This window comes from Lampris incognitus, chromosome 9 (genome assembly GCF_029633865.1).
Source record: "Lampris incognitus isolate fLamInc1 chromosome 9, fLamInc1.hap2, whole genome shotgun sequence".
NCBI classification, from domain to species: Eukaryota; Metazoa; Chordata; class Actinopteri; order Lampriformes; family Lampridae; genus Lampris; species Lampris incognitus.
In genome coordinates this window covers 10,671,462-10,815,640 of record NC_079219.1, presented here as the reverse complement: position 1 = coordinate 10,815,640, position 144,179 = coordinate 10,671,462, and the positions used below count along the sequence as shown (strand labels likewise).

General features: G+C 44.1%; 1 protein-coding gene and 1 long non-coding RNA gene across 5 annotated transcripts; both read left to right on the top strand.

Annotated features, from left to right (window-relative positions):
• The first annotated feature begins 37,862 nt into the window (after positions 1-37,862).
• trim33l (tripartite motif containing 33, like) lies at positions 37,863-105,378 on the top strand. 4 transcript variants are annotated; one of them, XM_056286807.1, is made up of 15 exons: positions 37,863-38,019; positions 42,323-42,450; positions 50,310-50,369; positions 61,977-62,154; positions 63,984-64,110; positions 65,170-65,286; positions 75,718-75,832; positions 81,259-81,405; positions 88,396-88,507; positions 93,270-95,365; positions 96,494-96,672; positions 98,872-98,974; positions 101,829-101,897; positions 102,939-103,070; positions 103,690-105,378. In XM_056286807.1, exons 3-15 carry the CDS (start codon positions 50,328-50,330, stop codon positions 104,215-104,217), a joined length of 3,945 nt encoding a protein of 1,314 aa, XP_056142782.1. In that variant the 5' UTR covers positions 37,863-38,019; positions 42,323-42,450; positions 50,310-50,327; the 3' UTR covers positions 104,218-105,378. The 4 variants fall into 4 exon arrangements, with proteins under 4 accessions (XP_056142782.1, XP_056142781.1, XP_056142783.1 ...); XM_056286806.1 differs by lacking the exon at positions 37,863-38,019 and adding an exon at positions 41,778-41,895; XM_056286808.1 differs by lacking the exons at positions 37,863-38,019; positions 42,323-42,450; positions 50,310-50,369; positions 61,977-62,154 and adding an exon at positions 50,774-50,994.
• Positions 105,379-133,121: 27,743 nt separating this feature from the next.
• LOC130117593 (uncharacterized) lies at positions 133,122-134,814 on the top strand. The gene is made up of 3 exons (XR_008810699.1): positions 133,122-133,159; positions 134,239-134,429; positions 134,785-134,814. It is a non-coding gene; the product is annotated as an uncharacterized LOC130117593 (long non-coding RNA).
• Positions 134,815-144,179: the final 9,365 nt, after the last annotated feature.

The window sequence follows — 144,179 nt, the reverse complement described above, 5'->3', positions numbered from 1 at the left end:
TCTTGTGTAAATGCTGTAGTGCTGTGCCTAATTTTTTTATTAATTGCCCCCCCTTCTTTTATGGACCAGTCCTATAAGATGTTTTGTTTGTTTCTTTTATTAAAAAAAAAGAAAAGTGAAATTCAAATTTAGCTGGACAACCGAATTCTTTGTGGAAAAGGTAATGTGAAGATGGGATAAGACCTGGAAACATGACGTTAAACATTTCCAGTAAGTGAGTACGTGCTTTGACCGTAAAATTATGCCATAACAGATAGGACAGAGGTGGCAAGGTGGCGCAGTGGTTAGTGCAATCGCCTCATAGCAAGAAGGTCCTGGGTTCGAGCCCCGGCGTAGTCCATCCTTGGGGGTCGTCCCAGGCTGTCCTCTGTGTGGAGTTTGCATGTTCTCCCTGTGTCTGCGTGGGTTTCCTCCCAAAGACATGTAGGTCAGGTGAACTGGCCGTACTAAATTGCCCCTAGGTACAAATGTGTGTGTGTGTGTGTGTGTGTGTGTGTGTGTGTGTGTGTGTGTGTGTGTGTGTGTGTGTGTGTGTGAGAGAGATGCTGGTGGCCTGTCCAGGGTGTCTCCCTGCCTGCCGCCCAGTGACTGCTGGGATAGGCTCCAGCGACCCTGAGAGCAGGATAAGCGGTTTGGATAATGGATGGAAGGATGGAGATAGGACAGAAGCATCAGTACACTTTCTCCTTTTGAAAGAGGTGCAGCAGGATACAGGGGTTGTCACCAGTATCTGCTCTATCTTCACTGCCCTAGAGAGAGGAGAGAGAGAGAGAGAGAGAGAGAGAGAGAGAGAGAGAGAGAGAGAGGAGAGAGAGCGAGTGATAAAAGACGTAAAAATGTGAGCAGCAGCAGAACAAAACAGGAATATCAGTCCAGCATGTTTTCTTTTGTTTTAGCAAATGTAATTTTCCAGAAATGCTTGCCCTAGGTTATCACAAAAGTGATAATAGTTTCATCATATCCTGCAAAGCTGCAAACCCAAATGAAGGAGTATATACATATGTGTACCTATGTGTTCAACTTTGGTAGAGTCTTGGGTTATATAATTACCCAGACTTGCTTTGAGCCCTAATGGTGGCAAAATATCCTTATCAGTTTATTTGTGCCCTCCTGGGCTGGTAATACACAATGCTGTATTTGTATTTGTCCATTCCCTTCCATATCGTGGTCTCACAATAACACTTTTAGCATACAAACAAACACAAAGCAGAGTATGTAAACATAAATACTAATGAGTTGCAGTTCCCTTTTTTTGTGCAATCATAATTATTTTGCTATTACTTCGCAAGGCGGCGATTTGGCATAATCCATTTTGCTATGTCTGTTATTGTCCAGCGGCACGGTGGCACAGTGGTTAGCGTGGTCGCCTCACAGCAAGATGGTCCTGGGTTCGAGCCCCAGGGTAGTCCAGCCTTGGGGGTCATCCTGGATCGTCCTCTGTGTGGAGTTTGCATGTTCTCCCCGTGTCTGTGTGGGTTTCCTGCGGGGGCTCCGGTTTCTTCCCACAGTCCAAAGACATGTAGGTCAGGTGGATCGGCTGTACTAAATTGTCCCTAGGTGTGAATGTGTGTGTGTGTGTGTGTGTGGGCACTGTGATGACCTGGACGACAATGGGGTGCAGGGTGGCATCACAGCCCATCATTAACATTTAACAGGAACATAAATCATTATGTTTGATTAGCATGATGTCTTTTTGCGGCACAAATGAATGATAATATTCCAAGACCTCCGTGAAGTTGGCACCCCATGCAATCAGAACATGAACAAAAACACTATCATTCATTTGGCAAAGTGTCCTACAGGTTAACGAGGGAGAAATGACTTAAAAGAATATCAGTGAATTAAAAGGCTGGGCATTTATTTAATCCAAGGTAAAAACTGTGTGGTGTGTAATTGTGTATTTACGTCTTGAATGTCAGCAATGTGTCAGCCTCCAGTAAGCGTCCCTCATACTGACCACGTTCAGCAAACTGTCATCACCATCTTCATCTAACCACTCATCCGGTGCCATATTAAAATCTCCACCTATTAAAGTAAACCCTATACTATAAAGATTGCTTATATTCTGCAATAATTTCTGTAGGAAATCCAAATGATATTTTGTGTTGACCAATATTATTATATCCATAGATATTAATCAAAATTGCAGACGACCCCTCTAAATTTACAACAATCCAATGACCATCCTTATCATTTTTGAATGTAACCCTAGAGCAGGATAAGTGGTTTGGATAATGCATGGATGGATGGATATATATATATATATATATATACACACACATATATATATACACACACATATATATATAGATAAAATATGTATATGTAAAATTATATATATATATATAATACATAATATAATATAAATGTACAACCACAACAATCCAATAACCATTATTTTTGAATGTTACCACCTCCCCAGGGAATCTATAAAAACATATGGCCACACCCCCAGATCAATTACTGCCGTGAGAAGAAAGAATATTGTCTCCCCACTGATTCTTCCAAAATGCAGTGTCCTTGTCACATGAACGAGTCTCTTGCAAAAATATGCAGTGTAAAACCTCTACAAAGCAAAAAAAAGTAGCCTTGCGTGTCACGTTATCCTTAAGACTTATTACATTTAACGATAGAAAAGAAATCCCTGACTTTAGAAAAAAAACATATAGAATAATAATTATACAAGTTTAACCTCGCAACACTGTTGGGAACAAAGAAAAGAACCAACCTCTTTAAACGGATCCTCAACTCAGAAGTTCCTCTGGGGAAAAAAAACAAAAACGAACACTCATCCTCTTCTGTAATGATATGTGCCCACCAGGCCAGTAGGTGGCAGTATATCTTGGCATATCTTGTGCAGAGGACAGGAAGGGATGGAAACGGATGATCTCCTGTGGCGACCCCTAACGGGAGAAGCCGAAAGTAGTCGTAGTAGATTGTGGAGGGTTAAGGTTTGTCGTGGCAGTTATCTTGGTGGCTACGGTGGAGTTAGCAATAGCTTTACATATCTGTGATGGATGGATGCCCCGGTGGCCAGTCTGCATCTGGCATGTGGATTTCCGTCTTTTTTGCACCAGACCGCAGACTGTTTCAAGCTCTCAGCTGTAAGTCGGTCTGTAACTCGCACTTTACACTGTTCTGTTCCACGTGTAGTGACACGCTAGTAATTATTGCTTATCCGTGACCAATACACTTCGCCTGCTTCGACCAAACTTAAACTTCAACCAGAACTTCAACTAAACTTCAACCAGGGTGAACTGTAGGGTCAATGGTTCGTAAACAGCTATCTCTCTCACACGTATCTCTCCTACACATAAAAAGACATTAATCTCCTGTCATCTTTATGTCTGGCAATCTGGCTATGGTGGGTGTGAAAGGTGTTGAAGGAAAATGTAATGAGGGTCGTTGTTACCACATTGCTAACTTGCAGAGAATCAAAACCCATGTCATAGGACTGACAATCACAATAGTTATTATTGCAAAACAACAAATCATTCCCCTAAGACTAAATCCATTTCTCTCAAATTAGTGCCAGGGCCTGGTTTCAGGTACTGGGCTCATCATTACAAAGTACCTTGATGGTGCCCTATTGTTGTCAAGCTCCATCAGCAAAAAGACTGCTTTTCTCTATAGTGTAGCGATCGTTGGCTCTCGGTAGATTTTTAACCCTCGGTGAGAGCTGGCCAAGTCTACTTCTCTTCCTCGTTTGTGAACGAAGCAAGTCTCTCACCCTAGGCCTCCATGTCCAGTGGTGGCACCTTCTTGCAATGGCTGGCATGTGTCCAGCTGACTCTCCCCTCCACCTTCACCGCTGGAGTAGGTGTAGTCAGGAGCACTTGGTGGAGCCCCACCCACAGGGGCTTCCTCTTTGTTTCCTCTTTAGGTCCCTTATCAGCACCCAATCTCCTGGCTTCAGGTCGTGCAGCTGACCCTCTGTTGGCTGTGGAAGTGCTGCTCTCACCAGCATGTGAGTAGAACTCAGCATTTAGTTTAGTTGCACTCAATAGTTAAGCATTACACCCTCCATGAGGTCTGAGCTGAGGACCCGCCTTTGCAGGGGAAGGGCTATTCCAGTGTTCATGGGTCTGTCTGTGAGGATTTCAAAGAGTGACAGACCTGTTGCAGCCCCCCCCCCCTCGCTCTCATAGCCATCAGCACTAACGGTAGTGCTTTTATCCACGTGAGTCCTGTCTCGTCACAACATTTGAGCAGTTTATTTTTAATCCTCCCATTTTCTCTCTCCACTGCTCCACCACACTGTGGGTGATAGGCACAATGTTGCCTCAGGTTAATACTCAAACATGTGAAAGTTGTTTAACAGCACTATATTTACAAAGTGAGTTCCGTTATCACTGCTGATCTTCCGTGGTATTCCCATCTGGGAATGATCTCTCTTACTAGCACCTTTGCTACTGTGGCGGCATCTGCCTTTCCTGTAAGGAAAACTTCAACCCACTTAGAAAACATATCAATGATCGTAAGACAATATTCCTTTCCCTAACATGGTGTTAGTTCAATGAAATCCATCTTTAGGTGATCAAGTGGTTGGTCAGGGGGAGGGTGGCTTGAGGCTTGTGTGGTCTGCCCTCTTGTGGCATTGTTTTTCAAGCAATTTAAACATCTTGAACAAAAAGTTTGAGAGTACAGTTTGCGGAGCCTCTCGTAAACCAGTGTTTGTTTACTGCGTCCACCATCCCCCCTTTTGACACATGGTCCTTCCCATGTGCCAGTTTTGCATAATATGGGAACAAACACTTAGGCAGGCAAGGACGTCCGTCCTCAGACTGCCGTATGACATTTACATATATACATTCAGCCTTTTTCCAGGCTGATCTCTTTATCCTGTCAGCCCGGGTGTGTGCTGTTACTAGATCTGTTAAAGTGGCAACTGCTGTCTCAGTTTTTTGTGGCATTTGCAATACATTCTCTTGTAGTGCCGCTGATTTAGCAGCTGCATCCGCTCGAGTATTACCTTGTGATACTAGGCTATTGTCAGTAGTGTGAGCCACGCATTTATTCAATTCAATTCAATTTATTGTCATTGAAAATAACGTGCAGGCACATGTTAAAAATGAAATGTTTGATTTACAGACAGAAATGGCTATGGGGAGTGTAATGGCCGTCAATAATTCACTAATTAAGGGCCCATGTGATATGGGCTTGCCTGTAGATGTTAAAAAACCCCGCCGTCTCTATAATGTGCTGAAATCATGCACAACTCTGAATGCATATCTACTTTCAGTGTACACAGTCAATGATTTTCCTCCCGCTAGTTTGCAAGCCCGGGTTAATGCAATCAGTTCAGCCGCCTGTGCAGACAAATCACCTGAGAGGCGTGCACTGTCAATGATGTCATGATCATCCACTATTGTATGTCCAGCTTCATTTTGCCCTGTGATTGGATTTTTCCTAGCAGATCCATCAACATACCATACAAAGTCAGAGTTAATGAGAGGTGTTTCCTTCAGATCCACTCTTGGGCTGCATACTTGCGCTATTGTAGCCAAACAGTCATGAGGTTCCCCATCTTCAGCAGTAGGGGGCAGGGTGGCAGGATCTTCTATTAACTTCTATCGGGCTCCATTGTTGTGGAATAACCTGCCTGCTGCCATCAGACAATCAGAGTCTGTTGAGTCCTTTAAATCCAAACTTAAAACTCATCTTTTTGCCTTAGCTTACAATTAGTTGCCTTTAAGTTGAGTGCTTCACAACCTGTACTGGATGGTGGGTTGGTTTTCTGTCTCAATGAATTTACCAACCACTGTTCTGCCGACGAGATTATCGAGTATAGATTACAGAATATAGATTATGACTAATTGATGACTTAATTGATTATGGCTAATGACTATTGCAAACTGTTCTCTAACATGTCTTTTCTCTCTCTCTGAACGATGTCTTCTCCTTTCTCTTTTTCTGTGTTTGAATGGTGTCATGTGAGTCTCCCTTGTGTGCATGTGCAGTCGGTTCTCCTCCCAGGTCTCCGTGGTGATGGTGGTCATCATTTGGATGCTGCCTGCCCTTCCTCTCCTCACATAAGTTTTTCTTTTATTACATGATGCTGGTCGCGTGGCTTGGGTCCTGGAATGTTCCATTGGCATGTGGACACTGCTTGGCATCCTGTGCATCATGTTCTTCATAAATTGTATGTCCATTATAATTCTGTTATCCTCTTTCAATGTTGTATTATGTAAATTGCGTGAACACAACATCCATTGCACGCTGTCCGTCTTGGGAGAGAGATCCCTCCTCTGTTGCTCTCCCTGAGGTTTCTTCCTATTTTTTCTCCCTGTTAAAGGGTTTTTTAGGGAGTTGTTCCTTGTCCGATGAGAGGGTCTAAGGACAGGATGTTGTGTTGCTGTTAAGCCCACTGAGGCAAATTTGTAATTTGTGATATTGGGCTATACAAATAAAATTGATTTGATTTGATTTGCTGTGGTGACATGTGAGTATGCGCTATTTTAAGCAAATCAGAGGTTATTGATCTCGGCCCCGGCGGCAGCAGATCACATCGGTATTTGTACAATGGCTTGTCACACCCTAATTGTATATACTGACCTGGGATGTCTGTGTGGTCAGTGATACAGCGAAATTGCACAAAAAAAAGTCAATGAGATGAGGATCCTTCAAAATAAGACTGTTATTGATGTATTAACAAAGTCTGAGTCAGGTCTGCAAGGTGACTGAAAGTCAGAAAAAAAGCCTCCCTATCTTTATACCATTTACAAATCTAGTGAACAATCTACTTGCGTCAGTCAATGTCCTGCTTTTTAATCAGGGTTCTTGTTGATCAGGACATGTTGGTGGAGCAGGAGCCTCTCTATCAGCGCAAGGATGACGTTAGGATGTCTTTAGTCATCCCCCTTTGACAGTCTAATGGTTGTCTTGATATGCTACTGCTACTGCTGTTTCCTGCATAATAATGGTTACACTTACATGATGGAATGTCACTTGTCCTACTTTTGGGAATAAACAAGTTTATCTTCTATTGTTCTGTCCTAGTTATATGGCCTTGTGCTACTTGCCACAATTGCTTGTCACTCTAATCACATGAAATGACAGATACCCACATTTGCCCTTACGTAATATCATATATTTCCCCCCTTTGAGGCCTAAAGGGCCTCAACCTTGCTTTAAAACCTCTTTGTCCTTCCTTCACTTACATTTTCCTTCTCTTCCAACTTGACTCTTAACACTCTCACCTTTCTTCTTCTTATTCCTTACTATTTTTTTCCAAAGCACTTTAAGCACTCTTAGAATACGATCAGCCATGATAATCTTTCTTTCATACAGTGTATCATACGCTAACTAGTTTTTTTTTCCTCCCATAAACACTCATCCTCATTATGACAGGGCAGAATCCAGTCTACTGGGGGCGCCATTCTCACTTACAGTACAGTAACGTCACTGTCACCCTAATTTTGGTCTTGTTTCTTGAGCTTAGGGAAATGAGAGCGCCTAGTGCGGTTCCTCACCCTTCCCTGTGCACCAGTTACAAAACGGGAGAGAGATCAGTTCCCTTTCTGTGTGTCGGGCGTTGTTGTGCTGTTGTCTCTACTGTTTCTGTTGCCAATAGGATCTGGAATGGCCCGGTCCACCTCCGTTGCTTCCAATCCTTCCTTCTTAGGTCCTTCACCACTATCCAGTCCCCTGGCCTCAAGTCATGTAGGGGTCTGGATGCTGGCTGGCTGGGGAAAGACTGCTTTAACCTGCTTGTGGATATCAGAAAGCACAGGGGAGAGGTCTGCACAATAACACAACATTTCATCTTCCCAATAGCTAGTTTGTGGGAGTTGCCGTTTAACAGGTCCAATCCCAGAGTTGAGTGGTATATTTTCCATAATGCTGGTCAGCCGGGTCTTTCACCCTGTCACTTGACATGTGTTTTGAGAAACTGAGTCCTATTCTACAGTTGTCTTATTGTACAGTTGTCCACTCAATATCGTCCTTCTCGTCTCGGGGTGTTCCTCCTGAGGATCCTCACATAGACGTAGTCGCCTGGCTGGATCTGGTTTGGGACCTGGTCTGTAAACCACTCCTTCGCCTTACTCTTTTCCTGTTGATAGATAACTCGATGGACATTAGACAGTTGCTTCACATACAGTTTTATTTAATTTTCCAATACCCCCAAGTTAGGTCCCTTTTGCATGCATCTATACAGCGGTGTAGGCATGGGCCGGCCCGTTAGCATTTCATGTGGGGTTAGTTGCATTTTGCAGTTAGTCTGGGACCTATATGCCATTATTGGTTGCTCGCATCGGTTGCTCACTCCTGCAGATTTCTCCTCTATAACATCAGGAGGATGCGCCCATTCCTCACCGAAGAGACGGCACAGGTGCTCATCCAGGCTCTGGTCATCTCCCGGCTGGACTACGGCAAGTCCCTCCTTGCCGGCGCCCCGGCGTCGGCCATCAGACCTCTGGCGCTTGTTCAGAAAGCTGCAGCTCGTCTGGTGTTCAACCGCCCTAAGTTCTCCCACACAACTCCCCTTCTCATGTCCCTACACTGGCTCCCAGTAGCTGCTCGCATCCAGTTTAAGACTCTGGTGCCAGCCTACAGGGCAGTGAAAGGAACAGCTCCTTCCTATCTCCAGGCCATGGTCAAGCCCTACACCCCCGCTCGACCACTTCGCTCTGCTGCCTCGGGACGCCTGGTTGCTCAGAGGCCCCTGCTGCCGATCGACCCTGTCATGGCTCTTTTCTGTCCTGGCCCCACAGTGGTGTAATGAACTCCCCACTGATGTCAGGACAGCGAAGTCGCTGCCCATCTTTCGGCGCAGGTTGAAAACTCACCTCTTTAAGAAATACTACCCTGTTACTTGTTCTTAGCACTTATTGTATTCACTCATTTAAAAAAAAATCTCTTTCTTGCACTTTTACTTTAGCACTGGTTTTGCTCTTAGATGCTTGTTTAGATGCACTTATGACCTCTGATGACTAGTAGTGCTCCTGATTTCCTACGTTAAGTGCACTTATTGTAAGTCACTTTGGATAAAAGCATTGGCTAAATGACTGTAATGTAATGTAATGTAATTAAAGCAAGCGGTAATGCATCTACCCAGTTCAGTTTAGTATCAGCACATATCTTATTTAGCTTGGCTTTTATTGTTCCATTCACCTTTTCTACCATCCCTTGTGATTGAGGGGGGGTAAATACATCCTAGCCTTTGCTTTATCCCTAACTTCTGATATATTCCTTTAATAGTTTTCTTTACAAAGGCCTTACCGTTGTCTGAGCTTATCAAGGATGGTATCCCAAATCTAGGGATTACTTCTCTACATAAAAATGTTATGACCGTGTCAGCATTCTGATGTTTGGCTAGAGTGGCTTCTACCAATCTACTGAATCGATCTTCCACTACCAGCATCTATCTTTTTCCCTGAATCGGCTTTATCATGTCTATGAAATCCATTGTGATGTGTTTGAATGGTCCCTCCGGAATAGGGATGTGTCCAATTGGGGTAGTTATGCCTTTTCTAACATTGTTTTTTATGCAGATTTCACATCTCCCTAGTAATGCATCTACATGTGTTTGTAATTTTGGTGACCAGAATCCCATTTGTGCTATTTTTCTTAGTACCTCCCCCCTTGCACAATGGTCAATACCATGCCCATCCAAAATCACTAGGGAGAGTAGGCCAACTGTTTCAACCAGGAGACCTTCATGATTTCTCCATATGCCCTGTGAGTCTTAGGAAGCCCCCCTTTGTTGCCATAGCAACCGCTCCGCATCTGATGCCACCGCTTGGATATCAGCAATATCCTTTTCTGTGATTTCTGTTGTAATTTCTGCTGTTAATGCCAATTGTGCTGTGATTGATGAGGTTGCAGCCCTTTTGGCGGCCTCGTCTGCAGCATTGTTTCCAGTTGTTTCTTTAGATTTGTCTTTTTTGTGCGTTTTGCATTTTATAATTGCTATTTGTTTTGGCGGCATCATCGCCTCTATCAGTGCTATGACTTGCTCATGATGCTGTATGGGTGAACCATCAGTCTTCTTACTTGCCGACATGGAGATCATTACCTTGATGAAGTTTTTATCTAAGCTATGCCAGGTATTGGGATTTTCTGTTTTTTCCCCCCATTTCTTGGACTGTGCCTCCAACACCATTGGTCCCAATGTTTTGACTCATAGTCAGGATTTATCAATAATGAAATATGAGGAGTAGCATGGGGCACTTTGAACTGGGTTTTGAGATACGGATTTGTTTCAATTTGTATAACTGCACCTTGTTTCCCAATTATTATGGCTGCAGTGTTAATCTGCACATTAGGTGGTTGCTCTTTTATCCATGTGTCATTAAGCCTTTCGTTGCTTTGTTCATAGTATTGCAGGGTACAATGGTAGCCCAGAGAGGGGGCGACTGCCTGTGGTATCTGTGCCCGAATAAAGGGTAGCCATATGTTTATAACTTCCTGCACTTCCTGCTGCATCTGTCCTAACCAAAATACAGTTGCTGTGCTGCCTGTTCCTAGCACTGGCACCTGCAAGGCTTTGTTGCTTATGTAAAGTCCGTCTGATGTGCATGAGATTCTACATCCTAACTTGCACAATGCATCCCTCCCTAATAGATTGACTGGAGTGCTATCTGATATTAATATAGGGATGTATATTTCTTGATTATTCACCGCTAGGGATACAGGCTCTGTGGTGGGAATCAGCTGCACCTTACCCGAGAATCCAACCGTCTTGACAAATTGTCCAGACCGGGGGAGATGAGAGGCATAGGACTGTGAGACACAGGTGTAGGCGGCCCCTGTATCTGTCATCATTGGTGTATTTTTGCCTTCAATTTGAACCTGCAGCATTGGTTCGCTATCAGCTCCCCTTGAGATCATGGGCAGCTGATTTTCCCCCATTAGATCCTCTGGGCACCCCTAGTACCCCTGGTTGGGGCCCTGCCAAACATTGACAGGTCCCAAGGGGGGTCTCATATTCTGCTGTGGTGCTTGTGGCCGTAGTTGTGTGGGGCATTCATTTCTCAGATGTCCCATCTGTCCGCATCCCCAGCAGGCCCTCGGCCCATTGTTGGGTTTTCTTCCCGGCCTCCTTCCTCGGGATGTTCCTGGGTGTCCTCTACCCCACCACCCTTGGTATCCTTCTCTTGGATAGGGAGGTTGTTGATATATGACCATTGGAGGATGTTGCAGCAAGGCTTGTATCCATTTTCCTGCTCCCTCATGCAGGTCAGGGAGTTTGTTGATAAGACCATCCATGTCCATTGATGTCCATGGAGTGTGCTGCATGACTCTCCCTTTTGCCAATATAGGAGCCATAGCACCACTTTCTCCCCCCTCCTCGGGAGAATGAAGACTCCAGGCAGACGGGCCCAGTCCCAACAGCCCAGCCTTCGCTCCACCCGCACTCCCCCTCCCCTCCTCTGGGGTGAATGTAAATGAGCCGGCCAGGGTTCCAGTGGTGCAGCTGCTTCTCATCCTATAGGGAGTCCCTTTCTCTCCTCTTAACCTTATCTGCTTCAGCTGTTCTGCTGCCTCCTCTGCTTCCCTCTTAACGTACTCCTGTTGCATTCGTAACTCCTCCTCCAGCTTTTTTATTTCCTGTCGGTAACACTCCTCCATTTCCGGACAGCTTTCAGCTGCCTCACTGCTCTCTTCTCTCTCCCCCCCATTTTCTCTCTGCTCTTCTCAAGTCCTCTCTTACTTCAGCATATGCCTCCTTTTGCTGTCTTTTGCTTTTTACTGTATCTCTCTGCCTACTTACTGTATCTCTCTGCCTACTTATGGTATCTCTCTGCCTACTTACGGTATCTTTCTGCCTACTTACGGTATCTTTCTGCCTACTTACGGTATCTTTCTGCCTACTTACGGTATCTTTCTGCCTACTTATGGTATCTTTCTGCCTACTTACGGTATCTCTCTGCCTACTTACGGTATCTTTCTGCCTACTTACGGTATCTTTCTGCCTACTTATGGTATCTTTCTACCTACTTACGGTATCTTTCTGACTACTTTCTCCTGACCAAAGGAATGGCTCCTCATTATTCTCTTCCTCAATGGCCCCTCCTTTAAATGTGAATTTCTTAGTTTGTGCCCCAATTAACATCATCTGGTAACTGTAATCTGGTGGAGACACCTGATCTTCTTTTTTACCTTCTTTTTTTTTCTCAGTAATCCCCTGTATTTGTTACATAATTTTCCCCCTTGTTCCCTCTACATTTTTATTATTTCTAATTCTTCTTGTCTTTTCTGTTTTCTCTTCTGAGATTTTTCTTTTGGTTTATGTTTTTTTTTTTTATCAGCATCTCCATTTCCTCACACATGCTTAGACCAAAAGTGCCTTTCTCTGGCCACTGAGTGGCAGGGCCGCTTGTTCCTCGATGCCATCTCTTGTTTACATCTTTAATCTTATCCTGCAACAGCGGGTGTTGCGTCATCAGTGTGCTTTCTGCTGCTTGAGGGGTTGCCATTGTCCCTTGTTTGGGGCTCTCACGTCTCACTGTATTGTCTCCTCTGTTTTCTATCTTGAATAAAGCTCTTATTTGTTTCACTGTTACAGCAGGCACTCTTTCTTAATATGCAAATTCTGCCTTCAGATCTTAGTCAATTAACTGTTCGTGTTTCTACTGTAATTGTCACAACTAGATTTACCAGTAATGCTCCAGTCACCCCTATTTGTGCTTCATAGCCAATTTCTGGTTGTTTTAGGAAGGAGACTTCTCCAGTTAAATCTCCCATCAACAATCCACACCCTGTTGTTATTATTTTCTCTAATACGGGTCCTGTCCTTATGGGGCTTCCACAAATAATTTAATAATGCACTCCACAGGAATTTTGGCCACTCTTGTTGAAATTGAGCTATCCCTTTTAATATAGTAAGTTCTATAACAGTGATCGCTTATTTCATCACTTAGGATTCCACATCAGAATAAAACTGCTCTTTCCAGAAATGGTCTCTAAATCCTTTTGTTTTTATCAACAGTTTTTTTTCTATTATTTCCTTCAATTAATCCCTCAGCTATCTATTCTCCTGTAATGCCTTTTGTCTGTTTTACTCTTCCATCTTAACTTGCACTCTTCTCCATATTACTACACAGAACAAAATCACAAAGACTCCAAAGAGTTTCTACTCCTAATCTTGTCTGTTCATTTATTTTTGTTTCCTCCTCTCCAGTTATCATTTATACTAGTGTGTTATCTATAAGGGTCCTGACTCATAGGTCCTACAGTCTTGTGGAGAGAATTTTTTTTTTGTGTTTTTTTTTTTTAGAGGTCAGGTGCCAGTTTTTCTGTGGGTCACACAGGCTTATCGGGCCGCTCGCATAACCTTGTCGCCATTCCTCCATTTCCCTCCAGCCTTCAGAAGGGGTGTCCACAGGCCCTCTCCCCTACTGGGTGTCGTGGGTCGCACGTCCCTCAGTGAGAGTCAACCTGGAGTGCGGCTCGGCCCTTCCATTGGTTTTACAAGACTGCGGACCGGTTTAGGGCTCAACCAGGCCCAGGCTTTTATCTACAGGCTTATTATCCTTCAGGCTGGAGGATTTAGATACTGTAACCAGATGTACTATTACGCCCTGATACTATACCGTGCCTGTCCCTGTTTCCCTAAACAGGCACTTAACTCACCTGAGCTAAGTCTTGGTTGACACTGTATCAAACGTTTCTTACTGTTTCTTGATACAGTCCCGTGCCCTGAGACACTGTATATTGCAAACGATACCATATATCCCTATACGTATCCTGTTAAACAAAATACTGTACTGTGCCTCATCCCTATCTTTTCTAAGATAGACGCCCGTGTTAGCCCCCCATGCAAAAGGACCCTTGTCTCTTTAATTTGTTCGTTAAATTTGGTAAGCTTTTAGAAGCAGCTCTTACCGGCGCAGCTAATGGGCATCTCAGCACCAATCTCCACACAGAAATATTTATAAGAAAGCAAAATATTGCTTACCTCTTAGTGGCCAGTTTTCTGTGAGGAGTCCAGAGCCGGGCCCACCCTGCGTCGAGGCAGCTTGCTTTATCCAATCCTGTTCGTGACGCCAATTTTTCTCTGTGGTGGTCAGTGATACAGCGAAATTGCAAAAAAAGTCAATGAGACGAGGATCCTTCAAAATAAGACTTTTATTGATGTATCAACAAAGTCTGAGTCAGGTCTGCAGAGTGACGGAAAATCAGCCAACAGCCTCCCTGTCTTTACACCATTTACAAATCTAGTGAGCAGTCTACTTGCGTCAGTCAATGCCCTGCTTTTAATCAGGGACCTTGTTGATCAGGACATGTTGGTGGAGCAGGAGCCTCTCTATCAGCGCAAGGATGACGTTAGGATGTCTTCGGTCGTCCCCCTTTGACAGTCTAATGGTTGTCTTGATATGCTACTACTACTGCTACTGCTGTTTTCTGCATAATAATGGTTACACTTACATGATGGAATGTCATTTGTCCTACTTTTGGGCATAAACAAGTTTATCTTCTACTATCGTTCTGTCCTAGTTATATGGCCTGGTGCTACTTGCCACAATTGCTTGTCACTGTAATCACATGAAATGACAGATACCCACATTTGCCCTTACATAATACCATATCTGATACGCTGATGACCTTAATTCTTTCCTCTGTAAAATGCAATACCAAGCCCAATGCACACATCACATCTCTAGCTAACAGATTTACAGGACAACTTTTGGAAAAGGGAATTGTTTTTTTTGTTTTTGTTTTTGTCACTGTCTTCTGTGACGACTGACAATGGCGTGGTATATAATTCTCTTACCACAACACCTGATGCCCTACAGTGTCAATATATCTACCAGTCAATTTCGGGGGCACTTGAATTTCACTTTGTTTTATTACTGAAACCTTAGCTCCAAAGGCAACCAAAAATGTAATATGTTTCCCTGCCACCTCCAAAATCATTTCAGGTAAGTTCTCAAATGTGGTCACCTTCGTCATAATGAATACACTTCGGCTGTCATTTGTTAATGTATGTGTGTATGTGTGTGTGTGTGTGTGTGTGTGTGTGTGTGTGTGTGTGTGTGTGTGTGTGTGTGTGTGTGTGTGTGTGTGTGTGTGTGTGTGTGTGTGTGTGTGTGTGTAGTGTTGGGGATGCATTCACCAGACTCCGGAATCTCCCCCGTCCCCGCCACCAGTCACGCTTCATCTTCGGTGTACACACCTCGTGTGTCCAGTGGGTTCCAGTCTCTTCCTTGGTTCGGTACAGTCTTTTGTCCAATGATCAGGGGCCTCACAGTTCCGTCTCGAGAGCCTGCATTGCGGGGTCCTCTACTTGGAGCTCGGCCTCTGCTCTGAGGGGGACCGCCGCGCTCCGTTTCTCCCTTTGTCTCTGTCGGGGCTCTGCTGAGTCTGGAACTGTGCCAGCTGCACCATTTGGAGCTCGTTAGTCAACGAACTTTGGTTCATTGTGCTTTTGTCTCGGGGAGTTTCATATTGTTTTCAACATGAATGGCATGCTCTTAAACAGCAGCCAAACGTCCCCTATCCCAGCCCACACAGTGTTTGCACGCCTGATGGCTGATTTCTTCCTCCATGCCGTCCAGGAAACAGGTCTTGAACTGCCGTTCATACGGGGAGTCTTTTGGCAGCACTGGCGGCGCTAGACCACAGTTTTCTCTGAAAACTTTAGTCAATCTGACTAAAAAGTCAGACACAGTCTCTCCAGGCTGCTGTCTACAGACCTTTATTGTCCCCCATCTCATGGTGGCTGGGAAACTGTCTCTCATTCTGCCACGTAGTCACTCTACATGGCGCTGATAATTGGCATTGTCTGCCAGTTATAACCAGGCGGGGTGGTGGCTGCTGCAGTCAGCTGTTGTCGGGCCTCTGGATATCGACGGGCAGGCTGCCGTCGGTCTGCAGCTGGTTGCTGCTGACCTACGGGTCTCTGTTGAGCGGCTGAGATGGAGATGAGATCCAGGTCCTTCTGTGAAAGCTGAGGACAGTGATTAATTGCCCCCCCCACCCTTATATCTCTTCTCACTATTCCTTTGCATGTTTCTTTTGTCAGCCTCCTTTTTCAACATCTTTGACGTGCTTCAATCCCATTTTCGCTCTTTTTTTATTTTACTTTCATATTTTACCATCTTATCCTTATCCTGCAGTTTATTATTTTTGCAGCTGTTTTTCACTTGTTTACTCTTTTTTTCTTTTCAGCACTTCTGCGGTAAAACTACCAGTTTCAGGAAACCCAAATTTCTTTTTCCACATTGAAAGCTGTTTACAGGAGTCATCACCATGTCTTTCACACATAATTTTTACACATCCTGTCAAACAAGACTTGTCAGTCAAAGGTTTGCTTTGCTTCTTCCCCATTTTCTAATCTGCAGTCACTCTTACCCTGAAATTTCCTATTGTAACGGGGGCAGTCCTATGCTGTTCTATGCTGGTCAGCCTGCTGCATGCCCGTCACTCTCATCAGTAGCTCTGCGTTGTGTTCTAGTTGTGTGGGGCCCCAGGTGTTGTGGGGGGCCCTCAGTCTCTCATCATCATCATCATTATCAAGGAAGGAGCGGGGACACACAGGACTCTATTTGGCCCACCTTGCCATTTATTTTGGATTCAAACCCTTCGACAACCGTCCAGTCCTCCAGCGGGAGCGGTGTTTCTTACGGACGTGGGGGTCGAAGTTCAACCACTGCCCGGACTCCACTCGTGTGCGTTGGAAGGAGAAACCGTCCACGGGACTCCGATGTAAGAAAGGATAAACAAGTATTTTATCCCACAGCTTGCAGTATCTTCTTACAGGGATACTCAAGGTTACGTTCTCCTCAACCAGCAAAACTGTCCCACGGTAAGAAACACGTGTGGCTCGGCTCGATTGCTGCTTGAGACTCCTCCCACAAAACAAAAATGGCCCCTCCCGCGTTCCGTCTTCCGTGTACCCATAAGACCTCTCTCTTAAAGCGACAGTACACGTATATGACGGTCATTGTAAAACACATAAAAGTAAATAATGACATAAAATAAAATGTAGTAAACACAAATAACAGCACACAGACAGGATTTGGTGATATTTCATACTCAAACAAAATAAAATAAAAACATTAATTTTAACCTGGTTACACTATCATGACCATTCAATTGATATTATTAATTATTTCCTTTGCCAATGGGTCGTCACCCCTAAGAGAATGTCATTACCTTCAGGTGTCTTCACGTGGTCTTCAATACTGTATCCTCATTTAGATAAAAAGCCATATCACACAATTCCTTTCCCCACAAGCCCACAACCGTCTCCTCTCAACCCTGGGAGTCAACCAGACTGGCCGGCCAGATTTAATCCATGCAGAGAGTGAGGCAAAGAAGAATATGAGTTAGGCATCCCGGACGAGCCCCCAAATTGTTGTGGCAATTATCTAATTTCACTCTGACATTAAATGAGGAGCGAGACAAAAATCTCTTACAGTATTGTCACACGATTTTAATATACACTCACCGGCCACTTTATTAGGCACACCTGTCCAACTGCTCGTTAACGCAAATTTCTAATCAGCCAATCACATGGCAGCAACTCAATGCATTTAGGCATGTAGACATGGTCAAGACGATCTGCTGCAGTTCAAACCGAGCATCAGAATGGGGAAGAAAGGTGATTTAAGTGACTTTGAACGTGGCATGGTTGTTGGTGCCAGACGGGCTGGTCTGAGTATTTCAGAAACTGCTGATCTACTGGGATTTTCACGCACAATCATCTCTAGGGTTTACAGAGAATGGTCCGAAAAAGAGAAAATATCCAGTGAGCGGCAGTTCTGTGGGCGAAAATGCCTTGTTGATGCCAGAGGTCAGAGGAGAATGGCCAGACTGGTTCGAGCTGATAGAAAGGCAACAGTAACTCAAATAACCACTCATTACAACCGAGGTATGCAGAAGAGCATCTCTGAACGCACAACACGTCGAACCTTGAGGCAGATGGGCTACAGCAGCAGAAGACCACACCGGGTGCCACTCCTGTCAGCTAAGAACAGGAAACTGAGGCTACAATTCGCACAGGCTCACCAAAATTGGACAATAGAAGATTGGAAAAACGTTGCCTGGTCTGATGAGTCTCGATTTCTGCTGCGACATTCGGATGGTAGGGTCAGAATTTGGCGTCAACAACATGAAAGCATGGATCCATCCTGCCTTGTATCAACGGTTCAGGCTGGTGGTGGTGGTATAATGGTGTGGGGGGATATTTTCTTGGCACACTTTGGGCCCCTTAGTACCAATTGAGCATCGTGTCAATGCCACAGCCTACCTGAGTATTGTTGCTGACCATATCCATCCCTTTATGACCACAGTGTTCCCATCTTCTGATGGCTACTTCCAGCAGGATAACGCGCCATGTCATAAAGCTCAAATAATCTCAGACTGGTTTCTTGAACATGACAATGAGTTCACTGTACTCAAATGGCCTCCACAGTCACCAGATCTCAATCCAATAGAGCACCTATGGGATGTGGTGGACCGGGAGATTCGCATCATGGATGTGCAGCCGACAAATCTGCAGCAACTGCGTGATGCTATCATGTCAATATGGACCAAACTCTCTGAGGAATGTTTCCAGTACCTTGTTGAATCTATGCCACGAAGGATTAAGGCAGTTCTGAAGGCAAAAGGGGGTCCAACCTGGTACTAGCAAGGTGTACCTAATAAAGTGGCCAGTGAGTGTATGTTCAATGAATAGACGCACAAGCTCAGATGCTTGTTGCGTGCCCTGATCTCAGAGCACACCATCTTTATACCATGCAGTAGAACAACGCCCATTTTTTTATCACAATGATTTTTACCCAGAGTCTCTTTTGACATGGATAGGCAGTAGTTTCTTATTACAATGGTGCATACTCAAGAGTCTTTTCAATATCTTGTCTTGGAGGAGACAACTTGCCCTGGTGAACTCCTGCTGGTAACAGAGCTTGTTTATTGTCCCCAAGAAGTTATCTCCCTTGGTCCCATGACTCTCAGCATCTTTAAACCCCCTCCTTGGCCCTCTGCATTATGAGCCCCCAGGCATCTGTTCAACAACGTAAGCATAGTATAGATGATCTGTGGTCAAAGATTAAAAGTAAGCAACATACATATAAGAACTGCTCTCACAAGGTTCAGTCAAACAATCTATCAGTCAATCAAGGTGCATTTTTATAGTGCTTTTCTAGCTGTAACAGCCACTCAAAGCCCTTTACAATTAATGATCACACACACACACGCGCGATTATTATATTTCTTATACCTGAAAGCAGAAAACAATTCAAGTGCTGGTATTGATGTACGACTCTTAAACCCACATGTGGCTGATGAAGGATTATTTTATATCACAAATGGGACTTTTTGCTTTGACATTCATATTTATGTTTCCAAAATGTTACACTTCCCACTCATTTCAGAAGATACATTGCAATACATCCCAATGTGTGGCATCGAGCAACACTTTTAAATAACATATACATTTTCATATACATTATATACAAATTGTCTTAATAGTCAGGATCACATGAAAAAATAGTTGGCATGAAACTATGGTAGTGTGGAAAAGGCACGTTGATTAAATGGAAAATATGCATTAATAATTCAGTTTTGTGTCATTCATTTGTGTCAAGGTTCTGAGGACAGGTTTGGTATGAATTTGCCGATGAAATTGAACATTCCCAACACTTTCAACACACCTTTTTTATCCTCGGGCCTGGACTTCTCCAGTATTGCTGTCACCTTGCTCTTCTGGCTCCACACCTGTTTCTGACAGCTTGTCTCCCAGAAAGGTGATTTCGTTCACACCAAAATGACATTTTGCTCTGTTCAGCTTTAGTCCATACTTCTGGATGCTTTGGCGCACTTTGATGAGCCTCTCATTGTGCTGCTCCAGTGTGGATCCCCATAGCACGATGTTATCCACATACACACGTACCCCATCAATAACTTTCTATAATGTGCTCCATGGTCCTGTGGAACACTTTGGGAGTAGAGGAGATTTCAAAAGGCAGCCTTTGGTTGGAAAGAGTAGCGGCCAAACGCTGTATTGAATGTACAGTACTTTGTGCTATCCTCATGTAGTTTTATCTGCCAAAAGCCCTGGGATGCATCGAGCTTGCTGAAGAACTTTGCACCAGCCATCTCACTTGTTATTTCCTCTCTGGTTGGAATTTGGTAATGTTCCCTCTTTATGTTGGCATTGAGGTCTTTCAGATCCATGCACACACGTAGGTCGCCTTTCTGTTTCTTGACACACACCATTGAATTCACCCACTCTGTGGGCTCCTCCACCTTTTTTATGACTCCCAGTGATGTCATTCGGTCGAGTTCTTGTTTCAGCTTCTCTTGTAGAGGAGCTGGAACCCGCCTGGAAGCATGGACGACTGGCTGTGAATCATCTTTTAGCTGTATCTTGTAGGTGAATGGTAAGACACCAAACCCTTTGAAACTGTCTGGATACTGAGCCACTATTGACTCTACGCTGTTCTGTGCACTGACATTGATGCGATACACCCTCTTGACTAAGCCTAGATTTTCACATGCTCGGTCACCTAGCAGTGAGTCGTGTTCCTCTGGAACTACTACAAACATGAGGTTGTGTTCTTTTCCTTTAACTCTCAGCTTGAGTCTGCATGTGCCTTTGGTGTTGATGAGCTGTCCATTGTAGGCTTTGAGTGGAATAGACTTTGGACGAATGTGTGGCTTTACCTTCATGGCTTTGATGTTGAGCTCATTCATCAAGTTAGCCCTTGCTTCTGTGTCTAGCTCGAGAGGAATGACAGCTCCATTTATATGCAATGGAATAGTCCACTTGTCCTGCTCAACTCTGTTCACACTTGACTGTTCAGTCCCAATCTTCCTGCGCTACCATTCCTACGAAGAATGAATCACAGAGATCAGTTTCTTCCACTGCATGCCTACGTTCACCTCGGCTTTGTTTCCCCTTGGAAAAGCATTGTTTCGCGTAGTGATTCTGTCCTTTACATTTATTACAGACTGCCATAAGCTGGGCATTGTTTTGGTGCATGTCGAATGCCACATCTTTTACAATGAGGTCTCTAAGCCCTTTTGCTGTTTCGACTGCCATGATGTTCTCTGTTTCTGTGCCCATGCAGGCACAGTGGCTATCGCTGCGATGTCTTCTTCACTTTCCTTCGCGCCACCACCAAAGGTTCTAGCATGTTGCAGGGCTACTTCACTAGCATGGCATATCCTCACAGCTCCAGCTAAGGTAAGGTCCATTTCTCGTAGTAATCACTCTCTCACTTTCTTGTCATTAATGCCAAACACTAATTGATCCGGGATCACTGAATCATGCAGCACTCCAAAATTGCACGTCTTAGCTTTCAATTTCAAGTCCGCCAAAAAAATGTCAATGCTCTCACCATTTGCCTGCGTGCGCATGTGAAACACGCACCGTTCGAATTTCTCGTTTTTCTTAGGCGAACAATGTCCATCAAACTTCTTCACAGCTTCAACGAACGTGTCCTTATCAGCTTCGTCGGTGTAAACAAATGTGTTGTATTCCTCCAATGCTTGAGGTCCCGCGACGGTAAGTAGCAGCGCAATCTTCCGCGCGTCTGGTTTGTCATCCAGTCCGAGGGTTTTCAGGTGCAGCATGAATCGCTGTTTGAACATCCGCCACTCGCAGTCCACATTTCCAGTCCAATTCACAACGTCAGGCGGCTTCAAACTTTCCATGACGGCTGTCTCTGGACCACTCCTGATACCATGTAATGTTTCTTATTATAAATGAAGAAGCTTGGGTTCAACAATTACAACTATTTATTAAGGTACTGTGACAACTCAGCTAACATGTGCATCAAGTACGTGTGGTGTCTTCTTCTGCCGGAATCCTACAGACTAGGTATGTGCGTTTGTGGCTGCTGCCCTCAGGTGGTAAGTATTGGTAAGTATATTAGTATTAACTCCTATCACCACACTGTGCACACTCTCAGTTGGGTGCACACTTTTTTTTAGAGTCACAGGAAACCATGTTCACTAAAAATAAATCATTGTCTTCATCAGTTTCATCCAGTACATGCATGTTGCATTCTTTCCTTTCTCTTGAAAAACACATTTTTGCATAGTGGTTTTGTTGCTTACACCTGGAGCACGTTTTACCAAATGCTGGTCATTGCCTGAGTCTGTGATTATTTCCACAACGTTTGCAGCTAAATATGTAACTTTGCTTGCTTCGAGCGCCTCAGTATTTTCCGCGAGCATTTTCTTGAATGAAATGGCGCCTACATCCGCACTTGGCAGAGCTAAAGATAGATAGATAGATAGATAGATAGATAGATAGATAGATAGATAGATAGATAGATAGATAGATAGATAGATAGATTATTTTATTTGCCACACAACCAACGCCGGTGGAATTTGTTTTTGGTACACTTTACACTCTGCAGCACAATACATACATAGACAACAACAGACACTCCACATATTATCACATACAATACAGATACACAATAACGGAAATATCATATCAGGCATAACAGGTGGTGTTGTCGTGTGAGGAGGGAACTACAGGGAGGAATTCAGAGTCCTGATGGCTAGGGGAAAAAAACTGTTTGCGAAGTGTTTAGTTTTAGTTGACAGTGACCTGTAGCACCTCCCTGAGGGAAAGAGCTGGAAGAGGTGATGAGCAGGATGTGAGGGGTCAGAGGTGATCGTCCCTGCTCGCTTTACAGTCCGGTTAGTATGTAGAGATTTGTCGTGGATTTTCCTTTAACCTTTTAATAGGCTCTTGCCCCAGCAACCTCTGGGAAGAATAATCATCGGACAAATATTGGTGCAAACAGAGAATCTTTAATACATCTGCAGATGGAGAGACATAAGACTACACAGATGTTAGTCTGTGAGGATATGCTCTGCCCTTGTACTTGAGATAGGAGTTTTTATAGCACAGTCCGTCATGTCATACCCTATATTTCTTGCATTAACCAAAGTGTAGTCTTACAAAGGAATGCAGGAAAACATCAATCATGTTCTGTGGCTCGTGAGTGTCTGTAGGTTTATTCTTTTACTGCCCCAGGCCGGAGAGCCCCTCATGTTTTAGTGGCCATTTGTTCTTATCTTTACTGCCCCAGGCCATTTGTTCCCACAGTGTGTGGGAAGTTTCATACACACAGAGAAGTAGAAAACTACAGAGTTCATACGGAGTGCTTATGGAGTACATTTTGTACTCCACATTCAACTGAGGGGAGTGGGTTGCCTATGATTTTGGATGCCTTGTTGACAATCCGCTGCAGTTTTTTCTGCGTTTGACTGTCCATGCCGCCATATCATACTGTAATAGAAGATGTTATTATGAACTCGATCATGGCTGAATAAAACAGAATGAGAAGTTGATGTTTGATCCGGTATTTTTTTAAGCTGCCTAAGAAAGTAAAGTCGTTGTCGAGCTTTTGCAATGATGTGTTCACTGTTAGTTTTCCACTTCAGGTTATTGCTGATGTATGTTCCGAGGAATTTAAAAGAAGTCGGTGTGGTGATGGGTTCTTCGTTCATTTGTTTGGATGTTTTAGGATTCGGCATGCATCGGAAGTCAATAATGAGTTCTTGGGTTTTGGCTGTATTAAGCAGAAGACTGACACTCCGGAATGGAGTGTCTATGTCTAGTCTGTGATAACTCTATTCGTGTTGTTTGATGTCATTTAGAACTTTTCGTCTTCCTGTGATGTCACAAACAGGTGTATTTTCTCATCGTGTTGCACTCTCATTTTAAAGGGATTATGCTGGAATCCCCGTAAGACACCCAAATCCACGAAGAGCTTCGCGACTACTATATTGAATCCTTGTTGGACATGAATGGTCTCTGCCGAGAGATCTTGAGTGAATTAAATCTTGACTCCGTCATGCTTTATGTCTCTTCCTCTCGATTATTGGTAAACGAACTCCTACTGAAACCTTAAAATGCCGAGGATGCTCTATTCTGATGGGCCTTTGCCAGTGCTAATGTATGGTGTATCCGTTCGCAGGTGAAGGTGGCGGTTGAATCTACTCCAAGTCAACGTGGTAGCCTGTTGTTCACAAAGTCGAGGAGAGTTTGATTGCCTTCAGCCCCTTCCCGCACACTGATCAGGCATAGATTTTTTTTCTCTGGCCCCTGTTCTCCAAGTCATCTGTTTTCACCTCAAGGTAAGCAATGTGTTTGATAGCAGAGGAGAGCAGAGTTTCAAAGCTGTCGAGTTGTTGCTCCGTGGTGGCAAGATGGGTCTCCGTTTCCTCGATAAGTTTTGTGTTGAAGTGAATGTGAGAGAATTTCTTCTCTGCACACTAATCATGTCCAATACTTTCAAGTCTGATGTAAATAGGTTTATTGCATAACCACAGATCAAATACAACAAACCAAGCTGGTCCCAGGAGCCATTGAAGCATCTTCTGAGGCACACTTCTTTTATGCTTTACCTCTAACTCCTCCTTATGTGGAGCTTAAAATCAGACCACTCCTTCCCTTCACACCATGTCTCTCTATACACCATTATTTTCTCAGTACATTATTTCATATACTGCTATCTAGTGACTCTAGTAGGTTAGGTTTCTCATGTGTTGGTTTCCTGAAACTTTAATGGTGTCTTACTTCTAAGGTACAGCTCAATTACTCTCTATTGACACCGTTATTTTTACAGTTGCCATACTTCCAAAAAAATAAGAATAATTGATTACTTACTTGACATAAGTGGCTATATGCTTATAACGATTAAATGACTACATATGGATTACACAACATGTCAATATGAGAGCAATTTTTCCTTCAATAATAGTTACCCAAGTGCGCACTGTCTCCGGAAAGCTCCACTCCCCTACGTCTTGCGTTTAAGATAGCCAAATCATGCTTCATGTAAGCAAATCTAGAGTGCATCTGTGGAGGTTGTGCTAGCAGACTACTCAGTTCCTGTTTTACATATGTGTGAGTGCAAAATTTATCTTTGTATCTGTTCTTTTTACCATTAGATGTGTGCTCTTGCAAGATAAAAGACCATAGTGTGATATCTTGTTATTAAAGTTCAAAGAGAATTCATGATCGAATGCCCTGTTTAAAGCAGGATGCTCTTCATAGAACCAGATACTCTACATAGATTGTGCAGACAGATGTGGACTAACTGCATCTTTTGCAAATAGTTTCGAACCATAATGTCCCCTGGCTGTCTGCTGAAACTGCATAAATACTGTGTGACATTTTAGATCGGGGCTCTCTTCCTCCTAAAGGTTTTAGAGTCCATATGCATATGCTACCAATAAAATCCTGTTGAAGACATAATTGTTGTTGTAGAACTGGGTTCTTTGTCTCACTCTGGTTTGAAGGTTGATCAGAAAATTGATCCAACAATCTGTTTCTGCAACTGTTTCTGTTTTATCAGTTTCTGCAACTGTTCCTTAGAAGTGGCCCCTTCCTGTACTGGTCTACTGATCTTGCACTGAGCTTGAATTTCTGCTATTGTCTGCTCAAATCCCCTACTGTTGAGGTGTTGCTATCTGATAAAGTACAGAGAGTCCTTTCTGTTGTACTGTTTACACACACAGAGTACATACTCTTCTCAAAAATCATACAAAAGGTCAAATTGTTTTCCCCCTATTAACATCTTGTGTCACTTCTGTCATTTTCCCCTCCAGCAATGTTTTGGAGTTTGCCATTTCCGTTAAACTGCTATCGATGTGGTCCAATTTTGACCCAAACTCTGAACACGTTGTTTTTAGCTTGCTTAATACGTACAGTATGTATGATAGCTGCGGTGCTAGTCTCTGAACTGGTCAATGGGAATGGGAGTGTTGTCGAAGTTGATTTTGTACCTCTTTTTGCGACCTCTTGTGGGAATTTCACCCTGTTTTGTGGTTGACTGATTTGTCATATTCGGTGCCACACTATGTTCTGAACTGTTAAATAGTTTTATGAGGGTTTTTAAGATAGAATCATGCATGGTTCCAAGGAGCTAGTCGGCTAAGCTGCCATCTTGGTCCAAGGCCATATGACCCCCCCCCCCCACACACACACACACCAGCCACTGTTAATATGAAAACAAATACAAATAAACCCCTTATCGCGTTGTAGCTGTGTTGTAAACAAGATGCGCACACAGAACGTGTGGCAAAACATGGCCAAGAAAGAATGTGTGTACCTATGAAACTCACACATGAAAGTGCATAAACCTTAAAAGTAAACGGAGAAAAGTTAGAAGTTTGAGGAAATGGAAATCTCAGAATATGTTGAAGGTGTAAGCAAGGAAGACAGAAAGCATTACGAGTCGAAACTTACGCTAAGCACTGGAGAAAAACTTCCCGAACTGCTTGCTGAAGCTCAGTGGACAAGTGATATCACGAAGTTGCCAAACATCAGCCGGAGGGATATGACTGAAAACCTGATAGACACACCGAGTATATTTACGAAAGAATCAATGAAGGCATACAAGTCTTTAGAAGCATATGATTACTTTGTTGGTGGACATGTCCAAGACTGCTTTTACCATCCGTTATCTAAGGAAAACAAGTTTTACTTCATCAAATCAAAGGTAAATCGTTGTAGTTTAACCGGTCCTTTTAGGCCACATGTATAAGTTTACAAAACATAAGTAACTACCAAAACAACATAGACCACTGATATGCCAAATAAAGACAAGAGCAAACTCAGAAAAGTGCAAAGACCTGCAGCATGGAATATTAAATGAAAGAGGAACCTTGTAGAGAAAGCTTTAGGATGAAGGTGAGCGACGCCAACTCGGACTGTGGGGAATCTGGGTGTGATCCTGGACGACCAACTGTTGTTTACTGCAAACGTTGCATCGGTTGCTCGCTTCTGTAAATTCCTCCTCTATAACATCAGGAGGATTCGCCCATTCCTCACCGACGAGACGGCACAGGTGCTCATCCAGGCTCTGGTCATCTCCCGGCTGGACTACGGCAACTCCCTCCTTGCTGGCGCCCCGGCGTCGGCCATCAGACCTCTGGAGCTTGTTCAGAAAGCTGCAGCTCGTCTGGTGTTCAACCGCCCTAAGTTCTCCCACACAACTCCCCTTCTCGTGTCCCTACACTGGCTCCCAGTAGCTGCTCGCATCCAGTTTAAGATTGTGGTGCTAGCCTACAGGGCAGTGAAAGGAACAGTTCCTTCCTATCTCCAGGCTATGGTCAAGCCCTACACCCCCACCCAACCACTTCGCTCTGCTGCCTCGGGACGCCTGGTTGCCCCGTTGCTCAGAGGCCCCTGCTGCCAATCGACCCAGTCACGGCTCTTTTCTGTCCTGGCGCCACAGTGGTGGAATGAACTCCCCACTGATGTCAGGACAGCGAAGTTGCTGCCAATCTTTCGGCGCATGTTGAAAACTCACCTCTTTAAGAACTACTACCCCGTTACTTGTTCTTAGCACTTATTGTATTCACTCATTAAAAAAAAAATCCCTTCTTGCACTTTTACTTTAGCACTGGTGTTGCTCTTAGATGCTTGTTTAGATGCACTTATGACCTCTGATGACTAGTAGTTCTCCTGATTTCCTACGTTAAATGCACTTATTGTAAGTCACTTTGGATAAAAGCATTGGCTAAATGACTGTAATGTAATGTAATGTAGTGCAGCACTGCATAAAGAGGAAAAAGTTGGCCAAAGTGAAGCTGGACAAAAAAAAGAATGAGCAAAACAAGAATGAATACAAGAAACTAAAAAGAAACTAAGAGAGCGGTAGTGATAGCAAGGGCAAGAGCATACGGGGACCTGTACAAAAGACTAGATACAAAGGAAGGAGAGAAGGATATATATATATATATGTGTGTGTGTGTGTGTGTGTGTGTGTGTGTGTGTGTGTGTGTGTGTGTGTGTGTGTGTGTGTGTGTGTGTGTTTGTGTGTGTGTGTGTGTGTGTTTGTATAGAATAGCCAAACAGAAAGACAGAGCAAGCAAGGATGTTGAACAAGTAAAACTGATCAGGGATGCAGATCGAAGAGTACTGTCAAAAGATTAGGGTATTTTACGGAGGGATTATTTCACCAAATGAATGAAGAGAATAACAGAGAAAGGACAGATGAACCACCAAGGAATGAAGAAGAGATGGGAGAGATTACAAGGGATGAGGTGATGAAAGTATTGCAATGGAAGAAAAATTGGAAAAGCTGTGGGACTGGACAATATACCAGCAGAAGTTTGGAAATATACTTAGGCGATACTGGCATAGAGTCCAGACTCTTCAACAACATAATACAGAATGGAAAAATGCCAGATGAATGGAGAAAGAGCATAGTGGTACCAATTTCCAAGAAACAAGGCAATGCTCAACGTTGCACTAACTACAGAGGGATAAAATCAATTGGACATACAGTGAAGTTATGGGAGAGCGTGATTGCAGTGAAACTTAGAAAGGAAGTGACTATAGGGAAAGAACAATTCGGATTTGTGCCTGGAAGAAGTACCACAGATGTGATATTTGTACTCCGGAACTTAGCTGAAAAATACATTGAAGGACAGAAAGAACTGCACTGCATATTTATTGATTTGGAGAAGGCATATGACAGAATAGCAAGAGAGGAGTTGTGATATTACCTGAGAGTGAAGGGAGTGGCCGAAAATTACATCAGCATAACTTAGGACATGTACAGGGCTCTAAGACTGTAGTTCAATGTGCAGTGGGAACAACAAGCGAGTTTGAGGTAAAGGTAGGACTGTATCAAGGATCGGCATTGAGCCTGTTCTTGTTTGTTATACTGATGGACAGCCTCACAAGAGCCACCATGGAGCATGATATTTGCTGATGACATCGTGCTAGCAAATGAGGACAAGGAAAGGTTGGAGAGTGATCTTAAAGACTGGAGAGAAGCGCTAGAGATTAGAGGACTAAAGATCAGCAGAACAAAGACTGAGTACCTGTGTATACGTATATTGATAAGCAAGTAGAAAGTCCAGGATTAACCTTAGGAGGAGAACATGTCCCTGAAGTTAATGAATTCAAGTACTTAGGATCAACAATAGAGACAGAAGGCGGTAGTAAGAAGGAAGTCAAGAAAAGGACACAATCTGGGTGGAATTCATGGAGAAAGGTAGATGGAGTACTTTGTGTCGATAGAATGCTGTTGAGGGTAAAGTATACAAATTATTGGTTAGGCTTGCCATGCTCTATGGTATGGAAGCAGTGCCAACAACAGAGAGGCTAGAATCTACATTACAGGTAGCAGAGATGAACATGCTGCATTAGTCCTTGGGAGTGACTAGAAAAGACTAGAAGAGAAATGAAGAAGTGAAAGCTACGTACAAGATCAGAGAAATGGATGAGAAGTTGAGAGAGACAAGATTGAGATGGTTTCAACATGTACAGAGAGGAGGCATAGACTTTATAGGAAAGAAGGTATTGAACCTGGAACCCAGCCACTGAGGATGCACAAGCCAGTGCATTCTTAGTGCTGGTCCCAAGCCCGAATAAATGGGGAGGGTTGCATCAGGAAGGGCATCCAGCGTAAAAACTTTGCCAAATCAAATATGCAGATCATAAATCAGATTTCCATACCGGATCGGTTGAGGCCTGGGTTATCAATGACCACCACCGGTACTATTGGCCAACAGGGTGCCAGTGGAAACTATACTACTGTTGGGAGAAGGAGAAGGGGAAGGCATGTCCAGAGGCAGCGGGAGAGGAGGAAGGGTAGGAGTGTGTAGGTGAGAATTGGAACTTTGAATGTTGGCACTATGACTGGTAAAGGGAGAGAGCTGGCTGATATGATGGAGAAAAGAAAGGTAGGTATACTGTGTGTGCAAGAGACCAGGTGGAAGGGGAATAAGGCCAGGAGCATCGGAGGTGGGTTCAAACTCTTCTACCATGGTGCAGATGGGAGGAGAAATGGGGTAGGGGTAATTCTGAAGGAAGATTATGTTAAGAGTGTGCTGGAGGTGAAGAGAGTGTCAGACAGAGTGATGAGTATGAAGCTGGAAATCGAAGGTGTGTTGGTGAATGTTATCAGCACATGCCCCGCAAGTTGGGTGTGAGATGGAAGAGAAAGAAGAATTCTGAAGTGAGTTGGATGAAGTGGGGGATAGTGTAACCAAGGGGGAGAGAGTGGTGACTGGAGCAGACGTCAATGAGCATGTTAGTGAAGGGAACAGAGGTGATGAGGAGGTGATGGGTAGGTATGGTGTCAAGGAGAGAAATGTGGAAGGACAGATGGTGCTGGATTTTGCGAAAAGGATGGAAATGGCTGTGGCGAATGTATATTTCAAGAAGGAGGAACACGGGGTGACGTATAAATGGAGAAAAGTGCACACAGGTGGACTATATCTTATGTAGAAGGCGTAATCTGAAAGGGATTGGAGACTGCAAGGTGGTGTCAGGGGAGAACATGGCTAGGCAGCGTCAGATGGTGGTCTGTAGGATGACTTTGGTGACCAAGAAGAGGAAGAAAGTGAAGGCATAGCCAAGGATCAAATGTGAAAGTTGAAGAAGGAAGACTGTTGTGTGGAGTTCGGGGAGGAGTTAAAACAGGCACTGGGTGGTAGTGAAGAGTTTCTGGATGGCTGGGAACCACTGCAGAAATAGTGAAGGAGACAGCCAGGGAGGTACTTGGTGTGTCATCAGGGCAGAGGAAGGAAGACAAGCAGACTTGGTGGTGAAATTAGGAAGTACAGCAAACTATACAGAGGAAGAGGTTGGCAAAGAAGAAGTGGGATAGTCAGAGGGATGAAGAAAGTAGACAGGAGTACAAAGAGATGCAGCGTAAAGTGAAGAGAGAGGTGGCAAAGGACACGGCATATGGTGAGTGGTATGAGAGGTTAGACACTAAGGAAGGAGAAAAGGACTTGTACTGATTGGCTAGAGAAAGGGATCCAGCTGAGAAGGATGTGCAGCAGGTTAGGGCGATCAATGATAGAGATGGAAATGTGCTGAGAAGTGAGGACAGTGTGTTGAGAAGGTGGAAGGAGTACTTTGGGAGGCTGATGAATGAAGAAAATGAGAGAGAGAGAAGGTTGGATGATGTGGGGATAGTGAATCAGGAAGTGCAGCGGATTAGCAAGGAGAAAGTTAGGGCAGCTATGAAGAGGCTGAAGCGTGTAAAGGCAAGTTGGTCCTGATGACATACCTGTGGAGGCATGAAGATGTTTAGGAGAGATGGCAGTGGAGTTTTTAACTAGATTGTTTAACATTATCTTGGAAAGTGAGAGGATGCTTGAGGAGTGGAGAAGACTCATACTGGTACAGATTTTCAAGAATAAGGGCAATTTGCAGAACTGTAGCAACTACAGAGGTATAACGTTGATTAGCCACAGCATGACGATATGGGAAAGAGTAACGGAAGCTAGGTTAAGAGGAGATGTGATGATTAGCGAGCAGCAGTATGGTTTCATGCTACAAAAGAGCACTACAGATGCGATGTTTGCTTTGAGAATGTTGATTGAGAAGTATAGAGAAGGTCAGAAGGAGTTATATTGTGTCCTTTTGGATTTAGAGAAAGCATACGACAGGGTGTGGAGAAAGGAGGTGTGGTATTGTATGAGGAAGTTGGGAGTTACAAAGAAGCATGTTGGAGGGGTGAAGGATATGTATGAGGGAAGTGTGACAGTGGTGAGGTGTGCAGTTGGAATGACAGATGGGTTCAAGGTGGAGGTGGGATTACATCAAGGATCGGCTCTGAGCCCTTTCTTGTTTGCAGTGGTGATGGAGAGATTTACGGACGAGATCAGGCAGGAGTGTCCGTGGACTATGGTGTTTGCGGATGACATTGTGATCTGTAGTGAGAATAGGGAACAGGTTGAGGAGAGCCTGGAGAGGTGGAGGTATGCACTGGAGAGAAGAGGAATGAAAGTCAGTTGGAGCAAGACGGAATACATATACATGAATAAGAGGGAGGACAGTGGAATGATGAGGATGCAAGGAGTAAGAGGTGACAAAGTTGTATGAGTTTAAATACTTTGGGTCAACTGTTCAAAGTAATGGGGAGTGCAGAAGAGAGGTGAAGAAGAGAGTGTGGAGTGGGTGGAGAAGAGTGTCAGGAGTGATTTGCAACAGAAGGGTACCAGCAAGAGAAAGGTTCACCAGATTGTTGTGAGACCAGCTTTGTTATATAGTTTGGAGACAGTGGCACTGATGAAAAGACAGGAGGCGGAGCTGGAGGTGGCAGAGCTGAAGATGCTAAGATTTTCATTGGGAGTGACGAAGAAGGAAAACAAGTTTAGTTTAGTTTATTTATCAGGATCCCCATTAGCTGTGCCCTAAAGCACCGCTAGTCTTACTGGGGTCCACATAAAAACAATACATTTAAGACATACATTTAAAACAAGACAGAGAAAAACAAAAACAAAACAAATAAAAACAGAAAAAACCTACATTAAACTTAACAGTACACATAAGTCATCATCAAACAGCAAAGACACATACATAAATCATTCCAGTGTACAAACTGTTGAAACCATCCAGGCTATGCAATTCATTTCAAATCACACCTTACCCTGTCCTGTATGTGTGTGTGTATGTGTGTGTGTGTAATATGTGTACATATGACCATATATTTTGCATCCTACAAATATAACATTCCAAGGTGTTTCTTTATTTGCTGTTTAAATATTGATTTCTGTGTCAGTTTAGTCGTTGGCAGTGGTAAGGAATTCCATGCTTTCATTGATCTGTATTCTACCGTACGCTTCAGAAGATTAGTGTTTGGCTTAGGAAGTGAAAACCGGCCTTGTGTTGCCTGTCTAGTGGCATATGTAAATGATTCTGAATTGTGTTTTAACTGATTGTACTGATATAATGGAGTTTTGTATTGTAAAACCTTCCATATTGAAGATAGAAGTGCAGCATTCATTCTGTCCTCAACTTTTAACCACTGTAGACAGAAGTGCATGCTGTTGATGTTCGTATTGTATGGACATTGGAGAGCAAGGCGTGCCACCTTGTTCTGAAGCAACTGGAGTTTGCTTTAATCTTTTTTCATGGCATTCGCCCATATTATTTGGCAATAGTCAAGCTGTGAGAGAACGATAGTGTTTATTACCATTTTAGTCAATTCTGGTGTAAGGTATTTTCTGCATCGCCTTACCACTGCCAGTGCCTTACCCATTCTGTTTACAACGATGTCAATGTGTTTTGACCAGGACAGCTTATTATCAAGAATGATGCCCAGGAGCTTAGTTTCCTTTACTTGTTGGATTGGTGTTTTATTTATAAAGAGTTTTAGCTCTGGCTCTTTCCTAAGAGAATGATTTGAACCAAATATAATGCTTTTCTTTTTAGTTGCATTAAGTATCACTTTGTTTTCAAAGACCCATTTCCAGATTATATCTAGCTCCCTATTCAAGATGACATTTAACTCAGCAGGTGTTGTTGCTGATGCATACACTGTAGTGTCATCTGCATACATCATTAATTTAGCATCTTTTAGTACGAGGGGTAAATCATTTGTAAAAATTGAGTTCATAAGTGGACCTAGGCAGCTTCCTTGAGGAATTCCAAACTCTATAGATACACTAACTGAGTAATCTCCATTAAAGAAGACTCCTGTTATCTATGCGTCAAATAACTTTCCATCCAGGCCATTGCAGATGGTCTAAAACCATAAGACTCCAGCTTTTCAAGAAGGAGCTTGTGGTCAATTACATCAAATGCCGCTGTAAAATCTAATAGGACTGCACCACAGATCATTTTGCTGGCCAAATCTTTGTACCAGTCATCTGTCATTTGGGCTAGAGCTGTACATGTAGAATGTCCCTTTCTAGAGGCATGCTGGAAATCTGTTATCGGATTATTTGCTGAGAAGTATTCTTGTATTTGATCAAAACTTGCCTTCTCAAAGATCTTACTTATAGCTGATAGCAAGCTTATGGGGTGGCTGTTATGGCCACTAAATTGTGTTTTCTTATCTTTGGGTATGACTTTTGCTTCCTTCCAAGCTTGTGGAAAGATAGATTGTTTCAGGCTGATATTTATTATGTGACAGATAGGGTGTGCAATGTAATTAACAGCTATTCGAATCAGTTTATCATCTATATTATCAATTCCTGGTTGTTTGTCATTACATGTTAACTTAATTAATTTTTCAGCCGTTTCTGTATTTAGTTCATTAAACTCAAAATGACATGGTTTATCGCTCATATATTTTTTGTTATAAATGGATAAATTATTATCTGTCCAATGTGATAATTATTTCCTTAATTCATATACCTTGCTTTTAAAATAGTCATTCAAATAATTTGCAATTTCTTTGGGTTTAGTCATAAAGGTACCTCCGCAATCAATATAGGTGGGTTGTAAAGATGAGTTTCGTCCCATTATACTGTTCAGTGTACTCCAAAGCCTTTTCCCATCATTCCTTGTTCTGCTTAACTGTAGAGCATAATATTGTTTCTTTTTCTTTTGGTTGAGCTTTGTAACATAATTCCTTAATTTACAGTATTTCTGTCTGTCAATTGTACTACCACTTTTCTGTTCCATTTCCTTTGCCTTATCCCTCAGAGGCATGTGGTGCTTTAACTCCTTGTCAACCCATGGTGCTCTATGAGTAGAAGTAAAAAGTAGAAAAGAAACGAAGATGTGTACATCAATAAGTAAGTTTAAACAACTCTTTAAAATAACATATTGAACAGATAAAGGACGGATGAACAAAGAGGTGGACTGGAATAACATGACATGATACATGACTTTTAAGGTGCCTTGTTTGACTTGTGCTGTTTTGTTTATTTTGATTTCTATGCACTGGTCTTTCTTTTCTTTTTTCACTTATGTTTTGTTTTGAAAGTTTTTTTTGTTTTGATTTGATTGATTATGTATAAGAAAGGGGTAGGACCAGAAAAGTTCTTTACTTCATCCTACGCCCTTTTCGAACATGGACTAGTTATTACTTCTGTTGTTACAGAGAGTTTGCAAAATATGTTCACTGTTATTTCCATTTGTTCTTATATTCCTGCCTATGTATTTTATTTTGTTATTTTAACATGTTCGAAATAAAATCAAAATAATATCAAGGACAGGATTAGGAACAAGTATGTTAGAGGGACAGCTCAGGTTGGACGGTTTGAAGACAAAGCAAGAGAGGCAAGATTGAGATGGTTTGGACATGTGTGGAGGAGAGATGCTGGGTATACTGGGAGAAGGACGCTGAAAATGGAGCTGCCAGGGAAGAGGAGAAGAGGAAGGCCAAAGAGGAGGTTTATGGATGTGGTGAAAGAGGACATGCAGGTGGCTGGTATGACAGAGGAAGATGCAGAGGACAGGAAGAGATGGAGATGGATGATCTGCTGTGGCGACCCCTAACAGGAGCAGCCGAAAGTAGGAGTAGTAGTATTGGACCTGGAAATACCTGACAAAAGAAAAAGAGGAAGACCAAGGAAAAGATGGAGAGACCAGATAGAGGAGGACATGAGGAGAGTTGGACTGCAGGAGAGGGAGGGATGCATCAGACAGAAAGCTATGGAGGGCAAAAATCCACTGTGGCGACCCATGAGAAACGGGGAACAAGCCGAAAGAAGAAGAAGAAGTTGCTAGTGGTGATTTGTTGACACTGACCGGTCAGGTTGGTGTCACAGTGTTGCGACATGATGAACTCTGGCGACCTTTTGATTGAAAAACAAAAACAAAAACAAAAACAAACCGCCATGGTGGAATTTCGGAGACACGAGAGCGCTGCTCGAAAGTGAAAGGCCCAAAAAGTAAAGGGAGACCCAGAAGTTACTTAAAAATAAATAAATAAATAAAAATAACGGGATTTTTCAAAAAGGCTCGAAGTGACGAAGTGGCAGGTGCGAGTTGTTTGACTCAGCTACCCGACGAATCTCAGAGATTGTGCTGCCAAGAAAACAAGGCGAAGACACTTCTGAGGGCAAGTCGGTGTTTGATTTTAAGGCTCGTTAATATGGCATTAACGTGCTGTGGGGTGGCCGGTGATCAGAGAGACGAGTCGAAATGAAGTGGTCGTTGAGACAACAACAAAAAAAAGCTTCTGGTTTAAAGACTTATATTGTTTACACAACAAAGCCCGAGTTCACCTGCAGAACAACCGGCCAACTGAGGCTGATCTTCCCAATTTAAACACCTGTCTCATGTACACGCCTTTCCTTGTGCAGCTAGGTTCCACCTACTTATGTTTACGCCAGTATTATGTTCTCACCTTTAACCTTCCACTTTGTAGTCATGCCCCCCCCCCCCAAGGATATGTTGGTGGGCAGAAACACTCCCCCGTCTGCTACAGGATGCTTGTGTTCTATTTCCATATTTGTTCTGTTATCAGGTCTTCGGCTTTTTAATGGTTGCTTTGACATTTTTATATCCTTGTGAAGTTTGCTCTCAGGGGACTTTTTGGGTCATTTTGACTTTGTTAGTACAACACACAAGCGTGTTTTCCTGTTGCATAAGGATGTGTGCGATCTTCGTTTTCATGATACGACATCGGATACAAACCAGGTTTTTTTTTCCAGTACGCAACGCAGTTTACTTGTTGATCCATATCCCGCCCTTAATCAGATGCCCGGTTGAGCAAACATAGGTGGAGCAGGAGCTTCCCTATCTAAGCAAGAATCTCATCAATCATTCCCTTTTGACACTCTCATGGTCGTGTCGACATTCTAACGGTTATACTGACATTTTGCAGTCTCCCTTTTCTTCCTGCTGTTTTTGGCAAGTTCATCTACACATAACCTTGTGCTTTTTGCTATAATTGTTTTTGTTATTCAAATCTAACTGTTGTACATATATGCAAATATATTGAAGAATATACCATAGCTGCAGCTTGCGGTGCATCTGGTGTGGTCTGTTTTATTGGTCAGAAGAAGAAGACAGAAGAAACTTTCATTTGTCATTGTACATACATACAACGAAACTCTTGTTCTGCATTTAACCCATCCTATGCTAGGAGCAGTAGGCAGCTGCCGTGCAGTGCAGTGCCCGGGGACCAACTCCGGCTCTTCTTGCCATGCCTCGGTCAGGGGCACATGCAGGAGTGAGTAAGTTTTGCAGTGGTGCAGAAATGTATTGCTGGTAGTGTTTGTAGTTGCACTGAAATGTTGAAGTGTGACATGTCATACGGTTGGAGAGAGATGTTTGTATTTTGTTGGGAAGATGATGAAGTGAATTCACGTACAGTACGTGTGTTGTGGTGAGGCATGGCTTAGCAGCATCAATAAGTGCAGCGGTAAATCGGTTCGTTGTGGTGTTGGATATCTAGCTGTGGGGAGCAGAAGGGTCCCATGGGCTCAGCCAAGTCCAGGGGCCTATATTGCAGGATTAAATCGCCCTTGTGATGGCCATAGCGGTTTTGGTGAAGCACAAATGTAAATTGGTACAATAATCTCAAAAACTACAGGTTATAGATGGAGACTGCATCAACTACAGCGGTGGAGTTATTCATATAGCTATTATTTGACTTTTCTGTGATCGGCTATATAACAGTAAATGGGACAAACAGCTGGAAGACATGAGTACCGTAATATTTCGTGTATAAGCACACCCGGAGTCGTGTGGCCTAAAGACCTGGATTGGGATTCCCAAATCATCTGTGAATAGTGCACATGGCCACTGAAACTGTAGTTAATGGCCACGCCTTGCTTGCGTATGAAACCGATCGTTTTCGGGTCGTATTACAACTGCATCGTTTGTAAGGGCGGGGATACCTGCAGTCAGTTGAGACTGAAGAGGTCACTTAGACGCAGGGCTGCCAAGTCTCACCCTTCGGGAGTGAGAGTCACGCAATTACGCCTCTTCACACGCTCACACGCCACACTTGCTATTTCACACGCCCATCAACGTTTTCCCTTCACTTCTATATAGTATTTCCACAACTTGCGATGCTGCTTGCGGCCTGCCGTAGTTCGGGTCCGTCACTGGTTTTCCGGGGTGAGCCCGCCCTATTCTGCCTCTGATTGGCTGACTGAGATATTCTTACCCTAACCTTAACCAATCATCAGTCCTCATGCCTAAATCTAACCAACCCAATCAATGAACGGCAACCACGAGTATCAACCAATCAGAGGCAGAGTAGGGCGGGTCATAGCGTCAACGCCACGAAGTAAAATAAAATAAAATAAAAGAGCTTCACAAGAAGAAGACCCCACTGAAGAAGAAGAAGAAAGAAAGAAAGAAAGAAAGAAAGAAAGAAAGAAAGAAAGAAAGAAAGAAAGAAAGAAAGAAAGAAAGAAAAAGAAAGAAAGAAAACGGTAGGTAGCCGTTTCATTTTGATGATACGAAATAGTAAATACGTTAGTTTTATAGAATAAAAGGCGTTATAGTCACTCAGTCCGAGCAGGAGTAACGATACACAGGCTGCTGTGATGTCTCGCAGTTAAAAAGGAAAATATTCCAACAGCCACTTGTCAGAAATCTGTAGAAGAAGAATAGCTTTCCTTTTTGGCGAATGTCCTGTTTTGGTTTCTGTTATACTTGGTTCACGGATAAATCTCTGAATGTGTTATTGAATGAAATTGATCTAATAGTTCTTGACATGGGGTGATGATTTTCTTTAATAAAAACCAGGATGTGATTTATTTTGCCACATAGTCTAAATCTAAAATTCTGATCTTTTAACTTTCCAGAGCAGAAGTTTAGCTCAGTGTCTGTGCCTGTTAGAACGGTGTGCAGACAAATGCTCACAAGACAAATGCTCACAATACTAATAGAAAAAGAGACAAATGCTCACAATACTAATAGAAAAAGAGACAAATGCTCACAAATTGTTTTACAATCTTTATTTTTCAAAAAGTCAACTGAACATTCTGTTGCATGTCACATAAGACGTATCACATAGGCCTAAGCATGTGAGAGGGATCACATCTCCCTGACAAATGAAATGGTGATCTTAAAGATAATCATGATAATGAGACTATCAATTACTGTTTGGTAATACGTATGTCCACTCCTCAGTGATGTTGAGTTCTTGGAGTGATGCTGGGTCCTTAGGAAGACATCCGCGTCGTTGACGTTGCAGGTTTCGCTTGCAAGTGTTGATGTTACCGATGTTCGCACGGACATCCTCTGTTGTGTGAAGCAGGGCTTGAGTCAGGATCTGGTTTGGTCGGCTCCTTGACTGCTTTGCCTGTGCCTTCATTGTTGTCCGTAGTTTGGTGACTTCCACACGTGTCCTGTCTGCTGGAGGGTTGTGAATGGCATGGGACCTGGGGTTTTCATAGGTGTCATCAGTCGTGAGGCCTCCCTTGCATCCAGTTGATCTCTGGTGACAGCAGCACTGCCATCTTATCCAGTCTTTGGAGCTCCTTTTCTTCACATACATGTAGCCATCGAGACAGAGCTTGTCTCCACCTTTGTGTGTCTTGATTATCTCCATGCTGAGTGTGACTGACTACCTGTCAGTCCTGTCATCCTTATATATGGACACAAGTCCGAGCTCATCATATACCAGAACTGCTCAAAAGTACTCAACACGCTGAGTATCCAGAACTGCTCCAACGACTCAGAAGGTGTTTTTATTCTGAGCAGCTCATCTATAAACGGACCAAAGCTTTGTGATTATGTCATGGCAATACTCAAAACAATAGGTGCGATATGTGATGAATAAAGTGTGAAATGGGGTGTGATAGGTTAGACAAACCAAAGGAGTATTCAAGCAGCATCTATAAAGGGGTCAAAGCCCTTTTGACTTGTCTCACCAGTGTGTGAAATAGAACTACAAAGGAAATCGATTTCATGTACATATTTTACTAGTGCATTGGGTTTTGAAAGTATTTGTACATATTTTCATAATTAAATCGATATGTAAACATATTTCATATTTGTATATCTGTATACTATCATTTTTCACTGTAAATATAGATTATAAAACAATTTGTGAGCATTTGTCTCTTTTTCTTTTAGTGTTGTGAGCATTTGTCTTGTGAGCATTTGTCATGGAATCGTTAGAACATTTGAGATCGGGTATGTCAATGTTTGTTGAAATGACTATTATGTCATTTGGCGGGTTTAACGAGGGTTGCCACCCACCCCCCAAAAAATTCCAGGTTGCAATTAGTATATGGAAAATATGTCATATTTCATGTTTTTCTCATTAAATAATTATGGTTTCATGTTCCCAAAAAGGCATTAAAGGGTTAAAATTACTTAAGAAATACTTGTAAATTTAATAGTTATGATCAGTATTGAAGTTGGTCAAAAGATTTAATGCACTGAAAGTGAAAAAAAATATTCATGTGTAACATTTTATAGCACTTTTAAGGAACTGAAATTTTTTTGCACCGAGGGTAAAACGACATGATTTTCTGGAGGGGTGCCCAAGGGTTAAAGGAACTGCTTGAATTCATAGTTTGAGCCTTGTGCTCTGAACGAAGAAATGCACTTTATTTTATTTTTTTATACTATTGTTCTGGTTCTGTATTCATTGACATTTTATAAATACATTTATTTTATTTGTCTAAATTCTTCTTGTTACAATTGTTTTCATTTCTACTTGTGCTGGTCAATTATGAACACTATATAAAACAGCAGGAAACTGGTTTTTAAGTTGCACAAATGATTGGGTTGAGAGGAGCTCCCTGAATACAAATGGCAGAATGAGACTGAATAATAATGACGTCTGACAGTCTAATTCTAATGTAGGCTCGGACTCTGTGTTGTCACGGTCTCTCGCCCTTGACATCAAAGCGATCGCCCTTGACAGCTGCTGACCCCCCCCCCCCCTTCACCCCGCTACACCAGCTGGTCACGCCCTTTCTCCCTTGACATCAAAGCAATCAGCCGCTCTCCCTTGACACCAAAGCGATCGCCATCACCCTTAAAACGCCTCCACTGTGGACCAGTCTTCGCTGGAACGTCGCCATTCATGGACTTCTGCCTGCCTGCCTGTCTACCTGCCACTGAGCCAACTCCTGCTCTACCCCTGAGATCGGTCACTTCAATAAAGACTTGATTCTTCCCTTACCTGGTTGTCCCGTCTGCTTTTGGGTTCTTTCCTGATACGTGACGTGTGTATTCTATTCTATTCTAGCAACTGACAATATTTCTTATGTGTTCACTATTCCGAGTAAAGAGAGAGAGCACGAGAAGGAGGCCAACATCACATTACAACATCACAACAGTCTAATCCTAATGTTAATTTAAATTCAGATATTCCTCTAAATCCACCTTAAAAAAGGCCCAAGTTTTTTTTGTGCCAAAAGTCCCCTCGCCAGAGTCTCACTCTTAACTTATGTTGAAACTTGGCAGCCCTGCTTAGATGAGTGATGAAACGTTTCTCTCTCAAATCGTTGTGTCCAGATGAACTGATCAGTTTTTCTGCGATTTTCTTACCTTCATTATTGCGCATGCGTAAAGACATATAAAGCGCGTCATTTGTAGTAAACGGGTGAAAACACGCGGCAGGACGGTGTCAGGCGACTGAAACGTGAGGAGATCAGGCGTGACAGCGCAGCCGGGGCGACGACCTGCGCAGGACAGCGAGAAGTGGGCGCAGGAGCGCCACGGGGGAGACCGTCTTAACAAGGCTGAGGGCAGGACGTGCCGGACGTAACGAAACACATCCCTCTATAAACACGCATCCCTCGGAGCTATGTGGGCCTTGTCAAGCAGAGGAAGCGTGTCGGTGGAGCATGTGATTTTTTCCACTGCGGAAAATACTCCCGTGAACGAAGAAACGTTAAAGGGGGGGGGGTTAGAAAGCTTGGAGTGGAAGAAATGAGTATTAGAAATAAATGTATTTGCCATCAGGTTAGGGAGCCCATTCGGTTATTTGAAAGAAACTGAAACTCAAAAGACTTAAGTGTTCGGTGAAATACAATCGTTGTCCCCCCCCCCCCCATTTTTATTTTCTTGCGCGTGTTCGTGGGGGGAGCTGTAACGCTGGTTCACACTCCAGCATAGTGGGTGGCGGTAATGCATCTTAACGCCGGTTGCTACCCGCCATAAAATGAAAGGAAGAAGAAGAAGAAGCAGAAGAAGCAGAAGAAGAAGAACTGGGCGGTGTCGCAGAGTTTACGAAGATAGTATCTTTTGTCTTCGTTCGCCCAGAGGGGTTGAAAACAGCGTAATTAGTAAAAAGACCACAAATAGCGGAATCTGCCTGTTATCTGTGAAGATCGTGTCGTGAGGTCTGTGCCTATTTCCTGTTTACTACTTCGAGACACGTATGCTTTGGTTGAGATAAGTAAACTTTTCTCGCCCGGGAGAGGGTAACAACTGCTGAAAATACCAGGAACTCTCCGTCGGCGTGGTTCATTTTGTTTGACGAGTTTTCCATTAGCTTCCGTAATCTCTAATTAAAGGTTTCTCGAGTGGCTTCACTCGGAAGGGTTGGACAGTAAAGTAACACAGTGCACAGGTGGTACTTGGTAATGTCGCAGTTTTTTTTCTTTTAAGAGAAAGGATATGTTAGTACTATGACAACTTACACCCAAAACGCCGGCTGTGAGGGGTTGATTGGACCTTGCTAGTCTGCCTTAATAAGAATAAGACGTAGCGTTGGTTTATAACGTGAGATGAACCTGAATGCTGTCCACGGTTATTTTTGTATTTCAGCGTTTGGTGCTTTTTCATGAAGACGCCAATAAATCAAACCGCTACCACGAGACCCCGGGGGTTAACGGCGTGACCTTCGACCTCCGTGCTGGATTCGAGTGGGTCTGTCGGTTGTTGAGTCTAAAATAGTAAGTAATCCCTTTTCTGGCCTGTGTCTATTAACATGTTTAAAAATGAAAAAGAGGCGTAGATGTAGAAAACCGAGATGGTGGTGTCCAAAGGATTAAAAGGGGTGTAGAGGTGGAGGACAGTGATGGCGGTGGCCAGGTATAACAGGATATAATGGGTGTAGATGTACAGGACAGTGGTGGTAATATTGTGAAAGTAAACTAATATGAAGCGTTAATAGTTATCATTATATTCATTGTGTATTTCTTTATTTATGCCAGTGTTACTATGTTGGCCAAATGTGCCTTAAAGTAGGTTGTGTTATGTGGTACCAGGCGCTGTCATGATTAAATCACGTGGGGGGATTTTTGAGGGGCCCCGAGTCAGGGGTTTCTCTCTGCCTGTATAAGGGGCCAATCATATAAGACTTAGTTCTTCGTCTTGCTGAAAACTATAAAGATACTGAGCTCCTCTCTCCTCAGTGAGACAACTGCCTTTGACTTCTGAGTCAGGGTATTTCTCTCCACTATATTTGTTGACATTATATTTCAATCCTCAGCTCGTCTGTTTTGTGTGTTATTTCGTGATTATTTTGTGTTTGCAGGTAGTTTCCACAACAGAGTCCATGGATAAAAGGATAAAAAGGGGTGTAGATGTAGAGGACAGTGATGGTGATGTCCATGTGTAAAAGGATAGAAAGGGGTGTAGATGAAGAAGACAGTGATGGTGGTTTCCATCTTAAGAGGATATAAAGGGGTGTAGATGTAGAGCACAGTGACAGTGGTGTCTGGAAGAATTTTCCTACAGTAAAATAAATTCTCGAAGTCGGCACTCATAGAGTGAAAAGTTCAGTTCGCTTCCATCTTGCAATTGCAGGCAAGGGAGACCAGCAGCGTGACTACAGTGGTTGTGATTGACTGGCTCCCAGAATGTATAGAAGCAATTCTTTTTATAAAGTGAATAGCAATACACTTGGCATGTAGTTTAAATCACAGGGTTGTATCACTTCCATTCACAATATGATAAACTTCCCGGCTCCAGCAACAAGGGTAAAAAACAATGTAAATGAATTGCACATAGACCAGTATTCTTTGCATAAACAAGAGTAGGTAGCATAAGGGCGGTGTAGACTGGTGTTCTTTAATATAGAAGGGCCGATCATCCCACAGGGTGAGAGAGGAAGAATCCTCCCAAGAGTAATTATCAAGTGAGATATAGCTCGATAAGACTCGAATTAAATAAGCAGCTATGTAAAGTGGACACTAAGAAACTCTGTGCCTGTCACAGCCTCTCGCCCTTGACATCAAAGTGATCGCCCCTGACACCTGCTGACACCCCCCCGTCACAGCCTCTCTCCCTTGACTTCAAAGCAATCAGCCTCTCGCCCTTGACATCAAAGCGATCGCCCTTGACCCCCCCCCCCGTCACAGCCTCTCTCCCTTGACTTCAAAGCAGTCAGCCGCTCTCCCTTGACATCAAAGCGATCATCACCCTTAAAAAGCCTCCACTGTGGTCCAGTCTTTGCTGGAACGTCGCCATTCATGGACTTCTGCCTGCCTGCCACAGAGCCACCTCCTGCTCTACCCCCGAGATCGGTCGCTTCAATAAAGACTTGATTCTTCCCTTACCTGGTTGTCCCGTCTGCTTTTGGGTTCTTTCCCGATATGTGACAGTACGTTCCAGCCACTATGGACCCAGCAGACCATTCCACCACAGACCTGGCCACAGTCTGCCAGGCTGTAGCCAACCAGGAATCGGTCCTCGGCCAGCACAGCCAGGTGCTACAGGGGATGGCTGACGCCCTCCGTGGGCTCAGCTCAAAGATCTGCGGAATCCAGACCCAACTTAGCGCCTCCGCTAGCCCGGGATCCGCCCCTCCAGCTCCGCCACCCCCAGCGCCATCAACTTCGGCTAAGGAACCATGGGTTGCCCCGCCCGATAAGTATGATGGAGATTTTGGACTTTGTCGCCCTTTTTTGATGCAGTGTGAGATTGTGTTTAACCAGCAGCCCAAGTCATATTCCACGGATGGAGCCAAAGTCGCTTACATCATGGGTCTTCTCCGGGGAAGCACCCTGGATTGGGCTACAGCGGTGTGGGAGATGCGGGCCTCCACGTCCTCATCCTACGCTGAGTTCACCACTGCTTTTCGCCAGGTTTTTGATCATCCCGTGCGGGGAAAGGATGCGTCAAAAAGACTGATCTCTCTCCGCCAGGGTTCCCGCAGCATCGCTGACTACTCAGTTGAGTTCCGTACGCTATCAGCAGAGAGCGGATGGAACAACGAGTCCCTCCAGGCTGGCTTTTCCAACGGGCTAAGCGAATCCATAAAGGATGAATTGGTTTCCTACCCCAAGCCTGGAGGGTTGGAGGAATTGGTTACCCTGGCCATTCGTGTGGACAACCGTCTCCAGGAGCGGAGGCGAGAGAGGACGCGCCGCTTTCCTGGTCACAACAACTTACCACGGGCCACACCTCCAAACTCTGGGGGCCGAGCTCGCTCGACTGAGGTTGCCGTCCTCCAAGAAAGCCCGAGGCGTGACTCTTCCCCAGCTTCGGAGCCGATGCAACTCGGCCGCTTCCGGCTCAACCCGGAGGAGCGTCAACGCCGCATCACCGAGAACAGCTGCTTGTATTGTGGTCAGCCTGGTCACTTTCTCGCCTCCTGCCCTCACCGTTCCGTCAAACTAGCAGGCTCTCGAGGGAGGGGGAGGATCCTCGTGAGCCCAACTGTCTGCCCTTTGTCTCCTCGTCCACGTACCCAGTTGCAAGCTACCATCAGTTTTAAAGGTCAGTCCACTAAACTTTTGGCTGTAATTGACTCTGGAGCTGATGAAAGCTTTTTGGATGCAAGTGTTGTGAAGCAGCTAGGTCTTGCCACTGTGAGTCTGGACCAGCCTCTTGAAGCTAATGCCCTGGATGGACGTCTCCTGGCCCGGATAACCTCTAAGACCGAGCCTGTGCGCCTCCTGTTGTCGGGAAACCATCAAGAGGAGTTAAGTTTTTTCGTTATCAATTCTCCCTTTGTTCCCATTATACTTGGTCATCCCTGGCTGGTTAAGCATAGTCCCCATATTGATTGGTCATCAGCCAGAATTTCAAGTTGGAGTCCCGTCTGTCATGCCATATGCCTTCAGTCTGCTCTGCCTCAGTCTGTCCCCTGTCAGGTGTCAAGCTCTGAGACCTCTGACCTGTCACTGGTGCCTCCAGAGTACCATGACCTCTGAGCCGTGTTCAACAAGCAGCAAGCTCTCTCCCTGCCTCCTCATCACCCCTATGATTGCGCTATTGACCTGCTGCTGGGCGCTCCCCTCCCCAGCAGTCGTCTATATAGCCTCTCCAAGCCTGAGCGGGAGTCCATGGAGAGGTACATCAAGGACTCCTTGGCGGCAGGTCTTATTCGCCCATCATCATCACCCCTTGGTGCGGGGTTCTTTTTTGCGGCCAAGAAGGACAAAACCCTTCGGCCGTGTATTGACTATAGAGGCCTCAATAACATCACAGTCAAGAATAAGTACCCTCTGCCCCTCATGACTTCTGCTTTTGATTCTCTCCAGGGAGCCACAGTGTTCACTAAGCTAGACCTCCGCAGTGCTTACCACCTGGTCCGGGTTCGAGACGGAGATGAATGGAAGACTGCCTTCAACACCCCCCTGGGGCATTTTGAATATCTGGTGATGCCGTTTGGTCTCACTAATGCCCCAGCTGTCTTCCAGAGTCTGGTCAATGACGTCCTACGTGACATGTTGGATCGTTTCGTTTTTTTTTACCTGGATGATATCCTGATTTTTTCCAGAGACCTGTCAGAGCATGTCATGCACGTCCGCCAAGTCCTTCAACGGCTTCTGGAGAACCGCCTTTTCGTAAAAGCAGAGAAGTGTGAATTCCATGCCCCTTCAGTCACCTTCCTGGGCTACATCGTGGCCGATGGGCAGGTGAGAATGGACCCCGCCAAGGTCAGAGCGGTTCTTGAGTGGCCAAGCCCAACCAGCCGTAAGCAGCTTCAGAGGTTTCTCGGGTTTGCCAATTTCTACAGACGGTTCATCCGCAATTATAGCCGCGTTGCGGCCCCACTAACCATCCTTACCTCCACCTCCAGACAGTTCCTGTGGACCCCTGTAGCAGAGGCAGCTTTCCAAGCCCTCAAGCACCACTTCACCACAGCTCCTATCCTCATCCAGCCAGACCCAACCAAGCAGTTCGTTATAGAAGTGGACGCCTCTGAGATTGGGGTGGGGGCGGTCCTTTCTCAGCGCTCCAGTGAGGATGGCAAGACACACCCCTGTGCCTTCCTGTCTCGCCGTCTCTCCCTAGCTGAAAGGAACTATGATGTGGGGAATCGTGAGCTCCTGGCGGTGAAATTGGCACTGGAGGAGTGGCGACATTTTCTGGAGGGGTCTGAGCTTCCTTTTATAGTGTGGACTGACCATAAGAACCTGGAATACATCCAGTCAGCAAAGCGACTCACCGCGCGCCAAGCCAGGTGGGCGCTCTTTTTTGGTCACTTTAATTTTTCCTTGACGTACAGACCTGGCTCCAGGAATGCCAAGCCCGATGCTCTGTCTCGTGTGCATGGGGAGGAGTCTGAGCCCAAGCTCCAACCTGACACCATCATTCCCTCTACCTGTGTGGTTGCGGCTGCGGCTGTCACCTGGAACATTGAAAGGGAGGTCATGGCAGCACAACAGACTCAGCCTGACCCAGGTAACGGTCCCCCCGGGCGCTTGTTTGTTCCAGACGCTTTTAGATCTAGCGTGTTGCAGTGGGCTCGCTCTTCCAAACTTACCTGCCATCCTGGAGTAACCCGTACCCTAGCCTTCCTCCGCAGGCAGTTCTGGTGGCCTTCCATGACGGAGGATACTGGGTCTTTTGTTTCTGCCTGTCCTGTTTGTGCCCAGAATAAGCCCTCCACTCGGGCCAGTGCCGGTCTGCTGTGCCCCCTGCCTGTTCCACACCGTCCCTGGTCGCATCTGTCCTTGGATTTCGTCTCTGGTCTGCCCACCTCCGACGGTAACACCGTTGTACTGACTGTTGTTGATCGCTTCAGTAAATTTGTTCACTTTTTGCCCTTGCCTAGACTGCCTTCAGCCCGAGAGACTGCGGATCTGCTGGTCAGGGAGGTTTTCCGGGTCCACGGTCTTCCCCGTGATATAGTGTCTGACCGTGGCCCCCAGTTCACTTCTGCTGTCTTGAAGGCTTTCTGCTCTGCCATCGGTGCCACCGTCAGCCTGTCATCGGGGTTCCATCCTCAGACCAACGGCCAGGCCGAGAGGGCGAACCAGGCATTGGAGACTGTCCTCCGCTGTCTGGTGTCTGCCAACCCACCCTCTTGGTCCTCACAACTTCCCTGGGTAGAATATGCCCATAACACCCTGCCATCGTCTGCTACTGGGTTGTCCCCTTTTCAGTGCCTTTACGGCTATCAGCCTCCCCTTTTTTCTTCTCAAGAGGTAGACATTCTGGTTCCGTCTGTCCAGGCCCATGTCCGTCGGTGCCGTCGGACCTGGCGGCGAGCCCATGCTGCACTGCTCAGGACCTCCGGCCGTTACCAGCGCTTGGCGGATCGTCATCACACCCCTGCTCCGGACTACTCCACCAGTGACCAGGTATGACTCTCTACCAAGGATCTACCCTTGAAATCGGACGCTAAAAAACTGTCCCCCAGGTATATTGGTCGTTGTCAAAGTCATTAACCCTGCTGTGGTCCGTCTGAAGCTGCCCCGCACTCTCCGGGTTCACCCTTCCTTCCATGTGTCCTGCCTCAAACCTGCCTCTACCAGCCCTCTAGTTCCTCCGGTCCCCCCGCCCCCACCTCCTTGTATGATCAACGATCATCTGGCTTACACCGTTCGTCGTCTCCTGGACTCTCGTCGCCGCGGTCGCGGCCTGCAGTCTCTCGTGGACTGGGAGGGATATGGCCTGGAGGAGAGGTGTTGGGTCCCTCGTCGCCTTGTCCTGGACCCGAACCTCATCCGGGACTTCCACAGGACGCACCCTGACGGGCCTGGTAGGTCGCCCGGTGGCGCCCCTCGGAGGTGGGGTACTGTCACAGCCTCTCGCCCTTGACATCAAAGCGATCGCCCCTTACACCTGCTGACACCCCCCCGTCACAGCCTCTCTCCCTTGACTTCAAAGCAATCAGCCTCTCGCCCTTGACATCAAAGCGATCGCCTTGGACCCCCCCCCCCCCCCCATCACAGCCTCTCTCCCTTGACTTCAAAGCAGTCAGCCGCTCTCCCTTGACATCAAAGCGATCATCACCCTTAAAAAGCCTCCACTGTGGTCCAGTCTTCGCTGGAACGTCGCCATTCATGGACTTCTGCCTGCCTGCCACAGAGCCACCTCCTGCTCTACCCCCGAGATCGGTCGCTTCAATAAAGACTTGATTCTTCCCTTACCTGGTTGTCCCGTCTGCTTTTGGGTTCTTTCCCGATACGTAACAGTGCCTCCTTGTCTGGAAGAAAGCCCTTGATTATAACAAAAGGGAAAAATATGCTTCCACATGTCAGTGTATAAAAGGATATAAAGGGGTGTAAATGTAGATAACAGTGATAGAGGTGTACATGTATAAAGGGATAAAAAGGGGTGTGGATGTAGAGGACAGTGGTGGTAATGTAGGAGAGCTGAATTTGGCAGTTCTGTAGCAGAACACATAACTCTGTTATAGCTCCTTGTGTGACCTTAAATCTGTGACCTCAGACCCCACCAGTGGGACTGCAGAAACCTTGGGTATCATGAGCATACCTTCAAAGATGCTATAACTGATTGAAAACAGGTAAAAAAAAAAAAAAAATTTTTTTTACTTTTAAATTTATTCCCAACAGCTGTCTATGGTAAGCCTATGTGAGTAACAGAAGGTTATGAATAGCTGAGGTCACACATAGAGCTAGCCCAGGTAAGGCTGGATAATATATTGAGCATCAACACTGCGCTGTACACGTGCAGTTGTCACAGCCCCTCTCCCTTGACACCTGCTGACCCCCCCCCCTTCACCCCGACACACCAGCTGGCCATCAAAGCAATCGCCCTCTCTCCCTTGACATCAAAGCAATCGCCCTCTCTCCCTTGACATCATAGCAATCGCCCTCTCTCCCTTGACATCAAAGCAATCGCCCTTGACACCTGCTGATCCCCCCCTTCACCCCGGCACACCATCTGGCCATCAAAGCAATCGCCCTCACCCTTAAAAGGCCCCCACTGTGGACTAGTCTTCGCTGGAACGTAGCCATTCATGGACTTCTGCCTGCCAGTCTACCTGCCACTGAGCCAATTCCTGCTCTACCCCTGAGATCGTTCACTTCAATAAAGACTTGATTTCTTCCCTTACCTGGTTGTCCCGTCTGCTTTTGGGTTCTTTCCAGATACGTGACAGCAGTAGTCACATTGCTGTAATGCAATGTAAGAAAAGTTGGGCCCATCTGTCATGTGAGGCTAAAACACTTATTGCTTGACAGAAAACAGATCTAGCAAGATCTGCTTTTTTATAACTGCTCGAAAGGAAAAATATTATAGTGCATCTGATGAATAATATAATTTAGTCTGATTTAATGACTTCTTTGACAACTGCCTTATTTCCCCTCGGAAATCACCATCATTACTAGAGTGGTAAATCCATTGCAAATTGAGCTTTGAAAGTTAAACGCTGTATAAGTATGTAACTCCTTTTTATTCTTAGATAGTGCTCTACATGTCACATAAAAACAAAAAAGATTTAATTCCTCTGTAAGAGTCTGTTAGCTGTTAAGTTGATCTTAACACTAAACATTTATCTTGGTGTGCATAGCGCAGGACTCCGTTCTCAGAGATCACTACTTTAACATTAGACACATTGCCGTGATGAGTTACAGCGATTCTTCTTCCTGTGTCTTTGACCCAGCAGACAGTCCAAGCCTCCAGCATGGAGTTAACACCGAGCATAGAGAGCAGCAATGGCCAAAAGGTAAGAAATAAACTTTTAACCAGGAGGAGGATTTCAGTGCCAATCCTGGAAAAATGCAGTTACAGCGAAATGGTGCTGGACTAGACTTCAGTCTGTCTGTGTAGAGTTTACATGTTCAGTCCAAAGACATGTATTTCATGTCAGCTGGAGTCTTTAAATGTTCCGTCGTTGTGAATGATGCATAAATGATGTGTGTGCCCTGTAATGAACTGGTGACCTGTCCAGGGTGCCTGCCTGATGTGTGCCAGGTTAGACTCCTTCCCCTACAACCCTGAATAAGATTAAGCGGTGTTGGACTTCAGCTCACTCTACCAACTCATCTTCATCTATGTGAGAGCGTAGTCCTGCGTGTTTGTTGATAAAGCAATAGGAGAAGATGTTCGGTCTCAAAACCATCCGTTTTATTTAGCAGTAAATGGATAAAGCATACAGAGCTCTGGGTCTAGATCTTCCTATCCCTGACAAACAACAGATTGTGTCAGTTCACGAAGTCTGACTGTCTCTCCTTTCCCTGACCCAGTCTTTATACTATACAAAGTGTTGACTGAATATGGATGTGTGGTCTTCTTTCTGATTGGTCCGTTCATCTGACTCCGTTTCCACCTCACTGATATCCGGACTCCAGGTAATCTTCTTCTACATCTGCTGTGACCTCCTTGTTGCAGCTGCCGTCGTAAAATCCTGTTCCTATCTCTGAAACCACAAATCACAGCACATCTTGTCTCTACTCCCCCTTGACCACAACACCCTTATTGTTCCCTTTCCTATTCAGAGTCGCTAACCTTATCTAAGGTCAGCGACCCTCACACCTTCCATGGAGATAGACATCTTGTCTCTACTCCCCATTGACCACAATACCCTTATTGTTCCCTTTCCTATTCAGAGTTGCTAACCTTATCTAAGGTCAGCGACCCTCACACCTCCCTGTAATTTACTCTGCATTCCTCTGTTTGCTAACATACTCAGTACTTTTTCACTGCCACTATAGACCCTCATGTCCTTGTAACAAGCCCTGTTCCTCATGCATATGTTTTCCCAATGATTAATATATCCTTATATCCCTTATTCCAATTAATACATTGTAATCATCATTATTAAACATCACACTATTACATTTATCTACAGTGGGTATAAATGATTGATCGATGGACAGAGTAATTAGATACGACCTGTCTGTAAGCTCTGCTTTCAGTAGAAGACTATTAACTTCACAGACTGAAGTTTTTTTATTGTGCAAAAGCAATAACTTAAAAATGTAGTCGCCACCTGGATGGCTGACTGACTGTCAACATGCTGCAGCAAATTGCATGAAATTTTCAGGAAAGGTGCTGCGATGACCCAGTTGAAGAGGTAACTGGATGAAGGCTTTGGAAAAGGGCAAAATCAATTTTTGGCTATAACATTGTCAAAAAAAAAAACCATCTGTCGAATTTTATTTACGTCATATACTGTCACAGCCCCTCTCCCTTGACACCTGCTGACCCCCCCTTCACCCCGGCACGCCAGCTGGCCATCAAAGCAATCGCCCTCTCTCCCTTGACACCTGCTGACCCCTCCTTCACCCCGGCGCACCAGCTGGCCATCAAAGCAATCGCCCTTGACACCTGCTGACCCCCCCTTCACCCCGGCACACCAGCTGGCCACCAAAGCAATCGCCCTTGACACCTGCTGACCCCCCCTTCACCCCGGCACACCAGCTGGCCATCAAAGCAATCGCCCTCACCCTTAAAAAGCTTCCACTGTGGACCAGTCTTCGCTGGAACGTAGCCATTCATGGACTTCTGCCTGCCAGTCTACCTGCCACTGAGCCAACTCCTGCTCTACCCCTGGGATCGGCCACTTCAATAAAGACTTGATTTCTTCCCTTACCTGGTCGTCCCGTCTGCTTTTGGGTTCTTTCCAGATACGTGACATACTATACATCAGATGATATAATGAGCCAATCACTTTTAGTGTCATGTATCTGGAAAAACCCAAAAGCAGACGGGACAACCAGGTAAGGGAAGAAATCAAGTCTTTATTGAAGTGGCCGATCCCAGGGGTAGAGCAGGAGTTGGCTCAGTGGCAGGTAGACTGGCAGGCTGAAGTCCATGAATGGCAACGTTCCAGCGAAGACTGGTCCACAGTGGAGGCTTCTTAAGGGTGAGGGTGATTGCTTGATGGCCAGCAGGTGTGCCGGGTTGAAGGAGGGGTGAGCAGGTGTCAAGGGAGAGGGGGTGATTGCTTGATGGCCAGCAGGTGTGCCAGGGTGAAGGAGAGGTGAGCAGGTGTCAAGGGCGAGGGGCTGTGACATTTAGATTTTATATTGAAAATTGATTTAAGGCGTTGACCCAGTTGAAAGGCTAAAAAAAATAACCAAGAAGAAATCTCTGGTGTGGGTGTTTGATGTCCAACATATCAGGTGTCAAAGGGTCAATTTGTTGTACACCATGAAAGGATTTCCTCTAAGGCTGGGCAAGTAACCGAAAATGTATCGAAACTGACATTAAGAACCTCTCACCGACTTCATCTTGCTCATGTCGGTTAATAATTTCCCTTATGCGTGTGTTCATGAACTGTCCCTTTAAAGAAATACATTGTATTCAGTCACGTGCCTCTGCCCCGTCCAACTAACGTTAGGCCGAGTTCACTCAAAGTAAGCTGGCGGTGTGGGTGACATGAGCGCTAACACTGAGCAAACACATAGGCCTCAACCTGAGCAGCTTGTACCGAAAAGCATGCCGTGTCCGTCGTTTGGACACATTTTGGCTTCAGTGAAGACGACACGAAACAAAAAGAAGTCAAATGTAAACACTGTGGGAAAGCAATTTCCGCAACCAAAGGTAACACCACCAATTTGTTTAATCACTTAGAACACAATCACATTACCGAATATGAAGAGTGCATAGCACAAAAAAAGACCGACAAACTCCAAAGTGCTTCCACAAAGCAGCTGCCGCTAATACAAGCGTTTACAAATGCCACACAATATGCAAAGGGTTCAAGAAGATGGAAAGGAATAGCGGATGCCATTGCATATTACATCGCGGAGGATGTGGCTCCCATAGCTACTGTGGAACACAATGGGTTTAAACGTGATGTTAAGACCCTTGACAAAAGCGAAAACATTTTTTCCCAAACAGCGGTGCCCAGCATATACAATACATGTGGTGAGAAGGTAGCTGCTGAACTAAAATCTGTTGGGTACTTTGCAGCCACATCTGATCTCAGGTCAGGTAGAACGATGGAGCCATACTTGAGCCTTACGTTGCACCACATTGATGATGACTGGAACCCGTGATTTCAACTGATTTTGATTTCAACTGTTCGAAATGTTCAATAGATAGCCATAAATAGTTAATCTGTGTATTTCCTTAAATTATTTAAAAATCACAAACATGAGATATGCTTCATTAGAAAAAACTATCCCAGCAGTGCAGCACATTTACAGTACAGTCCTTGTCAGAGAACTATGAGGGCATTGTAAAAAAAAATAAAAAAATGCATGTGCCATGGAGAGCCATGTGTATGCAGGTCTTTGGTTGAAGGGTTACTAATCAGTGAAATCAGCTGGTGTGGAGTCCAGCCGCAACAAAAACCTGCATACACATGGCTCTCCATGGCACATGGTTAGCCACCCCTGGTATAAAGTAAATAATCGTTCATTAATCGTAATCGAGGTAAAAGTTTGAAATAATCGTGACATCGATTTGAAGTCGTATCGCCCAGCCCTGATTTCATCCGACGTGCTCAGCTGTGGTCATCCAGATGTTTCACCACCTTGTTCGTCCACCACCTGGTTTACCACCTTGGTTTATTTGGATCACAGCGGTGAGTGAGTCCGGTCCTCAGGCGTCGGGCCCCCCCCCCCCCCGGTCTCTACCCTCTTTGACGGGGGAGGTCGAGGCTGAAGTCCCAGACTTCAGGGTGTGCACACTCTGTTACCTGCCGTGCCGAGTCCCAGAAGCCCCCTCACACGAGCGACCCTGCCGGCGATGCCAAGTCTGCGGCGGCAAACTTTGTAAAAAATCCCGAGTCAGTCTTGTCTTTCTGAGTAAGTTTAATTCAGCGTTTGCAAACGGGCTCACCCCACACGGGTGGGAAGAAGGGCGACAGAGCCCTGAACAGGAGGATTACAAAGTTTTTATAGAGATACAAGGGAATGTGTTGTCTCAGCTGCCCTAACCGGTATCAGCCAGCTGCGACCCTCCCTATCTGCAGAGATGTAAGGACCCGCTGACATCTGTGGGAGGATCAGTTGTAGGCAAAACATAAGTTGTAGGCAAAACATGTGAGCAGTACATGATGTTTAACTAGGAACAAGTTTTTCTGCCACAAAACAAGAAGTAGATTAAAAACTCAAAATAGCAATGAGATAAAAAGTATGAGTGCAAGATAAAATGATAAAATACTAAGAGGAGAGGTCTAGAAGTGAGTAAAACCAGAAATAAAAGGGAGGGTATTAAAAGGAAAACAGTCTAGAATTTAAAAGGATAGCCTCAAGAGATAGAATCAGACTAAAATAAATGAATAAACAAATTAATTAATTAATTAATAAAATGTCATTAAAAGCCAAACTAAAAAGGTAGGTCTTGAGTTTGCTTTTAAAAATATCAACGTTCTCTGCTGCCCTCAGGTCCTCAGGAAGGCTCTTCCAGAGACGTGGACCATTGTAATAAAAGGATGCCTCACCGTGTGTTCTTGTTCTGACTTTGGTAATACCCAGAAAGTTGAATCCGTTAATCCGGACGTATTGTATCGCCAAATTCTTGTCAATACACAGCCATAATACCAGAGCAATCTACACATTTCTCTTTCTATGTTCTGTAATTTTTCACTGCGGTTTGGTCCCACTATGCAACATTGATACATATTGGTGAGAGCACACACACATCTATATATATATATATATATATATATACATACACACACACACACTATGTAGGGTGGCACAGTAGTGCAGTGGTTAGTGCAGTCCCCTCACAGCAAGAAGATCCTGGGTTCGAACCCCAGGGGTCATCCTCTGTGTGGAGTTTGCAAGTTCTCCCCTTGTCTGCGTAGGTTTCTGGCAGCCAGTCCAGGGTGTCTCCCCACCTGCCGCCAAGTGACTGCTGGGATAGGCTCCAGCATCCCGCGATCCCACTTGAGATAAGCAGCTTGGATAAGGGATGAATATATATATATATATGTATATATATGTATATGTGTGTATGTGTTATAATGGCAAATTTTAGACTTGCACTTTTGTTGAACTTCTGCTATTAGAGACCATGTGTCTGTCCTGTTGAACTTCTGCTGTTAGAAACCACTTTGGGCCACGACCTATATCCAAACGCAAACGAAGAACTGGTCTGGACTGGCTTTCTACGTAAGGTGTAACCACGAAACATTCCATTTCCCTTTCTCCCCTTCATGCTGCGGGACTGACTATCTCTCTTGGAGCTTCTCTGACAGACTGCATAGCACTCTGTCACTATGTTGATCCTTCTTGCAAGAATTAAATTTGGAAAGACAACTCTGCCTCATTTCTCTGTTATTTCAATTCTCACCAGAGACCTTACAAAGACAAAATATGCTTTTTTCACAACAGTGTGTGTGTGTGTGTATGTGTATATATACACTGCTCAAAAAAATAAAGGGAACACCTAAAAACACAATATAGACCTCGATGAATGAAATATTTCAGCTGAAAATCTTTATTTATTAGACAGAGGAATGTGTTTAGAGCAAAATAACCTAAGAATGGTCAATGGAAATCAAAATCATTAGCCCATTAAGGTCTGGATTCAGAATCATACTCAAAATCAAAGTGGAAAATGAGAACATAGGCTGATCCAACTTCTGTGGAAATTCTTCAAGACGATTCAAAATGAGGCTCAGTAGTGTGTGTGGCCTCCACGTGCCTGTATGCACTCCCTACAACGTCTGGGCATGCTCCTGATGAGACGACGGATGGTCTCCTGAGGGATCTCCTCCCAGACCTGGATCAGGGCATCGGTCAACTCCTGGACAGTCTGTGGTGCGACATCGCATTGGCGGATGGTACAAGACATGATGTCCCAGAGGTGCTCGATTGGATTTAGGTCTGGGGAATGTGCAGGCCAGTCCATAGCATCAATGCCCTCGACATACAGGAACTGCTGACACACTCTGGCCACATGAGGACGAGCATTGTCACGCATGAGCAGGAACCCAGGGCCCACTGCACCAGCATATGGTCTGACAATGGGTCTGAGGATCTCATCCCGGTACCTAATGGCAGTCATGGTACCTCTGGCTAGCACGTAGAGGTCTGTGCGGCCCTCCAAGGATATGCCTCCCCAGACCATCACTGACCCACCGCCAAACCGGTCATGCTGGAGGATGTTGCAGGCAGCAGAACGTTCTCCACAGCGTCTCCAGACTCTCTCACGTCTGTCACATGTGTTCAGTGTGAACCTGCTCTCATCTGTGAAGAGCACAGGGCGCCAGTGGCGAATCTGCCAACCAAGATGTTCTCTGGCAAAGGTCAATCGGGCTGCACGGTGTTGGGCTGTGAGCACAGGCCCCAATTGTGGACGTCGGGCCCTCATACCATCCTCATGCATTCTGTTTCTCACTGTCTGAGCAGAAACCTGCACATTAGTGGCCTGTTGAAGGTCGTTTTGTAGGGCTCCGGCAGTGCTCCTCCTGTTCCTCCTTGCACAAAGGACCAGATAGCGGTCCTGCTGCGGGGTTGTTGTCCTCCTGCGGCCCCCTCCACGTCTCCTGGTGTACTGGCCTGTCTCCTGGTACCTCCTCCATGCTCTGGACACTGTGCTGGGAGACACATCAAATCTTCTTGCCACAGCACGCATTGATGTGCCATCCTGGATGAGCTGTACTACCTGAGCAACTTCTGTAGGTTGCAGATACCGCCTCATGCCACCTCTAGTGGTGAGGGCACTAGCAAAATGAAAAACTAACCAAAGATCGGCCAGAAAAGATGAGGACAGGCAAATGGTCTGTGGCCACCACCTGCAAATCCATTCCTTTTATAGGGGTTGTCTTGCAAATTGTCTAATTTCCACCAGGTGGAAATTAGACAATTTACCAACAGGTGAAATTGATTCACAAATCAGTGTTGCTTCCTAACTGGACAGGTTGATATCTCAAAAGTGTGATTGACTTGGAGCTACATTGCATTGCTTATGTGTTCCCTTTATTTTTTTGAGCAGTGTATATATATATATATATATATATATATATATATATATATATTCCACTCCTCATTAGTTGAGCACTTGTAACACCATTGATGGTTTTGGAAAAAAACGTATGTATTATGTAATATATTTAAATAACTTTGTTAAAAGAAACACTCAACGGCAGGGAAAGTGCTCAACAAATGACCAAAATAATCCAGTGAGTCAAGTAAATTCTTTGTGAGACAGCACAAGCCTGTTTCATGCCATAAGCAATCAGCTGTCAATAAAGCTACTCAGGAAAGGACATAACATGTACTGCCTCGTCATGCACATCAAGTGCAGTCCATGGGGGGGGGGTGCTATTTCTCTATTGGCATGATTTATTTATAATTGCAAAATAGGTGCTTATATCTATTTCGGCAACTGCTGGCTAATTCATTCCTGTTGTTCAATGTGGACATTTCTAGTTTGCAAATGATAAAATATTTTTCAGTTAGTCACAGGTTGCAAATTTTACTGCTGGTTGAATATGCTTTGTTTTTTGAGAGGATTTTCCAGGTGGTTGAATAATTCATGTTTCTGTCTGCCAATGACCAAATATAACGGCTTAAAGACGTTACATTCTTTAAACGGTAGTTTGTAAAGGTATACATATAAGCATTAAACCTCTTTTTGACTGTTCCCTCTGTTAGACTGACGTAGGTCTCTATTTTGCCATTGTCATTTCTCGTCACCGTAGCTTGGTAGATGACTTCTTTCGTCTGGCATTTTCCTTCGAGGGGGCATGAGTCGTTTACATGGCAGTTGCAGTTGGGGGAGTCCGGTTGTGATGAAGGTGTCATTGATTTGTTCGTGATTCTTGTGTTGTGGGACGATATTATTTGTTGAATGTTAGGTATGCAGCTGTAGCTAATTTCGATGGTGTTCCTATTGAATATCTTCCTCAGTTGGTGGTCTGGGGTAAAGCACTTATCTAAAAGTTCAAAAAACTGCTTACCGGTATTTGTGGCCACGGTATCACTGTAGGGTGGGTAGTACCAGGTGATGTTTCGTCTTTTGCTACGTTTGTTGATTTGCTGGTGGGTTGTACTTGACCTTAAAATTGTAGCCGCTGTTTTGTAATGCATCTTGGGATGGGGGTGTAGCTTCATTGAAGATGGACTCATTAGATGATGATTTTGAGAGTCTGTCCAAAGGAATTGAATCGAGTGCAACTGGACTTGGTATATATCCGTGAAGACGTTTCGCCTCTCATCCAGGAGGCTTCATAAGTTCGTGGCTTTCTGACTAGACCAAGCTAGTCTGACTGGCTGGTGATGAAACTCAGATATTTATCCTCTTTGGAGTTGTTATCAGAGCTAACGATGTCCATGGCTCTTTGTGTTCCGATGTGTAGCAACACCCGTCGTTATCTGATGTTAAGCAGCGACGGTCGTTGGGGGTGTTAGTTTCAACTTCGTTAGTGCTCCATTCAGTGGTCATGAGTTGTTGGAGCCGTTAGTGACCGACTGTTGTTGTTGGAGGCTAAGCTTCTTGAGTCTCCTGGGTAGAGATTAAAGGATGGCATTGTAAGTGGGGGACAGGTGGTGTCGCAGACCTCCTCCTCTGTTGAGGGATGGTTTTTTCAGTTTCACATAGATGTCTTCCTTCGCCCCTCTTTCAAACCATCTATCTTCCCTGTCCAAAATGTGTACGTTGCTGTCCTCAAAGGAGTGTGTGTTCTCCTTTAGGTGTAAATAGACTGCTGAGTCTTGTCCTGAGGAGTTTGGCCTTCTGTGTTGGGCCATCCGTTTGTGTAGTGGTTGTTCGGTTTCTCCTATGTATAGGTCAGTGCAATCCTCATTGCGTTGTACAGCATACACCAGATTGCTTTTTTTGGGTGTGTGGTACACGGTCTTTGGGATGAACCGGTCTTTGTCGGAGTGTGTTACTGGGTTTGAAGTATACTGGGATGCGGTGTTTGTTAAAAATTCTCCTGAGTTTCTCAGAGATCCCAGAAACATACGGGATGACTATGTTATTCCTTCTGTTCCTTTTCTCCTCATCGCTCACCCGGTTGGTCTTTTTGGAACGTGTTGCAGTTTTCACAAAGGTCCAACTGGGGTAGCCGCAGGTTTTTAAAGCTCCCCTCAGGTGTTTGTGTTCTTCCCGTTGGGCCTGAGTGCTGCTGGGCACAAGAGCACACGCATATCAATAGCTCTGATAACGACGGGCGTTGCTAAACATCGGAACACAAAACAGCCACGCATATCAATACCTCTGATAATGACGGGCGTTGCTACACGTTGGAACACAAAGAGCCATGGACATCGATAGCTCTGGTAACGACTCCAAAGAGGATAAATATCTGAGTTTCATCACCAGCCAGTCAGACTAGCTTGGTGTAGTCAGAAAGGCATGAACTGATGAAGCCTCTTGGATGAGAGGCGAAACGTCTTCACGGATATATACCAAGTCAAGTTGCACTCGATTCAATTCCTTTGGATAACCATGACCTGGATGAATGAGAACATTCACAGACATGTTTGAGAGTCTGCTATTAATGCTTTCTGGGATGTTCTTCAAGATGGAGGATGGGTGGTTGCTTCTCTATGGACATACTGCAGCACGTTGTTGGGTTTAATGTATGACTTGTATGTGCCGTTCCTAAGGTACATACATTTTTACTTGACTCACTGGAGCATACATATACATATATACACTCACCGGCCACTTTATTAGGCACACCTGTCCAACTGCTCGTTAACGCAAATTTCTAATCAGCCAATCACATGGCAGCAACTCAATGCATTTAGGCATGTAGACATGGTCAAGATGATCTGCTGCAGTTCAAACCGAGCATCAGAATGGGGAAGAAAGGTGATTTAAGTGACTTTGAACGTGGCATGGTTGTTGGTGCCAGACGGGCTGGTCTGAGTATTTCAGAAACTGCTGATCTACTGGGATTTTCACGCACAACCATCTCTAGGGTTTACAGAGAATGGTCCGAAAAAGAGAAAATATCCAGTGAGCAGCAGTTCTGTGGGCGAAAATGCCTTGTTGATGCCAGAGGTCAGAGGAGAATGGCCAGACTGGTTCGAGCTGATAGAAAGGCAACAGTAACTCAAATAACCACTCATTACAACCGAGGTATGCAGAAGAGCATCTCTGAATGCACAACACATCGAACCTTGAGGCAGATGCGCTACAGCAGCAGAAGACCACACCGGGTGCCACTCCTGTCAGCTAAGAACAGGAAACTGAGGCTACAATTCGCACAGGCTCACCAAAATTGGACAATAGAAGATTGGAAAAACGTTGCCTGGTCTGATAAGTCTCGATTTCTGCTGCGACATTCGGATGGTAGGGTCAGAATTTGGCGTCAACAACATGAAAGCATGGATCCATCCTGCCTTGTATCAACGGTTCAGGCTGGTGGTGGTGGTGTAATGGTGTGGGGGATATTTTCTTGGCACACTTTGGGCCCCTTAGTACCAATTGAGCATTGTGTCAACACCACAGCCTACCTGAGTATTGTTGCTGACCATGTCCATCCCTTTATGACCACAGTGTTCCCATCTTCTGATGGCTACTTCCAGCAGGATAACGCGCCATGTCATAAAGCTCAAATCATCTCAGACTGGTTTCTTGAACATGACAATGAGTTCACTGTACTCAAATGGCCTCCACAGTCACCAGATCTCAATCCAATAGAGCACCTTTGGGATGTGGTGGACCGGGAGATTCGCATCATGGATGTGCAGCCGACAAATCTGCAGCAACTGCGTGATGCTATCATGTCAATATGGACCAAACTCTCTGAGGAATGTTTCCAGTACCTTGTTGAATCTATGCCACGAAGGATTAAGGCAGTTCTGAAGGCAAAAGGGGGTCCAACCCGGTACTAGCAAGGTGTACCTAATAAAGTGGCCAGTGAGTGTATATGACCTTGAGAACACAATGAGTCTTTATAACCTGGGCCCAGGGATATTTATATTCTAGTATATAAATGCTTATTATCCTTACATGTGCTTAAAATAAACCAAAAAATATGAGACTGAGAGATTATGTTCCTTGACCAGATAAAGAACCTAGAAGATTTTATTAGAGAAATAAACAAATCTTTATTACAGCCTTCCAATTGGTCCAGGTCGCCCACTGCAGTCTACAGCGAAGAATACATTTCCGCGAGAAATGGGAGGACTGTCTCAGTTTGTGAAGCACAGAAAGCAGTAAAAATCAGATCTGACTCTGTAACACTGGTGTTGACAAAGGAATAAAACTTTTAGGAATATAGAAGCAACAAAAGCAAATTATTCGAAACATCTAATTTTTCTGATGAAATAGTGACAATGGCAGCTGAGTTTGGGATTTTGGGGAGAATTAACCACTGTCGTTGTAAATGTTGGCGTCCTGTTCTGTGTGCTGTGGAGCAGATTTAAGTCTTGTGACCTGCCTGGTTTCATTTTCTTCTGTCCATTAGTGCACCTGTGGGGTGTGGGAGGTCCAGGGCTGGTGTGTGGAGTGTGTGGAGGCTCTGTGTGAGGCCTGTGTGTCCGCCCACAGGAGGGTCAAGTTGACTCGATCTCACACAATCCAGACCCAACCCTTATCCGGTCAGATGACCTGCTCAGACAAAACCCAGATTCAACCCTCTTCAGGTCAGTCTGCAGGAGTCACCTGGATTTACAAAACATTTTCCTTTTCAACATCCATCTTTTTAGACACACAGAAGGTTGAATCAGTCCGCCTGGACACATTTATTGAGAGAGAAATGTTTCATCACTTATCTAATACCCCTTTTCCACTACATGGTACTGACTCGACTCGACTCGCAGAGTGTTGTTTTCCATTACCGTAACAGTACCCCCCCTCAGTGTAGCTGGTCTGCATTGATTTTGGTACCCGCCCCGGTTTTTTGGGAACCTCGACAAAGGTGGTACCAGAAAGGTGGTAACCGTTACCAAAATGCCAGTAATTTCCAGTATTGGAAAACGAAAAAGTCGAGTTGAGCCAGTACCATGTAGCAGAAAAGGGGCATAAGTGACCTCTTCAGTCTAAACTGACTGCAGGTATCCCCACTGTGAAGACAATTCATATTTGATGTTTGCTTACTTTCAATCTTTAACCATATATGACATATACCATGTTTAACTTTATTTTACATTGCTTAGGGAGATGCTTAAAGTCCATGTTTAATAGGACAGAGGTCTTATGAGGCGTCTTCTCCAGGTGCACAAACTGTTTGCCTCGAGCCCCTGAGAGTCCCGCGACCCTGAGACCCTGAGGGCAGGATGTGCGGTTAAACTGTTAGTTGGTTGATGGCAGAGGAACATCTGGGAAGTTCATTCAAGGGTCACAAGGCCCGAAGGGACGGCCCCGGAAAATTACGACCTGGAAGATAAGGGCGAGGGGAGACCTGACCTATGAACTCTTTGAGCAAGCTCTGATATCGATTAGGACGACAGTCAAGCAATAAAAATGAGCTACTTCTTCCGACCAGGATGAGAGAGAAACTCTTGAGTACGCGCCATTGTTACCGTGACAATGAGCATGTCTGGGCTGCAAGGTATAAAGGGAGTAGGCTCTGAGATCAGGACACGCACAAGCGCAGACACTTGTGCGTCTGTCTCGCTCCTCATTTAATGTCAGAGTGGAAATAAATAATTGCAACGACACCCACCCTTATAAACAATACAGCATAACGACCGAAAACAACGATCAGTTTCATATGCAGATTGCCATGACCATTAAGTAGAGTGTCAATGGTGATTCACTAGAGTTTCAATGGCCATGTGTGTTATTCATAGAGGATTTGGGATTACCCAATCCTCCGTGAATAGTACACTTGGCCATTGAAACTCTAGTTAGTGGTCACAGCAATCTGCATATGAAACCGATCGTTGTTTTCGGTCATTATGCCGTATTGTTTATAAGGGTGGGGATACCAGCAGTCAGCAGACTGAAGAGGTCACTTAGTTGAGTGATGAAACGTTTCTCTCTCAGTAAGCGTTGTGTCCAGATGAACTGATTCAACTTTTTGTGATTTTCTTACCTGAATTGTTGAGCATGTATAAAGACATGATTTTAGACTAGACTAGAAGATTTTCGTCTGATCTCACCCTGACACTGAACATTATTCTGCAACTAATATCACAGTATGACTGCCAACTAGACCACATCACTCTCAATATCCTTGTATTCTATTGTTTAACCAGTTTTGCTTACCCTTTAGTTTCTTTATTCTTTTGATATTATTCTTGTTTTATCATTTTGTCTTGTTCTGTATCTCTTATTTAATGGCTTTTTGTGTCTACATATAAATCCCATTGAATTGCCTTCGTGTGTGTGAAATGTAATGAATAAATAAACTTGCCTTGCCTATAACTGAACGTTATTCTACAACTGATATCACAATGTGACTACCAATTCGACCACGCTGCCTTATAACCGCATAGTGATGCCATCATATATGTTTTTGTCCTTTCAGGAGACGTTCCAGTTCTGAGCTCTGAGTTCTGCCATACTCATGCCGGAGAACTCCTCCAGCTCTTCTGTTTTACATGTGGACAGCTGACATGCCGTGACTGCCAGCTGATGGCTCATAGAAACCACAGGTGTGTGTGTGTGTGTGTGTGTGTGTGTGTGTGTGTGTGTGTGTGTAAATGCATGCACACAAGGAGGGCTTTGTGTAGTCTAGTTTTTATTCAGATAAGATAACTTGACTACCAAGGCCAAATTCCACATTGACCAAGCAGTTTTTTTCCCCAGAATGTCTTGATACCTCGACAGAGGATCACAGATAGCAGGTCTAAAAAGTTACCGAGTTAAGGCGTATCATGACGAAGTCCATTACGCATGTTGAGTCCATACATGTTTTAACGGCGGATCGGGTTGATGGGTTGTTTTCCCCAGAGGAGCAACTGACCATAACCAGATACAATCTGTTTCATCCTCCCGTCCACATTCAATCTGGACCCATCTCATCATCATCTTTCTTGTTGACATATCGGCACGCAATAGCAATAATACGTGTCCCTGCCTGTTACTGGAGGTACAGAGAAAGTCTTAAGAAAACGTTATTAAATAATATGTTTATAATCAAGTAAACTAATTCTGATGTTTAATCAAGTTATTTGGATAAAAGAAAAACATTTGTTGTATTTAAGGCCAACAGTGGAACATAAGATTCACCCACCTCCAATTCTGGTCCATGTTCTTAAGTTGTTTCTGTTTTATTACATTCTTTAATACAGAAAGGCCCCGATCAAATAAATAACTGTGTAGGCAGGATGCTTTGTGTTAAGGTGCTGCAGTATGGATGCTGTGCTCAGCTCTATACTGCTTGCAGATCACTGCGTGTCCTTTGTCTTTTAGTTGAAAGTGGTCTCAAACTTAAGACATTTTGTACCGTTATTTAGCTCCTGACTCTGCTTTCTGTTCATCTTCGCTTTCCTCTAAGACAGAGGTCAAGACAGAGGTTGGGAAACTGTCAGGATGTTTGACGAGAGAAGAGGAAAATGTTTTCGCTAAAATACATTTTGAAAGATTCGTTTTTGTCAGCCCACTAAGTTTACACAAAATAGGATTTGTGAAATAAGAGGTCTGTTATGTGCTCCTGGTTCCTGCCAGACTAAAGCAGCCTGGCTCCACCTTGTGGTTTTTCCCCCCCAAAGGTTTCAGTTTGTGCGAGAAGCATTGCAGGAACTGAAGCAAGAACTAGACTCCACATTCCAGCGTATTGGAGATCAGAAAGAAGCTGTGAAACAGAGCCTTCTGGACATTGACACCAGGTACAGTCTGAAGACACTTTCATCCAAAGCTCCTTACAATACAATTAGCCCCCTGACCATGCCAGTGCCTTGCTTTCTTAATTGAGCTCCACGAGGAATAGAACCGCTAACCCTAGGAGTGAAGCAAAGATCATATGTCTTTGCTTTTTGTTTTTCTCCAAAACAATAAACCACAAAAGCAGTCACTGGTCAAAATTATAAACACCCCCCAAAAATAATAATATTCTATAAAATGAAATAGAAATAAATAATGTTACAGAAATTATTGGTTAAATGAATCAAATTTTCAGGGTTGTCAAAATAATGGGGTACATTTTAATGAAAGCTGCAGTAGGTAACATTGAAAATTCCAATGCAAATCCTTCCGCTTCTCTCTCTGCTGCCTCCCATCACTCCACTAAGTCCCTTATGGTGTCACATAAGGGCCCATGTGGGTATCTGTCTTTTCATGTAATTACAGTGACAAGCAATTGTGGCGAGAAGCACAAAGGCCATATAACCAGGACAGAGTTATTAGAAGATGAACTTCTTTATGCTCAAAGGCATGATAAGTGAGATTCCAAAACGTCAGCGTAACCATTGAAATGTTAAAACGACCATTAGGGTGTCGGACATCCTTGAATAGATAGAATGAGTGAAGACATCCTTGCATAGCTAGACTGAAGACATCTTGCATAGATATGCAAAGATGCTCCAAGGTATGCTTCTTAAATGTTAAATATGTGTTCTGATCATCACTGCCAGAAGGAGTGGCAAGGGGCGGAGGGAGACCCATGAAAAGATCTAAACATAATGGTATAAAAAGGGGAAGGCTTTTATTGTACTTCAGTTGCTCTGCAGATCCACTCGGACCTTTGTGGGTACGTCACTAAAAGTCTTATTTTGAAGGATCCTCGTCTCATTGACTGTTCTGCAATTTCTCTGCATCATTGGCCACCACACCCTCCAAATGACCTCCACATTGCACTTCAGCCCCCTACACTTGTGCACAACACGGAAATGTAAAAGCAAGACTCATGAAATTTGTATTGTAGTTGATAATCCGTCATTGTATTGTAGTTGATAATATATATTTTCATTGGGGCGGCACAGTGACGCAGTGGTTAGCGCGGTCGCCTCACAGCAAGAAGGTCCTGGGTTCGAGCCCAGGGTAGTCCAGCCTTGAGGGGTCGTCCCGGGTTTTCCTCTGTGTGGAGTTTGCATGTTCTTCCTCCGTCTGCGTGGGTTTCCTCCGGGTGCTCCGGTTTCCTCCCACAGTCCAAAGACATGTAGGTCAGGTGAATCAGCCATACTAAATTGTTCCTAGGTATGAATGTGTGTTTGTGTGTGTGTCAGCCCTGTGATGGCCTGGCGGCCTGTCCAGAGTGTCTCCCCACCTGCCACCCAGTGACTGCTGGGATAGGCTTCAGCATCCCCGCGACCCTGAGAGGAGGATAAGCGGTTCGGCTAATGGATGGACATTTTCATTGGGAGTGACGAAGAAGGACAGGATTAGAAACGAGTATATTAGAGGGACCGCTCAGGTTGGATGGTTTGGAGACAAAGCAAGAGAGACAAGATTGAGGTGGTTTGAACATGTGTGGAGGACAGATGCTGGGTATATTGGGAGAAGGATGCTGAATATGGAGCTGCCAGGGAAGAGGAAAAGAGGAAGGCCAAAGAGGAGGTTTATGGATGTGGTGAGAGAGGACATGCAGGTGCCTGGCGTGACAGAGGAAGATGGAGACGGATGATCTGCTGTGGTGACCCCTAATGGGAACAGCCAAAACTAATATTGTTCATGTGAAGCAGCCACTTCGAGTTGGTCTTGTTGATTTTTAGGGTTGGGGTTACAACCACAAGCGACCGGCAGGGCAGGGCGGAGGAGAATTGATCACGTTGCTGCATTTATAGAAAAGCCAATAGGAATGCCCTCTCTCTGAAATGACCCATGATTGGCTAAGATATTCTATTCTGGGCTGAATTTTTTATAGCCTCAATACAGAGCCAAGAGGCGGTGCAGAGACCACTTAAATTATGATATGCTGAGTGACACCATAAGAAAAAACTGCCTACACCAGCTTCAATTAATTATGGGAAAAAAAACACATCGGAAATTAATTGCAAATTAACGTATGTAATATTCCGTGGTTTGTTTTTTGTTTGGTTTATTTGGGGTTTTTTTAGGGTTTTTTTTTATTCCCCCCCTTTTTTCCTACCAATTGTACTTGGCCAACTACCCCACTCTTCCGAGCCATCTCGGTCACTGCTCCTGCCCCTCTGCTCAGCCAGGGAGAGCCGCAGACTACCACATGCCTCCTCTGATACATGTGGAGTCACCAGCTGCTTCTTTTCACCTGACAGTGAGGAGTTTCGCCAGGGGGACATAGTGTGTGGGAGGATCACACTATTCCCCCCAGTTCCCCCTCCCCCCCAAACAGGCGCCCCGAATGACCAGAGGAGGCGCTAGTGCAGCGACCAGGACACATACCCACATCCGTCTTCCCACCCACAGACACGGCCAACCATGTCTATAGGGATGCCCGACCAAGCCAGAGATAACACGGGGATTATAATATACCTCACATTCGTCTCACAAAGGTAATTAAATACTTGAAACCACTACCTTTTTTGAAGATGAACTACAACTCTAGCGGGTATGTGCTAGACTGTCTGTGTGCTGCACTCCTTGCAGTTGTGCATTTTTCCTCACTTACTGTCATTGGAAAAGGAGCGGCTGTAAAATGGTGGATACATTTTTTTTAGAGCATCGCAACCCCATAAAATGACTAATTTCATTATCAGAATTTGATCCGTTTGGTTCGATAATATTTGGAAAGTCTAAAAGAGCCGCATGATTAAATTTCATCTCATTCAAGTTAGTGGAGGAGGCCAGAAGTCGGCCAGCGCCGGCGGAAGTCCCTGGTGCACATACGCCACAGGCGCTGGGGCTGGTGGGGGATTCCCCAGGCTTTGGATGACTGACTTGAAAACCCGACGTTCTTTAGTGAGTGACTCATGCAAACTCAAGTCAGTAAAAAAAGAGTCAAATCTCCTGTCACTACACCGGAGTGAATTTATGAACGCACCCTCCAGATACCATGTGTCACACAATTCCAACCGGTCAGTGTGTTAGTTGCGCATGTAAATCTAAAATGGAAGGAGACTGTATGTATGTCTGTCCTGCGACTTTCTCGACAGCTGTTCATCCGCACAACTTCACACTTGGTGAGTGTGTTGCTGAGAACCCACGGAAGTGCGGTGTTGAGTGTGAACATGCAGTTCTCGCGAAAGTTGCAAGCAGTAAAGTTCTCAGCAAAGTTGGTCATAAATAAGTCACCAGGCGGACGACCTGACCTCAACCATAAACCATTAACCGTCATTAAAAAGGCCCAACAGCGGCTCCATCCATTCTGGGCAAGCCTCCCCATTTCAGCCCTCACCACCTTCTACAGGGGCACCATTGAAAGCATTCTTACCTATGGTCTCACATCCTGGTTCGGTAACTGCGAAGCTACCGAAAAACACCAGCTGAACAGGATAGTGAAAACAGCTAGCAAGATCATTTGTGCCCCTCTCCCCTTCCTGTTGGAGATTTACCATCAACGCTGTTCACAGAGCCCTCCAGCATCATTAAGGATCTCCACCATCCTTCTCACAATCTGTTTTCTCTCCTGCCATCTGGGAAGAGGTACAGGAGCATCTGTACTAAATACAGCAGAATGCTAAATAGCTTCTACCCACAAGCAGTCGGGATTATTAACGAACTGTGCCCCCCCCCCCGCGGTCATGCCCGTCCACTTAGCTTCTACCCCCCCCCCCCATCAGTTCTGGTCGCTTGTTGACAGACACCGGCTGTCAACATTTAAACTGAAATGGCACTTTAATGGACTGTGTTGCACTTGAATGGACTGTGTTGTCAATTGTGCTTTTTTGTTTTGTTCTCTCCGTTTTTATGTTTTTAGTGGTATTGTTTTTAGGGCATTTTTGGATGTGTATTTTTGTCTTCTCTGTTGCATTGCTGTGGGCTGGGAGAAACGGCATTTCGTTTTTATTTATTTTATTTGCGCAGGTACATAGTGAAAATGACAGTAAACTAAATCTTGAATCTTGAAATTTTGAATTGCTGCTTCTGCTTCTTCACTTCCAGTGGAGTCAACAGGCGTAAAACATAAACAGTGCCACTCTGCCATTGCCATCCGCATCGTGGACGGGGTATGTGTGGGTGTGAAGTTGTTTGGATGAGCACTTTTTAAGAAAGCTGCATGCAGCAATACCGGAGGCTAAGCAGTCAGCCCGTTCCAAACGGGCACTGCACTAGTTTGGAAAAAGCCTGGAAAATAAAGCAATTTATGGATTTCTAATACCCCCTTTTGATATTTCTATTCGATGCTTTACTCACGTGCCACAATAATGTAATGTTTTTGAGTTGAAGTATCTTAAATATTGATATATGTGATTGATTGCGATTAATCCAATTAATTAATCAGCATGTCATGTAATTCGATTAAAAAATTTAATTGATTGACAGTCCTACATTTTGATAAAGTATCAATGGAATGACAGAGTCTTTCTGTTGGCGCAACACAAACTTGAGTGTTTTCCAAGATGGTTCAGAGAATTTTCCAGATTTGCAGTATATTTACATGCATTGTTGTAATGCGATTATTCTCCACTTTCGACTTTAACCTGATTTTAGAACAGATCATAAATGGGATTTCTGGTTTTGCTTTATCAGGTTAAAGGATGAAGCGAAACCTGGTTAACAGCTAGATTTCTGCCTAAGAAACCCGCTTACTTGGCCATGTATACCCATAGTCAGGATTCTTCAAGGTTTTTTAAGTGCACATATGAATGGCAAAGACTGCAGATTGGGAAAGTAATGTCTCTGGATACAGAGAAAATCATAACATTCAACATGGAAAGCAGCAGGGTGGTCAAAAGCTAGCACTTCTCATGTGGTCCAGAAATAATGCTTATGTTGAACCAAATGAAGAAACACACTATTTTTAAATATTTGGATAAACAGAAACACCACAACAGCGATTTATTTACGACAGCATGCCTGATAATGACGTCAGATCCTTTTGCCGTGTTCCTTTATTCTTGTATTGAGTACTTTTCACATTCCATTTTAAAAACTACTTTTATTCTCTACTCAAGTATTTTACTTTGCTACATTTGCCATATCCACCTTCGTTGTCATGATTTTATAAGTGTGGTGGAAGGAGAGGGATGACCAATGGGAAGAAAAGGGCTAGCCATTAGAAGCACTCGGCACCTGTGGTCAGTGGATGACAACCATCAAACTGAAAAAAGCACCTGCATGGAAAACAATGGTGGGACAAAACCCACGAGACAATATTTGCAGCAACAATTCAAGGCCAAACCTTACAACATCATTTATACCAAAATATACAAAAGGCAACAATCATGAAGTGCTTACTGAGTCAGCCCTTGGTCAGAGAGACTCAAGTTTCTAGCGGCACTGTACAGGGACAGGAGCTCAGACATGTTATATGGTTGCAAGACAATGTAATACTTTGTATACCAATAGGATTTTAAAGTCAATCCTAAAACTTAGAGTAAGTCAGTGGGGGGACGCAAGAATAGAGGTAATATGATCTCTCATTTTAGAATTTGTTATCAACCTTGCTGCGGCATTCTGGACCAGGTGGATACTCCTGGCTGAGCTCGTCTGTCAACCTGTCTATCACCATTGCAAACAAGAAAGGGCTCAGAGCCGATCCTTGATGTAAACCCGCGTCCACCTTGAACCCATTTGTCATTCCTACCGCACACCTCACCAATGTCACACTGCCCTCATACATATCCTGTACCACTGCTGCATACTTCTCTGCTACTCCCGACTTCCACATACAATACCACACCTCCTCTCTCGGCACTTTGTCATATGCTTTCTCTAAATCCACAATGTAACTCCTTCTGACCTTCTTTATACTTCTCCATCAACATTCTCAAAGCAAACGTCACATCTGTAGTGCTCTTTCATGGCATGAAATCATACTGCTGCTCGCTAATCATCACTTCTCCTCCTAACCTAGCTTCCACTACTCTTTCCCATATCCTCATGCTGTGGCTGATCAACTTTATACCTCTGCAGTTGCTACAGCTCTGAACATCACCCTTATTCTTGAAAATCGGTACCAGTATACTTCTTCTCCACTCCTCAGGCATTCTCTCACTTTCCAAGATTGTGTGAAACAATCTTGTTACGAAACTCCACTGCCATCTCTCTTAAACATCTTTATCCCTCCACAGGCATGTCATCTGGACCAACCGCCTTTCTACTCTTCATTCTCTTCATAGCTGCCCTCACTTGCTCCTTGCTAATCCGCTGCAATTTCTGATTCACTATCCCCACATCATCAACCTTCTCAGTCATTTTCTTCATTCATCAGCCCTTCAGCGTACTCCTCCCAGCTTCTCAACACACTCTCCTTGCTTGTCAGTACATTTCCATCTCTATCCTTCATCACCTTAACCTGCTGCACATGCTTGCCAGCTCGGTCCCTCTGTCTAGCCAATCGGTGCAAGTCCTTTTCTCCTTCCTTAGTGTCTAACCTCTCATACAACTCACCATAAGCCATTGCCTTTGCCACCTCTCTCTTCACTTTACACTGCATCTCCTTGTACTCATGTCTACTTTCTTCATCTCTCTGACTATCTCACTTCTTCTTTGTCAACCTCCTCCTCTGTATACTTTGTACTTCCTCATTCCACCACCAAGTCAAGTCAAGTCAATTTTATTTGTATAGCTCAATATCACAAATGACAAATTTGCCTTAGGGGGCAATACAGCAACACAACATCCTGTCCTTAGACCCTCGCATCAGACAAGGAACAACTCCCTAAAAACCCCTTTAACAGGGAGAAAAAATAGGAAGAAACCTCAGGGAGAGCAACAGAGGAGGGATCTCTCTCCCAAAACGGACAACATGTAATCGATGTTGTGTTTACACAATTTACAAAATACAACATGTGAGACAAACAATTTATCAGTGTTAATGGAGTGGAGAATGCTGATCTGTCGAACACTTTTAATTCTTTTTTCTCTCGCTTTGAAATGTCGGATTTTACTCATAATGTTTCTCGGTTGAAAGAGTCCCTTGTACCTCAAAATAATATTGTGATGTCACAGCCTTATTTAAGAAAATGAACATAAGGAAGGCTGCTGGCCCCGATACTATCACCATCTTTGGGCGCAATCTGCGTTACTGTGCTGACCAGCTCAGTGAGGTCTTCACTAAACTCATTCAGATATGAGCCGACTGTTGCCAGTTACTGCAATCTGGAAAACTTCCACTATGATCCCTATTCCAACATCAAAAAATTCCAGAGAACTAAATAAGTTCAGACCTGTTGCACTTACATCACTTGCATTGAAAAACTTTGAGAAAATTTTAAAAGATGAGGTTGTCTCCCTAGTTGATGGCAAACTAGACCCCTTGCAGTTTGCTTATCAAGCTGGCAAGGGTGTGGAAGATGCAAAACTCTTTATCCTTGACAAAGTATATAAGCACCTAGAGAAACCCAATTTGCTGGCTTCTCTTCGGCTTTTAACAAAAAGAGACCTCACATTTTGATCGAGCAGCTTGCTTCTTATTTTAATTTACCTGATCAGCTTTTAATGTTGCTTTTAAACTTTTTAACAGACAGAACCCAGCAGGTTTTAGTTAATGGAGTTATGTCCAATGTCCTGGTCTCAAACAGGGGCTCACCGCAGGGTTGCGTTCTTTTCCCCCTGCTTTTTATTTTGTATACAGACAGCTGCGGGTCTTCGAAAGAGGGTAGCTACTTGGTGAAATTCTCTGACGATACCGCACTTTTGTCTCTTCTTCAGGACTCGGAGTCAGCTCACGGTTGTGCCCTACCTGCCTTTGTTGATTCGTGCGATGATAGCTTCCTTGACCTTAATTTGTCAAAAATTAAGGAACTTATCATTGATCATAGGAAGAACAGCGATAAACCCAAAGCTAGCACTATACATGGCGAGGATGTTCTAATAGTTGACACTTATAAGTACTTGGGAACCGTGTTCGACTCCCAATTCAAGTTCGATGTGAACAGATTTAATTGTCAAGTGTGGATGACAAAGAATTCAGTCACTGCGGAAGCTTTACTCCTTTAATGTCTGTAACACCATCTCATTTATTTTCTACCATTAATTTATTGAAAGTCTTTTAACTTTTTCCTTTATTTGTTGGTTTAACGGGTTGTCTGTGAAGGACAGGAATAACCTAAACAGTATCGTTGAGGTCTGCTCCAAAATAATCGGGAGTCCAGCAGAGAGACTTGTGCTCCCTCTTGGAGAAACGTGTGGCCCAGAAAGCAAAATAAATTATTAGCCAATCTGACCACATCCTGTCCAGTGAAGTCACTGTAATGCCCTCAGGCCGGCACTATAAAGCACCCCCTAGGAAAACAAATCGCTATTCTAAGTCCTTCATTCCTTCTGTTATCAGGCTGTTAAATGCTGAGAGTAGTCATTTTAAATGAATGTTTTATATTGTTTTAAACCACAATAGTTGTTTATACCTTGTTTGTTTTTCACATGGCTTGTGGGCCTGAACATTCACTGAACGTTGCATTGGAATGTAATATGCAGTGCATCTTAGGATGCTTTATTTATTTATTTATTTATTCTATTTGTTTAACTTATGTGAATTTTTATCCTTGCCCTGGTCCTTGTGTGAGTCTGCATTCAAGGCCAGGCAAGGGTGACAGTGTGCATCTCTTGCCCATGTACTGATCTGTCTATTGTCTCTGACATACTGATGATTGCCACTTGTCTGTGAGTCTGTATATAGTCTGGGTAGATTGTCAAACTGAATTGCCCTTCTGGGATGAATAAAGTTATCTGAATCTGAATCTGAAACACTAATTCCCTTGTATTAATGGTCAACCAGGGCAAAACAGGGTGTTTTGGGGTTTTTGTTTTGTTTTTGTTTTTTTATGGGAATAACAGAGTCAAGGGTGGCCAAACAAATGATAGTGAAAGTAAAGGCAAGGTCATCTGTGCTCTGATAAGGAGGTGAGGCTTCAGTAAGACTACTGTCAGGTGCTGTTCTATAGTCTTCTGAAAATCTGCTTGCAGTAGAAAGGTTTAAGATATGACGGAATAGGCGAAGTACAGGCAGGAGATTGATGGGTTGCTGTAATGTATTTATTAAAAACATTGGATTCAAAGGGTAAAAAAGGACAGTAGAAACAGGTAAACACTTGTAGATGATTTTTGCTAATTATCTTTTACCACATCCATACAGTCTGGGCTTGCGGAGGTGATTAGGAGAAGTTTTGATAAGAGACATTGGATCAGTAGGCGTAAGCCTTGACTCGGTAATAAAAAAGTAATAAAGATCATTGGATGAGATAAAGTCCTGACAGATAAGACTTATTTAATAGTAACCTCATGTTCAGCACACCACACTTGACATTGGAAATGGGATCTGATAATAATTAGATTTTTTATAATTGAATGAGTGGTTTTAGACCTGTTGGAAGTGCCAAGATCTGGGGTTACTAAAGCTCGGAATACCACTTAACAGGTGAAGCAGGTGGATGTGGGTCATACAGTCCATGTTCCGTAGGTGGCGATGGTTTGAAAACAATGTGAATCAATTAATGTGAACTCAACTAATGGCTAAAACGGATGGCTATGTTTAAGCATACATAAAACATTATTCTTGAAGGGGAAAGGACGTGTGGAGGTTAGCTTATGGTGATATGGACTGTCTTGGTCAGCAGAAGAGGCAAGCTGAAAGTTGAGTAAGGCATAATTTATATTAGCAGAAAATATGTTTGCCCCATAAAAGTTAGGATGGAGACTGTCACAGGAAAACGGCTGGCCTGTTCCAAAACAGGTGGAAGTTGTCAATAAAGTCCAATTGTGCCTTGAAGCATTTTCTCTTCATCCAGTTGTGCAGGGAGAGTAGATGGGAAAATCATCCATAACCCTGATCCACATAAGGAATTGGGCCATGAATCAGAATTCATTTTCCAGTGTCCTTCACAGCAAATAATAGCTCCTGGAAATTCACAATTAGAATTACAAGTCAAGTCAAGTTAATTTTATTTGTATAGCCCAATATCACAAATTACCGACTGCCGTAGGGTAACATTATTCAAGCCGACATGGATAATCAGCTTGGAGCAGTCCAGATAGTGTTCCAGGATGCTGGGCAGTTTTTCCAAAATGTCCGAACATGCGCATCGAGGAAACAGTAAGTGTAGCCCCCCCTGGCTTGACGTTCCTCATTATGGAGCTGCCCAGGATCAAGTTGGATGGAATAAAGGGATAAAGAAGTGCTTCACTGGGGTGTTTGTTGACTTTATGTTATTGTTTTCTGAAGGTTCTTTAAAAGCACTAAGTTTATCCATGCTAATCTTAATCTGAATAAATGATAAACTGTTGCTTGTTTGTGTGTTCAGGTTGCAGCACATCGAAGAGCATAAATCCAACTTTAAGAAAACCCTGAGACAAGTGCTAATCTTCATCGTCCAGAAGTTGAAATGCAGGCTAGCAGAAATCTACACCAGAGTACAGGTAATAATAGTACAGCTGGACTTAGTATTCTCTTGTTTCATCTTTGAAACCCCGATGAAATGGGTTCCTTTATACTAACCATACAGACCACACAGACCATAGTTATCAAGGGTTTATATAGTTTCATTTTTATAAGTTACCTTTTATAGAGCATAGTGATGCTTCTAGCAGGAGTTGCAGAATCTGAGATTGCTTTGTCTTTCTGTCTCACTAAGAAAGTTGACTAGAACAACTGGACAGCAGTGTATGTTTACTGCATGCCGTCAGTATATCAAAGATAACTCCTGGGCTGGTATATCTAAAGCTGCTGAGAGTAAGACTCCAGTCCAAAATGTATCAGCTCATATTTAGGTGTGACAAAGAGGGCGGTCTGGTAGCCTGTCCAGGGTGTCTCCCCGCCTGCCATCCAGTGACTGCTGGGATAGGCTCCAGCATCCTGCAACCCTAATTAGGATAAGCGCTTTGGATAATGGCTGGTTGGATGGAATAAGGGCAGTTTATAAAAATGTTTGGGTGTTGAGAGTTGGTCTCAGCTCTTAATGTACACTACCGTTCAAAAGTTTGGGATCACGTTGAAATGTCCATATTTTTGAAGGAAAAGCACTGTACTGTTCAATGAAGATAACTTTAAACTAGTCTTAACTTTAAAGAAATACACTCTATACATTACTAATGTGGTAAATGACTATTCTAGCTGCAAATGTCTGGTTTTTGGTGCAATATCTACATAGGTGTATAGAGGCCCATTTCAAGCAACTATCACTCCAGTGTTCTAATGGTACAATGTGTTTGCTCATTGGCTCAGAAGGCTAATTGATGATTAGAAAACCCTTGTGCAATCATGTTCACACATCTGAAAGCAGTTTAGCTCGTTACAGAAGCTACAAAACTGACCTTCCTTTGAGCAGATTGAGTTTCTGGAGCATCACATTTGTGGGGTCAATTAAACGCTCAAAATGGCCAGAAAAAGAGAACTTTCATCTGAAACTCGACAGTCTATTCTTGTTCTTAGAAATGAAGGCTATTCCATGCGAGAAATTGCTAAGAAATTGAAGATTTCCTACACCGGTGTGTACTACTCCCTTCAGAGGACAGCACAAACAGGCTCTAACCAGAGTAGAAAAAGAAGTGGGAGGCCGCGTTGCACAACTGAGCAAGAAGATAAGTACATTAGAGTCTCTAGTTTGAGAAACAGACGCCTCACAGGTCCCCAACTGGCATCTTCATTAAATAGTACCCGCAAAACACCAGTGTCAACATCTACAGTGAAGAGGCGGCTGCGGGATTCTGGGCTTCAGGGCAGAGTGGCAAAGAAAAAGCCATATCTGAGACTGACCAATAAAAGAAAAAGATTAAGATGGGCAAAAGAACACAGACATTGGACAGAGGAAGACTGGAAAAAAGTGTTGTGGACGGATGAATCCAAGTTTGAGGTGTTTGGATCACAAAGAAGAACGTTTGTGAGACGCAGAACAAATGAAAAGATGCTGGAAGAATGCCTGACGCCATCTGTTAAGCATGGTGGAGGTAATGTGATGGTCTGGGGTTGCTTTGGTGCTGGTAAGGTGGGAGATTTGTACAGGGTAAAAGGGATTCTGAATAAGGAAGGCTATCACTCCATTTTGCAACGCCATGCCATACCCAGTGGACAGCGCTTGATTGGAGCCAATTTCATCCTACAACAGGACAATGACCCTAAACACACCTCCAAATTGTGCAAGAACTATTTAGAGCAGAAGCAGGCAGCTGGTATTCTATCGGTAATGGAGTGGCCAGCGCAGTCACCAGATCTGAACCCCATTGAGCTGTTGTGGGAGCAGCTTGACCGTATGGTACGCAAGAAGTGCCCATCCAACCAATCCAACTTGTGGGAGCTGCTTCTGGAAGCGTGGGGTGCAATTTCTCCAGATTACCTCAACAAATTAACAGCTAGAATGCCAAAGGTCTGCAATGCTGTAATTGCTGCAAATGGAGGATTCTTTGACGAAAGCAAAGTTTGATGTAAAAAAAATCTTATTTCAAATACAAATCATTATTTCTAACCTTGTCAATGTCTTGACTCTATTTTCTATTCATTTCACAACATATGGTGGTGAATAAGTGTGACTTTTCATGGAAAACACAAAATTGTTTGGGTGATCCCAAACTTTTGAACGGTAGTGTATTTCAGATAGCTGCTTTTTGGGGTTTTTTTTAGCCCCCCCCCTTTTCTCCCTAATTGTACTTGGCCAATTACCCAACTCTTCCGAGCCATCCTGCTTGCTGCTCCAGCCCCTCTGCCGAGCCAGAGATTGCTGCAGACTACCACATACCTCCTCCAATACATGTGGAGTTGCCAGCCACCTGTTTTCACCTGACAGTGAGGAGTTTTACCAGGGGACATAACGCATGGGAGGATCATGCTTTTTCTCCCAGTCCCCCCTCCCCCCCCGAACAGGTGCCCTGACCGACCAGAAGAGGCGCTAGTGCAGTGACCACGACACATACCCACATCCAGTGTCCCACCTGCAGACACAGCCAATTGTGTCTGTAGGGACGCCCGACCAAGCCTGAGGTAACACGGGGATTCGAACCGGCAATCACCATGTTGGTAGGCAACGGAATAGACTGCCACGCTACCCAGACGCCCCAGATAGCTCAGTTTTAATTTGGTTAAGAGTTGCAGTAGATGGCTGTTTTCCCCACAGCCATTTCCATCCTTTTCGCAAAATCCACCACCATCTGTCCTCCCACATTTCTCTCCTTGACACCATACCTACCCATCTCCTCCTCATCACCTCTGTTCCCTTCACCAACATGCCCATTGAAGTCCGCTCCAATCACCACTCTCTCCTCCTTGGGTACATGCTCCACCACTTCGTCCAACTCACTTCAGAATTCTTCTTTCTCTTGCATCTCACACCCAACTTGCAAGGCATATGTGCTGATAAAATTCAACATCACACCTTCGATTTCCAGCTTCATACTCATTATGCTGTCCAACACTTTCTTCACCTCCAACACACTCTTGACATACTCTTCCTTCAGAATTACCCCTACCCCATTTCTCCTCCCATTTGCATTATGGTAGAAGAGTTTGAACCCTCCTCTGATGCTCTTGGCCTTATTCCCCTTCCACCTGGTCTCTTGCACACACAGTATATCTACCTTTCTTCTCTCCATCATATCAGCCAGCTCTCTCCCTTTACCAGTCATAGTGCCAACATTCAAAGTTCTGACTCCTCTATTCTCTTACCCTTCCTCCTCTCCCGCTGCCTCTGCACATGCCTTCCCCCTCTCCTTCTCCTTAGCCCAACAGTAGCATAGTTTCCACCAGCACCTTGCTGGCCAAAAGTACTGGTAGCGGTCGTTGGTAACCCAGGCTGCAACCAATCCGCTATGCAAATCTGATTTATGGTCCGCATATTTGAACTGGCAAAGATTTTACGCTGCACGCCCTTCTTGACGCAGCCCTCCTCATTTATCTGGGCTTGGGACCAGCACTAAGAATGCACTGGCTTGTGCATCCTCAGTGGCTGGGTTAAAAGTTCTGTGTAATAGAGTTTAAAAAAAAATGCACCAAACCATATCAGTAGCATGCCTGTTTAACTCTTATGTAGTTATTTCAATAAAGGCTTTTCATATTTATATGGAAGAGAGTTTCTGTTTTTGTTTTTTGTATTTTTAAGCCCAATTTCCTCTTTGGACCAATTGAGCTTATGTCTTGTTGAATTTATTCCTAATTTGAGAATACATAGCCTTTGGATTCATGTGCAGCTGTCACTCAATTTGGGGTGGCAGAGATTCCTGAAATCTTAATCAGACATGATAACCTAATTAGCAGCTGTTCCATTGTAGTTTTACTTTTATTTTGGACATGTGTGGAGGAGAGATACTGGGTATATTGGGAGGAGGATGCTGGATATGGAGCTGCCAGGGAAGAGGAAAAGAGGAAGGAGGTTTATGGGTGTGGTTGAGGGAGGACATGCAGGTGGCTGGCGTGACAGAGGACGATGCAGAGGACAGGAAGAGATGGAAACGGTGATCCACAGCCAGAAGTAGTAGTAGTAGTATTGTTTTAGGTGTTGCAAAGTCAGCAATTTTGAATACAGCATAAATAGATTAATTGACAAAAATATACCAAATAGCATATGTTTTGGATAATAAATTATGACAGGGCATGCAGTTATAGCCTACATAAATAAAAGTAATATGTAAATTAAATTACATTACAGTCATTTAGCTGACGCTTTTGCTGGTGGTCCCGGGCTCCCCCTGGAGCACCATATCGATACTGAACTTAGTGCGGACACCCAACCGGAACAGTCTGCTGCAGCCCAGTTACATGCATTGTAATGCAGCCTTCACACAAAGCTGTTGGAAGCCTGCCTATACTTGGTGCTATTGGCTGATTCTGTGGCTGACAGCAGGCATTTCCAGATGCTATCATTGTAATTTTTTTTTTTAGTGGCACTTTGGTTAATTTAATTATGCTATTAATTAAACTGAGATCAGCAGGTAAGAAACACATTTAATTTTTGCTAAAAATTACTTATAGTGTCTTTATTCATAGTGCTTAGGTCTTTCATCAGGGTTACCGATTCTCCGTTCTTGCTTTACAAGAGGAGGTTATTTTGTGTTTACACAGACTGCCTGAGGCACCATGGCACCGTGGTTAGTGCGGTCGCCTCACAGCAAGAGGGTCGTGGGTTCAAGCCCCGGGGTAGTCCAACCTTGGTGGGTCGTCCCGGGTCGTCCTCTGTGTGGAGTTTGCATGTTCTCCCCGTGTCGGTGTGGGTTTCCTTCAGGGGCTCCGGTTTCCTCCCACAGTCCAAAGACATATAGGCCAGGTGAATCGGCCATACTAACTTGTCCCTAGGTATGAATGTGTGTGTGTCGGCCCTGTGATGGCCTGGCGGCCTGTCCTGGGTGTCTCCCCGCCTGCCGCCCAATGACTGCTGGGATAGGCGCCAGCATCCCCGCGACCCTGAGAGCAGGACAAGCGGTTCAGATAATGGATGGATGAACAGACCGCCTCTTTGGTTTGTAAGCGGGAGAGTGAACACTGTCTTTCTTGTCGTTTTGTCTTTTCCTTCCCGTCCATCCCTTATGTGACTTGTTAAAAGACCAGGTTACTTGCTTGGCGTAACCTGGCACCAACTTTCTCAAGATTCATTTTTGATTGTACACGACTCATTCAAGAATTGATACTGATGAAGAATCCTTTTTAAATGCCACACTGACCAAACAGACCAGTGAAGCGCTTCTCAGAGAGAACCGTATGGAGTTAATTTGCTTTTATGATGATGATGATGATGATGATGGAGAAACTGCTCCTAAATACTGTTTGTACACAGCCCTTTTACGGATTACATAGTCGCTCTGTACATTCCATAACGTGTTGTCCCTCAACGCTGACAGAAAGCTGCTATTGGTTTTTCGCACAGACAGAGTTTCAGAGAGAATTGGATATGATTGAGACCAGGAAGCTCCTCCTGAAGGATCTGGTGAACAAACGGCAGTGTCTGGTCGAGCGTACAGAGAAAGCCACGAGCGACAAGGACCTCCTCGCCTTGCTGGATGTGAGAACTCAGGTATGTTTTGACCTGACGATACACCAAATGAAGTCATCTATGCCAAATATTCTGCAGAACTCAACAGAGACGAGACATGCTAGAACTCTGTGCACTGTTTTAAGTATCTGTCTGTCTTCTGAAGTGGCCATGCATTTTTGAATGTAAAGATTTACACTTGACATTTTAAGATGAAAATCTCTTTTACAGTCAACTAGAGGTGATTGTACCAGGGTTTACGTCACTAAACTCATCGTCCCATTTATGATATAAAATAACATAGCACAGACAGACAAGGGTTGACAATATTTAGATAACAAAAGCAGAGGGCGATTAGATGAACACGCTGAATTTAAAAGCAAAGCTTGGAGTACAATAGAGCAAAGACTTGATAAGACTTGACCTGATAAGAAAGGAGGGCGGGTGGGGGACAGAAACACTGTTTGGGCTTGGAATGGATGAGAAGAGGTGAGAGAGAATGATGGTATCTAGCGGATTACTTGCCTTGGGACGACGGTCATTGTTGAGATTACTGGGAGACTTTCCGGTGATGTACGATATGGGGTGTAGGCTTGGGCAATTGGATGAGTATGACAGCAATTGGCGACTGGCTGAGTCCAATTGGCGGTTGTTTTATTTTTGTTTTGTTTTTGTTTTTTTGGGGGGGCAATTCTTTTGCGCAATTTTTGTCCTTTTAGTTTACTAATTTAGTGGTCTGCCCCCTCAAGAATTCAACTCAGTAAAGTACATTCAAAGTATGCACAAATAGAAACTGACAGGTGGAGTTGGGACATACGCACATTCTTGTTGCACGGATTTCATACAAATCTTTCACAAAACAGGGCAGTGATTGCAGTGACTAAATGACAATTAAGTCATCTTTAGTGGTTAGTGGGGCGGCACGGTTGGTTAGCACAGTCACCTCACAGCAAGAAGGTTCTGGGTTCAAGCCCCGGGGTAGTCCAACTTTGGGGGTCATCCTGGGTCGTCCTCTGTATGGAACTTGCATGTTCTCCCCGTGTCTGCATGGGTTTCCTCCGGGTGCTGCGGTTTCCTCCCACAGTCCAAAGACATGTAGGTGAGGTGAATCAGCCATACTAAATTGCCCCTAGGTATGAATGTGTGTGTGGGTGTGGGTGTGGGTGTGGGCGTGGGCGTGGGCGTAGGCCCTGTGTGATGGTCTGGCGGCCTGTCCAGGGTGTCTCCCCGCCTGCCGCCCAGTGACTGCTGGGATAGGCTCCAGCATCCCCGCGACCCTGAGAGCAGGATAAGCGGTTCAGGTAATGGATGGATGGATGGATGGATAATGGTTGGTGTCTCATCGATTGAGGTCATTCAGTTTTCTGGTTTCGTCCAGTTTAGAACCAACATAACCCCAAATCGGGGATGTAATGAGCTCTTCCATGATTACATTTGCTGAAACTAGCCGACGCCTGCGCAGGGTGGCAAATGTATTGGCAATTGCCTGTTGTTGGGCTGACAGTGGCTGGTAGGAAAATTTGAGATGTCACTCATCCCTAGTGGGGTGTCGGTGTCACCATGAGGGTACATTGACTGCTGTTATCTCCCCTCACATATTGATGAAAGTTTATGAATGTAGATAGGCCGATGTGTGTGCATAGGAATGCAACTGAAGACAATCTGCTATGGGCAGCCTCCCTCCAATGGAAGTCAAGTCAATTTTATTTGTATAGCCCAATATCACAAGTTACAATTTTTTTCCCAGCAATATCTTTATTGATTTGAATAACAACTTAAAATACATACACTACCGTTCAAAAGTTTGGGATCACCCAAACAATTTTGTGTTTTCCATGAAAAGTCACACTTATTCACCACCATATGTTGTGAAATGAATAGAAAATAGAGTCAAGACATTGACAAGGTTAGAAATAATGATTTGTATTTGAAATAAGATTTTTTTTACATCAAACTTTGCTTTCGTCAAAGAATCCTCCATTTGCAGCAATTACAGCATTGCAGACCTTTGGCATTCTAGCTGTTAATTTGTTGAGGTAATCTGGAGAAATTGCACCCCACGCTTCCAGAAGCAGCTCCCACAAGTTGGATTGGTTGGATGGGCACTTCTTGCGTACCATACGGTCAAGCTGCTCCCACAACAGCTCAATGGGGTTCAGATCTGGTGACTGCGCTGGCCACTCCATTACCGATAGAATACCAGCTGCCTTCTTCTGCTCTAAATAGTTCTTGCACAATTTGGAGGTGTGTTTAGGGTCGTTGTCCTGTTGTAGGATGAAATTGGCTCCAATCAAGCGCTGTCCACTGGGTATGGCATGGCGTTGCAAAATGGAGTGATAGCCTTCCTTATTCAGAATCCCTTTTACCCTGTACAAATCTCCCACCTTACCAGCACCAAAGCAACCCCAGACCATCACATTACCTCCACCATGCTTAACAGATGGCGTCAGGCATTCTTCCAGCATCTTTTCATTTGTTCTGCGTCTCACAAACGTTCTTCTTTGTGATCCAAACACCTCAAACTTGGATTCATCCGTCCACAACACTTTTTTCCAGTCTTCCTCTGTCCAATGTCTGTGTTCTTTTGCCCATCTTAATCTTTTTCTTTTATTGGTCAGTCTCAGATATGGCTTTTTCTTTGCCACTCTGCCCTGAAGCCCAGAATCCCGCAGCCGCCTCTTCACTGTAGATGTTGACACTGGTGTTTTGCGGGTACTATTTAATGAAGATGCCAGTTGGGGACCTGTGAGGCGTCTGTTTCTCAAACTAGAGACTCTAATGTACTTATCTTCTTGCTCAGTTGTGCAACGCAGCCTCCCACTTCTTTTTCTACTCTGGTTAGAGCCTGTTTGTGCTGTCCTCTGAAGGGAGTAGTACACACCGGTGTAGGAAATCTTCAATTTCTTAGCAATTTCTCGCATGGAATAGCCTTCATTTCTAAGAACAAGAATAGACTGCCGAGTTTCAGATGAAAGTTCTCTTTTTCTGGCCATTTTGAGCATTTAATTGACCCCACAAATGTGATGCTCCAGAAACTCAATCTGCTCAAAGGAAGGTCAGTTTTGTAGCTTCTGTAACGAGCTAAACTGTTTTTAGATGTGTGAACATGATTGCACAAGGGTTTTCTAATCATCAATTAGCCTTCTGAGCCAATGAGCAAACACATTGTACCATTAGAACACTGGAGTGATAGTTGCTTGAAATGGGCCTCTATACACCTATGTAGATATTGCACCAAAAACCAGACATTTGCAGCTAGAATAGTCATTTACCACATTAGCAATGTGTAGAGTGTATTTCTTTAAAGTTAAGACTAGTTTAAAGTTATCTTCATTGAACAGTACAGTGCTTTTCCTTCAAAAATATGGACATTTCAATGTGATCCCAAACTTTTGAACGGTAGTGTATATAACAACAACTTAAAATACATATACTATGTACACACATACCTGTATATGTGCATATCTATACACATACAGACATGCCCACACACAAAAATAAAGTACCCATGAACAAAATTTCCAAAAAACAACAACAACAGAGGGTTTAACCACAACATCCTCCACCCATACACACAGTCCCCCCCCCACCCCCCTGGGGAAAAAAAACAAAACATTTTGGTTGAGGATCCGTATTAGGGTGATACGCTTCAGTCTAAGTACATCTTATATCACTGTGCAAATGTTTAGAATAAAAGTTTTGCTGGATTTGGACATTGCAGAGAGTTACTTAAACACCTGTTAGCCAAACTATTAAAACCACTGACAGGTAAGTGAGTAATAACATATCTCATTAGAATGGCACCTGTCAAGGGGTGGGATAAATTAGGCAAAAAATGGTCAGTTCTTGAAGTTGATGTGTTGGAATCATGAAAAATGGGCAAGCTTAAGGATCTGAGCGACTTTGACAAGGGGCAAATTGTGATTGCTAGATGACTGGGGCAGAGCATCTCCAAAATGGCAGGTCTTGTCAAATGTTCCCGGTGTGCTGTGGTTAGTACCTACCAAAAGTGACCCAAGAAAGGACAACTGGTGAACTGGTGACAGGGTCATGGGCGCCCAGGGCTCATTGATGCCTATGGGGAGCGAAGGCTCGCCCATTTGATCCAATCCCACAGAAGAGCTACTGCAGCTCACATTGCTGAAAATGTTAACACTGGCTATGAAAGATAGATGTCAAAACACACAGTGAATTGCAGCTTGTAATGTATGGGGCTGCGTAGCTGCAGACCAGTCAGAAAGCCCCTGTCCATTGTCGAAAGTACCTACAATGGGCACATGAGCATCAGAACTGGACCATGGAGCAGTGGAAGAAGATAGCCTGATGTGATGAATCACATTTTCTTTTACACCATGTGGGAGGCCAGGTGCATGTGCATTATTTACCTGGGAAGAGATGGCACCAGAATGCACTATGGGAAGAAGGCAAGCTTGCGGAGGCTGTTTGATGCTCTGGGCAATGTTCTGCTGGGGAACCATGTGTCCTGGGATTTATGTGGCTGTTCCTTTGACATGAGCCAACTACCTAAGCATCGTTGCAGACCAAGTACACCCCTTCATGGCAACAGTATTCACTGATGGCAGTGGCCTATTTCAGCAGGGTAATGCACCTAGCCACACTGCAAAAATTCTTCAGGAATGGTTTGACGAACATGACAAGAGTTCAAGGTGTTGCCTTGGCCTTCAAATTCCCCAGATCTCATTCCGATCAAGCATCTGTGGGATGTGCTGGAAAAACAAGTCTGATCCATGGAGGGCCCACCTCGCAACTCACAGGACTTAAAGGATCTGTTGCTAATGTCTTGGTGCCAGATACCAGAGGACGCTTTCAGAGGTCTTGTGGAGTCCATGCCTCGATGGGTCAGAGCTGTTTTGGTGTGTGTTTACTATCCAAATGATACTTAAATGTTATGATGCTACTGACTTATTACAACCGCCCCCTCCCCATGGCCAGCTAACCAGACCACAAGATTATTGTCAATATTAAACCAGTCCGCTGTGCAAAAAAAGGTTGGGGACCCTTGCCTTGGTCCCTTGCCGAATATCACAACAGCATAGTGAAATTTGCAATGACACCACAGTAATTGGACTGATAAATGACAACAATAAAGATGCCTATAGGAAGGAGGTGAGGGACCTATTCATATGGTGTCAAGATAACAACCTTTTCCTAAATGTTGAGAAAACAAAGGAGATGCTTGTTAATTTTAGGAAGTCCAAAACAGTTCAGACACCAGTTACATCATTGGTGTCCCTGATGAAATTGTGAAGATCTTCAGATTTTTAGGCAGTCAGATCTCAGACTCCCTCTCCTGGTCTCTAAACACCAGTTGTGTCATAAAGAAGGCATAACGGAGACTATACTTTCTGAGATGTCTTAAACAATTCAGAATAGCCACAAAAACCCTTGTCAATTTCTAGTAGACTACCATAGAGAGTATCCCCCTGGAAGCATGAAGGTGTGGTTTGGCAACCTGACTGAACAGGACCACAAACAATTGAGGATAGTAAAAATGGCTTCAAAATTCATAGGAACAGCACTGCCACAGCTTCAGGACATTTACACCACCCATTAAGGAAGGAGGGCCCTAAGTATCATTGAGGACTCCAGCCACCCAGCACATGGTCTGTTCTCATTCCTTCCCTCAGGACAACACCTACAGAGTATCAGAGCTCACACCAGCTGCCTCAAAGACAGCTTTTACCCCCAGGCAGTCAGAATAATCAACAGTAACATAACTTACAGTACATAACTTTCATTGAGTTATTATTTCATGGGATTTCTGATACGATTTATTGTTTTTATTATTTATTATTTCCTTATATATAGTTTTAAAGGCTGAGAGAGCCAGAGCATATACATTTCATTGCAATTGGAAGTACATGATACTTTTTATATGTATGACAATACAGCAGCCATATCATACCCTGGTATTGCTGAATGACAGAAGCTAAGCAGGTATGGGCTTGGCTAGTACTTGGATGGGATACCTCCCGGGAAAACTGAGTTGCTGCTGGAAGTGATGTTATTTGTTAGTTAGGTGTTAGTTCCCTCTGTTCCTAAAAAAAAAAATCCCAGTGCAGTGATGGGGACACTGTGCTGTTGGAAATGCTGTCCTTCGGATGAAATTTTAAACCAAGGTCCTGAGTCACTGTGGTCATAAAAGATCCCATGGCACTTATGGCAAAGAGTAAGGGGTCCCCTAGTATCCTGGCAAAATTCCTAACATACCACTACTGTGGTACTGTGTGATTGGGTTCCCTGATTCTCCTTCTGTGATGCCAGTGCTCTAGGATTATCCTCTATGTCAGAGGCTCTGGCCCCAGGTAAACGGTGAACCAAGGCTGGTGAAGCTAATCTGATATTGCGGGTAATGGAGTCTCCTATCAGTAGCGCGCATTGCTTTACCCTGTCGACAGGAGCAGGAGAGACATGCGAGCCGATAGGACTACCAACAGGGCTTGTGAGGGTCGAAAAGAGGTTTGCAGTCGGGAGAGGTGACCGCAGACCAGGCCACACAACTGGTAGCTTGCTCTTGAGAGCCTTCCCACACCAACAAACAGGGACAAACTCCGCCAGATCTGCTGACAAGGCTGAGCTAGTGCTAACAATGGTAGGTCTGCTGTCAGCCCTGGGACTATCTGGAGTGCCCGTCACATCTAATGTAATTATAGCCGAGACAACAGAAGGGGAGCTGTCCTGGATGGAGGCCCTCAACCATAATAATAATAAATCAAATGTATATACTAAACCATGCCATCACGTAACTTCAGAAAGAAAGAACACTCATCTTTCATCCATGTTCATTCTATTTCTGTCACTTCTGTTATCCATAATCATTGGCTATATCTTCTAATTTGTTGCATCTTTGTCAGGTTGTACTGACTTTGACCTCCTCACTATTGGTTACATAAAGTATTATTGGTCTAGGAGATAAAGGTTATTCAGCTGCTGCCCTCTCCTGCTCTGTCGGCCAGGTTTAAAAAAAAAGAAGATAATTCAATACAAAACATGAGATTCTTTTGTCTGTAGGTTGGTCCTTTGCTAAAGGAATTTTCATCCCCGGAGGCCACAACTCCCCAGTTCATGACAGATATGAAGTTTTCCACCAGCGCAGTTGCCCTCGACACCATTTTGAATTGCGGTAGGTCAATGCACTGGACAAGTTTTGCATAACTGCCTTGTTTTTTCTTTTTTGGTGTTATTGATTTTTTTTTTTTAACTGGTGACTGAAATGACCTATCCCCTCCCAAACTCTTGATGCTGCCTTCCAATCTTCTGTCCCTCTCCCCTCAGTGCATTTCTTCTCTCCTACATCATTATTACTCATCAAAAGTATATTGTGTCTGTGTTGTTGCGCTGACCCTTGACCTTCTAAATACCAATGCTTATAATGTCATTTAAGTATAGATTAAAACATACTTGGCCAGACCTACTAAGAGAAGTGCAAATTTGTGGAAAACTGGTGCTGATGGGGGTCGACAACTTAGTGCGATATCTACTAAAACTGGGCAGGATAATTAACACAGGTGTAGGCTTGTTAATGTAAAGAGTAATTAAACCCTAGATCATTTTTTTTTGTGATTCTGTATACAAAAGTGTACTTTCACTTTTTGCTATTTTTCTAGATCTGTTGTATGTATGTATATGTATATATAAATGTGTGTGTGTGTGTGTGTGTGTGTGTGTGTGTTTGTATATATATTTTATCACTTATTTTAATGTATTTTATTCTATTCAACGCGAGAACGACCGGGATTTCACTCCTGCCTAAAACGACCATGGGCGGTCAAAATGGATGCCAGTTTTTAAACTATATTCTGTCAAGATAAATACCCAATTGACATATTAATGCATTGCACATGTTAGTATGTCTGTTAGGAAACGACTGACACCAAAATTAACATTTTGACAACTATAATACTATTTTTAAACAATTTAAACTTCAGAGAGACGTGGTCGAACTTGAATAGCAAAGTTGAAAAAGTGAAAATATTACCTGAAAAACAAAACAGAAAACACATATTGCTGATCTAACAAACGTAACAAGGCTTATAAAACGTAAAATGTCAAAAAAGAGCTGAAAATAATCATTGAAACAGTCACAAACAACGACCGGAACTTTACAACTACTAAAACGACCATGGGCGGTCAAAATGACCACCGGTTTTTAATAATAATAATGATACATTTTATTTGTGGGTACTTTTCAGAGCACTCAGGGACACCTTAGAGAACAGTTAAAGAAAAAACTATATTAAACTCTGTATTCTGTTAAGATAAATACCCAATTAAGATATTAATGCATTGCATATGTTAGTATGTCTGTTAAGAAACGACTGACACCAAAACGAACATTTTAACAACTTGATACTATTTTTCAAACAATTTAAAATTGCCCTGGTCCAACGCCTGTGAATACTGCAATGTCTCGGTGGTATAGTCGTGGTGCGTCTGAAAAAGCGGCTGTACTCAGACATGGTGGAAGTAATACCTGAAAAACAAAACGGAAAACATATATAGCTAATCTAACAAACATAACAAAGCCTTTAAAATGAAAAAAAGGACTGAACATTGCGAAGGAAATGATGCGAACAACACACGTGACATGACGCGCAAATTATGCGCAGTCATTTTGACGGCTCACGGTCGTTTTAGGTAGATCTTATAACTTTTTTTGTGCAATTGATCTAAAACTCATTTTAGTCCAACTATATGCAATTTTAGGTCATTCAGGGAGTGGCTGGTCTGTATCTTCTTCTTTTTTCCCCCCACAAAGTTACTTTGAAAATCCAAGAGTCAAAATGACGCCCTTGGTCGTTTTAGTGTTAAGACAGTATTTTTCTTGCACTTGCAACTGTACCAGCAATGCAAAGCTAAATTCCTAGTGCATGTCATGCACATGGCAATAAAAGAATTTCTGATTCTAATTTTAGTGATTTTGCTGACGTGTACAGGTTAAAAACCATGTAAAGTTTAAAAACATGCCAGGCCACTCTCAGTACCCTGATGTAAGCATAGCAGGATAAAAACAGCTGCAGCTGATAAGATTAATAATGGGTCCGTAGTAAATAGTGTTGATAAATAATCTGATATCCATTCATCCATTATCCAAACCGCTTATCCTGCTCTCAGGGTCGTGGGCTGCTGGAGCCTATCCCAGCAGTCATTAGGTGGCAGGCGGGGAGACACTATATATATATATATATATATATATATATATATATATATAGGCGACATTATGGGGGGGCAATTCCCCCCCAACTCACAAAGAATAATTAAAATAATATATCACATAACGTTATTTCAAAATATACAAATATTATTTGCTGTAATTACACCTACAAGCCGCTTGGGGCAATGTAACGATCTGAAGCGAACCATGTTAGCTAGCTATGGGAGGCTAATTGAACATTTCCTAACGCGTTATTAAGTTATTTTACAAAGAGAACAAAAATCAATAGGGCTGAAGAGAACGAAAATTAAGAATCGTGTCAGGACGATGATGTGTCTCTCACAGAGACAGGCAACATTTCAGAGCAATCTCTGTGAGAAGTGGGCAATGCAGAGATGGATAATTTGATAATTAAATAATTTGACTTAGTTGATTTTATTAGCAGATGATTTATTGCATCAGAGTACCAAGACAAGCCTGGCATGTTTTTAACCTTTACATGGTTTTTAACCTGTAGATGTGCAAACGTGCTAAAATGGTGTAGGGTTTAGTTATGCCTTCTCCAGACTACACAACAGTTTTCAGTCATGCACGACTGTCCCTGTCAGACTACACATTCAGCTCCTGTCATGTCATGGTCACCAGCGCTGTCACACTATATGTTCAATGCTCCCAATGTGGACAGGGAGGAGGTAGGGGGGTAGGGGAGAGAAATTAGCAATGAATTAACACTGTCAGCTAGGAGGGAGCGTTATGTGTCAGTCATTCTTCATCATCATTAGAAAATCATTAGTATAAGCTTCCTCTTGGTTTTTGGATTAATGGACAACAAAAATAAAATAAATAATAAGCATGTGTCCTTTCAGTTGCTGCAAGTACATTCAGGCTATTATAAAGCCTTTGTTTTGTTGCATTGAAAGGATTATAATAATAATAATAATCATTACATTTATATAGCACTTTTCTAGACACCCAAAGCACTTCACATAAAAGGGAGTAACTCAGCTCAACCACCACCAATATGTAGCACCCACATGGGTGATGCACGGCAGCCATTTTGCGTCAGAACGCTCACCACACATCAGCTTGGGGTGGAGAGGGAGGAATCACAGAGCCAATTACATGGGGGGAAGATTAGGTGGCCAGATGGAGAGAACCAGGTTGGGAATTTTGCCAGGACACCAGGGGACCCCCTAGTCTTTGCAATAAAGGCCATGGGATCTTTAATGACCACAGTGAGTCAGGACCTCAGTTTAACGTCTCATCCGAAGGACGGCATCTCCTACAGCACAGTGTCCCCGTCACTGCACTGGGGCATTGGGATTTGATATTCGTTGTTTTTATTAGGACCAGAGAGAAGACCGCTCCCTATTGGCCCACCAACACCACTTCTGGCAGCAACTCAGTTTTTCCCGGGAGGTCTCCCATCCGAGTACTAGCCAAGCCCATACCTGCTTAGCTTCCGTCAGTTGGCAGAGCCAGGGTACATGTTGGTATGGCTGCCGGCACATGGTCATTTGGGAGCCGTGTATGATTCTGCACTCAAATTAGTGCGTTTAGGACTTGGGAACAACATGACTGATAGTGGTCCATGTATACTTATCAGTTCAATATTCAGATTTCAGTTCGATAATGGAAAATTAGAACATTGGATCCACTATTTCAAAATCTCAATTAGTTGCTTCTAATTAAAATGAGGAAATGGGATTTGAGGATCCTTTTTTTTCAATAGTTATATTTTTTTATAGTTTGAAGAATGGAAAATTGTAATTCTCCATGAGGGCACTGTTCTTTGGAAAGAACTTGAGGAAAATAAATGATGTGTAACCAGGAGTTTCATCATCGTTGGGATTGCACGATTCCCTCTGGTCTGTAGTTCCAAATCTTCTTTGATTTTGTCCAGCATATCGAGAATATTGTGACATGGCAGGTGTTAAGTTCTAAAAAAAAAATTCTTCTGACAAAGTAATTAAACTATTAACTTTTAATAGACAGTTAAAGTTGTTGGGAAACACAATTATGTAATGGCTACCGTGCATCACCCAGGTGGGTGCTACACATTGGTGGTGGTTAAGGTGAGCCCCCCCCCCCTTCACTGTGAAGCGCTTTGGGTGTCGTGATAAAACACCTTATAAATGCAACCCATTATTATTGTTATTATTATAGTTCATCAAACAGTTTTGTCTAAAAGCGGGTTACATCTAGCTGGGTATATTTGGAGCTAGATGAGAGTTGATGCTTAGCCATCATGCTGAAAACATGTCTATCGCTTATTGGGAACTATTGTAGTAATACAACTACCATGCAGGTTGCATCTGGTTCGACACTATCCACAGGTAAACAGAAACACAGAGGAAGACAGAGGGAAGCAACCCACTGCTTTGCCTGGGCAACAGACACCGAAAACATGTCATGTTTATGTCTTTATTTAAAATTTATTTGCAGCCCGATTTCATATGGTAACCATGGACTTACCACTCTTCCATGATGCATTTGTGTTATACTGTTAACAAATTGTCATAAAGAACATATGATGGTAACTGTTGCACAAAACTTAAACTCCTCTTTGGGTCTGTTCAGTGGAGTCAGGATAAATTCTGAAGAAGTTGTTATTTTTAATAATAGTAGTAGCAGTTGTAATAGTCATTGTAGCAGTAGAGTATAATTCAGATGTTTGCTGTCAGCTGTAATATGAGCTTGCTGCTGACATGTCCCATGTTGCCATTTCTAGGTGATCTTCAAATTACAACGGTCCCGTTCTCTCTGTCACAAGTTCCCCTCCACAACTTAGCAGCTCTTGCTGAATCTAAAAAGCCAAGCACTCCCAATGCAGCTGTTGGTCCTCAAAGCTCAACCTACTCTACACCACCTTCTAATAAGCCTCTCCCCCAGAATGGTAACGACAGTCAGATTGGACCACATGATAATGCCAACCACCCCTCTACCCCTTGGCAAGCAACGTCCAATCAGCTGTGTCCTCCCGCTTCTTCCTGCCAAGTCAATACACAGAGGACCACATCCACTTCTGTCTACCCTGCTCATATTGGCCAATGTCCACCCTACTCTGCTCCTCACAACAGTCTTTATCTGAAACCCAACACAGTCCAATCTTCACAACTTCCTGCCAAGCACTCCCAGTCTGTTTTGACCTCAGGAAATGAGCAACCCCAGCTCCCATATCAAAACCAGCAGAGTGTGGTCGCATCCAGCCTCTCCCAGGCCTTAGTTATTCCTGTGCTCATTCATCAGGGTCCTCTTTTCCAACCTCTTAACTCCTGTCAAACTAAACCCTTTTTGAACATCAACCATCTTTCAACTGTCTCTGCGACTCGTGGGGACCAAACTGAAACTAGTAATTCCTCTTTCCCAAATCACAAGACTTTAGCCTGGCCACAGCCCCCAATGCAACATCAATCTCTGTCTGGAACACCTAAAGGACAGCAAGTTGTGAACCGATGTTCTGCCAAGCAGAGAAGTCATGACAAGCTGGCACATGTTTTTTTAGACCAGCACAAATACAAACCAAGTCTCCGGCGGTGTTTAATGCCTAAGCCAAACCATCAACAGCTAAACACCAATCAAATGCAGTCCAGTGTATTTCCAGTTAAAGAATACCAACCTATTCTGAATAAGTTGGGCCAGTTGGAGTGTCTAAATCAAAGTCATCCCAATCCAAGCAGAACTGCAATAGTCCTGGACCAGTCCAGTACAGGAGCCAAAAATAACCTAAGCCAATCAAATGAGGCCTCAGCTATCTATGAGCAGTTAATAGTCCCTGTAAATCATAATCAATCCATTATAGCTCTTGGAAACCAAAGTCTCATCATCAACCAGTTAAACCAAAAAGACTTGGAGTCAGTCTCACCTCAGTTCAGCACATCCATAAGAGTTATGCAAAAACACCCACTGCTAACCAAATATCTTCTAAAATCACAAAATGGCTCTTCTGGTAAAATGACTACACTTGGTAATGATGAAAAAAGTGACACCTGCCCTTCTCCAGGTGACTCTGGCCAGCCCTCGGCCTCATCCCCACACCACCAGCTCCCAACCCAAACTATAAAAGCAGCAGCAGACTCTGCCTGTGATAGCAGCACTCCTCCCATCAGCACCTTGTCTGCAGGGAGTGAGCACCAGGCTGCAGAGAACGAACCCACCTCCACTGTATCTGAGATCCAGAATAGTGGAGAGGAGTTTTGCCCCATCCTTTCAGAATTTATCCAGTTGTTGGACAGCATGAAAGCATCCAATGGATCAGACAGTAACTCTGGCATGAGGGCCCTGGAGGGAGGAGCTGCTGAAGAGCCCATCCCCTCGCTGGAACATAACAAGAGAGAGGCTGAAAACATACAGCCACCCTCCCCAGGGGATGCCTTTTTGGTGGTCAATCAGGTATCCCCAGTAACTGTAAAAGCTGAAGAGGAGCTCCCACACTGTGTTGGCGGGTCATCTGTCAACGATCCTCAGCACTTCAATCACTCGGCTCAGAACCAGCTAGCCAAACTAGAACCTAATATACAAGAGGAAGAACAACACCCTCAGACCCTTGACAAAACCAGGTCAGACTGGACTGTAGCAGCGCTACAGCAGCAGGGAACCAACCAGTCACAGAAACCGATGTCACACAGGGAAACTATGTCTATAGAACCTAGCTCTCCACATGGACTCCAGGCTTGCAGCCAGAGCTATTGGCAGCCCACTGTCCAATTGTTCAAATTGTCAATAACTATACCTCCACCAGGCCATCCTTTACCCAGGTTCCGTCTCCTTCCTGGAGACAATAAAGATGAGATTTACCTTCAAGAGATTGACAAAGATCATAACCAGGTGGGAACTTATGAACACAATGAAAAACATACTAACACAGTACCACAGTACATACTCATACACATGGTACACAGACAACAGGAACTCTAACAGACTAACATAGTACCACAGTACAGGTAGTCCCCGGGTTACGAACGCCCAGCTTATTACGAACCGAACTCCGTAAAGCCTATTATTTAAAAAAAAATCGAGTTACACACAATGGTTTGTACTAACGAATGGATGGACTACTTTGCACGACGCTCAAAACGCTGTGCGTTTTAGGCGGTTCATCGGCCTGAGGGAGAGCAACGCCACGCCATCATCACCATTTTAAGTCAGATTGTGTAAACGTTGTGTGCATTGTGTTTTCACTTAAATTTTTCATGTGTTCACCCTCGTAATCATGGTATCAAAGCATAAATCTGATGCAAGTGATGGTGATGCATCGAAAAGGAAAACGATCACGATTGAAATGAAAGTGGAAATAATCAAGTGTTCAGAGAGAGGTGAAATGCTAACACTGGAAAAGCGTTAGGCTACAGTCGATCAACGATCGGAACAATTATCAAGGACAAGGGGAGAGTAATGGAGTATGTAAAAGGCTCTGTCCCAGTGAAAGTGACAATTATTCCTAAGCAACGCAGTGGTTTGATTATCGAAATGGAAAGGCTATTGGCAATTTGAACAAATGCTCAGAATCAGCGTAATATTCCTATTATGCTGATTTTGATTTTGATTACTATTCTGGTATGCAAGACATAAATTGGAATGAGAGTAAGTGTTAACCTTTAATTTTCTTTTCTATCTAAACAGTTTAAGAAATGTTTCTTTAATGTTTTTATAGCTATACACACATTCTCTCTCTCATTTATAAATACTATACTGTAGTTACATTTATTATTATTACTGCATTATTCTATTTATGATGTTTTAGGTAAAATATATACTACATACTAAGACAAACATTTGACTAATTGACACTAGATGCGAACTGTATGTAACTGTTCCAACTTGCATACAAATTCGACTTACAAACAGACTCAAAAATGGAACTCGTTCGTAATCCGGGGACTTCCTGTGCATACTAAGACGTGATACAGGGTCTGAGCAGTGCAGATAATGCTGGTGCTTTATGGTGTCTTGTAGCCCCGTGTTGATGATGTTATTGATTTCCTGGAACCGCTGTCATTCCTGGAGAGTCCACCCGTCATGCAGACTGTCATCTGTGCTGCCTGTCGTTCTCCAGACAGCTCCATAATCTGTGTGATGTGTGGGCGGGGCTTCCACAGAGCCTGTCACATCCCACCCATTGGACTTTCTATTAGGTAAGAATCCAACATAAACTCTTCGCCACAAGAACCAGGAAACAGATGCACATACAAGCAGGGACTCCCATCTGAGAAATATATTGACATTAGGAGGCATTTAGTGTATATGTGTAAATATATATTCAGATATGTGACATATGAAAAATCTTTGATTTACCCTGAATCACTGAATAATCCCCACTTCTACACTACACTGGCTTGTTTAAGTAAACTTTAGTCCACAGTGGTCACACTGCATTGGTGCTATGTCAGCCGACTGCACATCTACATATATGAATGTATGCAAACTGGTTTCTTTGTCTCGCTGTGTGCAAAAGGATCAAGTCAAGGATAATATAATACATGATCAGCTGGATGTTCTTCATCGTTTACATGCATTTTGTGAGAACAGAATGGAGAATTGATTTACATTATAACTAGAAGAAAATGTATTGCTAACTGTCGGCCTACCGTACAGGTTGGCCTAAAGACTTTACTAAGGGTAACACACCTTTTTATTTAGTATAAACCACAAGTATCCAGATTCTTCTGGAAAAATTATTTTCATCCCCTCATGTTGTTTGATCAACAACTTGCCTTTTTCCTGTTGTAGCTTTTTTTACTGTAATGAAGCTGAAAAAATATAAACAAATGTTGTGCTGAAAGCCTACACATTGGGGAAGAAGCGCTGAGTTAATGCACATGTGGAGGGAAAAGGAATTGATGCCTTAAAAGACAAATAGATCATGGTGGAGTGCGTAAGGTGCAGTTGAGATGCTAACGTATCTAATCGCGGGTAGAGAAGCAGCAGGATTAAGTGATGATTAAACAACCCATTCAGTCTTTTTATGCTTCACGTCTAGTTTGTTGTACGAAAGCAGTGCTGAGCCCCATTTCAAAGGCTATCAAACTTTGGGTTAGTAAATGTGATACCTGGTTCTTTGATAACAGTGTGGTGTTTCATGATGGTAAATGCTTCGGCGGGACCAACTACTGAAGCTCCATTGCCAGCTCTGTCAGTGACTGACAGGTTGAGACAAGATCAGGCTCTGCCCTTTCTATCATTAGGGCAGCGCGGCAGCCCAGTGGTTAGCGCTGTCACCTCACAGCAAGAAGGTCCTGGCTTCGAACCCCGGGGTTGTCCAACCTTGGGGTCATCCCAGGTCATCCTTTGTGTGGCGTTTGCATGTTCTCCCTGTGTCTGCGGTGGGTTTTCTCCGGGTGCTCCAGTTTCCCCCACCATCAAAAAAAGACATGCATGTTAGGGTTAATACTGCTGTCTGTGCCCCTGACCGAGGCATGGCAAGACGAACTGGAGTTGGTCCCCGGGCACTGCACAGCGGCTGCCGGCAACTGCCCACTGCTCCTAGCTACACAGCTAGGATGGGTTAAATGCAGAGTGTAATTCACCTACGGGGATCATTAAAGTATATCAACCTATCAGATCAAATCATCACAGTTGACTGCATTATTTTCTCTCGAAGTCACCCACTGTATTAACCTAATCGGAGACCTAATCAAACTGATGCTGAGGTCCAGGCCTGCAGTACTGGATGTGCCAAGGATGGCCTCGAGACAACCAACCTGGAAAACTGAACAAATGTGTGCAGCATTGCCCAACTTGCTGCAACAGAGACAGCAGTGGCAGCAGCGTACCAGGTAGTGATGGAGGAGGTGAGGATGGACTCAATGATGGCAGTGTAAAAGTGCACCATCATTGGCTTTGGCAGGTTGAACTTTTTCAGCTGCTGCAGGAAGTGTGACCTCTGCTGTGCCTTCTTGGTGACAGAGCTGATGTGCAGCTCCCACTTGAGGTCCTGGGTGATGATGGTTCCCAGGAAGTGGAGGAAGGATTCCACCCTGTGTGACGGTGGAGCCACGCAGGGTGATGGGGAGCGGCTGGGCTTGGGTACTTTCTGAAGTCCACAACCATCTCAGCGGTCTTTAGAGCATTGAGCTCCAAGTTGTTTTGGCCGCACCAGGAAACCATATAGTCACTGTAGGCGGACTCATCCGCCTACAGTGTTGTCTACATCAATATTCAAAGGTCTGGTCTCATAAAAAGGCTTTTTTTTCCCCCTGCAATTGGTATTATATTGGGATTAAATGCTGGTTTAAACTAGAACACTAATAGATGACAAGCTGCTGATGTGGCATTTATTTCCTAATGACAGCGCAAACTGGGAATTAAAGTTAACCATCTTTTGCCACCTGCAGGTCAGATTGGAGCTGTTCCTTGTGTCAGGACCTGGAAGACGCCACAGACCCTTACAGTTCAGAGAGAGGGACGACAACCTGTCTCAGTGTCCTGGACCAGAGGGTGAGACAAGACACAGTAACGTTTTAACTATTTAACTATGACTGTTGTAGTTATTTTTCTGGTCATATATGACAAAAAATACGTGGTGATATTTAGGAAGCTGTTTTAAAGTCTGGCTGCTGTTTTAGGTCATAGGTCTACTGAGCTGAGTTCACAGGACCAGGAAACTGCTGCTGCTGGTTTTGACGGTGTCATGGTTGAATTGTATTTCTGGTTTGTGCAATTCTCCATTTAAAAAAAAAAGGGAAGTAAACTACATTTCAAGTTAACAGACTGAATATAATTGAAGTAATTTTGATTTTTAAGGCACTTGTCCCAAACAGCCAAACCAGATCAGAAATGGTAGAAAGTCACTAGACAGTTTCCTTCAACCTGGATCCAGTTCTCCACACCAGCTTTATACAATGACCCTACAGTCCCATTGCCAAAACACAGTAAAGTCTGGTGTCATCCATATTAAATAGATTATATAAGCTTAGCTCTCGTGAGCTTTCTGGCTTGTAACACACCATTCAGTCACCTGTGGTAGTTCCAGTACCGCTGTCTGCAGCGGACTTTAAGGTGTTCAATATTAACCTATCTGACACCTCCTAGGTCTGTTATGTCTCAGGGCTTATTCATTATGATCTACCCGATAGTGAGGTAGATATAATCTTATTTGCCTTGTCTGAGTTCAATAAAGTTTGTAGGCCACATGAGTTGGACCATGCAGTATTGTGGAAGGTATCCAAATTTGAAACAGCAGTAAATGCAATGCTTCGATATTGTGTAGAGTTTCTGGCCAGGTCTGCAAACTGCAATAACAGTACGATATGGAACGTGAGCCTATAAATGAACCAGAATACACCTATCGTATGGTAGCTGGGGTGTAGTCCGCCTCATGGAAATAGCAAATACAGCTGGTATTTTTAGGTTTTACAGTGTATATTTGCTCTAGGCGTATGTTCTCTACTAAGTCTTTGACTCACAACTGTTCATTTACTTGGCCTGTTGTGCGTGTGCCTGCCCTGCCTGATGTTTCTCTGTGTGTGCAGGACCCCGGTTATGAAATCACAGCAGAAACTACTCGTAGTAATAGGACAGTAAAGCTAACGTTCAGTAAGCAACCCTACTGCCTGAAAAGGTCTATTTAATTTGTGGTGAGCAGGCTTAAAGCTGTCTCCTGAGAGAAACCCACGGTCGGTGCTACTTTGCAGTTTTAGTGCCCTTAATCAGACAGACGTCAGCATCACAGTTGTCATCCCTACATCACAAAGCTAAACGTGTCTTATCACTGCTCAACTGACAGACAGGCCTCACAGTTATTCTGTGTGAGGGAAGATGTTCCCCAGGATGTATACTACTATTGCCATGTTTTCACTTGATGTTTATCCAGACAATTTGTTGTTGATTAAAAGTAATCAGAAGGGGGGATTGTGAGGGCAATTTATATATGAATGTTTACTTACATTGCTTGAACAGACGCCTGGGGCTCATGTAGCGGGTCACAGGTGATGCTGAATGGGTTTTTTTTCCATGTAAACCGGTAAAGGGCCTATTGGTAACTGATTAGTTGATAGAGGGATGTGTGGAAAGCCCACTTGAGTGTCACAAGGAACGGTCCTGGAGGATCACGACAGAAGATAAGCACGATGTGAAACCTGACCTATGACCTCTTTGAACAATATGCAAGTTCTGTTATCCATTAGGATGGATGGCAGTCCATCAAGATACACTATCTCCTCCAAAACAGGATCAGGGAGAAACTCGGCATACACACCATTGTGATCGAAACAGCGGACATGTTCGTGCTGCGTGGTATAGAGAGAGCGGTATAGAGAGAGTGCACTCTGAGATCAGGGCACGCATGTGAGCATCTAGGCTTGTGCGTCTGTTCATCGAACATATTCAAGTGTGACAATACTGTAAGAGGGTGGCGCAGTGGTTAATGCGGTCGCTTCACAGCAAGAAGGTCCTGGGTTCGAGGCCCAAGGTAGGCCAACCTTGGGGGTAGTCCCGGGTCGTCCTCTGTGTGGAGTTTGACATGTCTCCTCATGTCTGTGTGGGTTTCCTCCGGGGGCTCCGGTTTCCTCCCACTGTCCAAAGACATGTAGGTCAGGTGAATCGGCTGTACTAAATTGCCCCTAGGTATGAATATGAATGTGTGTGTGTCTGTGTGTCTGTCAGTGATGGCTTGGCAGCCTGTCCAGGGTGTCTCCCTGCCTGCCGCCCAATGACTGCTGGGATAGGCTCCAGCATCCCTGTGACCCTGAGAGCAGGATAAGCAGTTTGGATGATGGATGGAATACTGTAAGAGATTTTTGTCTCGCTCCTCGTTTAATGTCAGAGTGAAATTAAATAGTTGCCATCACAGCTCTTTTTTACATTAACAGCGAGACCCCCCTGTCAGTCATTATGTGTTTGGACCACGCCTGCACAGTCCTGACTGGCAGATTAGCACAGATTTGATTTCATTAATTCATTCGTTTTGGAAGCCGCTTATCTGGAGCCAATCCCAGCGCTCATTGGGCAGGAGGCGGGGAAACACCCTGGACGGGTCGCCAGTCCATCGCAGGGCAGACAGACACATTCATGCACACCTAGGGGCAATTTAGTATCTCTGATTCACCTGACTTAAATGTGTCGTTGGACTGCGGGAGGAAACCGAAGCGCCCAGCAGAAACCCACACAGACACAGGGAGAACATGCAAACTCCACACAAAGAGGGAATTTGAACTCGTGCCGCCCTTGACGTCGTTACCTTGTTTAAACGGAGAAGTATTACAGTGATCCTGAGGGTGGCAGAAACTGATGTGGAAACTTTCCATGAAAAAATAAAGACGGTGAGTCTGCTCTGTTCTTTCTTTAAATACAGAAATGTGAACACCTCCTTCTGTTCCTGACCTGCGAGCGCTCAGACAGTATCAGGAACCAGCCTGAACAGGTCAGTAAAGACCAGAAACACCTTCAGAAGTATTTCATGTCAGTCCCAGAGAACTGAATCAGTTTATCTGGACACAAGGTTTATTGGGAGAAACGTTAACGTCAGTCCTGTTTCCAACTATCACTATTCTAAAAATTGTATTATCAAATAATACATTTTATTTATTATGTGTTTTATATGTTATTCTATTATAAAACTATCACTGTTCTTTTGTTACCATTCAACTTGACCAGAAACTCCTACTATTTGAATCTAAAAAGAAGACAACACCAGCAAACTGGACACTTGGTATAATGGAGGGAGAGACAGAAAGACAGAAAGGGAGACAGACAGAGCAAGAGAGAGAAAAATGCAGTCTCCATTCAGAATTCTGAGTGATGGCTTAGAACAACCCATATTAATGGCCTTTTTATACCCTCCCTCTCTCTCTCTTCTCTCTCTCTCTCTCTCTTCTCTCTCTCTGTGTCTTGTCTGTCTGTCTGTCTCTGTGTGTGTGTGTGTGTGTGTGTGTCTGTCTGTCTGTCTGTCTGTCTGTCTGTCTGTCTCTCTGTCTGTCTCTCTGTCTGTCTGTTTCTCTCTCTCTCTCCATGTGTGTCATTTGATAGAACGTGACCTTTGCTTGTGCCGATTGGCAATCTGATCATTCAGAATCCTGAGTGATTGTTTAGAACAACCTATATTAATGGCCTTTTTATACTCTCCTTCTTTCTCTCTCTCACTCACTCACTCACTCACTCATTTACTCACTCGCTCACACACACACACACACACACACACACACAGTTGATGAAATCACAAAGCCATTTAATACCAGTCAGTTGATAAGGCTAGCTGTTCTCATGCAGCCATCCTCACAGTCGATCTCAGTTAACAGCATTGATGATCTGTACGGCATAGAACAGGCATGGTAAATGTAATTTCTCCATATTGTTGCTATAATATGATCTGTGCTGTATTTGTGTCCCCTAAAACGTAACCGTATAATGATATTTAATATCAACTCATATTGGCCATATCTAATAGACTGGCTGCTCCCTGCAGGTTTTCGGCGGGTCATCGCCTCTCAGTTTCATCTGTGAGCGTCTCTCTCACCTCCGCTCGCCGCCGTACCGCACACCCTCAGAGTTCATCTCTGACATCTGGAACTTCCTCCACTTCTTGTCCGTTTCAACGGTAACGTAAACCAAAGATGACAGCCCGAATTTACTGCCCTGTGGTCCAACCCAGAGGTCTAAGCCCCGCACAGGCCCCTGACTTCTGGAGTGTCACACTAGTCTTTAATGGGAGAATTTATTTTTTATTGATGACTGACACTTTCCTTGTGAAATAAATTGTGGGAAAATTATACTTATTTGTAAAATATCTGAGAAAGGGATTTTTTTTTTTTGTTAGGTCACCTTTGTGGATGTTTATGTTCGTAGTCTGATGACCATTACTTTGTTTTAAATGAGAACTTGTGCGTTCCAAGATAAAATATTCCAATGTATTTTCAGTAACACTCATACATCTGCTGTTGGTTTTCAGCATGTTGTGGAGCTGGTCCAGCGATGTAAACAACTCGCTTTTTGGCGAATGCCGCTTTTTTCACCATACATGTGTTTGAATCCCTGTGTTCAGTTTAGAAAATCTGTTTAAAATCAACTCCAGCCCATGAGGGGAAAGACCTCAAAAGTCCTGTTCTGGTCTAAACATGGCGCTGGTTGTAAAACAGTGAGTTTGGAGTTGGACTGGCTGCAGATTAAGACGGGATTATTTTTCTTCGTCTAACCCCGGTCGTCGTTTGTGTTGCCAGGAAAACAGCGAAGAGCTGATGAAGCTTCAGGAAAACTTTCGGATAAAGTTGGTGGAGACGCTTGGATTACAGCTCCACCCGTCCCTCCTGCAGCAACACAGAACCACACAGCTGGCAAGTGCAGCGGGACCGCCGACTGACTGCCACACGCAGTCAGATGTGGGTACAGATGATACTGAGGGGTCAAAGGCCACAACCGGCATAAACAGGAGTCAGAAGAAGACGGGTGAGGAGTTGGCGGTCGGAGATTCGAGCACCTGTCGCACCTGGGAGGCAGGGCTTAACGAGTCACATGCTTTCACTGCCAGTGAAGTCAGAAAGTGTAGGGAGGAGCCAGGAGTGGGTGGTGAGGGGTCAGACAGGTCTACGGTCCTGGTAAACTCTAAACTCAGTGACAGGCTGGCAGAGTCGAAGCTCAGGGAGACCCGGAAAAGACTGAGAGATTTTCTGGGCGTCAGCTGGTTGCCTGCTGCAAAGAAAAAAAAAGCCATAAAGATGAAAAGAAAGATGGACCACATGGGTAAATGATGAGATCGGGCGGCGCGCGGAGTAAGTGACGGGATCTTGCCATGTAAGGAAGTAACCAGTTACTTTACTGATGCATCCCTCATCCATTTTCACTCCCACAGAAAACATGTAAATGTCAAATTTTATTTATTTTTTCTAAGACCCCCCCCCCCTTTCTCCCCAATTGTATCTGGCCAATTACCCCACTCTTTCGAGCCGTCCCGGTCGCTGGTCGCTGCTCCACCCCCTCTGCCGATCCGGGGAGGGCTGCAGACTACCACAAGCCTCCTCCGGTACATGTGGAGTTATCAGCCGCTTCTTTTCACCTGACAGTGAGGAGTTTCACCAGGGGGACGTAGCGCGTGTTGTGGATTTTCCTTTATCCTTAAATGGGCTCTTGCCCCAGCAACCTCTGGGGAGAATAATCATCGGACAAATATTGGAGCCAACAGAGAATCTTTATTGGATCTGCAGATGGAGAGACATAAGGCTACACAGAGGTTCGTCTGTGTCGATATGCTCTCCCCTGAGCTGGAGGTAGTGGTTTTTTTATAGAACAGTCCATCGCGTCATACCCTATGTTTCCTGCATTAACTAAGGTGTAGTCTTACAAAGGAATGCATGTAAACATCTGCGTTAATCATGTTCTGTGTCTGGTGAGTGTCTGTAGGTCCATTACTCTTATCTTTGCTGTCCCAGGCAGTGCCTGGGACACGGCAACGGGGAGGCCCTCATGATATAGTGGCCATGTATGGGTATGTGTGTCTGCAGTGAGTGAGAAGTTTCATACACACAGAGAAGTGGAAAACTACAGAGTACATACGGAGTGCATATGGAGTACAATTTGTACTCCACACAGGTGAGAGGCTCACGCTATTCCCCCCCAACCACACCAGAGGAGGTGCTAGTGCAGCAACCAGGACACATAGCCACATCCGGCTTCCCACCCGCAGACACGGCCAGTTGTGTCTGTAGGGACACCCGATCAGCAGGAGGTAACACGGGGATTCAAACAGGCGATCCCCGTGTTAGTAGGCAACGGAATAGACCGCCATGCCACCCGCACGCCTGTGAACTTTTTCTTGATAAACTGATTTGACAGTTTTGAAGTCTTTGTGGAACTTCAGCTATGGCAGCTAAAATAAAACCTCTGATTGTGGCTTTCAGCAGTCAGAAGTGATCTCTGTACACATGTAAATTAAATAAACATGTTTGTTATATAACTTCGTTTTTGTATGCTGTGTTTTAATGCTTTTGAAAACAATTTGAACTGAAAATGAATAGTTGGATGAAATCTTGTGATTCACATTTGGTTTGTAACTCTTTCATCAACGGCAGGTGGAGTGTATTTTATTCTAACGTGAAAATATCCACTGACACAATATGCCACCGAACTGAATTGGACGGTTGTAAATGTTCTCGTTTAGGCTAAATTCTCCCAAATGAAATTTGAGTGAAAGACTGAAGAATATGTGATAAATGTACGACACACCCATTACCCATTCCCAGTACATCATGTTCAAGTCAGTCTTCAAACATCCATCCATCCATTATCCAAACCGCTTATCCTGCTATCAAGGTAGCGGGATGCTGGAGCCTATCCCAGCAGTCACTGGGCGGCCGGCGGGGAGACACCCTGGACAGGCCGCCAGGCCATCACAGGGCATCATATTAAATGAAAAATACCGGACATATTTGGATGTCATTTGAGAAAACTGACAAATTATACCAAATAGTTGAATAAAAAAACTTCTCAACCCACTATTTTATTCAGAAGGGTGAAAATTCTTAAAATTTTGGAGCAGGAGCTTTGATTTGTGCCGGTGTCTCTGTCTGAGTGAAGGCGAGCAGGCTCTTCATTAAGACCAAGTTCAGCGTTTCCAGAGTGTTGTAATAAAGTATTAAATCGCTCTCGTGTTGCTTGCCCAAGCTCACCGCACCGTGGACTGGTCCCCGGGACGTCCGAGGGCTGTCCAAATCCATAATTCATCCAGTCCACAAGGGGCCTCAAGTGGACTGCAGACTCCACCAGAATTACCCACAATCTATTGCAATACAGACGTGATGTTATAATTTTTCCAAATGCCTACCAAAAAAAAAAAAAAACATAATGAATGTGCAAAACAATTACTGTATTAAAATGTTAGGTGAATCATTTAGGCCAGAAGTAATATTCAAACACATCATGATACGGAAATACTGTGTGTAAGTATAGGCCAGAGAGGTGATCAAGATGCATTTCTATTATTGCAGCCTACCCTTTAAAAGCTGTGGAGTGTCGTGCCAAATATATAGGCGGGGCGAAAAATGGCTGGAAAAACAACAAAAGAAGGTCTTCGAATGTGACGAATACCCCATGTGTTTAGTCCCAGTCCAGTCCCAGTGGTGGGCTGTCAGGGCCTTCCTGCTGGAGCTGTCGAGATCAAAATCCTAACTTGTTTTTCATAGTTAAGCTGGAAGTGCGCCTGAAATGTGTCTGAATTCAAGTGTTTTGTTTGCTGCTGGGGATGAGCAGGTGGGGATGAGCAGGGGGGTCCTGCGCCAGCTAAACGCGTCACGGCTCCTCGGGCCAGCGCTGGTTTGTACCGCTAGCCTGTGGCTGAAGCCCGAAGCCGCAAACGGATTACAACTTTGAGTGACTGTATCATCAGCCAATCAGATTTTGATGTGTAGTTACAGAACGCCTCGGGGCCCCGCCCCTTTTTCTTTCGATCTTTATTAAGAAAACGATCGACTATGCACACAGGGCAGGCGTGCTAAACATAAGGGTAAACAAAGAAACATAATATGGATTTAAATAAGTAAAAATAGTTGGATAATAATTGGCGTTGGATCGGCTGGGGGAGCCGCGTCCGGTGGGCCCAGGGACCACGGCCCCGCCTGGAGCTGCGCCCGAGGAGGTAACACCGAGGGCGGTCTGACACGACGCGGAAGCCGGGCAGGCTAAGCTAACCGCTAGCTCATGCAGACCGGCGGTTCCGGTTCCGACAGTCATCCTGGCCTCAGTTCCCTCGGGACAGTGATTTTGTTTTTTGTTTCGTTTTTGTTTGTTTGTTGTGGTAGTTTGATGTACGTGTTCTTGTAGTGTTTTGCACTGGCGTAAAAACAGGCGGTGCAGCCGGTGCAGTGGCACCAGGGCCCGTCGCTAGGGGGGGCCCGTCAGTATTTCTGCATGCATTGTCCTGGTCCAATGTTACGTGTCTGTTGTGAGCTTGTGATGATGGCTTGTTTAGCGCGCGCAATATCATTTACCTATCTAGCCTACCTAAGTAAGGTTAGAAAAGTAAAATCAAGCCAGCGAGCATGAGTTACACACATACAAGTGGATGTAAAAAGAGGAAGGAGAGCAAGGGAAAGAAGGAAAGCTGCAACGTGTGCTGCGTGCGTGCCAAACCATGCAGTCTAGCAGGTTTTGAGTCTGATGTGTGCTCCCCTGTGACAAGGCTATTAGCTAGATTACAGCCTAGTGGCTTTGTTGACTTGTTTCATCGCCTTGTCGACTGATGTGATTGAGAGACCGTCTGTTCAGGTTTCCCAACTCTGTCCGCGGTGCGTCCGCTCTCCGTGGTCCTGAAGTGTAGCCAGTCTTTGACGTATACCGACCTTTACAATAACTCATCTGTGTAAACGTTGTCTGTTACTTTGCTATTTCTATTTTATTTGTTATATTTTATGCTGTGAAGCACTTTGTGATTGTATATCTGTGAAAGGTGCTGTACATATAAATTACTAAAATTACTTACTAAACCCCCCTATGGTGGTGGTGGTGGTGGTGGTGTGTGTGAGTGAGTGAGAGAGAGACGGGGGGGGGGGGGTTGCACCAGGGCCCATAATAAATATGTTACGCCGGTGGTGTTTTGGTCTGTGTCTCGCGCTGCTGTGGGCTGGGGAAACGATAGCTCATTTAGTTTCATGTCGCGTGAAATGAAATGAAAAATAAAATGTTGCTGATTCCTGATAATAGAAAAGAGTAACGAATGAAAAACAAATTAAAAACAATCAGAATTGGGATAAGCTTCATTAATATAAATTTATGATAAGGGAAAAAAACATTTATTTAAAGAGGTCACAACACAGTTTGACAGATTTATTACCTTTTTAGTGTTTATAAATTTGAGAGGGGGCGACACGGTGGCGCAGTGGTTAGCGCGGTCGCCTCACAGCGAGAAGGTCCTGGGTTCGAGTCCCGGGGTAGTCCCACCTTGGGGGTCGTCCTCTGTGTGGAGTTTGCATGTTCTCGCCGTGTCTGCGTGGGTTTCCTCCCACGGTCCAACAACATGTACGTCAGGTGAATCAGCCACACTAAAGTGTGTGTGCGTGCGTGCGTGTGCGTGCGTGCGTGTGCGCGCGCCATGTGTGATGGCCTGGCGGCCTGTTTAGGGTGTCGCCCCTCCTGCCGCCCAATGACTGCTGGGAAAAGCTCCTGAGAGCAGGATAAGCGGTTCAGATAATGAATGAAGTTGTGGGAGCCTTAATATTTTATTTATTCATCTATTTATTTATTGACGGAGCTGTATTTTAAATCGACGGCTTGTCAATATGTAGACTTTAGAAAGGACACATTTGCAGATCCCTGTACCCATTCACAAATCTCGGCACACCTTTTAGAGATTCTTTAACACATTTACAGACCTGATTACGCGCACGCGGATGGAGACACGGTTACACAACTCTCCGCACACACACGTACAGAGGATTGCGCTACAATAAAGGCCCCATACTCGGCTCCGCGACGAGCTCGGATGTCTCGGCTCAACGCACTGAGGGGTTTATCACTTCAGCTGACTACGTTGTGCCGCCACCGCTGATTGGACGTCCGCTTGAAAACTGGTGAAATTTACCTTTAATTGGTTTGGAAACACCTGTTTTTCAGAGTTCTGTCAGCTGTTTGAACCTTTAAAATACTCCGAAATTGTCACAGCCCCTCGCCCTGGACACCTGCTCACCCCGCCTTCACCCCGGCACACCTGCTGGCCATCAAGCAATCGCCCACCCTCGCCCTTAAGAAGCCTCCACTGTGGACCGGTCTTCGCTGGAACGTTGCCACTCATGGTTTGTTGCCTAAAGCAGTGGTTCTCCACCTGGACCCCCTGCGTATTTTTGATCTACCCTGAGGACCCCTCCACCTGATCTTGGGGGGGGGGGGTTGCAATTTGATAGAAACAGTAGAAACTGCATTTTAAATTGCATTATAGCATTTATTCACTCTTTGGGGCAAAAATAAGAGCTTTCAGTTGTAACTTAGATATAGTTAACAAAACAGAATTCTTATGCAGTAACTTTCAGATATATGTAACAAAACAGAATATGTATTCAGTAACTTTCAGATATATGTAACAAAACAGAATTTTTATGCAGTAACTTTCAGATATATGTAACAACAGCATTTTTATGCAGTAACTTTTAACAATGCAAACAGGAGCGAGATCTCTTATTAAAATACAACAAATTACACTTGTGAAACAGATGTAATTAGAGAAAAAAGTCCTGTTACCCTTTATAGTTTAGGTAGATAAAGGTCTCAGTCACATTTGAGTAAAATAATCCTATTTCTATAAATGTCATAGGATCTTTTTTTTAAAGATATTTTATTTTCACGGACCCCTTGCAATTACACCACGGACCACTAGGGGTCCGCGGACCCCCGGTTGAGAAACACTGGCCTAAAGGACTTCAGCCTGCCAGTCTACCTGCCACTGAGCCAACTCCTGCTCTACCCCTGGGATCGGCCACTTCAAGAAAGACTTGATTTCTTCCCTTACCGGGTTGTCCCGTCTGCTTTGGGGATTTTCCAGATACGTGACAGAAATTTAAGGTATTTTCAATGTTTCATGCGGTGCCTGCACAAAGGGATGACGTGGGCCTGCAGGAGGGCCACCAGCCAGCTCTTCTGAGGGTTTTCTCTTCCTTCTCATTTTGATTTGTTACATTTCTGCAGGACTTGATGTGCAAAACCACACAAGGACGTGCAAGGACAGCTTTTAAAGTGAGAGTGGCGGTGTCCCTTGTAATTCACAACAGCGAAGGATAACAATGCGTTCACAGAAGTTCGTCATTTTAATCAAATTATCAGTTATGGCGCGAGATGCATCTGTTGCCCGCAGGTGAAAGACTGCTGACGGGAGCGAAAGCAGGAGGGTCCTCCTTTAAAATACGGTCACACGCACAACTTGACCGCAACATACAATGTTTTTGTTTAAACTGTTTCATCCAACGCAGCTCACGCTTTGTTTTTTTTTAAAATTTTATTATATTTATTTTTATTCACATAAAAATCCAGTAAAACTGGGGACACTTTTATTTTGCGTTTATGTATGTGAAATTTACCGTATGGAATCGATAAGTTTACAGTGATTTCAGCGTCACATTTATCATGTTCATAAAGTGTAAAGACATTTATTGTGATTAGTTTTACATGATATATAATTTTTCATTTGGGTCCAAAAGGTAACTGAATGTATACAATAGTAGAATAAATGCGTTACAGTTTCTGGTTCATCATCGCAAAAATAACTTTTGTTTTAAATATCTAAAATTTTGGAGAAATATAGATGTGTTGGATAAATATATACTATATATATATATATATTGTGTAAAATGTTGTGTACTTCTTCAATTTACTCTCTGGGATGAATAAAGTCTTCTGATTCTGATTCTGGTTTAATCTTCTTGGTAATACTGAATGTATATGCCCCTTGCCAACCAATACCTATAAAATATTTATCCTAAAAAACTTTTCTTCTAGGAGTGATTTTCCTTCTTTCATAGAACTTTATATTTTTGCGTTTAGTCTGGCTAATGTGAACACTAGGCATCATGGAAAATGGTTTTATCCTCGGTGCTTCTTGAACCTGAAGCCGTCACGTATCAGGAAAGAAGCCAGAAGCAGACAGGACAACCAGGTAAGGGAAGGAATCAAGTCTTTATTGAAGTGGCCGATCTCAGGGGCAGAGCAGGAGTTGGCTCAGTGGCAGGTAGACTGGCAGGCAGGCAGAAGTCCATGACAGGCGACGTTCCAGCGAAGACTGGACCACAGGGGAGGCGTTTTAAGGGTGATGGCGATCGCTTTGATGTCACGGGAGAGCGGCGATTGCTTTGATGGCCAGCTGGTGTACCGGGGTGAAGGGGGGGGGGGTCAGCAGGTGTCAAGGGCGATCGCTCTGATGTCAAGGGCGAGAGGCTGATTGCTTTGATGTCAAGGGAGAGAGGGCGTGACCAGCTGGTGTACCGGGGTGAAGGGGGGGGGTGTCAGCAGGTGTCAGGGGCGATCGCTCTGATGTCAAGGGCGAGAGGCTGTGACAGAAGCTGGCTTTTCATGAGATGGGGTAACGATCAGGGATCGCTTTCATTACGCAGTTAAACTCTTTGCTTGTTACAGGAATGGATTTAAACAGAAGGAATCGTTCATAACTAAACAAACCGTCGGCACCAGAGAGATCCCGCACCTTTATCGACCAGATTTTGCTTAAAAGATATTTTTCCCAACATTGATTACAATTACAATTTCATTTAGCAGACGCTTTTATCGAAAGCGACGTATACATCCGAGAGTTAATACAACACAAGTAAGGAGCTAGCCAGGGGACCACAACGCAAGTGACTGCCATAAAACTAGGATAGGACATACAGGTGTCGACAGGCAGTGCATAGGGTGCATAGAAGCGATTTATTTTTTTAAATACTGTAGCGAATTCGGGGGACAACGCAACCACAGGAACTGCCGCGGCCGGGACGCGAACCCGTATCGCCCGCACCGCAGGAGACATCGCTAACACCTCGACTAAAGGGACGTTCGTTAGTACTCGGTTTGTGCCCGTCTGTGCCGTGCAAAGAAACATTTTTTCTGTAACCCTTTTTGAGATATTAGTATTGTAGTGAATTCGGGGGACAACGCAACCACAGGAACTGCCGCGGCCGGGACGCGAACCCGTATCGCCCGCACCGCAGGAGACATCGCTAACCGCTCGACTAAAGGGTCAGACCCGCGAATCAGCGTGTCTTCTTATCCATGCACGTTACAGTATTATATTTATAGGCAGTGACGTCACTCTGCACCCCATTATCGCTCAAATCGTTCAAAACCGGTCTCGTTCGTTAGCGCTCGGTTGTTCCGTTAAAATAAACATTTGTGCTCCTTCAGTATTTCAGAAATAAAACATTTTTGTGGCGACCCGGTCTTCTACGCCTACGCTTGTTCAAGCGGCTGAAACGAGTCTCTTCCTCCGTAGGGTGTCTGGGCTCAGCCTTAGAGATAGGGTGAGGAGGTCGGACCTCCGGAGGGAGCTCGGAGCAGAGCCGCTGCTCCTTCGCATCGAAAGGAGCCAGTTGAGGCGGTTCGGGCATCTGATTCGGATGCCTCCTGGGCGCCTTCCTTTGGAGGTTTTCCGGGCACGTCCAACTGGGAGGAGACCCCGGGGTAGACCCAGAACTTGGCCTGGGAACGCCCTGGGACCCCCCCAGGAGCAGCTGGAGGGAGGAGCTGGGGAGAGGGACGTCTGGAGCTTGCTGCCACCGCGACCCGACCCCGGAGAAGCGGCTGATGATGAGATGAGTAAAACAATATACACATTTTAAATACTTTATAAAATGAGACAAAATAATTGCATTTGGGTGGAGTTAAAAAGCTCTCGTATTTTTTTCTTTCTCGTCAGTAGAACAGACGTAATGGCCGCTAGCCTTTCATACAGAACTACATTCAGGACTATCATGCACATGCTTCTTGTTCAGAGTGTTTTGAAATGCTCATGCTTATTACCAGAACACGTTGGCTTGTGTTGGCCTGCAGCCAATGTTATCAAACAGTCATTCAACCAATCTGAACAGTCAACAATCAACTCATTAACCACGTCAGGTGTATTCAATCTCATTAAGCCCATTGTGTGCAATATAATTACCCTGAAAAGTATCTTTTGAGGTCTACTCCAAATATCCAACTTTGCATATTAATTTTACTTGCACCTTGTAAAAGTGATGGGTGGGCCTGCTTGATTTTCACTCTATTGCTGACGGAAACCGTGAGTGTGGGAAAAATACCAACAAGCGCACTCGTGTGGCTTAAATGTGTACTGCAGATATAAGTCTTAAATAGAAGACTGCAGAAGAAATTCTGCAAATTTATTTGGCAACTCAAATATGACTGGTGTAGCTCGTGCTGTGGCTGGTGGTTGCAGTTGGATATATACTCTTTTTTTTCTTCAAAATAGCAACATTAATGAACTTACAAACATTATAGAACAGTCAAGAACATAAATGCCAGGGGGTGAAAAATAGATAGAATAAAATAAGTAAACAAAAGGAAAAATAATCGTAATATACCCAGCAAGGCTATCAATTCTGTTCCCATAACAAAAACTCATTAAATAAAATAATAAAGTCATTGTTTTTACAGCCTTCCTATTGTAACTTAAAGATATTGTGTGCATGTAATGTTCCAAGTTGGATATATACTTGTCTGTCGACCAGGCTAAGATTCCCCCCCCCCCATTCTTTATTGAACACATTTTCATATACAACGGTAAAAAGACATAGATAATAGAAAACAAAAATAAAAAGGAGACAAAAATCAACAAAAAAATATTACATTTTACAGTGCCAGAGTTTGGGTTATATGCCGCATATTAAATTCGCCTAGTAATTTAAAGGTCTTAATAGCTTTTTGTTTTTAAGATTAAATAAAATGGTGCTATATTGCTTAATAAAACCAAAATCAGCACCTTTTCCTTGGCAGTAAAGAATTTTTTTCTCATTCTTTATTGAACATATTTTATATACAACGGTACAAAGACATTGACAATAGAAAACAAAAATAAACAAGGAAACAAAACTAAACAAAAAAGATTACACAACGCCAGAGTTTCTGTTATATGCAGCATATTAAATTCGCGTAGTTATTTAAAGGTCTTAATAGCTTTTTTTCTTTGAGATTAAATAAAATGGTGCTATGTTGTTTAAATTCCTTAATAAAGTGCAGGAAATTTGGCTTGGTTCCTGACCATTTTTCTTATGGATATGGAATTTTCCAAAATCAATAACTCGTTGTATGATATATCGCATGTTATTTCCAATCTTATCTTTACTAAAATATAGCTTTACATCAACACATACCTATTTCAATATTCATGTTAAGTCTCTTTATTAGAAAGTTGGCTACATCAATCCAGAACATTCTTGGATATATACACTGGGAGAATAGATGGGTAATACTCTCTTGTTCTAGTCCACAAAAAGCACACTTATAACCAATGTCAAGTTTGAATCTTTCTAACACAGGCTTCTTTTTTTTAAAGAAATTTGCGTCGACGTTACGCAACGCGTTTACGTCAGACAGTGAACCAATCAAAACGAGCGAATGACGTGTTTTATCCGCGACTTCCTACCCAGGGGCGCTTGTGTGGAGCGGGCGATTTGTTTGTCAACCATTGAAAGTAGGAGCCAGTTGAATAATGCCCGGGAATTGGACTGACAGAGAAATAAGAGAGCTCCTTTCTATTCGCGCAGATGACACGATTAATAGCCGGCTGTGCGGAACCGTTCGGGACGCCGTGATCTACGATAGAGTGAGAGATATCCTGCACCGGCGGGGTGTGCGGAGGCAGAAGTCTCAGATCATCAGCAAGCTGAAGTCTCTGCGGAAAAAGTTCCTACAGATCGGCGACCACCACGGGAAGAGCGGCAGCGGCGGGAGGTCCAAGTGGCCTTATTTCGAGATATGCCAGTCAATTTGGGGGAGCGGCCAGACGGCGAACCCCGTCGGTTCGCTGAGCGGTTTAGACACGGACTGTGAAAACAACAATGGCGAGGTGGAGGAAAAACACGCCGTCGCTTCGGGAGCCGACTACGACGACCCCCAGACCGAAGGCAGCGTCGAATCTGCGGCAGAAACTCGTCCGGGTGAGCTAATTCCGCTGCTCTGAAGCGTTGCAGAACATTACATTTTAGCCTTGATGCATGCTCAATCGTCGGGTGAGGAAATCCCAGAAAGCTGAACCAGTTCACACAAGCTGGAGTAAACTTTGTGTCCCGGTGAGCTGATTAAACGTGATATAGATTTTTAGCTTGTTTATTTATTTGTTTTGTGAAAACGATTCAAGGGATTTAGAACAAGGGGATGGAGAACGTAGTGTAGCGAGAGTAGGGTGCAGGTGGAGGAGAGCCTGGAGAGGTGGAGGTATGCACTGGAGAGAAGAGGAATGAAAGTCAGTAGGAGCAAGACGGAATACCTATGCGTGAATGAGAGGGAGGTCAGTGGAATGGTCAGGATGCAAGGAGTGGAGGTGACAAAGGCATTTGAGTTTAAATACTTGGGGTCAACTGTCCAAAGTAATGGGGAGTGCAGTAGAGAGGTGAAGAAGAGAGTGCAGGCAGGGTGGAGTGGGTGGAGAAGTGTGTCAGGAGTGATTTGCGACAGAAGGGTACCAGCAAGAGTTAAAGGGAAAGTTTACAAGATGGTTGTGAGACCAGCTATGTTATATGGTTTGGAGACAGTGGCACTGACGAAAAGACAGGAGGCGGAGCTGGAGGTGGCAGAGATGAAGATGCTAAGATTTTCACTGGGAGTAACGAAGAAGGACAGGATTAGGAACGATTATATTAGAGAGACCGCTCAGGTTGGACGGGTTGGAGACAAAGCAAGAGAGGCAAGATTGAGATGGCTTGGGCATGTGTGGAGGAGAGATGCTGGATATATTGGGAGAAGGATGCTGAATATGGAGCTGCCAGGGAAGAGGAGAAGAGGAAGGCCAAATAGGAGGTTTATGGACATGGTGAGGGAAGACATGCAGGTGGCTGGTGTGACAGAGGAAGACGCAGAAGACAGGAAGAAATGGAAACGGATGATCCGCTGTGGCGCCCCCTAACGGGAGCAGCCGAAAGTAGTAGTAGTAGTAGTAGGATGGAGAACGTAGTGTGTGTGGGTGGGTGGGGGGTTGTTAATGGGTAGCAGAGTTTTCCATAAGGCCAGACATTAAAAACATTTCCAGCCGACCACTTTCTTACTGTTTTTTCCCCTCTTATTTCTTGCCCAATTGATGTAAGGTGCTGTGGTGGCCAGTGATACAGAGAAATTGCACAAAAAAAAAAAGTCAATGAGACGAGGATCCTTCAAAATAAGACTGTTATTGACGTATCAACAAAGTCTGAGTCAGGTCTGCAGAGTGACTGAAAATCAGACAAAAGCCTCCCTGTCTTTATACCATTTACAAATCTAGTGAACAATCTACTTGCGTCAGTCAATGTCGTGCTGTTAATCAGGGTCCTTGTTGATCAGGACATGTTGACGGAGCAGGAGCCTCTCTAGTGATGCAAGGATGACGTTAGGATGTCTTCAGTCATCGCCCTTTGACAGTCTAATGGTTGTCTTGATATGCTACTGCTACTGCTACTGCTGTTTCCTGCATAATAATGGTTACACTTACATGACGGAATGTCACCTATCATACTTTTGGGCATAAACAAGTTTATCTTCTACTGACGTTATGTCCTGGTTATATGGCCTTGTGCTACTTGCCACACTTGTTTGTAACTCTAGTCACATGAAATGACGGATACCCACATGTGCCCTTACGTACTACCATAGTGCCTTGCCTCCATTGAGTGGAGGCTACGTCATGAAAGCGAAAACTAAACTGTCAGTCGCCGCTTGTTTGTGTGTACGTGCTTGTCAGTCACACGAGGGCCCTGTTTCAGAAAGTGGGTTTAGTGAAAACTTGGAGATTTTGGGTGTTCGGTTCACAAAAGCCAGTTCCCGCTTACCTGTGACTCAGTTACAATAGCAACATACTCCGTGGAGCTAACCTGCTCGCTGGCGGGTTTTGTTCAGCTAACCCTTAGTTTCTCCTCCTATTTCACTGAAGCCTGCAGACTGGAGGAAGTGTCAGACATGGTGTGGCCTTTTCTCGAAGAGCCGGTTGATACTGAAGCACAAATACTCCGCAGAAATCTGTCGGGAGAGGGTGATCAAAACCCACTTGGATGTTTTATCATCTCCTGATGATTATCTGTTTGAGCATTACCGTTGTTCTGCACAACTGCTCGTTTATCTGAACAATATTCTCAGCCCTAATAGCGTTAATATGACACGTTGTGGACATGCTCTCAGTTTGGAACAGTCACTTCGTTTTTTTGCCAGCGGGAGTTTTCTATACAACATTGGGGATGCTGAGCATATTTCTGAGACAGTTGTCTGTCGGGCTGTCAGAAATATGACTCTTGCACTGACTGTACACTTTTGTGGTGTTCCCAAGTCACAGACCCACATGGCTCATTGTGAGAGCAATTCATATTTGATGTTTGCTTACTTTTAATCTTTCACCATGACCTTACATTGCTTAGATAGATGCTTGAAGTCCATGTGTAATGGAACAAAGGTAGTCTTATAAAGTGTCTTCTCCAGGTGCACAAATAGAGGAGCTCAAGCAGGAGTCGTGACAACTTTCTCTTTCGGCTACACAACGTGCACCATTTATTCCTTCACCATTACAACAACACAAAAAACCCACGCAGCGGAAGTGTATCACTGTAAACACGAACCGAGAAAACAGCAGCTGTAAACAAATGTTCCTACTAGCTAAATAAGGGGAATTATGTATCCCTATAACCACTACAGGTCTGTTGTTAATTGTCTGTTGTATGGGAGACTCACTGAGTGTAGCAAGTCTGTACACACTAACTGGAGAAGTGGCCTTGGTGGATGAGAGCTGGAAGACATGAGATAAGGAGGGTAAGAACAGACAACTGCCCTATAAGAGAGACTGTACTGTGCACCTGGGCTTGGATGCATCTGTTCATGATCATATATTAAAATCTTGTGACAATACTGTAAGAGATTTTTGCCTCATTCCTCATATCTGTCAGAGTGGAATTAAATGCTTGCTGTGACACTCATCAAAGAAGAATTCCACAGAATTACAGGTATTAGTCTAAGTAATAATTTATTTATTTAGTATGACGCGTTGAGACTTGAAGCTCTAATCAGTTAATTTGATATATTTTAGGGTTTCAAGGTTTGATTGGCTGCACAGATGGCACTCATATTCCTATCACAGCTCGTTCAGTGAATGGAGATTACGTGAATAGGAAGTTTTTCCACAGCATTATGTTCGGGTAAGCCTACATATTAGCCTTTAGCACTCCAAAAGATGAAAGGTACTTCGCAATAATTACTAGCTAATTACTGTCCTGCATTTTGAAGATCATATGTGATGCAGCTCACATCATCAACAATGTGGAAGCAAAGTGGCCTGGGTCTATACATGACTCGTGAGTTAGTTTTTGTGAGTGTACACTGAGCGCTAGATTTGCTTCTGTGTGTGTGTGTGTGTGTGTGTGTGTGTGTGTGTGTATTAGGGCTGCACAATATATCAAAAATTTACCTTCATCGCGATATCAACATGTGCGATAAATGTATTGCAAAAGACTGCTTGAACTGCAATAAAGTGTATATGCACGTGCCATGCATTTCACACTCTCCATATCAATATATTTGGCCAGTCAGATGGAGCCCTAGTGTCCTAGATGCCTGGATGTAGATGTGAGCGACTGAGGTTAAGCATATGGCGGTAGTTAAGACGTGAGCGTCGTGATGGCTGAAGGGAGAGATATTAGCACTGAGGAAAATGTGGGCGATGAAGAAGAACTCATGGCTAACAAGAACAGCACGTCTGTTATTTGGCAATTCCTCGGCTACAAGAAAGACAACGTGTTACAAACACAGGTACTATGCAAGTCATGCCGAACACTTGTGGCAACTACCAGAGGGAAATATGACTCATCTCCATAGCCACCTATTACACAACCACAGAGAACTATACGAAGAGTTAAAAAAATCTAGCATCAGCCAAAGCAAAAAAAACTAATGTCAAGTCAAGTAGCAGCAAAACAGTCCAGCAGACGTTAATTTATCAGAATTCCTCAAGTGTAACTCCTTATAAAAAAACGTCCAAGCACCACAAAGAAGTAACGGAAGCCATCGCACGTTATTTGGCTAAGGACATGATGCCTACGAATACAGTGAGCAGAGAGGGCTTTGTGAGTTTGATAAACAAATTGGACCGAAGATGCCAGATTCCATCAAGGAATCTGGTATATTTTTCCCAAGTTGCTATTCCACAAATGTATGACACATGTCGGGAAGACGGTGAAACCTGAACTGAGTCAAGTTGAGTACTACGCAAGTACTACAGCTCTCTAATCTAGTCGGACGACAGCCCTACATGAGTCTCACGGTGCTTTTCCTCACTGAAGAATTCGAGTTGAAAACCCGGTGTCGAGAGACTGTGTATTTCCCAGAGTACTACGCAGTTACTACAAATCTCTAATCTAGTCGAACGACAGAGCCCTACATGAGTCTCACGGTGCATTTCCTCACTGAAGACTTCGAATTGAAAACCCAGTGTCGAGAGACTGTATTTCCCAGAGTCGCACACCAGAGAAAATATAGCTGTTGGATTACGTGAGGTGTTGGCCCGCTGGGAGTTGCATGAACAGTAACAAGTGTGTATCACTATGGACAACGGCGCCAATGTTGTGAAGGCCACCGAACTCAACAACTGGGTCAGACTTCAATGTTTCGGCCACAGGCTGCATCTTGCCATCGGTAAGTGTTTAAAATAACTTTGGTAATAAATTGATCTGCATGTCACTAACGTTAGTCTATATTGTAGTCTTATTGTTTTGTAGCTTGAATAGGCCTAATTATTAATTGACATGATAGAAGATAATATGCCCATTTTGTCACCTATTAGTTCATGAATTTGTGATTCAATTGTGAGAGCAGAGGATAAGGAAGACAGGACAGAAGGGAGGAGAAGACAGGAGAAGGGAGAGGAGACAATAGGAGAGGAGAGGCTACAGTGGAGGATACACACATGGAGGCATGAATTTAAAAAAAAGTGATTGCGAGAGTAGCATAAAGAGCAAAGTGAGACATGAAAAATGCACACCAGAGGCTTTGTATTGTATAGCATGTTGATTTTTAGCTCATGCACGCACAAGTTAGGCTACTAAATGGTAGGTGATTGTAGTCTCTCAAATGCTGTGGTATTGTTACTAGATTTTAATGATTGTAGTTAAAAAAAACTATGGTGTATATATATTTTTTGCAGTTATTGTGTTTAGCGGTAGGTTTTAAATAATAAACGCTTGTCTTGTGTCTTGTCTTCTCCCCACTCTCCAGAAAATGCTGTTAAAGATGATGGCCGCATTGCTTGAGCTGCTGGGCTTTGCAAAAAGTTGGTGGGACATTTCTGCCATAGCTGGAAACAGAAGGTGACACTGAAAGAAGCACAGCAGGAGTACAACCTCCCGGAGCACACACTCATCACAGAATGCCCAACCAGGTGGGGTTCCAGGCAGAAGATGATGGAGAGGGTCCTGGAGCAGCAGCGGGTCTTATCTGACGCCCTCTCAGCAGACAGAAAATCAAGGCATTTGGTTCCCACCTGGCAGGACCTGGAGATACTAGAGTCTGTAACCAGGCATTACAGCCTCTGCATGAATTTACTGATGCTTTTTCAGGTGAGAGTTATCGGGTGTTTCATACATGAAGCCAGTCCTTCATCTGATGAAGACATCAGTTCTTGCAGAGAAGGAAGAAGACGGTGATGTAACAAAGTCCATTAAGGGGAAAATCCTGGACTACATGAACACTAAGTATGACAACCCAGCAACCCAAAAACTTTTGGACATGGCATGCTTCATGGATCCCAGATTTAAAGTCTGCTACATCAGCAGCGAAAAGGTCCCAGACATCAAGACGAGGGTGATGTCAGAAATGGAAGCAATAGCACGGAAGGTAAATTAGGTTATAGCGTTTATTTGACACGAGGTCTGGTGGGATAAAATATTTCACATATACAAATCAGATATTGCGTGATCTTGAATGGAACATGAAATAACTGAATATGTAGTGCAAACATAATAATTTATTTTTTCCATATGCATTCTTCTCTGTTCTAGGAGAGAAGCCCCACTGACCCAGAGGCCCAGAACATGGAGCCACCCAGTGCCACTGTGAAGAAGGCAAAGAAATCACTAGGCAGTTTCTTTAAGATAGCCCCCGTCCCCACCTCATCTTCCGTGCAACTGGAGCAAGCCGTGGAAGCTGAACTCAACAGCTATTTGCTGTCCCCCACCATTGACAGTAGGGCAGACCCTCTGGCTTGGTGGAAACTCCACCAGGTCAGCTTCCCACAGCTGAGCCTACTAGCCAGGAAGTACCTCTGTATACCTTCAAGTAGTTCCCCTTCAGACAGGCTTTTTAGTACATCAAGAAATGTTGTAACATTTCAACATACATGTTTAAAACCTAACAAAGTAAACATGCTGGTTTTCCTAGCCAAGAACTTGCCATAACAAAGCATGCTTACACAAGTGCTGCACACAAACACACTACACTGCATTGCATATTACCCCTACAATGTGGGGCAATGCATGGTGTTTGTTCCCCAACACTTCTAAGTTTAGTTTAACTACAATGTTGTAGATTGTTCCTCATGCTAGTTTTCCTGGCCAAGAACTTGCCATAAAGGTGGATAATTGTTTTTGTTTTGTTTATTCAAATTTTATAATTTTCTCCCAATTTGGTGGCCAGTTACACTCTACTTAAATGCCTCCCCCTCATACCCCAGCTACTTGGTGGGCAGAGAGATGGTAGACAATTGTAATGATCATTGCAGTTGGATTTAAATTATGTTTACATTTATTTAATTATTTAAATTGTTTTCATATTTTTATTTATTTATTTAAATAATCTAGGTAGCAAGGGATATTTTTGTTTAGTTAGAGTAGAAGAAAATGTTTTAAGGGGAGCAGTGGATATTAAAATGTAATTATTGCTATTTATTTAAAGACACTACTGGGAGTTTGTGTTGACTTTGGCGCCCCCTTCTGGAAAATGGCGGTAGTGTCACTTGGCTGATTCCGCCTCAGTAACAACATATAATGTAAAAAATAAAATTCTAACATTAGATACTCTGAAAACTGGTAAGACATCAGTTTTAAATTGAGACTAATACATAATCATGTATCATATAAACTCCTAGTAGCTGCTTTAAATAGGCCTGTTCTGTTAAAGTGATGAAGAAACTGCATTGCCATGCAACCAAGTTGGTTATTTGTTCATTGTCAATATAGCAGCTGTAGCCAGGTGCATTTTTCTCAATAAAACCATGTTGCTGGAATGGAAATAATGCATTTCATTTCTTTATTCAGTGTGCACAGGCTGACCATTGTCTGGGGTCTGTGTTGGCACCAAACCTAAAGCAGAAAGACATTAAAACGGTATACTTCAATATTTGTTTATTTATCGCGAGTCACAACGTTATCGCATATCGCGTGTTTTCCTAATATCATGGAGCCCTTATCTATCTATCTATCTATCTATCTATCTATCTATCTATCTATCTATCTATCTATCTATCTATCTATCTATCTATCTATCTATCTATCTATCTATCTGTCTGTCTGTCTGTCTGTCTGTCTGTCTGTCTGTCTGTCTGTCTGTCTGTCTGTCTGTCTGTCTGTCTGTCTGTCTGTCTGTCTGTCTGTCTGTCTGTCTGTCTGTCTGTCTGTCTGTCTTATCTATCTATCTATCTATATATATATATATATATATATAATAGTTTTGTTTTTGTAAACCGTCAATGGCGTTGATAAAAGTGCTCAACTAATGAGCAGAATATCATTATAGATGTAGGAAAAACACTTTTAATACATAGCAGTACAAGCTTGTTTCGTGCCTCGCGCACTCATCAGCCGCTGGACAGTAACCAATCAGAGGAGAAAACATTTGAACTATTACAACCAATGGGGTAGGTAGCTACGATGCACAGCAACCAATGGTGGGGTAGAAAACATTACAACCAATGGGGTAAGGGGCTGGGGCTTGCTTTGAAAAGGCATTTAAATGACCAGGCCACTGTTGAAATGGCGTACATTTAGAATATAGCAAGGTAACGTCAAATGGCGTAATTTGTGTATATCATATAGTGGGGTGGTGTTGGGGCACAGTTGGAAGGGCAGGCAGTTAAAATATTTAAAAAAAAGTCTAATAAATGTCATATTTGTATCATCTAACGTCGGGGGGGGGTAATTAAGACATTTTACTTGTAATTACAAAGGTTTTTTTTCGGTGTGTACAGCTGGTGGCCAATTCGTTTCTACTATTCAAGGTAGACATAGCAGGTCTGCAAATGATAAAATACTTTTCTGCCAAGCACAGGTTACAGCTTTTGCCACTAATTGAATATGCATTGCTCTTTGCAAGCGGCAAAAGATGTAACCTGTGCTTGGCAGAAAAGTATTTTATCATTTGCAGACCTGCTATGTCTACCTTGAATAGTAGAAACGAATTGGCCACCAGCTGTAGACACCGGAAAAAAATCTTCTTTGTAATCACAAGTAAAAGGTCTTTATTATTTTCTCTGCCCCACCTCCCCATTATGATACACGTGACATTTATTAGACGTTGCATTTTTTTACATTTTAACTGCCTGCCCTTCCAACTGTGCCCCAACACGACCCCACTATATGATATACATAAAGAACTCCATTTTGACGTTACCTTGTTATATTTCAAATGTATGCCATTTCAACAGTGCCCTGGTCATTTCAATGGTTTCTCAAAACAATCCCCAGCCCCCATTGGTTGAAATGTTTCCTGCCCCACCATTGGTTGGTGTGCACCGTAACTACCTACCCCATTGGTTGTAATCGTTCAAATGTTTTCTCCTCTGATTGGTTAACCGAAATCAGGGGCGTGACGCGGGGCAACGTAAACGGTGTTCTTTGTTTGACTCCCATTAGCCCCTGATGAGTGCGCCACGCACGAAACAAGCTTGTACCGCAACGTATCGTTTTTTCCCTACATCTATATTTATATTCTATCATTATCAATATTTTGTTTCCTCCTATTGCAACTGAAAATTTGAACTGTATCCCCGTATTATCATAGGAGAGTTTGAGGGTACCCCTGCCAGCCCCATTCGCTGACCCCTTGCCCTGATCCTGAGCCCGGTCCGCAGCTACTTGGCTCGCTGCAGGACAGCAGCCAGGGTAGAGGTGACCGTCGGGGTGCTCAAGGCTACATTCCAGTGCCTTCATAGGCTCAGGGTCAACCAAGACAGGGCGTGCGACATTACTGTGGTATGTGTGATTCAACATTGCCACCCTTTCACACTGGCCAAAAATCCCCGCTAACATCCGCCCTTGGTGGTCAGTGTACCATCGGCACTCACTCCCGGGTCAAATGACTCCGCAGCAGTCACGGGTATTCATCGGCTCCACTTCCGATCGGCATTGACGTAAACGCGACGGACACGCCAATTTGCGCGATGACGTAGCGCCGTTGTGTGCGCGTCATAAAGTCGCGCCGGCAGGTGAGGAAAAGCGGTGGTTGTTTGTGGGTGCAGCGTGCCAACAGCAAGTTCGATCCTCACATTAAACAAGATGCAATACTGGCAGGACAGCGAGGTGAGAGAGCTTCTCCTGATTCGAGGTGAAGAGGCGATAAGAAGACAGGTTACTGGGACTGTGAGAGACTCTCTGATATATAACAATATATCGAAAATGCTGGCTGAAAGAGGCATTTTTCGCAGCTCAAGACAAGTTATAAACAAATTAAAGGCGCTGAAGAAGAAGTATCTTGCGATTAACCAGAGGAACAGAAGTGGAATGGGTCGTGTTGGCTGGCCATTTTATGAGCTTTGCCAAAGTATATATGGCAACTCAGCCCTGGCTAACCCTGTTCGGCTGTCTAGTTCTTTGGCGACTATTTCAGCGGCCTCGTCGTCGTCTTTATCTTCTCCCAGCTCGGATGCGGAGGAATATGTTGGAACAGAACGGGACACCGAAGGAGAAAGCAGAGTGGAGGCTACGCGGGGTCTGGAAGCAGATGAGGATGCGAAGATCCCGATCCAGGCTGTACCAGCACCTGAGGAAGGTGTACCTGAGACCATCAGCACACAGCCTTTACAATCAAGCGGTATGTCAAACTACGTTTTCTTTGTTTTAAAGATGGCGCCAAAACGTGCTTGTTTCTTTGTAAGTCGTTCCATCAAGGGCCAAGTGTGTGTCTGGGATGTGGTTACGAAGAGTGCAGAGGAACAAACACGTTTTCGACTCTTTGTTTTAAAGATGGCGCCAAACGTGCTTGTTTCTTTGTGTAACTCATTCCAAACCAAAGCATGCATAAACTCTGTCCATGCTGATTTGAGTTTGAGACCCCTGGTGTACATACACAAAGGTAACTTGCCCGCCACAGTTCGTCCTACTAATTATTATTGAGGGTATGCACGCATCTCGAAATCCCGGCATGGCTTCGTCAAGGCGCTGTCCAGTCGGAAGGGAAAGAAAGAGAAAGCTGATGGAACTTGTTCACTAATGCATTTGTAACTTGACGCACCAGCGTGGCAAACCACCACAACCGCCTTTTTATAGCCGGGGCAAGGAGTTCGCCCAAACAGTCAAATGTTGCCTGGGACGATCGAAAACGAGTTTCCATTGATCGTCGTCAAAAATTTGTTTATAGTTGACCAAAAACTGTGTGCTCGATCTCGAAACCACAAACGACGACCGCTCGGGGCCCCACTGTCAACAATAGCGATCATGGAGGCAATGAAGGCTCGTCTCCTCCGTCGGTAACTTCTGCGACTCTTTTCCATCTCAGCCGCAAACTTCATCCGTCTTCGTTCAAGCAGCGCTCGAACATCGTTTAATCTGCGTTGAGTTTGCAGGGTTTGAAAGAGAGACCGAAGTACAAGATATAAAAAAAAATAACCACCGTCTCTCTGGCCTCCATGCCGCTTCCCTCTCTTCCGGCGCGTTTGTGACATCACGAACGTCATGACGTCAAAGATGACGGAAGAAAAAAAAAGGCAAACTCGTGGTGCGCTGGCACTCAGACCGGTCTGCTGGCACTGTGAAAGGAGTCAATTGTCTATTTTTAGCGGGTTTACCCGCGTTTAATAAATCCGCTTAACACGCCGATCTTGGTGTAAAAACGGTTTTAGAGGAGAACAGCTCAACCAGTGAACGATTCTGATAACGATCCTGATCACCCCGCTGACACACGAGATGGAAGAGCAGTCCAGAGACACAATATGCCACCATCATTTCTGGTTGACCCATCACCTCGTCAGTGTCAAATAAAGACAATATTCCTTTGTGTCCCAGCAGTTTAATTTTTGTATTTCTATTTCTCTTTTGCATTTGCAGCCTTATGTGGTCCATTTATAAGTTAGATTTTATATATATTGAATAAGTGGGAAAACTCAGAACTTTTTTCTCCAATTAATATGCACACATTGACTCAATGTCATGGTAACTATTTAATTCCACTCTGACATTAAATGAGGAGCGAGACAATTATCTCTTGCAGTATTGTCAAACTTGGATATAATATATATATATATATATATATATATATATATATATGTGTGTTCCACTTCCGGTGTGGGAAGATGGCAGCGCAAATTCACGTTTGCAGCGGCCTCACCCAGTACCGCTGTGGGAAGATGGCGATGCAAATTCACGTTTGTGGCACCCTCACCCAGTACCATCCATGCAGTGTCTTTGTCCAAGTTCGTCTTTGTTTGATGCCTGGGAGAGCTGGTGCTGGATCGGCTGGGAGAGCTTGGTCTGCTGTGTCGGCCCTGCCTGGAGCTATACCCAAGGAAGTAACTCTGAGTGCGGTCTGACAGGACACGGAAGTGGGGCAGGCTAAGCTAACTGCTAGCCCATGCAAACCAGCAGTTCCGATAACACTGAGGGTGGTCTGACGGCAGCCTCGTCTAGCCTTGAATACAGGGAGGTGTGTCGAAGGTGTCTAGTTGGGAGAGCTAGGGTTGGATCGGCTGAGGGAGCTTGGTCTGCTGCGTCCTGTGGGCCCAAGGACCACGGCCCTGACTGGAGCTGCGCCCGAAGAGGAATCACCGAGGGCGGTCTGACAGAACGCGGAGGCGGGGCAGGCTAAGCTAACTGCTAATCCATGCAGACCGACAGTTCTGACAGTCATCCTAGTTGGCGTTCGTTCTCCTGGACGGTGATTTTCTTTTTCTTTGTTTAGTGTATCTAAATGTGTTAGTTTGGATATACTATGTGTTCTTGTAGTTCTTGTAGTTTTTGGATGTGTTTTTTGTCTTTGTGTTGCACTGCTGTCGGCTTGGGGAAAGGATGTTTTGTTTCATGTACGCAAGTGCATGAAATAACATGACAGTGTTAATGATTTCTGAATATATGTTCATGAACATGACGCACAAGCTTAGATGCTTGAATGTGCGCCCTGATCTCAGAGCACACTCCCTTTATACCATGCAGCAGGAATTATGCCCTTTTTTTTATCGTACTGGTGTCTTCCCTCAGACCTTGCGAGACTCATGTGGGGTTCCCACACATTCCTCTGTTATCAGGCCCTTACCAGTTAACAATAGGCCTTTATTTGTTCACATGGAGAAGACACTTGATAAGACTACCTTTATTCTGTTACACATGAACTTTAAGCATCTATCTAAGCAATGTAAAATAAAGTTAAACATGTTATAGGTCATACATGGTCAAAGATTAAAAGTAAGCAAACTCCATATATGAATTGCTCTCACACTCTTGTCAGCAATTTTCTGCAAGACTAGCTCATTCATGTTCTTTTGCTGCTGCTCCTGTATTGCTTTTTTCCCCTTCTTAATATATACCCATGCTTTCGCATTCGTTAATATTTCTAACTGCATTGAGGTGAAGTAGGACAACCTTTTTTTCTTACCAGTTGCCATGGGAATTTGTAGTATTGGAGCTCCATCGATGATGGCTTTTTATAGTCAACATGCACTCGATTGGACTAGCTCAGATCAGCAGTTCTGAAACTGGGCAGTTGTGACATATTTTGCAACACAGTCGTGTGTAAACAGACTGTACAATAGGAGACTGAGACACAAGCCCTGAGATGCGCCTGTTTTAACAAGTAAAGTAGATGAGTATGTTTTACCTATTCTCACAGTCTGGGGCCTGCCTGTCAGGAAATCAAATATCCAGTTACAGATAGAGTTGCACAGACCAAGACCACCGAATTTCAACACCAGTTTTATGGTACAGTTATATTAAAAGCAGAACTGTAATCAATAAACAACATTCTGACGTACGTAGGTATGTTTCTTTTCAAGGTGTACTAAAGCAGTATGCAGATCAAGTGAGATAGCACCATATACAGATCTGTTGGAACAGCAGGCACCCTGTATTGGGACAAGGGTAACAGGAATGTTACATTTATATATGATATAACCAATTTTTCCAGGCACTTCATTATAACAGAGGTCAAAGCAACAGTTCGGTAATCATTCAGGCAAGAGACGGGTGTTTCCTTGGGTACAGGCACAACGGTGGTTTTCTTAAAACACAGTAGATCTGCACACAATGACAGGGACAGGTTAAAAATGTCAGTAAAAACCCGAGATAGCTCAGCGTAACATGCCTTGAGGACACGAGAAGAGATGTCCTCTGGGCCAGCAGCTTTACGAGTTTCAACCCTTTTAAAAAAAATTGCTCACATCAGGCTTTGTCACCTGTAGCTCATCGGGTGGGCGCTGTGCTGCTGTCACTGGGTCCAAGTTGTGAGCTTCAAAACGGGTATAAAAGTTGTTCAGCTCATCCGGGAGAGAGGCAGAGGTGTTGAGAGGCACACTGGGTTTAGATTTATAGTTTGTAAATTCCCTGCAGTCCCCTCCAAATGGGCTGCGAGTCACAGCCACTGTAGTCATTTTCCAGTTTGGCCCTATATTGTCTTTTAGTGGCTTTGATGGCTCTTCTTAATTCATACCTCGATGTTTTTGTAGCATTTCTTGTCCCCCGATTTAAAAGCCGTGGTATTCTCCCTCAATCTCAGGTGAATGTTGCTGTTAATCCATGGCTTCTGGTTGGGGTAGGAGCAATTTATCCATACTGGGATACAGTTATCCACACAGAATCTAACATAGCCAGTGATTGATTCAGCATACTCATCCAAACTCGAGGCTGAATCCTTAAAACTGACCATCTGTTGATTCAAAACATCCCTGAAGTTTGGATTTGTGTTCTGTAGTCCAGATCCGTACTGTCCTCACAGTGGGCTGCACACCCTTCGCTTTCTGCTTGTTGGCAGGAAGCAAGAGCACTGACAGGTGGTTGGATTTCCCAAAGTGAGGTTGTGGGAAAGACGTGTAAGCTGTCTTGACTGTGGAATAACAGTGGTTGAGAGTCTTATTGCCTCTGGTTGGGTAGGTGACGTGTTGGTAAAATTTAGGTATCACAGATTTCAGGTTACAGTAGTTTAAGTCCCCACCACAATTGAATGGGCCCCAGGGTGCAAGTTCTCATGTGTGCTAATGGCTCCGGCGTCACTGCAGCATTAGCTTGCGGTGGTATGTAGACCGCAGTTAACAACACGCAGAAAAATTCCCTTGGGAGATAGAATGGTCTGTGCCTTTTTGTTAGTTGTTCCAACACTGGACTTAGAGGCTTATTTCCACGTCAGTGCACCATGAATTGTTAACAAAGAAACATACACCACCTCCCTTTTACCTTGCCAGTAATGGTCATGGAACGGTCCATGCGGTGGACAAAAAAGCCTCCAGTTGTGTATAGCCCTATCAGGTGTTTTAGGACCCAGCCAACAATGAAGTTCATCCAGCTTGTTGTCGAGGGACTGGAAATTAGAAAGCAGTATGCTGGGAATTGGGGGGGACCGGGTCGGACGCCGTCATGGCCTTACCAGGTGCCGTTTTGTGCAACAAAAGTGACATAACATGAAAAAATCAAGCATAGGTTATAGCAAGTCACCATAGTATGGTGCCATCTTCACGCAATGAATGTTTAAAAGTGTACCATCTTTACTTAAAAATACAGCCTTAAAAATGTGTGATGGACAACTTTGGCTCATGTTGTTGAACAGCAGCAGTCTCCCCCCCGACCCCGAATCTCCAGCTGGCTATTTTCACCCAGCTGGACATCCTATCCACTACGAAAACCCTGGGATAGAATAGTCTAATTTTAATTTTCTGAAAAAGGTTTTTTTTTCTTCTTCTAATTCTTTCATGGGCTTCAATGGAGTTGAGCCTGTTAGCTTGTCAGATACTTGGCTTTGTGGGGGTGTCCAGGTGGCGTGGCGGTCTATTCCGTTGCCTACCAACACGGGGCTTGGCGGTTCAAATCCCCGTGTTACCTCCAGCTTGGTCGGGCATCCCTACAGACACAATTGGCCATGTCTGCGGGTGGGAAGCCGGCTGTGGGTATGTGTCCTGGTCGCTGCACTAGCGCCTCCTCTGGTCGGTCGGGGCGTCTGTTTGGGGGGGGGGGTAGCGTGATCCTCCCACGCGCTACGTCCCCCTGGTGAAACTCCTCACTGTCAGGTGAAAAGAAGCAGCTGGCGACTCCACATGCATCGGAGGAGGCACGTGGTAGTCTGCAGCCCTCCCCGGATCGGCAGAGGGGGTGGAGTAGAGATTGGGATGGCTCGGAACGGTCGTGTAATTGGCCGGATACAATTGGGGAGGGAAAAAAAGGGAGGGGGGTCCACAAAAAGAAAAAGATACCTGGCCTTGGGTAATTTGCAGGGTTTGTACGGTCATGAAAAACCTGGAAAAGTCATGGAATTTTAAAATGCAATTTCCAGGCCCTGGAAAAGTTACGGAAAATAATATTTTTTCAGAAGTTTTGGAAAAGTCGTGGAAATATATCTAAAGTTTCATCAATTAATCCAAACAAAATTGATGTGTCATAATAAAATGTAAATTGCCACGGACCGTCGTGATATTTTGGTGGTGTGAAAAGTTTATTCAGTCTGGCTCAGTCTGTGTTACTGGGCATGCGGCGTGCGAGCGCCTAGCAACTGCAGGCACGCCCACCAGCCTGGAGTTGCTTGGGCCAAGGGAAGGAGACTAACAGGGAAGTGCAGCTTCAATAATACATGGCTTTTTAAGGGTAAAAACCAATTATGGCTGGCAAAAGACACTGACCCAAGACGTGCTAAATGCAAACTGTGCTGTAAAATATTTGACATTTCGAATATGGGCGAGGCAGCGCTCGTTAGCCACTTGAAGGGGAAAAAAACACAAGACTGTAGCCGCAGTTGCTAGCAGCGCAATACCCATAGGTGAGTTTATGAACGCGGATGCTGTGAGGATATCCAGCAACACTACTACAGTTTCCACAGCAACAAAGCAGACAACTTTGGACGTTTCTGCAAAAAATGAAGTCCTCAAAGTGGAGATAATGTGGGCACTAAAAATCATGAATTCACACTACTCATTCAAGTCATCCGAGGACACGACCCGTGTTTTCGCCGCCATGTTCCCGGACAGCCAGATTGCAGCGAAATGGACCTGTGGTGAGAACAAGTGTGCCTATGTCTGTAATTTTGGGCTTGCTCCTCACTTTAAAAGACTCTTACTGTCAGAAGTGTCCCAACAAAAGGCATATGTAGTGCTGTTTGACGAAAGCCTAAACCATCATTTGCAGTCCAAACAAATGGATTTACATGTGAGGCGGTGGGATGGAGCAGAAGGAAAGGCTAAAGACGACACATTGAGTTCCAGACTTTGCATATTCCGTCTCTAGTTTTAGGAGTGGAAGTTAATTTTGGAAGATTTATTTATGTTATGTGTTTTTTTTATATTGACAACTCATGTACTGATTACTGAGTAATCAGTGGTTAGCACTGGCATTCCTACCCCAATGCACTATTTCTCTCTGTTTATCTCTGACAGAAAATGTGATGGCATTTTTATCTTTTGAGACATTGACAAAAATGTTAAACCATTGGAATTAAAATATGAGAAAATGTATCTAAGTGTGCCTGTCTGGTGTTTTTTTTTTTGTTTTAGAGAGGCACCATACATTTCAGATGTAAACTTAATTTTACTTCGTGTTACGATAATTAGTTTCCAGTGGTCCCATTGAGATAAAATAATTTCTTTTGGTCATGGAAATTCAGTAAAAGGTTTTAGAGAAGTCATGGAAAATCATTGGTGAAAAAGTGTAAGAACCCTGAATTTGGTGCTGTAATGTGATAGCAGTTGCCGTACCACATTTTCTTTCATTTATTATCCTTTACAGTGACAGTTGTTGCATTTCATTGTGTTAAAAAAAAGAAAAGCTAGTTACTATCTTTTTTTCTGCACTAGGGTGTTACAACAGCGATAATTTTACTGTCAAAATTGGTTGTTTTGCTCATGTTCTAATGCTTGTTTTCCCTCTTAGTCTGCATTATTCCACCTAGAAAGAAGAAGAACATGAAGATGGACCAAGCTGCTGCAACACTGTCAACCATAATGATGGATCATCTGAAGGAGATGGATGCTGCCATGCAGGCTCGAGAAGACGCCCGCCTGCAGACATTCATGGAGCATGAGCGGGATCTGCAGAACAGTCTCCTCAGCCAGCTCGCAGCCATGCAGGAGAGGATCAGCCGAGACTTCAGAGAAACTCAGATGGCAGTCCTTGATCGGTTGCTGTCCAGACTTCCTGGCCCCACACCACAGCCTGCCCCACAGCCACGCCAAACATCTGGCTTTTGTGAGGACAGTTTCCGTCATGGCAGACCCTCTCATCCCAAGAGGTTCTTTGAGCCTAACACAGTGAGCACTCATCACAAACCAAAAGAATTACAGGCAGTTGCACTTAATGTTGACTGTGTTTACATATATGCACATGTTTACCCACTGACATTTTGCACATTTGTACTGATGATGAAGAAGTCATTGATTGGTGACTTAATGGTAAACTTCTGACTAATTTGTTTCAAAAAATGTTGTACCGTTACCACCAAATGAATGTAAGACAATTGGACGATGTTAAATTCACTTTTACTGACAAGTCTGTCTCCATAGCAACATGGACCCTAAATTCTTTATGGAATGTGAGGAAGAGGAGCTGAAGCCATGGCAACAGGTGGACGACTTTGTGAAGGAGGGAAATGTAGACTTCGTTGACACCCACTGCAATCCTGGTGAGCCTAAAAACTATCACTATGGAAACGTAGTGACTGATGTTTACTGCAGGCGTGGTCATGTGTCTCAGTAGAATCCGTTTATTTTCTGTCAGATTTATTCACCAACTTCGTTTGCATATAAGGAACTTGCGGTGGTTTGTTGTTCTCAGTTACACATATTTACAGAGCAGGAGGAGAAGTGTAGGCTGGTTAACTGAGCTGACTTAAAAATACGATAATTCTAATGGAAAAATTACAATAAAAAAAAGACATGATGAAAAAATAATAAAATATGGTGTGAATGCCAATCCAAGTATGAGCAGTGTTCAAGTGCTAACCACTGGGTGGTGCAGTGGTTAGCACTGTCGCCTCACAGCAAGAAGGTCCTGGGTTCGAACCTCGGGGTTGTCCAACCTTGGGGGGTCATCCCAGGTCGTCCTCTGTGTGGAGTTTGCATGTTCTCTATCTGTGGTGGGTTTTCTACGGGTGCTCCGGTTTCCTCCCACCATCAAACATACATGCATGTTAGGGTTTATACTGCTGTCTGTGCCCCTGACTGGCAAGAGGAACTGGAGTTGGTTCCCGGGTGCTGCACGGTGGCTGCCCACTGCTGCTAGCTACACAGCTAGGATGGGTTAAATGTAGAGCAAAATTTCCCCACGGGGATTAACAAAGTAGCAGATTAATTAAATTATAATAGAGGTGTGCTGCGAGCAGGCCACAATGTGTCCAGGTACTGTGAGTCATGAAGTACCTGTATGTAGTATTGCACAGAAGTAGGGATGCACCGATACCTTTTCTTTTTTTTTCAGACCAAGTACAAGTACTTAGATTTGGGTACTTGCCAAGTATTGATATGAGTACTTAACCATTACAGTTCTAACAGTGACTTTTAAAACGTTTTTTTTCCATCAGATGTTCCTCACTTCCTGAAAGTAACAAAGTGATTAGACAACATGATAATGTTGCTGACCTTTTAACATTCAACTTTGTGTTTTCTTGAATAAATGTGTCACTGCCACACATTTCACTTAAATGTAACACATTCAGTGGATTTCAGTACAACATAGGACTGAAATGATGTTTTCATATGTTAGTGCCAGGCACAGATGCAGTGTGTCGTGTAAGCGGGGCGGGGCTGGTAAGAGTGTCGGTGCACCACTGCTGGTGAATCCTGTGGAACAGAGGATGTGATTTGATGTCTTCCTTCCTTCTCTCCTAGTGAAGGATTCTTCTCCTCTTTCAACTTCAGAGACTGCTTCCCCCACCACCCACCCTGCACCACCAGGTGAGTCTGTGTGTGTTCTTTTAAGGTGTGTTCAGACTGTAGCATGTGTTAATAGTCCTGGTAGATTAGATTACAATAGATAGATTAGACCAGGGATAGCCAACATGGTCCAGAAAGGTCCGGTGTGGGTGCAGGTCTTTGTTCCAACCAAGGAGTTACGCACCTGAGTCTACAAATCAAGGTCCTTAGCAAAGTCTATTGGTTGACTAATAGAATCAGGTGTGTAACTGCTTGGTTGGAACAAAGACCTGCACCCATGCCGGACCTTTCTGGACCATGTTGCCTCTCCCTGGATTAGACTGTTGTTCCTCAGCATGGAGGCTTGACAAACTGCTCTCTCCATCCTCATTTCCAGCACAGCCCTCCCCTTCCCTTGTTACCACCATCAGTCCTCAGCCCCAAAACTAGAACCAGCCAACCCATCCGGTTCACCACTCAGGTAAAGAATCAGACTGCTTGAGTCTGGACTAGAATGGATGGATTTGTTATCAGAAATTCAATATTAACAGAAAACTGAAGAGTGTTAGAAAAAATAAAACTGCATGGTAAATGTTTGGTGTTGAAGTAAAGAGTTCATTAACTTACAGTGTGGTGCATCATGTATTTACGATGAACAAAATGAGTGGAATAGTCGCTGGTTATTTAATGAATAACGATAATATTACCTGTGTAAAAAAAAAAAAGTACATATGCTCTCTGTGGTAGCGTTGGCTGTTGCGTTTTTTAATTCACTGTATCTCCAGGGTTTTCCAGTCCAGAATGGGAGGCCGATGATGAACCCGCTGCCTCAGCTTGTTCTGAACCTCCAGCCGGGCCTAACCATGCAGCTTGTCACCCTGACCCAGTATAAGACCTGGTTCTGCAGTGTTTCTGTCTGACCTGAAGTCAGTGTACTGTTTACAATGTTGTACTAACATCACTGTAAAGAGAGAGACCCCCTGAACAGCTGCTGCGGAGTAAAGCTGGGTACCCACACATCCTGGAAAACCTGGAAATTCATAGACTAGTGATACAGTCACGGAAAACACCTGAAAAATAATAAAATTGATCAAATGTGCTTGAAATATTATGGAGGTCACAGAAAATCGGGAAGTTAGTTTATAAAATCGTATTTTAACCCACTTAGATTGTGTATTTCTAGGACAATTTTTAACTGAGATTCCATATTTTTATCCATATTCCGTGGATATTTTATCCATGTCGTAAATACAATATGTAATGGTTACAGTTTCAGGAGTGCACCTTGAATTATGTTCGTCAAAAGTGGCTCGTGCACAAATGAATGGTAAGGTGCACAAGAGCACTGCTGATGGTGCTTAAGTACCAGGTTCCCAAATGGTGTGCTGCGGCACGCTGGCGTGCCGGGGGATTTTGTGAAACCATACATTATTATTGCAATGTACGACTAAAAAGTGATTCATTAATTTTTCATTTTCTGTCAGTATTTTGTACACACTCATTTCCCAATACAGACACAGATCATCTGCCTAAAAAAAATAATTTCTTTAAAAACCTCCCGTCGAAGGGAACCCCCGGCTTAAGTCATGATCACGATTCATGGGGGGGGGGGGGCATTTGTGTGATAAGACTAACATTTATGCCAAGTTTGACATTGGGGGAAGAAGAAAAAAAAAGATTGGAAAAAAAAAAAAAATGAATGGATGTTTTTGGAGAAATTGGCCGGAAGGAGCCCTTCCTGTGCTTTCGGCTGCAGTTCTGGCACAGCTCCACTAGTTGCAGTGGCTTCAGGGCAAACTGGCTGCCTCCATGCGGGTAGGACCAGCTGACACACACACCCATAAGAATAAAGTTTAGCTTCCTGCGTTGTCAGGTACCCCCCCCCCCCCCCGGCAGAAATGCCCACTGTGTTTAGCCCACAGCTTCTTGTGAGGGAAAAACTTTTAACTCGGGCACAAAATTTTGTAATTCTCCATTTTCAAACTATAATACAAAAATTTTGAAAATTGAAAAAATGAGTGCAAAATCACATTTTGAGGAGCAAGTAATTCACATTTTGAAATATTGGATCCTATTTTCTATCACTAATTAGACATGAGAATATTGAACTGACGGTGCCTTCATGCATGCTCAATAAGCCAGGTAAGAAACTCCGAGTTGAATCAGTTCATCTGGACACACAACATGTGAGAGACGGGTTTCTCTCAGTAAACATGGCGTCCACGTGAGCTGATTCAGCTTTCTGTAATTGAACTGATAAGCGTTAACACGCATCATGGAAGTCTCCACAATTGAACTGTCTGGAAAACCTCATTGAGGCCTTAATGTTCAGCAGATTGACGACAACGGGTTCATTAAAAATGCACAACTCAATTCGTATCAAAAATGGTGACACTTTTATTAATGAAGAGAACATAAATATTTGTGCTGAGTTGTTGCAAATTTAAATTCCTAATCCAAGCTGATGTCCAGTATAAGCTGAGACCCATTGTCTTTTATGAGCCCGTTGGTGTGACTACACAGTATAAAACACCATTTGTAGAAACGGCTGGCTTAGACCTGCACCCCGGTGGTAAAACATGGGCGGCGTTCAGAGACCGGAGAACAGGACTAGATGTAACTCAATCAGAGAAATGAGTCCAGGTATTGATAACTTTATTTTTTAAAACATTGAGTTGTTGCGGGAACTTTGGCGGTGTTTTCGTGGTGCCTCGGCGGGGGTCACTGCAGCAGGCAGGTGCACTTGACGTTTTCTTGAAGCTTCGTGTCGAACTGGTGGTGTGCCACCTTCTGGATCAAAGTCCAGAAGTTGTTAAAGGTGATGGCCTGTCCGTTCTCCACACCCATCTGCTTGAGGATCTGATTGAGGCCGTCTGCGCCATTGATTGTCTGGAATAGAGAGGGAGAGGGAGAACGTTTTACACCACCTCTGTGTCTGACAGGTTACAGTGAGGCTGCTCTGGGTTCAATCTTGTGTCACTGTCTGAACATACTGAAATAAAGCTTTACGTAAAAATCAACCGGACTTGAGATTAATCACTTCATTTATTGTAACATCTCATACAAAATGTAAGAAACGTGTTGCTCCATCACAGGCCTCTCTATCACAGGCCTCTCTATCACAGGCCTCTCCATCACAGGCCTCTTTATCACAGGCCTCTCCATCACAGGCCTCTCCATCACAGGCCTCTCTATCACAGGCCTCTCCATCACAGGCCTCTCTATCACAGGCCTCTTTATCACAGGCCTCTCCATCACAGGCCTCTCTATCACAGTCCTCTCCATCACAGGCCTCTTTATCACAGGCCTCTCCATCACAGGCCTCTCTATCACAGGCCTCTCCATCACAGGCCTCTCCATCACAGGCCTCTTTATCACAGGCCTCTCCATCACAGGCCTCTCTATCACAGGCCTCTATCACAGGCCTCTCCATCACAGGCCTCTCTATCACAGGCCTCTCCATCACAGGCCTCTCCATCACAGGCCTCTCTTATCACAGGCCTCTCCATCACAGGCCTCTCTATCACAGGCCTCTCCATCACAGGCCTCTCCATCACAAGCCTCTCTATCACAGGCCTCTCCATCACAGGCCTCTCCATCACAGGCCTCTCTTATCACAGGCCTCTCTATCACAGGCCTCTCTATCACAGGCCTCTCCATCACAGGCCTCTCCATCACAAGCCTCTCTATCACAGGCCTCTCCATCACAGGCCTCTCCATCACAGGCCTCTCCATCATAGGCCTCTATCACAGGCCTCTTTATCACAGGCCTCTCCATCACAGGCCTCTCCATCACAGGCCTCTCCATCATAGGCCTCTATCACAGGCCTCTTTATCACAGGCCTCTCCATCACAGGCCTCTCCATCACAGGCCTCTTTATCACAGGCATCTCCATCACAGGCCTCTCCATCACAGGCCTCTCTATCACAGGCCTCTCCATCACAGACCTCTCCATCACAGGCCTCTCTATCACAGGCCTCTCTATCACAGGCCTCTCCATCACAGGCCTCTCCATCACAGACCTCTCCATCACAGGCCTCTCCATCACAGGCCTCTCTATCACAGGCCTCTCTATCACAGGCCTCTCCATCACAGACCTCTCCATCACAGGCCTCTCTATCACAGGCCTCTCCATCACAGGCCTCTCTATCACAGGCCTCTCTATCACAGGCCTCTCCATCACAGGCCTCTTTATCACAGGCCTCTCCATCACAGGCCTCTCCATCACAGGCCTCTCTATCACAGGCCTCTCTATCACAGGCCTCTTTATCACAGGCCTCTCCATCACAGGCCTCTCTATCACAGGCCTCTCCATCACAGGCCTCTCCATCACAGGCCTCTCCATCACAGGCCTCTCTCCATCTGTCACTGTTCTATCCTTCATGATTGCTCTGTCTCTCCGTGCCTTTGGATGGGGAACTCGTTTCCCTGTGATTTGCTCTGAGCTAAACGGTCTAAATGCAAATGATTCAGAAGGCATTGGAAAAGAAATGCCGGCCGTCCGGGTAGCGTAGCGGTCTACTCCGTTGCCTACCAACATGGGGATCGCCGGTTCGAATCCCCAAGTTATTTCTGGCTTGGACAGGCATCCCTACAGACACAATTGGCAATGTCTGCAGTTGGGGAGCCGGATGTGGGTGTGTGTCCTGGTCGCTGCACTAGCGCCTCCTGTGGGTCGGTCGGGGGGGTGGGGGAACTGGGGGGAATAGCGTTATCCTCCCACGTGCTACGTCCCCCTGGTGAAACTTGATCACTCCTACTACTACTACTTTCAGCTGCTCCTGTTAGGGGTCGCCACAGCGGATCATCCGTGAAACTCCTCACTGTCGGGTGAAAAGAAACGGCTGGTGACTCCACATGTATGGGAGGAGGCATGTGGTAGTCTGCAGCCCTCCCCGGATCGGCAGAGTGGGTGGAGCAGCGACCGGGACAGCTCGGAAGAGTGGGGTAATTGGTCGGATACAATTTGGGAGAAAAAGAGGGGAAAAAAATAATGCAAAAATTGCACAATCTGATAAAGTTTGTGCAGAATGCATGGTATGGGGTTATCGAAAGAAAATACCGGGGAGGGAATTTTATTAAAGAGTTCAACAAACTTGCTCAGCATAGATGTAAAATAAATTGTGTTTCTGACATGAATGTGTCAGAAACTTGTTCGAATACCATCATTTCATCTACCTTGCATTGCTCTGTGCTATTCTGGTGGCTCAAAGTACATTTGTAGGTGGCAGATTTTCTCCATTATCCACTCGTGGTTATGTGGCACATCCAAAATAACATGTTCATTTGGGATCCAGACCGAAAAGGGTTCTTCTAACCCTAACCCAGTGCCCCTCTTGCTACAAGAGCCCATGTACCAACCTGAATGTTATCGCTCTCTCTTTTTGCACTGGAACTGAGCCGCCATCTTGTACCAAAACAATTACCACCAACATTGTTGCATGGCAATAAAAAAGATCTAAGTCTGTCTATCTATCCGTCTGTCTGTCTGTCTGTCTGCCATTAGCCTGTCAACGAGTAACATAGGTTGTTATTATCTACCAGATGGTCTTTCTCTCTTTTCCAAATGTTTGGCAGAAACCGAATGACCGCAGAATGGTGTTGCTCGGCATTGCCAGGTACATTCTGATGTCTGGATAACTATTGTCTGTGGGGAAATGACTACTAGGTGTCAGGGAAACATCCGCCTGCCACAGATTCATTTATGGCAAAGCAAGTTTGGGAGGTTTGTTACTTTTTAAAAACACGTTTTAGTCCAAACAGATTTTGTGTCGCTGCATGTTGCTACAAGCCTTATGGGGTATTGAAAAGTAACACAAATAGATAACACGGCGAAAGCAGAGATGGTGTCTGATGTCCTCATTACAATGTCTAGTGTCCGCAGGCTGTAAATATCTTTACAACCTGCAGACACTTCCTGATCTCTGTCAGGAAGTGTCTGCAGGGTGGGGACCTTCAGTCTCTCACCCTGTGCAGGTGAATTGGAAGACAATGGTGCCAACATGGGTGACGTAAGAGTTTCTACTGAAAATGGATAAAAAGTCTCTAGCCGGTGTTATTCAGTACAGCCCCCGAAAAGTGTTGTTATTTCAGGGCTCTCAGGCCACATCTGATTCCATTTATTTTCCCTTACGGATTAGGGTTTTTAGATTATTCTGCTTATAAAATGTATTGTATGATATAAATAGAAATGAAATATGATGTCGTTACATTTAGTCACATTGCGGACGTTTTTTATGCAAAGCAAATTACCAGGAAATGAGTAATTAGCAACAGGAAACAAGTGTAGGAACTGGAATAGTAGTGATGCACAGTAGTTGTATCCTAGCCAAGACAATAAATCTGTGTGCGCAATAGATTAGGAGGCAATAGAACAAAGGAAAATCAAGTGCAAACTCCAATAAAGCAGTGAGGCAAGCAAATGCAAGTAGAAAAGGGCTTTAGAGTAGACGCCAGAAAACGGTGTTTAATATGACGCAACAGTGGCAGCCAGTGCCAGGTCCCAGGTAAATACACCTGCAACCAGAGGTCATTAAGGGTAAGCCTTAGGGAGGAAGGTTTTAAGGCATTTCTTGAGGGAGGTAAGTGAGTCGGTTGTTCTGATGGGGTCATTCCACCACTGAGGAGCTAGGTGAGAGAAAAATCTGGATCTAAAGCTTGTCAGATGGGACAGATGGTAGGCTACCAGAGGCAGTGTGAAGAGATCGAGATCGAAGATACAGGATTGCAGGTAGCTAGATGCAGTTCTGTGAACTGCCTGGAATCTCAATGAGAAGGTTTGAACTTTATGAGAGCGGCAACTGGAAGCCAAGGTGAGGATGGAAAGAGAGTAGTGACCTGCACACCGAGAGGCTGAAGACCAAGTGTGAAGCATCATTCTGGATTCTTTAGAGTGGTTGGATTGCACAGGCAGGAAGGCCAGCCAGAACTGCATTGCAGTAGTCTAGCCATAAGAGAACTAGAGCCTGGACCAAGAGCTGGGCAGCGTGTTGTGACAGGTAAGGTCTGATTTTGCAGATGTTATATCAAGTGAAGCGACAAGAGTGGGAGACAGCCGCGATGTGATCTAAGTATGATAGTGCATTGTCAAACGTCACACCAAGGCTCTTTGCAGAACTAGACGACTTGAACGGTGATGTACCGATACTGATCCACAGTGGCATTAGCAGAAGTAACTACTTGCTCTGTTTTGGATAAGCTGACCTGGAGGTGTCATTTCCTCATCCAAGCAGAGGTGTAAGTGAGGCCGTCAGCGATGCTTTCTGACACTAGTGTCTTCACTAGGCCTCCATGTTTCAACATGTTCGTGACTTTTTACGAGTGATTTTGCAAAAAAGAAAAACAAACTATGATGGTAATGTTACATCCCTGGACTACAAGAGTGCTCCTCTGCCTTGTTGATGTTTGCTGGTGCTATCGTCAGAGGTTGGATCTGCAGTCCTTTATTTGGACATGAAATCTACATCAGGCTTCATTATTTGTCATCAGGTTTTTATTGTTATTTAGTACTTGAAGCGAGTTGTTTGGGGATATGATCTGTCAGTAATATTTTAGTGTTCCGGTCCGCGGTGGTGTAGCGGTCTAAGCATCGGCTCTGTGTCGATGCAGTTGCCCACTGGGGACTGGGGTTCGCGCCCCGGTCTCGTCAGATCCGACTATGGCCAGACTCGACGAAGCAGCGATCATTGGCAACGCTGTCTTCGGGAGGGGGGCGGAGTCGGCTTGTGTTCGTCACGTGAATGCGTCTCTGTGTGTGTCGGAAAAACAGTGGTTCGGCTTGGAGTCGCCTTGTCACGAAAGTGGCGAGGCGGTCTCCTTCGAGACTGCCGGCCGGAGAGATGCAGTTGGCGAACGCATACAGTGCGAGGGTGGGTGTTTGAATTAAAATAGGGATCGATTGGCCACTAAATTGGGAGAAAAAGGGAAAAATCAGAAATAAATTTATAAAAAAATAAAAAAAAAAAGTAATATTTTAGTGTTCCTACCTCGGCGTAGGTGGGCAGTTGTTGGGAGACGAGCGTCTTGAACTGGGTGGAGTTTAGTGTGGGCGAGTTGTTCGCCGAGGCCTCGTGAAACTTCATCACCAGCGTGTTGAGGGCCAGCTCCAACTCCGAGTACTGGGGAGGCCGGGTAGTAGTACAGATTTAACAGGATGAGCGATTTGAATCAAACATAAGAAAAACAATCTCAGTCACTTGATACAAATGCAAACATCATTTATTCTTGCCTCACAGTGTGGCGATTAGCCTGTGGTCAGCGCCATGAAATAAAAGTTCATGTTACACTTCGAATCAACTATTCGATAAGATTTCACTGATTAAATCATAGATCTAGAGGATTTGATACAAACCAAAAGGTATGATTACGTAACTGCGACTGCATGTTGAGGAAGACACCTAGTATGTGGTGGATGTGGCTACAACTACAACCTCCTCAAAGATGAGCCCAGTTTCCTGAGCCGGCCATGCTCACTTTTAGCGTGGGTTTTGTTTTTTTTAGCTCTTAATGTTTCTCACCCTTTAAGGCCTTTGAGGCTGAAAACTGTGTCAGCCACGGTCATAAAGCCAATGTTTATGACCGACTATAAAGTCTGTGGTAACGTCTGTGGTAAATTAGTCGGAACCAATGACTGAACCTGCATCCTGTCATATATAATGTTCAACAGGTTGTTTGTTTTTTTCCAGCAATATCTTTATTAACATTTTTTAATTATTTCCAACAACAAAGAAACACATGTTTGGAGCATAATAACAGAATGCAAGGAACAATAAAAAAACAACAACATAGAAACATATAGCAATTAAAATAAATAAATAAATAAAGCTCAAATGAGTTTCTCTGTTTTTCACAAGGGTTCCCCTATTGTTATATTCATGTTTTCCTTTCGTTATTTGTACGTCATTATCGAGCTCAAACACACGGTTCACATGGACCAGAATAATCAAGTACGTAGAGGAGTTACCTCAAGCAATCGCAGAGCACCACTTACATTTACACCTCATCTGCCACATTCCTCACATCACCTCCGTCCACATTCTCTTTTCAAAGAGCGATTGTTCACCTTTAATAATCTTTTCCAGAGGTAAAGTTATGGACAATTTTTTAATCTGACAGGACGCGTAATCGGGGCAGGCTAGGCTAACTGCTAGCCCATGCAGATTCCAGCAGTCATCGTGGCTGGTGTTTGTTGGACAGTGATTTTTTATTTTTTGGATATATATGTGTTAGTTTGAATATGTGTGTTCTTGTAGTTCATGTGTCCTTGTATGTTGCACTGCTGTGGGCTGGGGGGAAATGGCATTTCGTTTCACTTCATGTGCGCGAGTACATGAGGTGAAATGGCAAAGTGCTGCTGTTCCTGATTCCTGAATTTTGTTTTGCTGATCTTCCAAAAGAGTGAAATAACTCTGTTTGCAAGCAGTAAACAAAGACCCGAGGCAGCAGTATCTGTCCTAGGCGTATGATGTTTATCCGGCTGTAAACCCAAAATGAAAAACTTGGGGCCAAGTGTTAAGTGTACGCCCAATATGCTCTCCAGAGCTTGTTTATCTCCCTCCAAAACTGTTTAGCTTAGCTTAACGCAGTGAAAAAAGGTCCCTTTCTCCTGTCCACACCTGATATACAAGTCCAGGATAGCGCTGTTATACTTATTTAGCTTTTCTGGTGTCCCACATGTCCTCATCAGCCAGTTTTAATGCAGCAATTTGAGCCCAGCATTCACAGTCTGAGTTTGTGCTTCAGCACAAACTCAGCCCTCAGTCCTCCGATGGGAAATCCCTCTCTCCGGGCAT

Bases quoted from the DNA above. Each gene is read 5' to 3' on its own strand.
- trim33l (XM_056286807.1), top strand. From the start codon at position 50,328: ATGGAGTTAACACCGAGCATAGAGAGCAGCAATGGCCAAAAG. The intron at 96,673-98,871 runs GTAAGAATCCAA...TGCCACCTGCAG, and splicing joins CCCATTGGACTTTCTATTAG to GTCAGATTGGAGCTGTTCCT. The intron at 103,071-103,689 runs GTAACGTAAACC...TTGTGTTGCCAG, and splicing joins ACTTCTTGTCCGTTTCAACG to GAAAACAGCGAAGAGCTGAT.